Genomic DNA, 142,953 nt, shown 5'->3' on the forward strand with positions numbered 1-142,953 from the left:
CATCTGTAGAAGGGAAACTAAAAGAAGGAGAGGTGAAGTCCAGAGAAGGTTGGCAGAGGAACCAGAAAAGCAGTCCAGCTCTCCTAAAACTATTGCAGATCAAGCTCAAAACTTCCTTCCATTACTTCAGATTTAATACAACAGGAAATAAGCATGTGTCTAATATCTAGCATTCAGCAAGTAGTTCAGCTAGGTTTTAAGGTAACAAAAATGTCTAAAAGCCCCTCTAATTTCCTACCTTTATCAACAGCAATTAAGGCTAATCAGTACACTCATCTGATTTAATCTGAGCTTTGAAAATGCTTTTTTTCTCCAATTACTTTGCAGGTGTTAAAAGTCAAAGTTGTAGGTTTTTTCTCCTGCTTTGTTGAGTGGTTTTCCACCAATGTAATAAAAAGAGAGCGATGTCAGATATTTACTGAGATCTATTTCTTTTCCTTCCTGTGCTACTCAGTCCATGTATCTATCAAGTCTAAAGACCTGTATTTTACTAAAATAGCTGTATTGACTGATTTTTTTCCCCAATATCTTCTGTTCTATCTACCTTATCCGTGTGCTTTTCTAGTTTCCTTATGTGAAAGTAAAAAAAAAATTAGTGTCTGTAGACAAATTTCACAGTGGTGCAAGTCATGAATATAAACCTAGAGGAAAAGAACCAGGAACTCGCTCTGGTGTTGTTCTGCAAGGCATTCATTCCTCCCTTGAGGTCTCTTACTCCCTTAGGATTGCTTTGTTCATTGATAATTTCTCAAAACAGCTCATTATTTTAGCCAGCTGATTGTATTGTTGCTTCATAAAAAGCATTTATTCTTCATCATCTGAAGAATTATTTCTACAGCCTCAGTGTAGAGACAAGATGTTTTGTTCTTAGTCTTTCTGAAAGGCTTGTATTTTATTCGTCACAACATAATTAGAGTGTTTTACGTAAATATCAAGATAAAATCTGGGTCTTAACTACAACATTCTCTATTTAGCCATTTAAATACTTCAGTGTTCCCCATTACTTTGGTGTTTCACCATCTCACATTGCTTAATATATTTTCATAGGCAGAGCTATTTGCCTCGGTAGAGAACTGAAGCAAGGATGGAGAGTTTGTGAGTATGGCTTCATCAACAGAATAGACGGGCGCAGATTTGCACGATCACTGGAGAGGCCGAGCTTATCTCCCCACATGCCCAGCTGTCCATGCTCCCAGGTTCCCTTGTGCAGGCATCAGCTTCAACACAGCAGAGCAATCAGCCAGGCTCACCAGCCACAGAATTACACAGTTGCGTTGTCTCTGGGCATCAGAACCATGTACTTCTGCCCGATATAGCCTTCTGTTGCATAAAACAGCTTCTAAAATACTCTCTTATAGAGTGGTTGAATTTCATAAGGAGTCATTTTTTCCATGGAATTTAATTCAACCTGCAGGATGTAACACGCAGTAATATTCCTCCTCTAGAAGCATGCAGGGTGCTCCTGAGGAAGCCTGCCAATTCTTCTAGGATGTTGGCAACAAGCTGCACCTTTCTCACAAAGCCAGGACACGGATCAAACAGGAGCAGCAAGCAGCAACAGACTTTGTCCTCTTTGTCATGAACATGTACTGTAAATCCTGAATCAAGCTACTAAATCTTTTTGCACTATTTGACATAACCTATTGTGGACTTCACTATTTCTTCTTCTTTTGCCAAAAGTGGGAAAGAAGAGCAAGATTACGCAGCAGTGGTTTCATGGACTTCTCTCAGGATAGCCCAGGACAGCAGTTTTGCCTGTATAGCTGCATGTCAGTCCTCTGCAAGCTCAACATTACAGGAATTGGGTTGGAAGAATTTATGTAGCAGCATGGACTTAAATACCAGTAATAGTTCAACTACATGTACTACCAAAGGCTTTTCTTAGACCACTATAAAATGGCATAGATTGGAAGAATATGGAAGTGATAAAGAAGTAATTTAGGGGGAAAGGAAGTTCTTCTAAAAAGCTCCATGCTATCAAACAGTGAGGGAGAAAAGATACTTAAATCCTTAAGATGGTCTGCAGCCTGACATTCTTTACTGCTCTTGGATTTCTAAATGGCTGTGATTATGGAAAGAATACCTTGGCTATCAGTATCTGGTTGCTCTTCTGGGATTCTGTCCTGGCTAGAAGTGAGTCAAGTATCCAAGACATGTTGTCACTCCACAAATACAACTAATTTTTGTTAGAACGCTAACATAATCCCCATTTCATCCCTGTTTCAGGATGAAACTGCCCACTTGTGAGCATTGGTTCAGATCCCAGAAAGCCATCTGTTGAGGAGACATGGGCTTCCCAAAGTACATCAACATGGCGTTTAGCTCCTTGCCACCATGCCCTGAAGGCTGATGCCTGGAGAGGAAGAAGACCTGGAGGAGTGTGTTACCTCAGCTTCAAGGCCCTGGAGATCACTGAACCAAACAACTCCTCCCTAAGTTAACAGTGACTGCCTGACTAAATGGTCTAATGTCAGGTTAGGAGGAGGCAGACTTCTCTGGACAGTAAACTTCCCAACAAACTCAAAAAATCGCTACCAACAGAAATCTGGGTAGTCGTGAACCTCATACCTTCAGAGGCAGCCAAACTCTCTCCCCAGACATCCTCTTTGGAAAAACCAGACTCATAGACAAGTCAACAACAGACAATCAATTCCAGCTGGTGACTTGAGAGGAGAGCTAAGCACACCTTTGAGTACTCCGTGATTTTGAGAAGTATTAACTTCACAATGGCATGAGGGGTCATATAAGAGCTATATTAAAAATATAGGGTAAGTAAAAGAGTTATTAAATTGTGTTGGTTTAGAGTATTCCTGCGATTTCAGCTTTACCACTATTAAATTAATTCCTTTTTTTCATACTAGCATGTTTTCATTTACTTGGCTTAACTCATGACAACAACAAAACTTCTATCAAAATGTCACTGGATCCCATGAGAAAGTAAGTACTTACAATAATGGTTCGGTTAAATTATCTTCTCTGGCCTCCTTGGATGTAAATCTGGATTACTGGGCTCTAATGTTGTCAAAGAAGGCTTTGTAGAATACCATAGGGCTGAAAACATAATGAGCTTTACTAACGGGGAGCATAATTCTAAAGTTCAGCAGAAGGTGTGTGTTTGTAAGCAGTGACTAAGCATATGCAAGTAGGAGGCAATTGCAGATGGCTGGAAATATGCTACTACTGCAAAACACATATGATGTTTTGTATCCCAGAGCAGAAAGCAGAAATGCTCTAAAGTACACAAGCTCAGCTACTAGCTGATACAGCGATGCAGAATTTGTGTTACTTAGGACCACAGCATCATACTCAGCAGCTGCAGATCAGCAGCAAAACATTGCTCACTTCTTTTATTTAAATTCCAAAAAGTTAATACGATCACGGAGAATAAGAGGAATGTGCCAAGGAGAAAACAGTTCAGCACGTTACATCCAGTAGCACTAAAAACAAAGATATGAGTTAACTATGACACAGCACGCTTGGGGCATATAGGAAATGAAATCTCTTAACTACGTTTGCCAGAGTGACTAGTCTGCTCTCCCCGCTCCAGCTGGGGTTGCCTTCTCTGTTTTTGCTATGCTACAGTTCTGAGACTGGTTTGGGCCTAAGAAGTATGCTGCTGACTGCAAAATATTCATCTGAGGTGTATTAATTCTCTTAGATACACTTTACATATGTATTTTTCACTTTTACTTAAGCATTTGCCTGTGCCTTGAGAGATCAGCCCTCACAGCACTTATCAGTTTGCACCGTAACTGGGCAGGTGTCCTGGGGGAGGCTTACCAAGGGATGGGTTTGGAGGTGTGGAGTGGGACCCGTCATCAACATGAGGGCTGTTGGAGAGGACAGGGAAACAAACAGGTCCCAGGCCCTCCCCGCCTATGGGCAGGAACAGAGATGCACTGGGTGACAGGTTTGTATTTGGAAAAGAGGCTTTTACAAAAAAAACCCCAACTTCAAAACCAAAGCACTCTCCACTCCCTGTTCCACCCATTCAGGTTTCAGACCAAAGAACAATCCTGCTGATGTCTACAAACTGATCAGAGGCGAGCTGAGCGGAAAGAGCCACCCTGATTTTAAGAGAGAAAACAAGTCTATAAAGGATAGAATGCACGACTAGGGCCCATGCTACTGATCCCACCACCTCTGCATTGGGCGAGAGAAAAGGCAGGTAAACAAACCTTTCATACAGATATTAAAAAAAATTATATTATATATAATAAGTATAATATATATTAGGCAATATATTACATTGTAAAATACTATATAGTATATTATATATAATTATTTTTATATAATTGATATAATTTTTAATAGATAATTTATATAAATTGGAGCTACTCCTTACTTCACACACCCCCCCCCCACTAAGGTCTGTTCAGCAGCGTTATTGTAGGGTCAGCAGGGCACAGAATTCTGCCTTTAAGCCTGGAAATTGCATTACTGAGTGCAATTGCATCTTGAAAGATTGGAAAAATGAAAAGAAACAAGTATTTCCTGCAGGAATACAGGAGGTAATATATATCAGCATACTCTGGCCAGAACTTACATGTGCAGTGAAGCTCAAGAAATAAGTCAAACTGAGGCCTCTTTTGGAAAAGTTACTCCAAGAGCATTTGCACTCCCTCTGTTAGGACATTAAGACCCATATACAATGATGCAAAATCGGCTCATCCAGAGGACAAATGTGAGAATTCATTTTTTTTACTCTGAATTGCTCGTTAGAAGAATCTGGTAAGTTGTCAGAAAGCCTGGACTGACTGTCCTCCTAATCTGGGCAGTATGAACAGCCTTAAGAACGTGCCAGAGATGTTTAGTCTGTTTTGGTAGAACTGGTCATTGAAAACACCGCAACTTGATCTTCAACTAGCTAGTGGAGACATAATTTGAACAAAGTCTGCTCTCCCCCTCAAGGGTCTTCCATCTGCATTGCCTCTTCCTTCTCAGTGAGCCTCTTGTATTTGCTCACTCAAGGCCTCCAACTTCTGACTGTCCATCAGTAAGTGGTTGTTGTTAGGCTGACAGTGTATCTTTTAACACCCTTTCAAGGGACAAAGGGACCAAGAGAGAAAGTCCTCACCAGGATGGGCACCCAGCAATTCTAATTCCCTATCCCATGCTTCAGAAAACAGAGTGCTTTCTGAAGCGCTGCTTCCAAACTTTCTGGATTTTGCAGTGCTGTCAATCTTTAAGACTTTGTACACTCCACTAGACACACTCACCAACTAATGCGTAACTGGAAGTGTAGCAAAGGCACTGTACATTTGCAGATCAGCTCCAAGCTACTTAATTATAACCATGGGGCTCTAGACCTTATGTCGGGAACCACCGCTATAGAGCATCTTCTCACCCCCAGGTAAGTATGGGGACATGGATCTGTTCACCCCTCCTCCAGGACAGCTGGATGCCTATTCACCCTCCCTCTCTCATGCTCCACCATGGAGAAACATGTGGTGGCTTGACATGGACAGCCTCTGCCAGCCTCTTGGAGAATGAAGGTGGGTGGATGTGGCCTGGACCTCAGCCAGCCCAGTGGGTGGGATGAACTGGAGAGCAGAGCTGCTCCAGGGGGGGCCAGAACAGCTCTTGCACTAGGCTCCAGCACCCAAACTGGGCACTTTTACTGTTGGTAAAACTAGCACTAGAGCAAGAGTCAAGAAGATGGAAGTGTATTTTATACAGTAAGGAGCTGATGTTGCTTTTTTCTTTTTTTCATATGCACAGCGACTAACCTATCGACTCCTGGAAGAACAAATCTTGCCGCGAAAAGTCAGTGGTGCTAATTAGCAATAAAGTAGTTTAACTGAATAAAAATACTAAGAGAATCTCTGCATATGCTGATCCTGGAGGGCAGAGTTACGGCCTTTAAATTCTAAGCCAATAAATGTTTTAACTAAGAAAGAACCCTCACAGAAATTGTGATAAAATTGATGAATTCATGGAATTTTTTGCCACAAAATGCAACTGAGATTACAATGTTAGAAAGATTTAAGAAACAGAAATTAGGCTACAGAAAACTTCCAATGGGGTTAAAAAGTTACCTGCCAAGAGGTTGTTTTGTATCAACTACCAACAAAAAAAATTCCTTCTTGTTCTACTGAATCAGCAGAGATATTTTTAGACTAGACAAATTAGTGTTTTCATAAGCTCTGATACTATTCTGGTAAATAATATATCAATATCTGTGTTCCTAACTGTAGTCCAAGAATGAAAACCATGTTGTTTTGCCGTCTTGTTAAACACACTCATTTTATGTTTTTATGAGATAAAACCTGTTTATACGCCTGATAGCAATCTTGACAGTAGAACTAAGTTTATGAGTGCACTCTGAATCACCATCAAATTTCTGTTTACTGCTTTGCAAAATGATCTGGATTAATCCTCTTTTTACTCCACTTAAAATGTGAAGTAAGACAGCATTATAAATGGATTAAGATGCTGTCTGATTTTTGCTGTGATTTCTGTTTGCCTGTATTTCCACTCAGGAATAATGTTCTGTGAGTTGTTGCAAAGATACTTTTCAGGAACAAAAATGCATCTGTTCACGTCACAGCAACAAAACACAGGGAAAATGAAATTCCTCATTCAACTGCAGGACGCTATTCTCCCAACACATGGAAAGAATGAGGAACTACTCCATACTTCTGATCTGGCTTTTTGAACTGAATGCATAGACTAAAAATACATAATAATTTAAATATTGTGTATAAATACATAATAAACCCCAACAGTTCCAAAATACCGCTTTTCTGACTCGCGTGACTTATGATCTTGATGCACATGCAAAATAAGTTTAAATCAATATGCAAGGCCTGATCCAAAACCTCTTTTAAGAAAACTGAAGTTGTTTAAACAGCCCAGTGCTTGGGGCTTTACTGAGAACAGGGATACACACTGAATGTGATCCACTACTCTGCTTCAGCCAGACACCTTTAATAATATGGCTTGGGATAAAAGGGAATATACCACAACAGTATATATATTCTTGATGTCCTACACGCTGCATACCAAATTTATTTAGAATGCTGTTACTAGACAAAGAAAATAACGCAAAAGGGCTTTAAAGATTTGGACAGCAAGATAAGTACTCTTGGGAGCTTTACTATTCTCAGACTTTTTCTGATGGAGCACAGTATAGGAATTCTATCATGCTGGCAACAGATTAACAGGAAAGAAAAAGATCAGAAGTTACTGCTCCCTGCTCTGTTTACTTGAAATTTGCTACCAGAAATAGCTTATAGAAATGCTTCTTGATGCAAAAGTATTTATTTTACAAGCTCAGCAAACTATCTGGATGGTTATGTAATAATCACCCACATAACTGAAAATGTTTCACCAGTGCAGCACCCTGCCCGACAGGTGAAGTGCCATCACAGCAACCGTCGGGGTGTGTTCCCGTCCTGCTCAAATGAACGGAACACGGCGAGGGAAAAACTGAACACAGCAGAACATCGCGTATCTATTTTTTCATAACAAAATACTGTATTTTAATAGTTGAAGGAAAAGAGGTTTGCTTTGTTTAGATTTCAGAGGACAGTTGTGGTTGGAAGGCACATCTGGAGGTCATCTGGTCCAAGCACCCTGCTCAAGCAGGGCCACCTGGAGCCGGTTGCCCAGGACCACATCCAGATGGCTTTTGAGTATCTCCAAGGATGGAAACTCCACAACCCCCTTGGGCAACCTGTGCCAGTGTTCAGCAACCCTCGCAGGAAAAAAGTGTTTCCTGATGTTCAGAGGGAACCTGCTGTGTTTCAGTTTGTGCCCATTGCCTCTGGTCCTGGCCCTGGGCACTGCTGAGAAGAGCCTGGCTTGGTTGTCTCTTTCTTCCCCTTCGAGTGTTTATAGACACCGATGAGACCCCCCAGAGCCTTCTCTTCTCCAGGCTGAACAGTCCCAGCTTTCTCACTCTTTCCTCACATGTGAGGTGCTCCAGTCCCTTCATCATCCTTGCAGCCATCCGCTGGAGTCTCTCTGGTACGTCCACGTCTCTCTCGCACGGAGGACCTGACCACTCTGCAGTTGCTTGGGTCCTCTTCCTTAAGCTTGTTCACAGAACATATAAATACAATACACAAAATGGCTATAGAGTGTATGAATGAAAACACTTTTCCCCTCTACTACGGTTACATCTTTGTGAGTCCAAGACTTGTTAAAAACAACATGATATGTTAAATGGTGATGAGAAATCTCTTTTACTAGAAAGTCACAAGATTTCAAATACATCTAACAGAATCAGACTGGGAAAAATCGGTATCAGAAGTGGATCAGACTCAAAGAAAGAGGTAAACAGTGAGTCTTAGACCTTATTGTTCCATGTCAGAAGTATGTTCTTCTCACCTTTGTGTTGCTATCCATGCCATGAATAAATCAGCTACATTTAATAATGGTTTCTAAGGTTCAGCTGCTAAGTCAGCTAACTAATGCTACAGTTTTATTGCACATCTGTGTGACTAAACAAGACTTTAAGTTATCCACAGCAGGTCCTTCAAAGGGAAAAGATACTCAGTCTCCACATTACATGGGGAGTCCTGGAGTCTATTTTTAGTTCTAACAATGCCTTTTGTGTGACGGTAGTCAAGCTGCATTAGTCCATGGATCAGCCTTCTGACCTATAAAATTTTTCTCTCTTGAGGTAAAGCAATGAGAGAAAACACAATGACGTTCCAAATATTTTTTTTAATATTTAAATATATTAAACATGCTTGATATAACTATGCTTCATTTTCCAAAATACATTTCAAATTTTCTAAACTACATTCCAAAGTACAACTACTGCAGTACTTAGGATATTCTCATTATAGCATCAGTGTTGTATCTGAACAGGAACAGCTACCCACTGCGGATGCTGGACGGTGCGCAGAAAGCAGAACCGTAGACTTCTGAGAAAGTGTGTGGTTTAAGCAGCATCTAGTGGCTAAACTTATGTGGGCAGCCATTTCTACTGAGCTCTATTTTCTCTTCCTAAATGTAGCATTTAGGAAGTAAAGGAAGAGGTTAATTCCATCAACTTTTGGTAAACAAGATCCAAAGGTGCGTTTGCTTAAAAAAAAATTGTTACGTATAATCACCTTTAATGCAAAACAAGAGGAAAAAGCACTATGGGCTACTAATCACACACTGAAAACCAGAGCAGATTTATTACAGAAGACTGAAATATCTTTGATCAATGAATGCAAGAATTAAGTTTCAACTGCATCTTGCAAGGCAATTTGGGTTTTTTTTTACACAAGAAAATCTGATGTCTTTCCAGTAATAGGAAGAAACGAGTGCTCATGCGCAAGCTTTTGTGGATGTTGTAAGATATAAAGGTATCATGCACAAAGATAACGTCAATGAATGCTGCTCCCGGGTCAGGTCAGCGAGCAGCAAGCAAATCCTTGTAGATCCTGAAGGAAGGACTGGAGTTACTGTTCACAGCTGCACTTGGCAACACGCTGTGCAACTACAGCACTGTAACAGGTTGCACGAGTGCTACTAGACTGCCTCAGTCAAGTCAGTGAGACTGATGTATGAGCTCTTCAGCAGTGGTTTAAGTTATTCCAGCAAATACAGCCTTACAACCCCATCCTTTGTAGGAAGGTTTTCTATGTTCTCATGCATCATACCTGTCAACACAGTAATTTAAGTGGTAGAGTTCTCCTCCTTAAATGAAGGAAAATGCCTCACTTTACATTCATATCTATCAAGAGGAATAAACTCTTCCTGAAAAAGACACTTTTCTGTTAGTAAATTGGCTCAATATTTTTTTATTAGTCAATAATAAATTTTTATAAGTTGAATTCTAACCAGTATAGTCACAGAATATTTTCAAGAGTAGACCATAGCTGGACAAAAACATTCCTGGAAATAATTCTATCATTTATGCTGCAGTGGAATTTTGAGCATATAAATGTAAGGGGAAATTAACGCACGTGATTCTGCAAAAAGCAAACCACTATGCAAAGAGTTGTCTAAGATAGTATAAAGTTTCCAAAAGTACACCTATAAATAAAAGTTACCTTCAAGATTTCCATAAAATGAGAAGACATGAGTTGACGTACCTGATGAAGGATAAATTGAGAAAGCACTACATCTTCTACTGAAATAAAGCAAAACACATTTAACTGTCGATTCAAATAAGGGAAAACATCTTCAGGTTTTCAGCATTCAGTTCAAAATGAATTGCTATAAGTTACTAAAACAGAAGGAGGTGTAGGGGGTGTGGGGTTACAACTGGAGGCTGAAATTCTAACACCTGCAGAAGCCACAGCAGAAATACATCAAATTCCTGTGACCGAATCTGTAATACGATCACCATAATCCAAAGCAACTCTGACCTATTTGTTGGTCCAATTTATTTTTGTTTGTCCACAAGCTTTCTGCAATCAAAAGGAGTCACCACAAAAGCAGGCTTCTGCCTACGCCTCTAAGCCTGATCTTTTGTACGCAATGACGGTGCAGGTTTATCTTCAGCCTTTAGTATTCTTCAGGATCTGGGCGGCTTCTATTCAAATTGTAATTGAAAATAAATTAACTTCTCCAAGTACGCCAGGAGTCAGGAAGCCTCAGCAGAAGGAAAACCTTGTACTATACAAAGATATCTCTACTTTCACCTGGCTTGTTTAATACATCAGCATTCGTAGTACCTAACCCCCACTCAGTCAATGTGCCTTCATCCGCCAGAAGGAAAGACGCTGAAGTGAAATTCCCAGGAGCAAGAAGGTCAGCTAGAACAGTCCCAGCATACTATAATGAACATTTTTAAAGGTAAATGGGCAAATCCAGACTTATTTTGTGTTTGGGTTAAAGCAAGGGAAAACGCCAATGATTCAGGTGCTAATGAGTGCCATGCTTTCAAGGACGATTTCTCTCTAACCTGTAAGGGCACAGACAAAATGAGTTCAGGTCGTATGTTGAAACTTACACCTTTACCCAGCCATGACACTGGCATACTGTACTGTTAAACTATTTTTTCTAGGCCTAAACAGCATGATTGACTGCTTAGAAGATGGATTTTACATTGTACATCTTTGTATTTCTATTTAATTAAGCTGTTTCTTCTGTTCTTTTCTCAGATTTGCACTCCAGTATCTTTAAAAGAAAACAAAGAAAAAACTCCCTTAAGCAACGCTGCATTTTACCCGAGTTGCCACTTTGGAAAATACCTGCATGTCTTGGAAAAAGACCCAACCGTGTGATTCAGTACAGGGCTTAAACGAGCAATATGTACCTATCTCTTTTTTATTTATAAGGTTTCTCTTCCCCATCCGCCCTTACCCCTGCATTACCCTGCTTCATTCCCCAGGAGCACCTCAAACCTCTGCTCCTTCCACCGCAACGATCCCCTCGCCTGGTTCCCCCTGCTACCTCTGTGGGATTCAACAGAGGTAATTTTACATGTTAATTAATACCTTTTCCATGAGGAAAGCTAAAGGAAAACTAATTAATAGCTTTTCCATGAGAAAATGTATCTTCTGTTGCCATATTTTCAGCTGCTGTTTTATTAACTCCGTTGAGGGAACAAAAATGACACAAACAGCTTTTACTCCATGTTTATAAGTTAGTTAAGACCATAGTTTGCAATCAGAAACTTCAGTGTTTTCAAACAAATCAGTGTGGATTCAGCGCTTCCGAAGCTCCTGCAGACCACTAAGAACAACCTAAGTGCCGATGTAACAGGTTGCATCGACTTCAGTCTGCTTTGAGGAAATTGGCTTCAAATGATGCAAATCTCTTTCAGGGAGTCACTCTGCTACACAGCCAGTTACACGAGTTTTGCATGCGTCACGTGGAAGCCACCTCTAACACCTCTAAACCAGGTACCACACATCGTTTTGACCTGCTCTCGGCTTTAAAAGCAAATGGCTTCAACAAAGCCATTGCAAATCTGCATTAAAATGAGGCTAAGAACAATTCAATATAAGAATAGCATATTATTCATTACTGTACCTAATATAAAACACTCAGTTTGAAGGGCAGGGCTCTGAATCTCCAAGATGCCCCCGTTCTAGATAACTGCCTTGACCAGAACACTACAGAATCTCCTCTCGTTTGCTTGAGGTTTTTTTGGTTTGTTTGGTTTTTTTTCCATTCTGAACTGTAATGAAAGGGAACGGCCATAGAAACTGCCAATGTCACTTCACACCTCAGAATCACCTCGCTGTACACAACGTATGTAAAGCAAGAACAAGCTTATGGTTAACAGACCAAGCCCGACACTCAGGTAGTTTTAAATGCGAGTGCTGATGTTAATCCGGACATAAAAAGCCTGTTGAAGGCGTTATTAAATGTCACGAGATCTCAGTTAAATGTTGAGGCTTTTTTCCTCTCTACAAGAAAATATTTCTATGTATTATAATCAAGTTGCAGAAAACCAAAACATTTTCTTAAGAGAAATGAATCTGAAGCTCTAGATTGCTACAATTTGTAGACAGTCCAAGGTGTCTAATCTTCCCAGAAAACTACACACCAAATGCAAACACGAAATTCCGCCTTCTTTTGGCCACAGACTTGTATCGAGTGACACAGCGTGAAGGATTAACATGAAACATGTATTTCTGAATAATTTTAAAAGGACAGGTTAGTGTTTTGACAAGATTTTATTGTGAAACATTGGATTTAGAAAAGGTACAAAATGTCAACGGCCAGGTGTGTGCCAGTACAGTATTTCAACAGTCTGTACATGTGGACAGCTGAATAGCTTCACTGCAGAACACAGATCCAGACATACTATCTACCGGGGGCTGCGATATTCACAGGCTTAAAATACATAAATAACTTGAGCCAAAGTGGCCATTATTGGTCAATGCTAATCAACATCTGGAAACAGGCTAAAAAGCACAATACAGTACAACAATCTCCTCGCAGATCCACGTTTAAAGAACATCAGTTTATCATGTCAATAATCTACAGCTCCAGGACACTATTCTCAGGACTGGGATTCAGTTGGCTAGTTTACAACTTCAGAAAAATTCATGTTATAAACGAGATTATGGAAGAAAACCCGCAGGTATTTAATTAGCACTAAACACTGTGAAGCCCCTACAAATTTTTCAGACTGGGATTTATAAAGTTGATTACTTCTAATACAGAACTTCAGTTTGCTCCTTTAAAATGCCCTTACTGCAGCTTCAACAGATATCATTAAGTGATTTTATTTCAAACATTTTGCTATGCATTTCTGTGTTTTAAAATCAATTTCACCAAACATGGGTTGCCATTCAACTGGAAAAAAACCCAGTACCGAAATACTACTCTGAATTAATGAAAGTCATAAATTTGTGTATTAATAATAACATCCCCGAAGGATAGCAGCATTCTTTACCCTAATTTAGCAAGTTTAAAGAGGAGCATTTATAAACATACAAAGTTGATTTTAGAGTATAAAAATACACGTATGCCATATGAAACAAGCTAGTTTAATTTTTTCAAATTTTTCAGTAGTCTGTCATTGCTGGAACTTGTTTGAACTGCTGAAAAGGTGTTCATAGCTCAGTACATGGGTGGACAGACAAGGAACTTCAGATTTTAGTTCTTTAATTAAAAGGTGTGTAGCTTATTCTACACAGTTAAGCTTACTGAAATATAAGCAGTTACCTTGTGACCAATCAGTACCCAGAGCTGAACTAAACCTTCACTTAGACAGGTCTACTTCACTTTATGCTGATTTGTAACTCACTTTCCTGAATGGAGACCTTGGGGTATTCTAAATTTTGTTTAACAGAGCTTTCTGAATACGACTGATGTCCATTAGGAGCAGAGCTAAACTTAAAGTGATGTAATTTAGAATCAAAATCTACCCAAAACATTAAAACAACTCACCCTTTGACACCACATCCACTCCCTTAATTAATTTCAAGACCATTATTAGTTTTGGCTACCCTTGCCTCATTGCGTATTTACTGGGGGATGAGAATGATGGTTAGACTTGATGATTTTAGAGGTCTTTTTCAACCTATGACTCTATGAATCTTGTAATTCATTAAGAAGAATCACCATAAGTTACAACTAAGTACATTAAATCAAACAATGGGGAATAATTTTTTCAAAAAAATGTCAGCGGATATCCCTAGCTAAGCAGGTAACGTTGGGAGCACAATGCCTGCTATGGAATTAAAATTAGTGCTGTGCCAAATGGGAAAAATATATAAACAAAACAAACCACTAAACTCCAGTGTGGCAAAAAACATTTTGTTTTTGTTCAGGAAGCATTTGGCATGAGCAGCACTAACAAAGTCCTATACCACACAGACACAAGCTACAAAGGTTATCTAAAGCCAATACTCACTGTCCATCAATTAGCTAGCTCTTAATGCTGCTTCAAGCACTGCACTAGCCACTTTGATCTTTGTTTCAGATTCCTCTGTACAAACATTTATATTTACAGAAAACATTTATTAAACATGATTTTAAAACATAAAAACCTTATGTACAAAATACCAACATTCCTATAAATAAACAGTTGGAGAAAGGCACTTGCAAGAAAAATCTACAGTAAATCTTACAAAAACCACACTGCCTCTGTTACTGTACAATAGATAATCTTTCGGTAAATCCCTATCACAAGAATGTAAAACACTAATTACTTGTTAGAACTAAATATAACCGTTGCAGTTGTATTTACACATACATATATATGCCTTTTTTCAGTTTCACTTGAGAGCACCATGATTTTCATTCTAAAGTTGTATTTTGATACGAAGTAAAAGAGCAGTTGCCAGAAACCAGTGTTCAGTGTCACTGCAGGTTCATAAACGCTTGGCTGACATCAGGGTACTTTAAAAGACTCGGTTGCTGCTGTGTAAAAAGTACACCTAGTTTGTTATTGCATGTTGTCCTTTTAGAGAGAGCACTGCTATGTTCTCTATGCCATCGTTTAATACTATTGCTGGCAAAAAGTTTCCAATATCAAAAAAATAAAAACATTCTTCAAGCCAGTTGAAGTATTTCATCTGAACAGTAACTAAAAAAAAGCTGCGTATTAATTATAAAAACGTGTAGGAAACATGCCAACTAATCTGGTGTGCAAAAATATTTTTTCCACTACGCAGGATTTTAAGGGCTTCACAAAATTACTCAAATCTACATTGAGTAGCAAACCCCACAAATGACCAGTTCCTCAAGGTGATGTCAGTATACTCCCGCTTTTATCAAACTTTTTACCCTTTGACAACGCTGCAACCTGTTTGAGTAGTTCTCTGTTTTTGGCCTGCAATACAGATAAAAAAGGTTTCATGAATTACTGAAACGTCTCAGATAGCAGTGTCATGCACTAATTTCCCACTGCATTTATGAAACAAATTCTGGAAATGCGCATGCCAACAACATTCAAAGAAGATAACGATCACTTTTCAAAGATTTGTGTATGCTTTTTGATATACCTATTCCATCTTTAACAGAAAAGACAACCACATTTCCTGTATTGCAAAATTTAGTATCTGAGGTGTTGCCCTGAGTATCCGTTCTGTCTGTGATTTATAAGGCAACTAATTTAGGCTTTCTTCCTGATAAAGCATGCTTTAACAAGGGACATTTAACTGTCAGTTGTGTTACCCTGAGCTGTTCAATCAGATCAACAGCATGCTAACAATTGATTAAATATCAGAGAACAGACCTAAAAAATTAACATAACCTTTGAGAAAGGTAAGCCTATATCTTTGTGAGGTAAGCCTATATCTTTTAAAGTTAGAAAGCAATTAATACAGTGAGTTTATTTAATTCATATGGAGATTGTCTGTTGACTGCAGAACTGCTGTACAATGCATCTGAAGTTCAACATGGTAATGACCATTCAAGAACTTGGTACTACAGAATCACAGAATGATCACGGAATGGTTTGGGTTGGAAGGGACCTTATAGACCATCTAGTCCCAACCCCCCTGCCACGGGCAGGGACACCTTCCACTAGACCAGGTGGTTCAAAGCCCCGTCCAACCTGGCCTTGAACACTTCCAGGGAGGGGGCATTTCATTGCTGTGAGTGAACAGCCTGAATACGTAATTCCATAGGATGTATTTCTCAAGTGTTGATACCAATTACTCACCTGCAACTGTTCCACAGTTTCCTTGTGAGCTTTCTCCATACTGTTCATCTTTGTCCTCAAGTTAGACTCCTGGTACTGGAAGTCTGCCTTCAGTTCTGTCAACTGAAAACACAAACTCTATGAAGCTTCCATGGACTGCTACAGTATACATCATCTAATCAATCTGTGCAGTCTTTATGGAAGCCTCAGGAATCTCAGGAGACACTGTATTTCTTCACTGTTGTAGCATGCACAGTTCAGCACTTGAGAAGTAGCTTGAAAAGTAAGTACGTCTATTTTATATGAAGAAAACAACTGTATTTATATAACCATAACATTTGCTCAGGATTTGGTATAAAGAAGGTTAACCTTCAACAAAAAAAAATTAAAAAACAAGACTAATGATTTATAATCTTAGCTGTTCTTTCAGCTGTGAGACGCTTATCACAATCTTCAGTTATATGGTATGGTAACACATGAAAAATCTTTCATACAAAGACAACAGAAAGGACTCCGCTGTGTCCTTCTGTGCTACAATTATCCTAAACAGACGTATACGTTCCAGAGTTTCACTGCTTCTCAACCCAGAACAATAATGAATTAAACTGTGTTATTAGCAATGTGTAATTAAAATGACTTAATTTATGGTTTAATTCTGTGTGTATGGTGTAGTAATGCTGCCAACTGGGTCTCTCCTAAGATCCAGATGACATTGACTAAGGCAGGTGTTTCTCAACTGTCATATATCCTTCTCTCCAAGAAGCTGAACTCTTCTTCTGGAGGCATGTGCAGCTGGGTGAACTACTAACAGTTTGTTGTGTATGGACCCAGAAGTCTTAGGAACCACTTATTTAAAAAGTTTAGTTCCTCAAAGCATCCCAGATTCACCTGGTTACTTTGAACCTCTCTGGACAATTTGAATTTATCAGGAAATGAAGCCTCCTTGCTAGCAAACCAGCCCGCTACAACGAACCAGAGCACACATTCCTAAAATGACTACCAAGGCTGCTATCACCAACCTCAAGCACGTGTCAAATCACAGGTAGAGAAACAAGGTATTCAAAAGAACTGTCGATCAAACGGTCCTAAACAAAGTGCAGGTATCTCGGCACAAGGATACATACCTCACTGCACACAGACCGCTGCTCAAGGTTTGTACTTGCGGCTGCTGTAAATTCCAGGGGATCCGGTACAAAACCACATACCACAAACTAAATACAAAACAACCCTCGTGGTGGTATTGCACCATGGTAAAGTATGCAACTACATGAGCACACACGCTACCTGTGAACACTCAGCGTACCGTGGTCACTTCCTAACGATCAAGTCTCAAGGCCCCATGGTAATGCCTTGCTTGGCGTCTCACTAACATTTTGTCCAGAAAGCCAAACCCGGCTGGCACTGCAAACAACAAGCACTGGTAACGACACGGCTGAGATCTTGACTTGTAACAAAAATGATGAACGAGGCTTGTCTGTAAAGCTGGTGTACTGGGTTGGTTTTGTTGCCACACGTTATACATTTCAGAGATTTTTCTTTTGGAGCGCTCCAAACTGTTCAAATGCTGTCCCTGCACAAATCCTGGGACAAGATCTCAGCAGGAATCTCCCACAGGTCTGGCTCAGGCTTTTATCCCAGTATGCACCTTTATATTTACTGTCTCACAGTCAAAAAAAACATCTGCAGTGCATTCATTTATTGTGAAATTTTCAGCTATGCAAACACTGTACGATGTGTTCAGCTTTTCTCCCCCCCGCAGCAGCTGAAGAAAGTGACTTTCTGAAAGTGAGTAATGCTTGCCTCAAGGAGTCTTTAAGTTCAAAGAACTCTGAGCTCAAATAAATAGTTCTTAGCAGTGGGGATACTAAAATCATTAGATGCCCTCCCTACGGAAACAGCACAGAACAAGTTACTGCGGTGGTAATGCAGAAGTAGGTGACATTTCCTTACCTAACCCTTTTGTTAGCTTTGCCCAGTAGATCAAATATAAAAAGAGGTAAGTGAATTTCCTACTGACTCAGGATATTCTACTGGCTTTATCAGAGAGAGATCAAGGCCTTAACGTCTGTCCTTTGAAGAAAATACCTAAAGAGAATCCATGACAGACTGCTCAGCTCGTTCACATTAACTGCTTAAAGGCTTGAAACAGCAAGTACTTCCAACACCAGGTATAACAGCGGCATAAAGGAAGAAACGTTCAATATCCTTTACACAACACATTTAAGTGGAGAAATGAAGATACTGAACTACAGTTTAAAAGTGAAAGCATTTTCCTTTCAGGATCAACAAGCCTTTCTTAACCATCAATGTTCTGATAGGCCACCATGAATCTTTAATGAAAATTTTACTTGAAAACATAGCAAATTTGTTTTTTCTATAATTCCACAACCTACTTAATCCTGAACAGACACTCCAGAGCCACTGTTACAGACAGTGTCTGAAAAGCATCTAGTCAACCAGATTGCAGAGAAATAAGCTCTAACAAAGGCAAAGTACGTATTTGCAGTTATTTCCATTTTCTTGTTAGCCATTAGGTTATTTGAAGGGTGAATCCTTTGAGGGATGACCTTCACAGGTCCTTCCAACCCAAACTGTTCCATGATTCTATGAATCTCTCGTATGAGTTTCACTGCAGCCACTCAGGCCTGACTATTTCACTTAACTTTCGTTGACTGCCAAGCATCTAATCCAAGCTTTTCTTCTAGTCTCTGGTCATCCACAAAGATGTGACAACCTACACTAGACACACGCCACCAATCTTCTAAAATCAAAACACTTCATTTTCATACACTGTACATGTAAATTTAGACACCACCTCATTAACTATAGCTACAGCTGCTTTAGTTTAAAACTAAACAAAAACCACGCTAAACTCAGAATGGTTACTACTCTTAACCCTACTCTTTTCTTGTGTGCCCATCAGCCTATGGAGGTACCTGGGATCTTTGTCGTGGCTCAGTTTAGGATATGTAAAACATACAAACCACTGTCTGGCATTTCATGCTCTCCTGTGGCACGCAGCCTGCGTTAACAGTGAACCAGATGGCTAGCTTCTCGATGGCTCAAGTGAGACAAGATGAATTCCTCTGACTTGGGGCCAAAATATATTTGTGATACCAAAGTCCCAAACTTGTCCTTTGAAAGGTAAGACCTGATTAGTTGCTATATAAAAAATGGTATCTGATTTTTGTTTTATCTCACCATTTTGACATTGTTAGGAGTCTACAAAATACAAAACAAAATTATAAAGTTCTTATTAAGGAGGTGCAACTTTTACCTTTTTATCTTTTTCTAAAATAGTCTGATCTCTTTGCTGCAGAAGACGTTTAAGTGACATTACTTCTTCTTTCAGCTGACTTATGAGGACAAAGTTGTCAGTTCCTCCACTGTCTGCTGACTGATTTATAGAGCTACTAAAATCAAAAAACAATAGTCACTTACAACATCAATAGAACAAAAAAGTACTTTTTTTTAAATTTCAAACTGGGTAATTAATAATTCCACAAACATCCTTAAGGACTAATGCAAAAAAAATATGTACCTGACAGAAATGGATGCAACTGGCAAATTACCTTACTAATGGCACACATTACATACACCTGCAGAAATATAATTAAGTATTAGCTTTGAGGGGGACAAATACCTTTCGACTGAAGCAGCCATGTTTACTTTTATTCCAACCGTTTAGCCAGAGACAGAATAAAGATTCAGTCTCACATATTAAGGTCCAAAAGACTTCTCTAGATACTAGGTCAGCTTAGAGCAACAGGTTCAACCCTGCATCTAATTGACAAAACACTGATGTCAGGGAATACTGTTTCATTGATAACTCTTGCCTCGTACACAAGCTTTATTTAATTTTTCCCCAAACAGCTTAAAAGCAGAAAACAGTGCCAGTTTTCTGCTAATAAAGTCATTTAGTTGACTGACAGCACTCAGATGCCACCCAAAAACCTGTCTGGCTGGACAATAGTTTCACCTCCCTCGTTCTTCAGACCAAGAAAACAAAGAAAAAAAGCAACTGGCCACAAACCAGTGTTCTATTTGGTTGAAATGGCTCAGCTTTACAAAAATACAACTTTACCTATCTCCATTTGATGGCTTGGATTCCAGTTTGGGTTTTTTCTTTGGAGTTTCATTCTGAATAGCTGCAGAGGATTTATGGCTGAAATCAAACAAAATGTAAACCTAAAGCCTCATACTATATCACTCTCTAATATCACCATTTGGTACATGTTAAATAACTAACTCATGCTCCTAGCTGGAATGCTAGAGACTAGCCAGAAATGCAAGAGAGAGAGTCCTTTAAATGAAACTGCAAGATAAATTAAAAGGAAATTAATAAATAATATCATATTTACCTCTGTTTCCATAGTCCCTGATCTTGTTCTGGACTCAGGCTGCTGATTCTGAAATATGCAAAATGTATTTGGTAACTGACCGAACACGGCATTATTTCTAAGTTGATGTGAATGGTATCTGTACTTGAGAAAAATCCATACACCCCCCGCTTTTTAAAAAATTATAAAAATGACCAATTATGAATTTGCAGTTGGACGGTCATATTATCTGTCCTATTCATGATCACTCCTCACTACATCAGGATGCTATACAAATAATTCTTAGCTAAATGTTTATGCTATTGTAAAACATAAGGGGTAGACTTCCAGACTGATGGCTAAAACTGTTTTCTGGCATCTCCCAATTTTTGTGAACTTCACACTGCTAATCTTGTACTCAGCAAGCTGGTCTAAAAGAGCATTCCTGGGATTCCCATGCTGCAATATGAACATTGCCTAAAGTGGTGCTTATGGGATGGCATAACAGCAAAGCTGTTTTGGATTTGATTGCAATAATCTCAAAAGTCATTTTAATAAACACCATCAATATAGGAATAGTAAAGCGTAGAAGACTGCACTAAATGCAGTAGTTCAATAAGTGTGTATTTCTACCTCACTGTCTCTATTGTGTCACCTTAACAATAAATGAAATACTGGAGAGGGAAGAAGAGTCCTGTATTTATTGGACCAGAAGCAATGGACCCATGGCAGCCTACAGAAAAAAGGTGCTAAACTGGGAACATTGTGATCTGTAAGGAGATAGGCTTACTTTTATAATTCTTGAGTGTATTAGAAGCTCTATTCTGTAGTAGAGAGCTAACTATTCTTAATTTAATCCTTAATATAGCTCTGCCACATGCATTAAATTAGATTTAGCCTCTAGTAACTTGATTTTCAGAACAGATTTGAGAAAACACGAACAGTACAATGACTGTCTGCACAACAAGAATAATTTTCTTCTTCAAATCGCTAAAGAAAATCCAATTTTTTTTTTTTAAGTGAAAGTATGTATGGAATATTCTCCTCACTCACAATATAATTCCATCTTATTTTGCTTTTAAGTCACACTTAGTTAGGCAAGTTTCAGTAAAACCGGAAAGCTGTAAGCACCAGGAAAGTGAAGCTTCGACTGAGAGTGTTTGTGTAGGTCTGGGGCAGGGTCATTACCATTGTAGCACTATCCAATGCAAAAATAAATATAATGTTATGCTGCCATAAGCCTAATGATGAAAATAAGAGTTATGGCTACTATTATACTAGCATAAAAACCAAATCAGTCCTGGGATTTATAATTAAACTAGTATGTCCATTAAAGTTGGCATGCTGCTCGTCCCACGGGCAGAGACGGCATACTGAGAAAAGCTGCAAAGGTGGGACAAAACTGTGTGAAATGTTATCAGACTGCCAGTAACTGAACTGACGGTGTTATTTTCCTATGTCTGTTTGAAAGCCACTCATAAACTGCTTATTCCAGCAGGATTTGAGAATGAAAATTAGCAAAGAGATACAAACTGGTCCTAGACCGAGAGTTATCCCACACAGTTGCTTCTGCTTCTCCATTTAACTGCAACTATGTGCACGCACACACGTCAGGATGAAGTAAGTTAGGCTGAGGATTCTGAGCTGTTCTGTGCTCACTGCTAATACACACCTTTTAACCCATGGTAACTGCACACAAAGTAGCAGTTATCGCATGGCAGTTACTGCTTAGCAAGCCAAATTCAAGCTTGTCCCCAAGTAACTTGGTCTGTAGCCATTCTGTGGGTTTCTTTTCTAGACTTGCTACCAGTTTTAACATCAACTAGTCTGACAATCACCCCAGAATTTCTGCTTTTTGCTGACCTCCCCTCATCCAAACTGTAAAAATACAAGGATTGTGTCCGAGCATGGAAGAACAACACTCTGCTACTGCTTTTGATGCCGTACTTCAAACGGCATTTCTTCTTTCCTTTGATATGATCTCAGCACTAACAGAACACAGGAGAGGAAGAGGCACCAACAGCTACTGTAATTTTTGACATACTTACTTATGATGACTGCTGCTGTGACGATGATGATGATGGTGATGGTGGTGGTGTTTTGAATGATGCTGGTCTTTCTCAGTAAGAGATGAGGATGAGGAGTTAGAATGCGAAGATCCTAGGCTCTTCCTCTGTTCTTTTGTCTTCTGTAGCACTCTCTTGTAGGACAGCGTGCAGAGCCAACACAGTAACTTTCCATCAACCTTTTGGAAAATAATTCACAGCAGAGTTTTTTTTCCAAGTATACTTGCACTAGAAAGATGTACTTCAATATTTGTACGAAAAACTTGTTTCACTTCATCTGTTATCTTTGGGAAAAATCTCTTTGGTACGAAACAGCACTACTGTATCTCCAGCATATGCATGTTATCTTTTAGTAAAGTGAATCTTTTTCCATTTCTTTTTGTCATTTAAAGTTATGCTAGAAAGTTGTCTTCGCAAGTGTTGGACTCGCTCTGTATCACAGAAGTGACAAGAACTTTTGAAAGGGACAAATCGTTTTTAGTTTAGACACCATGTACCCTCTCAACCCATCGTATTCCAGGCAGAATCAAGATGTCCAGCCCATGTGTTGCTTGTACCAACTAAATTCTGCTATAAAACAGCACTATTCTTTGGTTCAGGCAAGAGGCTTTTGAGGTCATTTCCTCAGCACCTTCTGGAATGAGAAAGTGGCACTCGCCAAAGCTATTTCAGCAAGCAGAACACAAAGGGCTGCTCAGAGCAGTCCCCCTCTCTGGTGCTGTACTTTCAGGCAAGGCAGGCGAATCGAAGAGGTAAAGTGACAGACCTCTGTTACGGACATACATAAGAGCCAACAGATGGCAAAATAAAAATGAAAAAAAAAAAAAAAAAGTCAAAGCACCAGGAACTATTCAGCTGCTTAACCTCTGCCCCCCAGCTATGACTGTCAGCTTACACTCCAGCTTACTTTTAACGATAGTGATTTAACGTAAATCAGCTCCATAGCTAACGTAACAATTGCAACTTGCAAAATCTAACTCAAATATTGTAAAGCGCAGCAACTTTAACTTAGTATTAGTGAACTTCAGATACGTTCCTGTTAACCTTTCTCTTGTGAAGGCGGAACATTGTCTGTTGTCAGCCTAAGCTGTTGCAGCTGCGGAGCAAAGCCTACCTTCCTTCTTCCCTCCTCTTTTCGATCAAAAGCACACTGCTGTTTGCACTGTTCGCATGTCTGAGGTGGGCCGTACTTCTTCTCCGAGTTGGTGCAGCGCTGACATTTTGTGCCAATAAACGCTGCAATAATGTTACAATACTGACAAGGCTTGGGCTGAAAAACAGAGAAGTTGAACTTAAGTTAGTACATTTACAGTTTCTGTAATGATCACAGGTAGATCAAACCACACGATGACGCTTCTAAACTACCAGCGCTTCACATAGTAATGGTAGGAAAAAGGTTCTTTGAGATAGACTATCTGGAGCACTAAACTTTTCCTCTAAAATGATGCTCCTTCATCGGTCAAACTGTCTGGACTTTCCATGAAAACCCAGGTACATACTCCACGGAAGAAACATGTACAATGTGATTGCTTACCTCTACCCTGCCTCTTTTTAGTTTTTTTTTTTTGGTTTTTTTTAATATGATGACATTTTCTCTCTGTTTCACAACATTTCTAAAGAAATTACCTAAAAAAAGTTAAAAAGAGTAATCAAGTCATTTTCTTAGGCTGGAAATTCCTGAAAACATCCCTCTACCTTGCACTACTCAGGGATGGACAACCCTACAGCTTCCAGACCAGTTTCCTGATCCCTGCAATTCTGCAAGAAACTTGAAAACAAACAAACAAAAAAACACAAACCACAAGAACAAAACCCCCAAACCACCAACAACTTCAGATACCACCAGCTCAGGTTATCAACTTTTATTCCATACACTCAACTAGAATAATACACCGCTGGAAAATAAAATTGCTGTCAGTTTTCATAGGTTAGAAGTGGCTGATTATCTTCAATGCAGTTCTGTTTTTTTTTTTTATGAACTACTGACAAAAGACACTGTTGGATCTGTCTTGCCCATCATTTTACTACATCTTAAGCTTTTGAAGAATGTTCTTATTTCAGTTTACAATCACAAAATGCCTGCCTAGATACCAACAGCCTTTATGTTTCTCAAGTAAGCTGAGTTTCATCTAATATGATTGGTCAAGTACACAGAAGTTATGCACTTTTGTTTTATAACAAGATTATCTTGACATCGTCTATAAACCAGTATCTGCGGTGCGCTCAGACACAACCTGTGTATTTGTATATTAAAAAATCAAATTTTCTAACAGAACTGAAGCTGAAAGTCAAGATGAGAAAATGTAAAGTAACACGCATACAGCTAACACTGGTAACATCTTTCCTACTTAGTAGCTTGCCGTCATTCACACGCATTTAAACATTTTAAGACTTCTGTAATACGAAGTACACGGCATTGTTCGATTTTCACATTCACCCTTCCTCACAGAGACAGCCAACGGTCTGTCTGCCGTCAGGCGTGCGTTTAGGAGAACATGCAAAGAACCGCTTTACATCCATAAACCGCGCACGCAACGCTCTGAACAGCCCCGCTGCAGCTGTCAGTGCCTGCTCGGCTACGCACAGCCCCGAGGGCTCTCCACGCGGGGGACACCGCGACCCGCCAGTGACCCCCGTCCCCCTTCCGCAAGGTGAGGCTCCCCCCGCGCCCCGACAGAAAACGCTCGGCCGAGGCGCGGGAGAACTTTTCGGAACGCAGAAGGGGACCGGGCGCGGCCGGGCACCGCGCGCCGCCGCCCACTCACCGTTCCGAACTGCCGCACGTTCTGGGCGCACTTCTTGCATATCGTGTTAGTCTTGCTGAGGACAAAAACGCACAACGGTGAGCTCAGCGACCGACCCGCACCCCGAGACTCCCTCCCGCGCAACGGCCGCAAAACACACGCGCGGGCACGGGCTGCGGCCGAGCCGCCAGCGGCGGGCGGGCCGACCTAACGGGCCTGCGCGACACGCTCTGTCGCGACAGCCCGCCCGACAGCGGCCCCCTGCCCGCCCCCGCCGTACCTCTCCTGCTGGAACTCGGAGCGGCAGTAGGTGCACTTCACGATGGGGTGGGCGATCCGGCACTCCTGAGGGGAGCAGAGCAGAGCAGAGCGCCGTTACCTCCCCTCCCGCCGCGCCGCCCGCTGCCTCCCCGCGCCGCCACCCGCCTCCTCCTCCCCGGGGGGCCGGGCCGCGCCGCACCTTGCACAGCTGCTGGCCCTGGGAGAGCTCCTCGAAGGGGTAGCGCTGGTTGCACTTGGTGCAGGCATAAAGGGCCGGGGCGGCCGCCGCCGCCATCCGCGGCCGGCGGGGCGGACACGGGCGGAGGGAGGGGGGAGAGGGAGGCGCCGGGGCGAGGGCCGGAGCGCGGCCGGCCCGGGCCGCCGCCGAGGAGCCGCCGCCGCCGCCGGGCACGGGGAGCGCGCCCGCGCCCCCGCCGCCGCCCTAGGCCCCGCGTCGAGCCCGCGCCGCCCAGCCGCGTCCCCCTTGTGTCGGTGTCGGCATCGGCGTCACCCCCCTCCCCTCACCCTCCGCCCCGGGCTCGGGCTCCGGCGGCAGCCAATCACCGCCTCGCGCCAAACCTGCCTTCAAAACTCGCCGCCCAATCGCCGCCCCCGCCGGTCCCGCCGCCGCCAATCCCGCCGCGGGAGCCCCGCCCTGGAGCTGGGCGCTCATTGGGCGGCCTGGCGACCGCGCCGCTCATTGGGCCGCCGCGCGGGACTTCTGCTTTGCGGTTGGTCGAAAAGCGGGGGGCTCACTTTGACAAAGACCGTCCTCTTCCGCCGTCGGCTCTCCACGCGTGCGCGGCAGGCGCCGTGCGCCGCACACGGCTCCGGCGGCCTCTCGCTCCTCCCCGCTCAAGCGATTGGCCGCAGGAGGCAGCACCGCCTCATTCGACTCGTCCCCTTCGATTGGCTGAGGGATGCTCTTCGTTTATTTTTACCGGGTAGCTCACATGTCAATCAACTCTGAGTGTACGACTAGCGCTCGCACACCTTCGGGGCGGGGCGCACCGCCCCGCTCCTCCCTTTCCATTGGCGAGCTGTGGTGCCAGTCAAGCGGGACTTGCTGGGCGCGAAAGGCGCCGCCGCCGCCTCAGGGGTGTTGCGCCTTAAAGGGACACGCACCGGCGCGGGGCCACCCCACCGACATGGCGGCGGCGCGCGGCCGTCAGCGCACGGTGAGGTCCGGCGGCCGCCGCCTCTGAGGGGACGGCGGCTCGGGGGGCTGGGGCCACACCGGCGGAGAGGGGGGGCGGCGGCGGGGCCTCCTCAGGGCCGCGGCCGGGGCCTTGCCCGCGCCGCACCGGACCGGAGCCGCGGCGGGGGACAGGGCGGGCGAGCCGGGGCCCGGGCGGGGTGCGGGGCAGCGGCCTGGCTGGCCCCGGCGTGCCGGGAGCAGCGCGGGCGGTGACAGCCACCGCCGTGTTCGTGCCCGTCGCGGGCGGGACAGCGAGGGAGGAGGCCGCTCCGCTGCCGCAGCCAGCCCTCTGCCTGCCGCCGTGCCCCTGCCTGGGCAGCGTGTCTGTAAGCGAACGGGGTAAAATGCCGCAGTTCTGTTTATTTTCAGAAATAATCCGGGGTCGCGGCTTTGAAGACGCTTCTTGCGAAGGCAGAAGAGGCCCCGCTAAGCGCTTGGCCGTGCGGTGGCGGTCCCTGAGGCTGGCGCAGAGCTGCCGCCCCCTGCTCATGGCAGGGGGGTGGAACCAGATGAGCTGTAAGGTCCCTGCCAACCCAAACCATTCTGCGATTCTGTGGGTGATGGGTTTAGCGCCTGCTCCCTCCCTCCTGCGGGAGGGAAGCATTGCCTTGAACCTCAGAGTAACCGTGGCGTGCGCAGGCGGCTGAGCGCAGGGGACTGGGGTTTCCTCGTCCGCCTTCCTCTCGGGGTGCTGAGCGTGGGAAGGAGCGGGACCGCGGCTCTGCCAGTGACGGATGAAGAAACGGGGGCTTGGCTGGAGCCAGCGCAGCTGGGTGGATGGAGGCTGCCTGCCCCCACCAGAGCGTCACCTGAAGCAGAAGCTCCCAGTTGGGTTTCTTCTTCAACGTTTTGGCTTGACGCCTGTAGCTCTCTGAAGACAAGTGGGTTTTTTTGGTTGCCTTTTTTTTTCCTTTGTAAGTGCCCATGTCTGGCGTAATGCTTCGGAGGAGTAGAGAGAGCGAAAAGGATGCAGCGTGGCAGTGCACAAGATTTGTCTTGTGAGGGTTTGTGGTTCAGGGTCTCACTGGCTGCCCGGCGAGCGCCCAGCTCTGTGTTCTCTATTGCGTGTCTCCTCCTCTGCTGCCGTGTGGTCCTCTATTGGCACTTGCAGCAGCAAGAGTGGTGGCAGAGGGATTTGAGGACTGCTGTACCCTTCCTCTGGCCGGTGTTTTTCTAGCGTGCATGGAGAGCGATGTCAGAAAACTAGTTTTAAGTACATGAATGTAGGTGGCTTAATGAATTTAGTTATTAAAACAAAACTTTTGGGGAAAAAGTTGCCCACCGAAGACTTTTTATATGTGTTGAATAAAAGGAGAAAAGCAAACTTTACACTTTGAAAATAGTTGCTTTTAATACTTCTGGCACTCTCCAGCAGAAACTTAACTAAATAATACTATTTTGTGCCAACTTGCCCCCCACCCCCCCATTTGATGTAATAGCTTGACTAAGTTAACGTTTTAATGTCTGCTTTTAGCTAGAGATGTTACTTAAATTTAGAGCGCTCCTGACTTGGCCTGTATCGGGGAGGCCCAGGTGGCACTTAGGTTGGCCTCTAGGTGGTTGGGGCTATTCCACATTCCCCACCCTCCCAGTAATGCCTTTACTGAGGGGTGAGGGCAGGCAACTAACTGAGATTGCCCCTCCAAAATGGCCATTTTGAAAGCTTTGGTGATAGAGTACTTGGATATTTTATGCTCTGTGAACTCAATACCTGGTTCTTCTGTTCTTTCCCAGTCCCTACATAATTTTCCCCTGTTTCTGCCTTTGTTCTATCTTGACTGAGTATGAGGGCTACTGTGTGTCACTTAGAGCATTACCAAGCATCAGGGTTTTTTTTCTGTTATTTTTTTTTCTGTTCTGAGCACCCACATAAGAACTTGCAATAGCACCCCCTCGAATTTAGTCCCTTTTCCCAATGCCGAAGTCGTAGTACCAAAGGCGCTGTCTTGGTGCCCTCATGCCTTCTTGCTGCAGTTATTGCCCAAGAGACTTTCTGCGTTTTTCTGCCTCTTTGGTTCTACAGTTAATTTGTAAATCGTTGTTATTTTTGTTATCTGTGGATCTAGTCAAATTGTGTATGGTAATGAGAAAAGCGTAGAGAATTTTTTCCTTTGTCTTACTGAAACATTTGGTCTACCACTGCGATTAGTTGTCTTCTGGATAGTTTTTCATGGTGTGCTGTATCTCTTCACTGCATCAGAGAAGTAACAATGTTATGGTGAGTCATTTTTAGCATCTACACAAGTTGGTTGGTGTGAAAAGTGTCCCTCTGCACCAAGCTGCTGATTCTTATTTTAAAATTCTAGACATGAGGTTGTGTCTTCCCTCCCCCCCTCCCCATGCTTAGCCTTTGGGAGCTTCAGGAGGTCACTGTAAGCTACTGGTGTGTTAAGCGATCGCTGCTCTGTGTTTTTAATATTCCTTTTTGCATGCTTGAGTAGGCAGGTGTTACACAGTGGTAGCAGCAGTAGATTTTGGAAGGTGGTGTTCTCAGACCTGTGAAGGTTAAATGTGCTTAGCTTGCTAAGCTGCTTTGTTTACTATTATGAGGCTTTAGTGTGACTTAAGGAAGGAAAGACTACAGGGAATACCCAGAAAGAGAGGAGATGTAGTTAGCAAATGCGGCCTAGCTGAGATTCGGAACGAATGTATAGAGTTCCCTGGTTTTCATATGTATTTTTTTATTTTTCAGGATTTTCCTGAGGATCACAGTGTGATGCTTCCCGTTAGAATTTCCAAGAGCAGAAACAGACTGAAATGATTTTTAATGACTTGAGAGAAAGCGAAGAGAGGAGCAAAGAATTGGTGTCAGATTTGGGTCTAAGATTTGTGATGGGAAATTCCTTGATGCTTTTTTGTAAGCTTTCTCAGTTTCTCACTCGGATGTATTTAGAAGTCACGGTTTGAGAAACAGAGTATAAAACAGATTTTATTTTTTCTTAAACGTATAAGGAGAATATATCTGTTAGAAAGTGATTATTTAGACTTGCTTATACAATAGGCCATATTTCAGCACAATTTTTTCAGTATTTATTTCAAACAGGTGTCTGTACTGGCCGTTATACTGTTCAAATCAGTGGCTGGACCCTGCATCCGGGTGAAATTTAGAAGTAGTGCAACTAGTTGAAAGTCTGTATTTGTTTTGCTTTGTGTAACTTGATGTTCAAGTGTTTGAGTACACTAGCTTTTTTGTTTGCTTAGTCTGTGGTTGGCTAGATTAGTGTTACTTATGCCAGTAAAAACAAACAAAAAAACTCCTGTAGTTTGTTTTTTTTAATGTAATTCTTTGTAATTCATGAACAAGATTTTACAGGTGGAAAATAAAGACACCTAGAGAAATTGTGATGCTGGTAGCCCTACTTTGATTTCAGAGTTACTCCCTTTTTCTTTTGACTGGCTTGTGGGGTGCCTTTGGTTTGAATCAGTATCAGATAAAAACAGCAGATTGATATTTGAGTCATTTCTGCTGTTTGGGCTGCTGAGATTTGTGTTGCTCCTGTTGCTCTTTTGCCTGCTGCATAAAGTACCGTGTTTCACTTGGTGTGTTTTTACTTTGTTATTTGCTCTTGCTTGTTAGTCTGCGTTCAGCAATTCAGCATCCTGTAATGCTGATGGTGTTTTTGCAGGAGTGAGGTTTAGGTCTTAATGTTGGCACCCACCAGGCTTTCACTAGGTTTTAACATTACACGTTCTGCAAAGTTAGACCAGTATGGGTGCTGAGCATAAAATGGTGTGTATATGCACTCATACAAATATCTGTTCAATATAGTTTTGTTCATATGTTCTTAGTTAGGGATTAGTGTTCTAATTGGCCTTCTGTGGTAGAAAAAGTTCTTATGCAAATACAGTTATTCCAAGAAAAGCACTTATGTTGTGTAGGCAAATGTAATAAACACAAAGTGCAAAGCATTCATGTAACAGTGCTTAGAAACACTGATTGATACATCCGGAGTACTTAGGGTCCAAATTTTCTTGTCTACAATGATTCGATTTGTTTATAAGAGAAAATTTGCTGTGTATAGGCTTTCAATAACTTTAGGCATTTTCTTATTTTTTTTCCCTGCATTATTTTTCTTACTCGTAATGCATTTTGAGCTGTTATCTAATTTGCTATGAGAAACTTGCACAAATGATTTCTGTATTTTAATTTATGTCACAATATGCTCTCAATAATTGGTATTTGCAAAAGCTTAAACCTCTGCCAAGTTCAGTAATTGCTCAGTTGTCAAATTAGTGAAGTAAATGCTCTGTGGAAAGCTGTAGGAACATTGCATCTGCCTGCAGCCCGCTTATCTCTGAAATTACCTTCAGATTCTGTTACTGAACTGTTTAATGGTGGGTGCAGTTGACAGAAATGACTCTCACGTGTTAAAAATAAGCATTCATGTTTTATTTAATTCATATACTCAAATCGGAAGGCTTAGGCCAGCTAGCCAGTTTGAGTCAAAACTGTAAACACTGTATGGAAGTGCTCTGGCCCTTTTGCTTAGTAGAATCTTGTTAGAAAGCATGTGGTTTAAGGGTATCTTGACTGCACAGCGTGTTCACAGGGAGGTGTTCTCATCTGGTCACTGCAACATCCAAAACAGCAAACGTTTGGAAAGCTGATGTAGACTGTTGGGAATTCATGGTCTCCGTGGCTATGTTTTTGAGAACAGTCTCAAGCTGGTCTAACAGCACGTTGCTGCTCAGAGGCAGAGGTACCTTCCTGGCTGTGATCTGCTGCTGCTTTCCTTGTGCTGATACCACTAATCAGATGTAGCATGAAGTCATCTGGATATGTCTGCTGGTGAGGTTCAGTCTGTCTGTGGAAGGATAGGAAAGATGAATTGAAGCCAGTGGGAAAGAGGGGTCAGGACTATGCAGCTGGGAGGGTGAGGTGAGAAGAGAGCATGTCCTCTGCCCCATCCACAGTCAGTGAGCTGTTAACGTGAGATGAGTGGATGTAGAATTGTGGCCCTGGGTGCTTTATCGGGTTTGGCCACCTTTGTACCGTATCTCGTGTGCAGAAAGTATAATCAGTAGTTAAGGAGGCAGCTGTTTTCCAACTGACTGGTGTGTTACCATCCCACAATAAGTAAGAGACAGTATAAGTAAGTAGAAAACAAAAGTGGAAATTGGAAACTAGTATGGAAAATACATTTTCTTTCTGATACTATTTTTAGTGGGGAGGAGCTGGATGTAAAAATGACACAGCCTAAGGCTGTAGGGAAGGAAATACAGCTTTTGAGGTATTACCATCTCTGCAGCAGTACTTCTACACGTCGTCTAATTGGATTTTACTTTTTTCTTCTTGTGACAGAGAAACAAATGTGCTGAATAACGGCTTTGTTTTGTTTTCAGGATGATCTACATGAAACTCAGAACTCTGCATCAGCCACAGATGAACTTTCTGCAACTTCATTTATAGAATATCCAAAGAACAAGCCATTTATTAATTCAGATTTGCTGCGTTCCCCACGGAAACCAGTAATTCCATATCCTGAAAGCAACAGCAGAGGTAATAGTTCAGCAAAGTTGTATTCTTACCTATTTCCAAATCATGTGGTGAAGCACTGTATGTCGACATCTACAAAAGTTGCAGTCTTTTTATCCTTTTGTTACTTCCCAGTGATGTGCAGGTCGCCAGCTTTGTAGGTCCTTTGCACTTCTCTTTCTGAAGAATACATAACGGAAAAGGTAAATCTTACAGCTGTAGAAAGATGCTTCTCTTGAGTAGTAGAGAGCTGTAAAATTGGATGAGTACTCTGTGAAATTGTCCTGATGTTTTTATTTGCCCCTTCTCCAGTCCTCCTCTCCTTCAGTCTTTCCTTTCCTGAGTTCACAGCTGAAGTTGAAATAAGGACACTTTAGTCCCATAAATGGTTTGGTGCAAAGGAAGAGGATTGGTGCTGTTGAAATGGGAAGTCTTGTCATGGACAAAGGGTGTGGTGAGAATATTTGTCATATCAGTGAAGACAGAACATAGAGAAAAGAGTGTTCTGCAGTACAGTGCTGAACCGACATCACAATGCCAAAAAAGGAGATGTTATTTCCATTTATTCTTCCTTGTTTCTGGGCTATTCTTTCTCCCTTCTTTCCCACTCTAGTCCTGGTGTCCATCTCCAGATAAACAGATCTGTCTTGCTTGACTTGGCATGAACAAAACCATTCTTGGTTAGTTTTCTGTTGTGTTGGTGAGCTGGCTTGTCATGCAGGGAGGTGTGCTCAAGAGCTGCTGTGGGGTAAGTGCAGGAGGTGGCACGGGGGCTGGGAGGCGAGAGCAGGACTGATCCTTTAATTGGATGTGTTTGGCTCAGGGTCCTTGCAAAAATACTACCTTCAAGACTGGAGTTGCTTGGAGACTTAAGGGTACAAAAAACTTGATATTTTGGTCCTTATAGGAGAGAAAAGTGAGAAAGATTTAGGATGAATCCTAATATTACTCAAACTAAGTTAAAAATAGGCATGGTAGCCTCAGGTTCCTGTTCCAATAACATAATTCATGTCTGAAGTCCTAGAGACTGCTGTGTTAATGACCTAGTAGATGAAATCTCAATTCTTGAAATGCTGTTTGAAATGCAGTGTGTGCTCCCATATGCTCAATGCCATCAGTTTTGAGTGCTGTTGACACAAATCTAAGGGAACCTTGCAATGGATAAAAAAATGGGATGTGCAGGAAAGAGCTTCCTTATGAATTACTCATGCAGGCATATTTTTGTAGGTTATGCTGCATTAGTGACAAACTTTTGACTTGGAAGTTTTCACTTGGTGACTTTTTTCAAGCTGGGAATTTGCCAGCTCTGAAATAAATACGGGTGGAGGGAGGCAATCTGATAAGATTATATCCCTTTTTAAAAATTATGAAATGTCTTCATTTTCAAAAAGTGTAGAATATGAATATGTACTGAAAATTAAATCCAACAGGCAAATGGTCCAATATCTTACTCTTTTTGCATAGCTTTTCAAAATGCAGAAATGTTCTGGAGTATGTATTTCAGTAAGTTTAAGGATAAGCTAATTAACTTCAGATGGGAAAATAGATTTGATTGTTCTTGGAGGTCCTTACTGCTCCTCCCACCCTCCAATTTAAAAAAAATCATATAGAAAAATCCTGAAATTGAGTGTAGTAAATTCTGCTTGTTTTGTTTTGAATTTCTTTGGGGGGGTGGGATGGGATGTGTGTGTCTCAGCATACCCACTTGGTTTTAATACTCTCACAAGGATGACTGAATGGTACGTGGCACCCTGTTGGGTTTCACCTTTATCTGTTCATTGCTTGAAATGCTTCATTGCTGTATTTTGTTAGTCGTTATTGTAAATATACAGAGATTTCAATTAGCTCTAGGGGTAATAGTAACAAAGCTGTTCATAGTTTCAGCTATGCACATTTCAGCTGGATCGTGATAACAGGAACATAAATAGAGGGTACAGTTGGTGACTCTGATCTTGCACACAGGGCCAAGTTATCTATGGCTTTCTTCTTAACTGTGACTGCCGTCGCCCACTTCCTGTTTACTGAACGGGTACTTTAAAGCAGATAGCTTTTAGTGATGTGATGAGTTTTTCCTCTGGAAAACTCATCCTGATAATTATTTTCTCTTTCTTTTTTGTAATGTGATGCTCAAACAAATACACAGTCCCAACTTCTCTGTGTGTGTGCATTCAGTAATAGAGATGGTGCTTTCTTTCTCTAGAGTGGGTTTAAGCACAAAGGAGTGGGTTAATGTGACCTCGCGGATTAGTCTGCTATACGAGCTGTCTGTACAGATGTTCCTGTGTTTTACTTGAGTGGGACTGTATGGGGGAGAGGGCTTATCATTATGGTTCCCTTTGCAGAATTAAACAATACAGCTAAAGGACGTAATACATCAGATTACCAGCAGATGGTCTAATTGAAGGTGATGTGAGTTCTGTTACAACTGCTTTTCTTTTTGTGGTGATGAATATATAAAGGTTTTGTTGAATGATTGTCAAACAGAACAGAATTGGAACAGAAAGAGAGAAAGTTGTTCAGCACAAAGGAGATGCATGTCTTGAGGAGGAGGGGAACACAAGTGCGAAAGCAGAAGAATCAAAGAAGAGCTGCTGCTTGGAGAAATAAACATCTTTATAGCTCATCTAATTATTCTGCTTTGTGATCATTAATAGGAGTGTTGTGTTTGTGTATCTGTTGTGCTAGCAGTCGTGGAGCAATAATAGCATAGGGAACTGCCTCTTTCATTATCTTTTGATAAAGAGTCAGAAGATGCACTGTTTGCACTTAACCTACAGAATATTTATGTGGCTTGTTCTGGAAGATGGGTGCATCTTTTCCAGATGTTTCAGATGAAGGCATGTGGCAAGGGCATCTATTTGAGATTGGTTTTAAAATCAGTTAATGTCTAAAGGGAAGCAGGTCTAAATTCCTGTAAGGAGTCATGGTTGCTGGTAAGGAACACTCTGACTTTCTTACATAATGTGCTTCAATAAAAACTTTTCCAGTTCAATGTTACCTTGAGGTGGTGATTTAATGGTGTCTAACAAAAGGTACGTGTTCCGTTGCAGCAATATTTTCTGCTCTGAAGAATCTCCAGGAAAAAATTAGTCGGCTGGAGTTGGAACGGCTTCAGGCAGAGGAGAATGTAAAACACCTCAGCAGGGAAACAGCAGACTATAAAAACGTCCTGAGTGAACAAATGCAACACAAAGAGCGTGACAAGACTGAAGTGTCAAAGAAAAATCAAGGTTGTTTGCAAACTTTATGTAGATACTACGGAACACTAATGTGGATGAAACTTGATTTTTATCAATGCATAAAACTGTTTCAGTGTATTTTGTTCAGTATCTGTTCCTTTGCAGTGACACATGGAGTTATGAAGAAATATTTTTAAAAGCATACTTTGTTTTAGGGATTTGCATACATACAAAAGTTCATTAGGCTTAATCTGTGAGTTTTAGATGGTCCTTTTCTTGTTTGTTTTGGAACTGTCCAGAGCACAGAAAAAAATCCCAGGAACAAGCAGAGCATGATTTCACTTTTCTGCCTTCTATTATCTTCAGAACTGGCTTCTCAGCTGGCAGCTGCTGAGTCGCGGTGCAGCCTTTTAGAGAAACAGCTGGACTACATGAGAAAAATGATCCAGCATGCAGAAAATGAGAAGTCGCATCTCTTGGAGAAACAGGTGTGTTCTCAAGATGATCTCGGGGTGAAATTATAAAAGTCATGAGCTATGTCATGATTTTTTGTAGCTAGTGTAATTTTAATATCTTTAAATGTGGAGGTCTATTTCAGCTGCCCTTTATATACTTAGGTATGGATAATTTCTCTACTTAAACTTCCTAGTCTTATCAGGACCCTGGTATTTTCTGTCTGTGCACCTGCCTCTAAGGCAATATTAGGCTCTGATATCAATAAGAATTGTTTGCTTCTGCGTGATTGGCTTGCTACAGTAGCTCATCCTTATCCCTCAGTGTTACATCCATGTGCCACTGGAAAAAAAAAACCCTCCCTTTTACACTCTTCAGATGTTTGGGAATTTTCTTTGAGTACTACTTTTGCTAAACTGGGGCTGAAATACCGATTCTCTAGAAATGATAGTAAAATTTCTATTTCCCATTATCAGGGATTGTGAGATTTGGCCTATATCTGAAACGAGTTTGAATTTTATTGTATAGGAGTTTGGATCACCTGGGGCTCTCTGTTCATTGGTCACTGTGTCTGTCCTGTTTCAGTTGATTAAGTATTTACTGAAGAACAAAAATTAAGCAAGCTATCTCTAATAGCTGAGTAATGAGGGTTTTTTACCGCATTGGGTTCGGAGGGAGGAGAGACTTTGCAGAATTCTCTCTCATCTGAGTCTGGCTGAGTGTGAGGTTCCCAACACTGGTGGATCAGTGGTGCACTTTGTGCTCTGGCCGTAGCACCATCTAAAATTGCACAAAGTCGTAGTTTCTTTGGACTGTTTATGGGGCCTCCTTTGTGCTGTAGACACAAGACTTGCTACAGATGGTCTTGTTTCATTGTGTTTGTAATTGTTTTGCTTTTCACTTCTTGCTTCAAGGGTTCATTGGAGAGGGATCGGCTTCTTGATCATTCACATGTTCAGTCTAAATTGGAAAAGCTGGATATGCTGGAAAAAGAGTACAGCAGACTTACTACGATGCAATCCATAGCAGAGGTGTGTCATTTGTACTCGATACTCTATCCAGTTTCTCTTATTTATTGTTATCAGCACTTATAGCTGTATATCAGTAATATAGCTGAGCAAAACTTTGTGCTGTAGAGAAAAAGAGCAACTAAACATCTTTTTAAAGCCGAAGTGTTGTAAAAAGTTGCAGGTGTTTCTGGAAGTCTGCATGGCCAGGTAGGCTTTAGGTCACTACGCTTGGCTTAGCCTTGATGGCATCTGTTGGTATTCCTTTTTTGTGCCTCATTGGTGCATAGGCGTGCAGGACTGGGCATTGCTAAACTCCCAGCTTCTGAGTTGCCTTGCGTGCTGCTGAATGCTAGCAGTTATATTCTGTTATGACCCAGATTTGACTTGTGTGGGTTTGTGTTTTGTTTTCAATTTTAGGCACTTGCCATCCTCCTTAGGAAACTAAATTGTTACTAGTTATTTTGCCTGTGGAATTCTGGACCATAGCATTGTTAGGTCTGTAGCGCTGGCTGTCAGTGGGTTTGAACCAGCCTGCCTCTTCAGGATTCCTTTTGATTCAGGAGCTTTTAAAAGTAGAGCATGACTGTGTTTGATCATATTCTTCCTGTGTACCATCTGTGGTGTTGGCTTCTGAAGTCCGGTCCGCATACTGCTTTCTGTGCTGTGGAGAGACCACAAGACTGCAAAGCCTGGGAACTGCAGAGGGCTTAACCAGGCAGAGGCTTCCACCTGCAAATTTCTTCCCTGCTCCCCCAAAAGGAGCAGACAGCACGTGATTAGATTGCAGCATTGAGGACAGCTCTGGACTCTATCGGAATTGTCAGCTTGCCACTCTGCACACCAGCCCTTACCAGGTGCAGAAGTAGGTGGTGTTTTTCAGGGAGTACATAAGGAGGTGTTTGACAGTAAATCTTTAGCTCAGTGGTTTGCTGCAAGACCTTTAGATGCTACAACTATTCTTGGAAGTCCCTGGCCGAAGGCAGCTGTAACAAGCGGTTCTCAGATCTTGACACCCCACTGTGGTGAGCTGCGGTTGTGGAGAACAAGTGCCTGCGTTGTTCACCTGGGCCAAACTCTTGCAAAGAGAGGTGAGTGTCTCCTGGGCCTCATTGGCTAAAAGTAGCAGTAGGTTCCTCCAGGATCAGAGTTGAAATAACTGGTTTAGCAACCAGAATACCTCTCTGAAGGGCTTTTACCAAGTTTTTGACCGGTAGCAGCTGGAGTTTGGTGGGGTTGTGTTGTTTGTCTTTTTGTGCCTGGCTAGTGAAAATAATTTCAGCCTAACAGCTCTTTTACCAAGGTGTGTTTTTTGTGGTTTGTTTTCTTTTTTTCCCTGGATCAAACTAGATGCCTTTGATAACTTGATATCTTTAGGAATTAGTGGCTGTCAGAGTTATATCTGTTTTAGTGAAGTTGGGTGTTAAATTCGCACAACTTTGAATCAAGTTTGGGAACTGAGAGAGATCTGGATTTAGGTGTGACCAAAGGTCATTTTCCTTGTGATCATTATGCTGTTGTGAGCCACTTTCCAATTGACAGCTCTGTCTGCCTCTGTACTTGCAGGCCTTGTTCCTATGTGAGGATCCACGTGCTAAGTGTTACCTTACAGTCCTGGAAGAGTGACTGCACTCTCTGCTCACAAGAGTTGAGTCTGCTGCCTCTTTGATCTCTGCTGTAGTTGTGGCAAGACCATGGGAACGTTTCCGAGTTGAATTTGAAACAAGAAATAGATAAGAAAGACTATTTCTATACATGGTGTGCTGAAATGTATGGAAAGTGAATCATAGAGTCATTAAGGTTGGAAAAGACCCCTAAGGTTACCAAGTCCAACCATCAACCCAACACCACAGTGCCTACTAAACCATGTACCAAAGTGCCACATCTACACGTTTTTGGAACACCTCCAGGGATGGGGACTCCACCACCTCCCTGGGCAGCCTGTTCCAATGCCTGACCACTCTTTCAGTAAATAAATTTTTCCTAATATGTAATCTAAACCTCCCCTGATGCAACCTGAGGCCGTTTCCTCTCATCTTATTGCTAGTGACTTGGGAGAAGAGAGCAACACCCACCTCACTACAAGCTCCTTTCAGGTAGCTCTAGAGAGCGTTAAGGTCTCCCCTCAGCCTCCTCTTCTCCAGACTAAACAGCCCCACTTCCCTCAGTGAGCAGTGGTTTAACTGCCTCTGATTTCAGACTCTGTTGGAGCACAAGTTGTGTGTGTGGGTCTTGCTGAGAGCTTTTAGTCTCTTCAGAGCCACTACGTGGCCCTGTGAGTATTACCTTCAAGCAATTTGCCAATGTTAATGCTGGTTGTAAAAAGGATATGCTGAGACTTTCATGTGCAGTACTCGTAATTGGAGTACTTGCCTCAGAAGCCTTTTCTGATGTATGTTTATCGCAACTGTAGTCCTGCAGTGCAGCCTCTGCATAGCTGACGGAGAGGGTCTGAGCATGCCTATGTCCGAGGACGGAGTTAGGGGATGGGGGTTGTACCCTAGAAGTGCAGTTTGGGCTCTGGTCTTGTGTGTGGCCAGAATTTGAATGTGTGTGTAGATGACACATTTTGAAGAACTGTAGTTGGTAGTAATCAATCTTAATGCTAACAATGAGACTTAATAAAACCCCACCATTCTGTGGACAACAGAAGTAATGAACCCTCACATCCTGTGATGGCTGTACACTCCCCACCCCTCTCATTTGTCCTCTACCCTCTAATTGCCGGGTGGTGAGAAGCACCACCTGCCCCCTTCCAGCTGGGCGTCCCCTGACTGCTCAGCTGTCAAGCAGGTGCTAATTTGCAAGGCAGGGAAGCACAGAGGTTAAGACCCAGCTTCACACTGGAGACAATTCCTCTCTGGTGGAACTAATTTGAATGTTAGTCCCAGCAGCCAGTTTTTGAAGATTTAGGTGTTCTGTATCTTTGAGGTCTCGTAGTTTTGTGTCACCTTTGGTTAAAGTTGTTTGAAATTTATTTCAGTGACAACTGGAAGGGTGAGTGAAGTGGTTGCGTGAAACTTAATTTCCCTTAGAAAATGAGCGAAAACAGGTACTGAAATATTTAATTTCTATTTTTTCATTGACATTTTTTGCGGCAGTGGCTACTGGTGACTGAGCAGAGTGTTTTAGGCAGCCCAGGGCTGACCTGCAGTGCCCTTTTGTGCGGTGCTACCTTATGAGATGGGCAGCGTGGCCTGGGAGCATCTGCGTTTGCTCTTAGCCAGCCCTTTGGATGTGCACCCTCTCGCTGACGGACCAGTAATCTGTGTCTGCCTGAGGGAGAGCTGAGTCTGGAAGATGGATTGCATGATACTTCTTTCTATAAGCAAGAAATAAAAAAGAGGGGGAAGTTAACTTGGCTAGATAACTTCCGACAGGGTCTGAAGACCCAGTAAGATACACCCTTGCCCTCTGGCTGTGCAGTTTGAGCTGCACGCTGCAGCTAAACAGCTGGCTGAATGAATACTCAGTTCATTTCAGTACAAAAGCATTGGCCCAGCTTCATGTCAATGTTCAGTTCAAGCAGCCTTGCTTTAGTTTTTCCGTATTAAAAATTCTGTCATACCTAACAGGTCAAACAAAGATCTTTGTGCAACTGACCACTGAAATCAAGAATTGTGCAGTATGCTGTAAAGGGCTGAAGATAATTTTAAGTTGCCTGGAATGTATCTGATTTGAATGAAGAAGATAAAATTGGTGAAAAGGGTTCTGTCATTCAACAGAAAAAGTTGGTTCTTTTATATAGTGCCTTTGTCCTCAAGGTTTATTCAGGGTTTTGCCTTTTAGCACCTTTGTATAACAGCTGGTTACAAGAATTTTGCAGTTAATGCTTAATTAAAGCAGAACTGAAATATTTACTATCTTAATATAGTGGATTTACAAACAAACAGAAGTGTACAAATATAGCCGTTCCATTGAATTGCATGCTTTTCTGACTGAAGTTTGATCAGTGGCGCTGTGAATAATCAGTCTTTGGCGACAGAGAAGGAAAGTTGTTTTGTGCCATGGAGCTCTAGATCGTTTTTTCTCTCTCCGGTATAAAATCAGGAACTTAGTTGATAACTTCCACATTGGGAGTTTAAGTAAGTGTATCCTGCTTAAACAAGGTTTTCATCTTGTTGGACGGTTTAGAAAGTAATGTGTGCCTTTCCCCTTACCCTATTCTTTGAAAAGGTCTTTCAAAAGAGTTCTTAGATGTTTTTAACCATAAAAAGACTAAATCACTTTTTGCTTAAAGCTATCTCAGAGGCATCATATAAGCTTTCCTCCCTCTTCTTTATGAAGAAGGTGGCTAGATGTTCAAAAGTTCTGGTCTTTAAGTTACAGATATTAGCAAAAATACATTTAATGATCTAAATAAAGCAAGTCTTCTCTTAGCTTGTAACGATACATGGTACACCTTTGTTAGCCCTTTTATAGTACAACATCTTTCAGGTAATGTACACAGAACAACTTATTGTCGAGGTATTTTTTACAACTGAAGAGGACAGCCTTGTGTATTGCTCTCCCTGTAGGCTGCGACTTAAATTCAGATACCAGTTGTGGAAGTAAAAATAGAAAAATGAATTAAGTTTGAAGCATAGGCACTTGACTGCGGTATTTATGCCTCTACAGGCGAAATGTCAGCAGTCATGCTAATGCTGAAGTCTTCACTTAGCTTCAAGTTGAACTGATACACTTTTGCTCAAGCTCTTAGTATTGTAGGCTTCGGGGGGAAAAAAGAGTTGTTTCGTTAGTAATGCTATTATTTTTATTCAACCTTGACTAGAAAAAAATGAAAGAGCTGGAACAGAAGCTTCAGGAGGAAGAACACGCGAGGAAGCTTGTTCAGGAAAAAGCAGCTGAGGTAACCAACAGGAAGTTTCTTTTGTACTGGTACGCACTGTAATTAGCTCTTCCTTTCCGTCAACTTTTCACCTAAACTTGGTGAAAGTGCCCCCCATATACAGAATAATGAAAACCTTGTTTTAGGGTTGTTCAGTGTTGTGTTTGGGGTTTTTTTTTTTCCCTTTTCCTCTCCTGTCTGAGGTGCCAAATGCTCTGAAGTTCTCTGAGCTTTGTGGAAACCTTTTTCTAACAGCACCTGTGCACTGAAGCTTGATGTCTTCAATAAAAGAGGAATAGAAATTCAGACTCATTCATAGTTGAGGTTGTATGAGGATCTCGGCTTTAAATGGATCAAGGTCAACAAGTGTGCTCCCTTGTTCGTAGTTGTGACTAGAAATACTGTAGAAGGAGGCAAAAAAGCGGCAACACACTATCAGTTACGAGCCCATAAGGGCACTGGTCTTCTCCTAACCTTGAAGTGTTCATAGTGTGCTAATGAAGTGCGTAGTTAACATGTTAGGCTCTGGCATTAACCTTTGCCATGAGTTTGTGGGGGGGAAAGTGTGTCTCAAATTCGTCATGAATAACTGTTCTGTGAATGCTTCTAGCTGAGATTAGTTAGGAGATGGTATCTAAAGCCATGGCATAGCTTCCTCTTGGAAGGAACAGCGAAGCATGTAGAGCTCACTTTTGACAGGGAGAATCCTAACCTTAACTCTTCCAATAGATGATTTAGGTTTTGTTTTTTTTTACTATCGAATTTAATAGGACAGAAGGAATAGTTGACTCATGCCACAGCATCAGTTGAGCAGGGTTGGGTGGCTTAACTTCCCTAATATTTTGTGTAGTGTAAAGCACAGCTGATGTTTGGGCGCTTGCCTGTATGGGAGTAACGCAGTGAGACTAATTCTCTAACTTACTAAGATTAGTGATGAGTAGTGCTGCCAGAGGAGGTATTTTTACTTAATGTTTAAAATTGACCTTGGGCTGCAAAAGCATCCTAAAAACTTGTAGCCCTTGCTTTCAGAGAGCCTGTATTTTAAAAATTCTTGCTTTGCAATTCTCAGCTTACTCTGTCTCTGATTATCTATTAATATAATTCCAGTAACTCCCCTTATTCCCTCAATTAAAGCTGCAGACAGGCCTGGAAACCAACAGACTGCTGATTCAAGCAGCATCACCGTTGCTCTCTCCAAAACCAAGAAAACCCAGGAAAACTAAGCAGCCAGAGAAGGTAACGTGGGGGGAAGAGAAGGGCGGTTACTGAGGAGTTAAATAAGGGGGTGTGCATGCAGTCGGGAAGTAGGTTGCCTCTTCTATTACAAAGCAACAGGAAAATGGGTTTGCTGTAAGTGTCATCTTTGATAAACATTTCTCTCTCCTTTCTTTCCAGAAATGCTCTCTTACAAGCCGCCTCGCTGCGCAACCCCATTACAGACTGTGTCTGGGTGATGTGCCCTTCGTGGCTGGGAAGGTGAGCTCCTTACTGCCAAAGCTGAGTGCTCAGCAGCTGCTGCCCTCCAAGGGGCTTTGGCGTGGTGCACTCCTGACACCCAGCGGTCAGATCATTTAATTTTCTTTGACTTTTTTCTTCCAGTTTGTCTTCAGAAGGTTTGTTGGGTGTCGATAACTTGCTGAACTGGCATTTCCAAAAATGGGTCATCTCTGGGCTGCTTGTCAAGCTGTTCTTGTTAGTGCATATTCCTTCGAACAAAAAATACATTCTTGGCAGCAAATCAAAAATGTTATTGCTTTTAAATGCTCTCCATTATTATCAAGTAGATTGATGATGCCATTTAGAAGAAGTCTCTTTCACTTTTCCTGACAGTCTACCAGTCCCAGTCATTCAGTTGGTGCCAACGTGCAACATGTCCTACACCTGATGAAACAACACACGAAAGCTTTGTGTAACAGTCGGGTGGTGAATGATACTCCGCTAGCAAAACCCATCAGTGCCAGTCACCCTGCCAGCAAAAGCAGAAAGTCATCTCTGCCAAAGGACTCCTCTTCATCCCAGGAAGAGCTCTCAGAAGTGTTGCTGACTTTACAAGATGAATTTGGACAGATGAGTTTGTGAGTTTGGTGTAGTCTCCACTGCAGATTATGAATGTGAATGCTTTATATTTTTACCTGTTGCTTTAAAGTTAGAAGGTTTTGCCTGAGGAAGGAGAGAGTTTTAGGAAGTCTTTAGCATAGGAAGTCTTTTTTCTACTGGCTGTGGAGGCTGTCGTTTCTCCTTGCCGTTGAAGAGAGTGTCTCAGAAACAGTCTGGACTCCATACCTGTGTTTATATGCAGTAGCACTGAATCTGTAAGGGGGAAGGGAAGAAGTGTGGTAACAGCCCCTGATGGAATGGACAAATAGTCCATTAAAGGACAGCTTTACTGGTCAATTTGCTTGTGCTCGTTAGCAGGACATGAATTGTTCTCCTACTGCACAACTGCAGTCGATACAGATAAGCAAAGGAGTAACTGAAGGAGTGCTGATGTCATGCCCTCGGGAGTTACTTGGTCGTTTTGAATATGTGATTTAAAGTTTGAAGCTACTTTTGTTATTGAGACTTAATGTTACAGCAGCCTGCCACCAGGATGTGCTACTGTAATAAGGCTGCTAACCAGCAAAACTGTTCTGCCTGGTTCATTACGGCATGTGAAACATGTCTGGCGGCTGATGCTACGGTTTCCCAGAAGTGTTATTTCTGGACTGGGTGTACAAGCACTAGAAGCCAAGGGAGTCTGATGCAAGCTTTGTTCTGTCTGAATTCTGTGCTAGTGATCACCAGCAGCTGTCAAAGCTTGTCCAGGAAGCTCCAACCGTTGCAGTGAGGGAAGATCTGGAGAGGGAACTTGAGGCGCTGGTGGAAAAGATGGAAGCGAAGGCAGACCAGATCAGCAAAGTCCGGAGGCATCGGTTGCAGGTGAGGTGCTTTTGACTGTGTTCATGGTTCTGTAGAGTTGCTGTCTGAAGGTGTGGGTTTTTTATGTTACATCCTAAGCTAGCAGCAACTGGAAAAAGCAGGAATAACTACTGCAGAGCAGTAGTGCCTAGCTGTAGCTTTGATGTTCCAAAGTTAGTCTGCACACCTCCATCTTTCTATCCCAGTATTTCTGCAGAAGCATCCTTTCAGTCTTACCATGTCACCCTTGTACCTGCTTGTCATCCTGTCCTGGGCAGAGCTTTCACATCTGTTCTTGCATTGCATTTACACTCCTCTCATCCCCTGAATATTTTAACAGTTCTCCTTTGCTTGGAGTAAATGGCCTATTCAAGTTTTGATCTGCATTTTATAGAACCTGAAATAGCTGTTTCTGTTTAAAACAACTTTCAAAATGTTTTGAGTAGTGTAGTCTGTTCATTCAGAGCTGTAAAACCTATTGATTCCCTCTTTTCTCTAATCTTCATTCCTTTTAGTGAATTTCTTCCAAAGAGCTTAACCCCAGTTGTTTAATCTGGTTCAGTTCACGTGAACCAAGAGTCGCTCTCCCCTGACATAACTTATACACAGCATACTCACTGATAGCACTGTTGCTGACATCCAAAATGGACATGTGAATGTTTTCAGTTAGAAGCACTGCTCACCTTTGATCTCTTACGATCTTCAGAGGAACTGTTGCAGAGAAACAGATGTGTAGTAGTTCCCGGTCGTAACGATTCTGCGTATACTGAGGCTTCTGGCTAGCTGTTGACAAAAGCTTTTAGGAGTCAAGATTGAGGAAAATTGCTGCATGCTGTGAACTAGGAGGGGGGAGCAGCACCATGACCCAAAGAGAGGGGAGCTATAGAAGCCCCCCGTTTTGCAGTTAGAGAGTGTGAAACTGCCTGCATCCCAGACCACCTACTCCCCTGTTCAGGCTGATGCCGGCGCAGTCCGTGTCGCTGAGCACCGAGTTGTGTGAGCCATGGTTTGGAGTGCTCTGTGTGGGTGCCAGCTCCTCACCTCAGCAGAGTTTTGGTATTCTCTTTAAAGCTACATCTCTGACAATGGTTAGCTATTAAAGTCACTAGTGTGTATGTAGAAAAAAAAATTGTTTTCTGTTTGTGTTTTTTAATCACTGGATGGGAACAGTATCAAAGCAACTTTGTGTCATGTATAACTTTTTCTGTTACATTCATAATGGGGATGTTCCCCCATAATGAACTTGTCAGTTTTTAAAGAGATAACCTAGTAGTTCAGACTATAAGTTAAACACAGTTCTAGAGATGCAAATATAGCAATGCTGTGTAAGGAAAATAAAATATTTATTATTCAGGGTGACTTGGCAGCATCCATGTGCTTCGTTTGAGGTGAGAGGTAGGATACTTCAGCTGTTTCAGCTGTCTGGAAGAGCTGCCCAACATAAACTGAAACAAGGTGACCACTGAATGTTTGTCTTTGGGCTTCTCTTTCAGCTAGAGAGACTTAAGAGAGAATCCAAGTCCAAAAAGACTTCTGCTAAACAAATAAAAGACGGCAGGTTCCCTGTCAGTGAGGTTAAAGTAACAACTACAGTAACCACGAAAGGAAAGAATGCCGGTCCCATCAAAGTGAAGCCTGGAGAGAAGAGTCGGAAGAATCTTCAGTTGTTGAGAGACATGCAGACCATACAGACATCGCTACAGAAAGATGATATCAGCTGGGACTACTGACGGTGCTGCAGGAGATGTTCATGAACCATCCCGGTCAAACATGCTCACATTCTGGATATAAAGCAGCTGCCTTTCACACCGCAAGAAAGAGGCTACTCTATGCTAGGTGCACTTTCAAAATATGGGCCCTTCATTCTCCATCCCTGGGTTTGATTGTATGCATTGTGGTCTAGCTTAAAACACATTCCATTCCTAAGGTACCAAGCCACCGAACCTAACTGTCGGTCTCTGCCAGCTCTGCGTTGCGGTTCCAGCAGTCCCTCTGTTTTCTTTCAGCACACCAAGCACCGCACGCTCCTGAGGCTTGGGGCGTGTGAAATGCCAGTGCTGTTTCACGCTGCCGTTGAGCTGTGCGTTGGAGGCCGCTCGAGGTGCGTCTTGTTAGAGAACGGCACTGTGGCCCGAAGCCCTAAGGGCTGTCGTCAGTTCTGCTCTCTGCGCAGCTGCGGGGACTCGGGGTGTCTCAGGGAGAACAGGTAAACCCTTGAAAGGTGTTCTGTGTAGCTCTACTCAGAAAGCTTTCCCTGTTCCTGTTCTGCTGCGTTGCATTAGTCAGCACTGATGGCAGCAGATGTTTGAGTACTCAAAAAAGGAGCAAAATAACTTTTACAAATTATTTTGCATAATGATTCATTTAATTCTTTTTAAGTCTGAAGAGTGAATTTTTTTCTACGGAAATCCTACTTTATGAAAAAGCTGTAGGATAGGGGATAATATCCTGTGTCCTAGTTTACAGCTTTGGGTGGTAAAGGAGTGAGATAACCCACGAGTGTTTTATACCGCAAGTGCCACAATAATTCCCTTCAGTCCTGGCATCTTGCTTTTAACTTGAAATACGTGCTTTGAGCTATCTACTTGGGTAGTGGTGCAATTCATTTTGCACTGACTTGCACAGCTGAGTAAATGTTATTTATTATGTTAATAATGTACAGAATTTCCTATTAATGGAATGTATAGAAGACCCATATTACCCATTCATACAGTTGAAAAACAATAAAGCTGGCTTGCCTGTTGACTGCTGTGTGGGAGGGCTGCACTTCCCTGTAGATGGACTCGGTGTTGCAGCACTGTGTGTTCCCCCCCCCCCCCCCCCCCGTGTGCTTTCTGTGGTGACGTTCTGTCTCCCTGCTCGGGCCAGTGCGTGTGAGCTGCCAGCAAGCTGCCTGTGTGGCGAGGCTCGGAGGTGTCCGCCCTTCCCTGCAGCTGAACAGGCAGGGACTGCTGTGGGGTCAGTGCAGGCAGATGAGATCTGAGTATTAATGACCTGTAAGTGATCCACCGTGCTTGCATCGGAGGCACAGAAGGGTTTAGCTGTGAGGGGAGAATCACGGGTCATCTGGTCCAATCCCCCTGCCAAAGCAGGGTCACCTACAGGAGGTTGCACAGGACCTCGTCCAGGCGGGTCTTGAATATCTCCAGAGAAGGAGACTCCACAACCTCCCTGGGCAGCCTGTTCCAGGGCTCTGCCACCCTCAGAGTGAAGAAGTTCTTCCCTCATGTTCAGATGGAACTTCCTATGCTTCAGTCAGAAGAGAAGTCAGAAGCTGCTAACCAGGCCTGGAGCCATCCCCCTTAGCTTCATTGATGTTAGAGACACAGGCTCCAGGTAGCTGGAATAACCACTTGGAGAGCAGCTCCTCCTGGAGCTTCTGCAAAATCGGGAGCTGAAACTCCACTGAGTAATTCTGCTTTGGAAGGAGCTCTGGGGCTTGGCTTGCTCCAAGACGGGTGAACTTTGGTGTTTCCTTGGCTGTGCCCATGCAGCTCCTTACTGGTGGAGGCCTCAGGAGTTCTTCAGGCTCCATAGGCACTGTGTGTGGTGAATGGGGTGCCCAAGTTGGAATTAGGCGTACTAGGGGTGGGAGCATCAAGGAGCAGGTGTTGAGTTGATCCCAAATCATCCCTGTGAATTTGGGCTTAACATGAGTCACACAGAATAATGGAATGCTTTTATACGGAAGTTACTGTACTAATGCACCCTAAAGTGCAGAAATTGTTTGATTTTTTTTTTATTGTGAAAGTATTTTTGTAATATTGAGCAGCTAAGCACTGTAGCTGTATTAATACTGGTCTGTATAGGATAAGAGAAACTTGTCCACAGATGAATTTTGTTTTCCTGTCATTCTAAACTTTAGAGTTTGAACATCAGCATCTTGCAAGACCACCTGCAGAAGAATGAGAGATTTGGATTTAACATACTAAATTTTCAGTGCTGTTTTATTAATGTTTGCATGTCCTCCAAGTCCTTTGGAGACCCACGTAGCTGACAATAAGAACACAGGAACTTTTCCCATTTATCAATTTTTTTATTAGTGTTAAGGAAACCAAACAGCCTTCCAGAAACAATATATACACACATAGTCAATTTGCTAACACAGAATAACGCTATGAACCATCTCACATGGTGATTGTACGGCGGAGCAGGTCTGCCCTTTAACCTTAAAGCCCATCCAACTCCTTTGGCAGGTATTTCGTGTGGATTGTCCGCACTGCTGAGCCACGAGAAATGCAGTGGTGCCGTAGGGCCTGTTCCTCGTCCTGGTGGAAGGTGGCTGGGGATGTCTCTGCAAGCACCGAGACGCTGCTGGCAGTGGAGCAGGTGGAAAGGGAGGCTACCGGGAAAATGGCTGGTACTGCCTCGGGAGTAAATTGCTTGTGGAAGGCGGTGTGTTCTGTGTGAACTGGTCCCCTCTCGCACCTGCTCAGAAAATGCTGCTCTGGTGGAAGAGGTGGTGAGCGAAGAAGCACGCAGATGGCTCTGAGACGGGTGACCGCAGGATGGGATCCTGTCGTCAAGGGCAGTGCAGGAGCCCAGACCAAGCAGTGCCCTGTCCCTGGGCGCAGAGATGAGAAGCAGCCTGCAGGGAAGGGCCTCGCATGCATGTAACTTCCTTTGCCGTAAAACCTATTGGCTGCAGCCCTGCACTCATCCCCTTGTAAGGGCAACGGGGCAGTTGTGGTTCCACCAAGTGTGTTTTTTCATCCCTGCTTCTACAAAACTGAATTGTCAGGTGATGCTAATTCTTGAAATAGGCTATGAGGAAAAAGACATCAACATCGGGCTCAGAAACTGGCTAAGCTGCTTAGTCTGGCAGAATACCCTTAAGTGGCAGTTGCAATGCAGGCAGAAGGGCTTCTTTGGTTGATACACAGTTGCTTCCATTAGTTAACAGAAAACCAAAATACTTTAAGTACACCACTATGATCCTGCACAGAAGCATTAAAATCACTGACTACGCTTACCCAAGTGAAACGAAACGAGGGATGCCAGCAGTTCACAGGTGCCCCTTGCTGTTCCCTCCCCTTCCCTGTGGAGCTGGAGGCGCTGGAGGACAGAGGGGCTGCAGAAAGCCCCGGTGAGCCACGGTCTGCTTCCCCCTCAGAAACAGGCGCTCGAGTTGCGTCCTGGCACGCCCAATGTAAACCGTAAGCGAGACTCCAAAGCTGCAGAGATGGACGTAAACTTTGTCCTACAAAGTCATGTAGGTTGCTCCTCTACCACCCTGCTTTGTCGGTAGAAGCTGCCCTTTCTTTAAATAAGGCATTGTTTACATGGCTTCCTGTGATCTAGATCAAAGGGACGGGAAAAGCCAGAAGGGTGCTGTGTTTCAGAGACTGTCGCCGCTTGCCTCTAACACTGCTGTGCAGACACCCGCAGCGGAGGGTTTCGTGGCTTTCCAGCGGCAGTCTAGGCTCCGGGTGCAAAGTCAAGATTCCTTTTCGAAAGAGATTTTTCAGACTTCTGAATAGATGTTTCTCCTCCACAGTACTTCATTCCAGTGCACAGTCTCCCTTTAAAGCCAAGTGACTTCCAGCACGTGAGTGAACAAAGAGCGAGCGCTAGGTTTCTTTTAGGTGGCAAGTGCAATTAGCTTGTGTTATGATCTAGCCACTGAGAAGGTTAATTGCATAGGGGGCCTTGTTTGTTTGTTTTTGCGTAAGCTTCCTCTAGTGCTACAGTACTAATAAATTACCCTGGAGAGAAATAAATAAATAGGTTGGCATCTCCCAGACACCGCGCTGGAAATCCAGAGGGTTTCGGAACAGCTGCCTCTGCGGTCCTGGGAAGGTACTTGGCAAAAAAAGTCCGTGTTACACAACTGTCTGTACAGGAGCGACGCACTGCGCGGGAGAGCCGGCTCTTTCTGAGGACGAGGTGGAACGGCTGGTGATTTCTCTCTGCAGCTCCTCCACTTTCTTCTGCAGCTCAGCCCGCTTGGCAAGAAGCTCCTTGTAGCGATTGTGGACAGGTTCCTGCAAGAAAACGCGTAGCTGAGTGCTAGGAGGCAAGCGTGGAAGCCTGAACCACAGAACGCTGCAGCTGCCCCGCGGCTCTGAGAGAAGGTGGGGGGGTACATGGCTGTGTACCCCTGCTGCCAGCCCAGGGGCAAGCCAGTAGCTGCTCGGGCTTTGGGACGTGCGTTTTTATCCAACGCATGTAGTGTAATGGCGGGTAAACAAAACTGTGTGCATTTGGAAAGGTGACAACTACAGAACGGTAATCTCTGCTGTTTCTGGGGGCACTGGCCTTGACACCTCAGCCTGGATGTAATTTCAGGGCTTGGGGGGGAACCCAATACATATTTATCTAACTATTTTCACATAGTGCTGACTGTTAAACAGATCATACTGGAAAGCCTTTGCTGGGTTCCTGTAGCTAACGCCCCAGATGTGCAGACCCTGCTCGCTGCAGCTGGACACTGAGGCTGTCCCCAGGGATTCTGTCCCTCCGCAGTAGGAAGTGGTTTCAGCACCCAGCCGTCCCGGGCACCGGCCCTGCGCACGCCGGCTTCCCGCTGTCGGCGGCCTCGGGCAGCCAAAGCATGCAGCAGGCTGCTGGTGCCTCGAACTGCTCAGATCTAGAATCCCACATCCAAAGAAGCCTTAGGCTTTTAGGCTCTCTTGTAAAGAAGAGACAATTCAGATGATTTTCCCCATAGTCTAAGTGAGAAATTTTGCAGACTGACGAGCATCTTCAGCTCCTGCAGATCTCTCGCTCCAGCTAAGCACCCACACCAGCCACCTGTAGGTGCTGCTCCTCCGTTCAAATTCAGGATTTTGTTTTCAGATTTAAGCAGTGGCAGCGTAAGTTTGTACATTACTACTTGCGCTTCCAAGGACCTGCGCTCCAAAACACCAGAACTAGCAGCAGCAGGGAGGGAAATGAAGGCAGGACGCTCGGAGGAGCCATACCTGAGGTTTCATCCTGGGGTTCCAGCGGATGTAGTAGCCGACCCACAGCTCGAGGTGCCGCATGCTGGCCACGGGGTACAGCACGTGGTGGGAGTAGCTCACGTACAAGGGGTTAGTGAAGTCTTCCAGCTGGCTGTTGATGTAAGACCAAAGCGACACGGTCTTTTTTGGAAGGCTCTGCAAGGGAAGGGGGTGGAGGAGGCTTTATTTCCCATACGAATCCCAGCATTTATCTACAAAGTCTATATAACAGCACATACGTATGCCTGTCATTAATACAGAGCTGGCTGCTGTCTTGTAGCTTAAAAAAAACCCCAAACTCCGTTCTTTTGATGTGGTTATTGCAATCCAAGCACATGGATGCAGGCAGGCACACACGCACCCTGGGATGGAAACGTCCTCTCTTACCCACCCAGCTGCCACCACAGACCAGAAATCCCCACCGGCAGCAAGGGGACAACTGACCTGTCAACTCTCAATGCTTTAGTTAAACTTCACCTCCTCAGAGTGCTCCTGGAGGACTTGCTGGAATGTTTAATTGGGGGGAGGAAGGAAAGAAAACATTTGACTTAGCCCTGATCTAGTGGAATAATTAGGCCCGTGAATAGTCCCAGTGAGACCAGCGTTGAAGTGCTTTCTAGATTAAGTACTTCACTAGGCTGAGGCCTTAAAAAAACCCCCCAAAATCCCACAAAGAGCACACAGGTTGCCCCTGTACTTGGCACTGGTGAGGCCGCACCTGGAGCACTGTGTTCAGTTTTGGGCCCCTCACTACAAGAAGGACATTGAGGTGCAGGAGCGTGCCCAGAGAAGAGCAGTGAGGCTGGTGAGGGGTCTGGAGAACAAGTCTTATGAGGAGCATCTGAGGGAGCTGGGTCTGTTTAGTCTGGAGAAGAGGAGGCTGAGGGGAGACCTTATTGCTCTCTACAGCTACCTGAAAGGAGGTTATAGTGAGGCAGGTGTTGGTCTCTTCTCCCAGGTAACTAGCGATAGGACGAGAGGCAATGGCCTCAAGTGGCATCAGGGGAGGTTTAGATTGGCTATTAGGAAAAATTTCTTTACTGAGAGAGTGGTCAGGCATTGGAACAGGCTGCCCAGGGAGGTGGTGGAGTCACCATCCCTGGAGGTGTTTGAAAAATGTGTAGATCTGGCACTTCAGGACATGGTTTAGCAGGCATGGTGGTGTTGGGCGGATGGTTGGACTTGATGATCTTAGAGGTCTCTTCCAACCTATGATTCTATGGTTCTCTTCTCTGGAAATTACCATTCTGCAATCACTGTGGAGTCTAGAGAAACAGGGTCGCTGACTTCACTACAGCACAATGCTATCACTTATGTATCACAGGAATTTATTTTTTAACTGATGTGCTGTCAAATATAATCACATCAGGTCCCCGCAGCACTGTCCTCAATGTATGTCTGTGACATTTGGCTGCAACCTTTCGGTGACAAAATGCTTCATCTGTAGGTGGGTGAGACAGAACGACTGTCGCTGCTTTTCCTGCCGACTCCAGACGGGGTCTGAGTAGGGCAGTCTTTGAATGGTCTGAATGCACGCGGCTCTACGCTCCTCCCCGGCAGAAACCTCGGCCAGACTGCACGGCAGAGCTGGCTGGTGGCAGGACCGTGCCACTTCTCTGTCCCTGTGCCAGCAGCTCTGGCCTCACCCGGAAAAACACAAGCATGCATGTTGCAACCAGTTACTTGCTGTACGCTGCGTGTGCAGAATGACAATACACACTTGGTAGTTAAAATCAACCTAACTGCAAGGAAAAAGGAGGGCAAAAAGGTACCAGTTTCCAAAGAGGAGGTTACATAAAACTGGAGTTCAAAGAAAAACTGCATTTCCAACTACTGGTGAGACACCAGGAGCTACTCAGCCCCCGGTGAGCCGCTGAAAGCCGTGCTGACAGCAGTGGGACTGTGGGAAACGGTGTTGCTCTGACACGTAAGGTCTCCGACAGGCAGCACTCTGCAGAAAGAGGAAAATACCCCATGTCCCAGCTCCTAGGAAGAGGGCTTGGTGTCACCCAGACCTGCATCCACCACTATCTTTGAGCGCAGAAACAACTTCTCCTGCATTGCCTGGCCAGCTGAAGCAACCACAGCACCATGCCTGCCCCTTGGACGGCGGCTGCCTTACCTCCTTCACTCTCTGCTGCTCGCTGCTGCACAGGAAGGTCCCAAACAAACAGCTGTAGAGGTGATCCAGGATGGTTATCAGGAAGTACTCGTTGAACTCAAATGCTGTAGGAAACTTCAGACAGAACCAGAAAATTAGGCTGGGATTTCAGAACGGGAATCGCAAATAAACTTTCTCCCGCTCTGTGGTCTGGGTAAGGAGTTGGCCTCTCTTCTCGATTTCTAAAACAGGGTCTGTCCCTGTTCCCTGCCTGGCTGGATATTCAGGATCATATTTGTTCTGTCCAGGAGCAAGAGTTTCTCTCTTGGAACGCTGCTTTACGTGTGCAAAGAGGAATTCTGAGCAAAAGCCAGAGGTCTGAAAGGTTTGACTGCTCTGTTTACAGATGCTCGATGCTGCTTCAAGTTGAAGCTTACTCTGTTACGCCCGCCCCTCACGACAGACCACGCAACAGGACTGTGAACAAAAGGCTCAAGCACATGTGAAACAATGCACAAAAAGAAACGGAATTTTCCTGGGGCCAAACAGAAATCAGGTGTGTGTGCGACACAGCGCTTCCCGGGGGCACGGCAGGGAGGCCTCACGCAGCCCGGGTCGGCGGCAGGAGCAGGGGCTGTGCTTGCTGCTGACGTGCCACGCAGAACCGGTCAGACCCCCGATGGGGAGAGCGGAAGCTCCACACAGGGTCAGTAAGCATGCATAGAGTGAACTGCAACAGACGTGCTGGAGCGATGGAGAGGGAGGAGGCCTTCCTCCCTCACAAACCACCCTTCTCTTCCCAGGCTGACCTGGCTGGAATGCCGTGACCTCACCAGCGGGTCTGGATGCCTGCTTCTAGGAGCAATCCGAGGATGGCGTGATGAAAGGGACTTCTGATGATGGTAAAAGCCTCCCTCCCTCTCTGCGTGGATACGGTACAGCTTCACACACAGTGGCATCCTTCTTTTCCATTTCAGCTGTTTTAATCCACGATGAGTCTAGTTTTTGCAGTGAACTGCCTGACCATGGCTGACATTTGCCAAGTGATGCAGGTTTTGTCACAGCAGACACAAAAAAACCTTCCAGGTGCCACAAACCTGGGGAAGAACCTCGCAACCACAGGGGATCTCTCCTGACCTGTGCCTCTGCCGTGCCTGGTCTGAAGCGAGGAACTCAGCCCTGTACACCGCGTATGAATCAGCAGCAGTGAGCCTGCCTTCAGAAGAAGTTAAAACGGAGCAAACGCACGTCTTGCTGCAGGTTTGGTGACGGGATCAGCTCGAGCAGAGGCAACAGCGGTCTCTCAGAACCCACCGCGCTAGAGTCTTCTGTTAGCGGCTCAATCACTCACACTTCCGAAGGGACAGCGGGGTACTGAGGATGGCTGGGGTGTCTGCTCCTGCCCATGGGAAGTGCGAGGCAGCTGTCCCCTCTTTCGGGGTGAGGCAAACTTCTTCTCACAAGCTCGCGTTTATTACAGCAGCGTGTAGGTAAGCAGCACCCACTAACTAGCTAATCTGATGCAAGCCGACATCGTGGCCTTCCTGTGCACTTGTGCATGCAGGCTCTTTGCTAAACAGACTCCCCGGAAACTTGCTGCCAGAGTCAAGGCAAGAGCAGAAGCCCAGGAAGGGAAGCCTGTGAAGGTCGGCTTGGAAATTACTTCCATGGCCAGACACTGCCACATTGTGGTACAGTGGCTGTGTGGACACGTGTGACCCCCAGCAATTTACCTGTCTTGTCATTTGCCAGACGCAGTCGATGAACTGGAGGAAGACAGGAGAGCGATCTGCATCTGCATGATTCTTATCTCCATGGCCAACCCTCTGAAAAAGAGCAAAGAACATAAGTCACACGGGGGCTTCACGGGGAAACCACTGGGGTTTCCTCTCGGTCACCCAAGCCATTGCCAACAGCTTTCAGTAGGTTCAAATGAGTCCTGATTGTGCTTTGTCCATAACAGTGGGCAAAGGAGTAAAGGACAGCTACTCCCTTTGTCTTTGAAGTGAAATTTCTTTATGGGGATATTTTCATGCTAAATTAGAACAAGAGTTGTTTGAGTAGAGGCTCCAGATGCTATGCTGGCACTGATTTCAGTTAACAGCTAAAGTTCAGAAGGAGAAAAATGAGAATGCTTTTTGCTTCAGTTGCAGCTGTCGTCCTGGCTACTGCAGTAGTACAGCGCGCTGGATCTAAACACTACCTACAGGCACGGCGCGCGGCGATAACCGTCACACAACACCTCGCCGCTTCCAAGCGCTGTACAAACACTAACCCAGCCCATCTCCGGCCACCTCAAGAGGCAGTGAGGAAAGGAGCCCCAGAAGGAGGCCTCCAGCCCCAACCACGCTGTGCAGCCTCGGGTAAGACATGTGAGGTCTGATTCCTGGTAACTAGTATAGTACAGTGCTGCTTATATATTACCCAGGAGCCCTAAGTACCATGCAAAGACAGAACAAGAATATAGAAGTAACAGAGATCTCTACCTCTTCTCTAATTCTGTCCTCCCCTCACCAAAGGAAATCAGAATCATTATCTTCTCTTTATAGACAGGGAAGCTAAAATACTTGTCGTTCAAACACCAGGTAACAGTTTTGCTGCAGCAGAACCACAGTTGCTTAGCGCCTCAGTTTCCTCACCTTCCTCAGAGCATTTAACCAGGCAACCCACAGTCACACGTGCTGTAAACCGACCTTGTTCTAGCCCTTGGCAAAATTAAACGGCCACGAGCAAAACACAACAGGAACAAAGACTGAAAGGCTCTCTCCATTCCCATCAGTGCAAACCGTAACAAAGTGCTGTGCCACAGGCCCACAAGCTGCCTCTCTGCCGACTCCAGGGACACAACCACCCGCTACCCTTGGTCCAGACTCAAACTGCTCATCTTTAACCTGAACAATTAAAAGCCTCCCCAAAAAGAAAATGTGCCTGAAGAAAATGTGAGGTCAAGGCCATAACCAAATTCCCCACCCTCTTCAATACCAAGGCATTTGTTAGATGATGGTGTCCAAGCAGTTTCAGAAAGGCCTGAAGTGGAAAGAAAAAAAATAAAAATGGAAAGACAAAAAGTACCCCAGTGGTCTCTGCCAACTCCCAGCAGAAATGCCCATCCTGAACCCAAAGCACAGCGTTAGTTTACGCCTAAGCATGGGAACACGACATATCAGTCAGGCACCTGAGAGACTTCATACCACCTGTTCCGTGTACCTAAGCAAGACTGTCTCCATGGAGGTTAAGAGATGACGGGAATTACAGGCAGAAAAAAATAGCAGCAGCATTCACCTTTCTTCTACAAGCTCAGCTGGGAGACTTCTCACAGGAAAGGCTAAACTGCTTTGAAATCCTTCTGGGTGGACAATAACTTTCTGCTCAGTGCCTGCCAAGGGCGACTCACCAGCTGAAATCTGTGGCCAAAGCTCAGCCACTCCTTCTCCACTAGCACTTCAAAGCCCCTGATAGTGCGGTAGTAGCCATCTAACATGAGCAGGGAGAGAGAGGTGAGCTGGGCTGTCCGGTCCCAGCCATCACTGCAGTGTACAACCACAGACGTCTTCCCCGACTCCACTTTGTCAGCAATCCGAAGGGCTCCAGCGAGAATGAGCTAGGACAAGGAAAAAAAAAAAAAGTTACAAAATCTCTTTGGAACAGAAACTATAAATGAAAAATGGCTAGTGACAACACAGGACAAACCAAGGGCTCCATCTGCCTCAAGGAGAATGGTAAATCAGTTCCCACTACTTTACAGCTAGGACAGCAAACTGGTGAACGCATCTTTTGTTCCAGCAAGATGACAACACATCTGAACTGCAGCACAGGCACAGCTCTGCAAGAGCCCTGCATTAAGCTCAGTCCTTGGACAGACCGGGATTTAAACGCAGGAGCATTCTGTGTCTGAACACAAACACAAAATGGCCATCACCTTGCAACTGCTCCTTTCTGCATTAGCAGGTAGACAATGCAAGCTGAACATTTTTAGGTAAGAAAGAGCTTCATTTGAAAACCAACATTTGTAGAAGCTGAAGCATTTTGCCCCACTCATTCCAGTTCTGCTTGGATTCCTGAAAGGCTGATGGGGCACGAACTCCCAGCATCTGCTGGTCTGGACCAGGCAGTAACGCCAGGATGCCAAAGCTGCCCAAGTCAAGAGCGTGGAAGCTCTGGGGCTTCTACGCTGGAACCAGGGCTTTCACAGTCACTCATTACCCAGGAACACCACTTCCAAAACACCATCCCCCAGTATTTCAGACCCCTCTCCTGCCCCTCTTCCCATCTCCTCAAAATTCCCCATTCCAAGAAACTGGTTTTAGTTGGTTTTGAACTGAAAACAAATCATTAAGTCTTTAAATTTCCCATGAATTGAAAATCCAGCACTGGAGTTACTTCTGGATGCACTTCCCAGTGAACAGACTGGTATGGGCTTGTGGTTACCCAGCCACATCCAGTGGGTACAGCCATGCATACCTTGATATGCTCTAGCCAGTGAGTTGACTCTAAATTCGACAGCCAGTGAGTCTCCTCGATATTGGGATACACAATTTCTTTCAGTTTTCGCAGTGATTCTCTCATAACATGAATATTGTGAATGTCCAGGAACACTAATTCTGCATTCTGATAGGCATCCTCACTCTCATAGCCCCCTCCTTTAGCCTGAAGAACAAAACCCACATAAAAATTGTTAAGCAACAACATGTTTTATATTTTATCCCAATCGTTAGTCCTGAGCAAATATCAGCTGACAAAATACGACAGCGACTGTGCTATCTAAAGCAGGCAGAAAACACTGGATTTGTCTTACAATTGGGAACAAACATCTACACACACACGCACTTTGCATCTCTTTCCTGCAATACTAATGAATGCTATAATTTTTGCCAAAGAATAACACATTACAAGCCGCCTTTTTCTCTATAATTATCATTTATCCCCATTCAAGCTGCAAGCTCATTAGAGTCACTGTTCAGTCATTTACAAATTTACCGTACTATTATAGAGGAGTAAACCCCACACATTAACTGCCTTTCCTAAGTAGCGGGAAAGACAGATTACAAAAACAAACAAAAAAAGAGATAAAAAACCTCAGCTTTAGTGCATCACAGCAGTTCTACCATTAAAACAGGACTTAGAGTGATGCAATGAGACATAACAGCAGGACGAACACAGAAACTTTCCCAGACATTAAAGATCCCCATCTTATAAGTTGAAATTAAGAGATCATAACGCCTGATTTAAAGAAATGCCGCATAAGCCCTGCTCCCGTCAGGGTTAACAGCGACAGAGTTCTGGCGCTGTCAGAGGATGCAGTCTTTCAGCCACGTGAAGTGGAAAATGGTGATACACAAGATGCAGGGTGCTAGAGTCTGACCTCAGTACTACTTTGATTTCTCCCTTTCCAATCTGATTTCAAGTTGTGGATTAATCCAAACAGACCTTTCATAGTCACACTGATACCTGCTGACACCAGTGCAGGTGTAAAAGTCTGTCTAGAGAATCAGATCATTGCATATGAATCTCTTCACAGTAGAAAAGGAATAATTTGAAACGGTGATGGGAAATGTGCTCTGAATGGTTACGTTCCCAGCTCCTAACAGAGGAAAAACCACCTGACCTTATTGGCTACAGCATTCACACTAGGCCTTGCATCAAATATGAAGATTTTATGGGACTGAGCATTAGAATCCATGATGGCTTGAAGGTACTTCTCATCTTCCTTGCTTCGTTTGCCACTGACTCCCACCATTGGCTGACTACAGCGAGTAATCGTTGCTTGACTTTCCGGGTGAATCCATGACAATACCTTCAGAAACAAACGAGAAAGAAATGACGGAAAAATGGGATTCATTAAACCAGTGAAGTGTTTTACCTGTCATCGCGTGTGCTGGGACCTGCTGGTTCCAGAAGGCTGGGTTCTGTTAAATCATGATTGAATGGAAGACAGAACTCTGCCGTCCTTACTCACTCATTCCGATGGCATTCCCAAAGTTTGAACAAACAAGAGGTGACTGAATAGGTTTAAGTCTGACTTCTAAATATGATGCAGACTGTTTTCTCACTGTTGTGTGAGTCATAAACACACTTTCTCACCCTGCAGTCATTGGGCTGTGTCTTACTCTATGTTACACCGCGTAAAAGTTAAGCACTTCAGGAACAGATCTGATTTTCTATAGGCTTGAGAAGTAAACCAGTACATTTTCAGTTAGCGCTCACATAATTGTAACAATGTGTTTTGTCTTAATTTCATTTAATAAGCACGTTCATCAAGGATATCACTAAGTATTCCTCTATCCTGAATGTCGGAGTAGGCCAGATAATTGTAAACAACCAATTAGGGCTGCTTTGCATTTCCCAGGAACTGAACTGAGATCCGGTTTGGATTGTGCCAGTTTATCGTATCTTCCCATTTTGGTTTAGTCTACATCTCTTTCACAACAGTAGTTCCAGCAGATAATGTTGCTTTCTAACTCCTCAAACATGTTGCTGTCACTTTTACTGTCCACTGACCATTTTTTTTGCTCTCTGGAATCCACTCAGCCTGATCTTGCTATTATTTATGGCCCGAAGGTATGCGACACCACCACATCAGAGCGGCTTCTTTTGTCACACTCACTGGTATGCGTCCTCTTGATCTGAAAGATGCTACTCTCTTTAATTCTTCATCAGGAATGCTTACGGGCACAGCTAGAATAGCAGGGTATGTATCACACAGCTCGTAGCGCTCATTAATCTTGGTCAACCTCCAGCTTTCATTGGGAATTCCCTAAAGAGGAAACAACAGCAGGTTAGCAAGTGAGTTGCTCTGAGACCTCAGCACAGCCAAATCCCCAGACCTGAAATTCAAGGCAACTTTTGTTAATGAAGGACATTCATAGTTGGAGCCTGGAACTTCATTATCTTGGTAACCTGCATTTCGCGCCTCTTCCCGAAGAGGTAGATGTTTTGCTCTGGTCAATGAAGAACAGGAAAACTAGATCACTGCGGGCAGGCTCACCTACGCCAAAGGAATTGCGGAGGCTACAGATGTGGCAACAGAGGTGATCCCCCCGAGAGCACCTTTAACATAGCTCCTGGTCTCGTCATGGAGCTTACAGGAGAGCCAGGAGCAGGACAGAAAGGGTGACCGACTCCTCACTCCTCTCTTGGCACTGAGCTCAAACGTGGCGTGTGGAAACTGGGGATGGAAAGTGGAGTTACCAGACAGGATGGATGGGAAGGCAGAAGGGAGAACAGACAGTAAAACAGCCCCCCAAAAATCAATCTGTTTCAGTCCTTGTTCAGTGTTTGTGGCACAGCTGTGCAATCCCCTAAAACCACCAGAAACCTAATAATTGTCTGTGTCTGGCTGCGAGACTGTAAGTGGTCTGGACAGCGATGTGCAACTCCCATGGACCTCTCAGACCAAGCTCTCTGGTTGTCCTGCTCTGACTTGGGCTGGGAGAGCAGGGGATCTACACAGGCACATCACCGAACTCGGCGTGCCCTGAGGGGGAAGCAACAGAACAGCTTCCCAGATGACAACCTCCAGGGAACACCCCAAGCACAACGGGGATGGTCCTGACAACCTGCAGACTTCGTCTGGCTGATGCTGGGAGTTTACAGACCAAACGGTGCGGTCGCTACCAGCAGAGCTTGAAACAGACACATGCTGCAGTAGGGGTGAGCACGGACACAAAGCATCTCTGTGGGCAAGACAGATCCCTACAGTTCCTATACGCAGCAAACACGGCCAGACCGCTAAGCACAGAGTCTGATTTAGAGGAACATCAGCTCTTCAAACAATACAGGCTTCTGTTCCAATAACAGAACTTCATTTTACAGAGGGTGGTGGGACACCGATTACTACACTGCCGTCGCAGCTCCCACAGGAAATAAATGACAAATCTAACACAAGTCAGACAAGCTGTGGTAATTATGGCTGACCCACACAGACTGCAGCCGGTTCCTGGTCAGAGCACTGAGTCACGCTGTCAGAACAGGCCATGCTTAGAAGTCTGAGGAGAGGACAGACCTTCTGCCTAATACCGGTCACACCCTGCTTGTGAACCACCCTGGTCCTGGGGTGCTCACCGAGAAGGACATGTTACTACAAGGAATCAGCAGAGCTGCCAGGATCATAAGTACCCCACAAGCCTAAAGCAAAGCTATTTTTGGCACTGCCTGAAGCCCAAAATGTGGCAGAAACAGGCATCAAACAGCGTGTATACAGTCCAAGCTTACTGATGGGTAAAACACGCTCAGAGGTCTACAGACTGCATGCAGCAAGGAGGGAATCTCCTGGGTCTGCCAGCTCTGCTGTCAAACGGGAATCGGAGGGCTCTTGCTCTTAGCTGACCATCAGCTGTGATCAAACTGGTTACTATCCAGAAGTGAACTAAAGGAAAATGACTAAACTGTTCTCAGTCCTGTCCTAGTAAGTACATGACTGGGCTGCAATGGATCCATCCGCAATGCTTGGGAATTTCATCTCCCCCAGATCCGAATTAGAGCTACGCTGTCAGCACACTCTTGGCAAGTAAAATGGGAGCTGACAAGCAGCTACATCGAATAAACACTCCTTTTCATTCTACCCTTCAACTCTAGGGAGTTTCTAGTTCCTTCATCCTGGAGAAACTAGCTGCCCATGGTTGGGATGGGTGTACTCTCTGCTGGATAAAGAACTGGCTGAATGGCCAAGCCCAGAGAGTGGTGGTGAATGGAGGTAAATCCAGCTGGCGGCCGGTCACGAGTGGTGTCCCCAAGGGCTCAATTTTGGGTCCGATCTTGTTTAACACCTTTATCAATGATCTGGATGAGGGGATTGAGTGCTCCCTCAGTAAGTTTGCAGATGACACCAAGCTGGGTGGCAGTGTTGATTTGCTTGAGGGTAGGAAGGCTCTGCAGAGGGATCTGGACAGACTGGATTGATGGGCCAAGGCCAACTGTATGAGTTTCAACAAGGCCAAATGCTGGGTCCTGCCCTTCGGTCACAACAACCCTATGCAACGCTACAGGCTTGGGGAGGAGTGGCTGGAGAGCTGCCTGGTGGAAATAGACCTTGGGGTGTTGGTCGACAGCCGGCTGAACATGAGCCAGCAGTGTGCCCAGGTGGCCAAGAAGGCCAAGGGCATCCTGGCTTGGATCAGGAATCGTGTGGCCAGCAGGAGTAGGGAGGTGATCGTGTGCCTGTACTCGGCACTGGTGAGGCCGCTCCTGGAGTACCGTGTGTCAGTTTTGGGCCCCTCACTACAAGAAGGACATTGAGGTGCAGGAGCGTGTCCAGAGAAGGGCAACGAGGCTGGTGAGGGGTCTGGAGAACAAGTCTTATGACGAGTGGCTGAGGGAGCTGGGGCTGTTTAGTCTGGAGAAGAGGAGGCTGAGGGGAGACCTTATTGTTCTCTCCAACTACCTGAAAGGAGGTTATAGTGAGGCAGGTGTTGGTCTCTGCTCCCAGGTAACTAGTGATAGGACGAGAGGCAATGGCCTCAAGTGGCATCAGGGGAGGTTTAGATTGGCTATTAGGAAAAATTTCTTTACTGAGAGAGCGGTCAGGCATTGGAACAGACTGCCCAGGGAGGTGGTGGAGTCACCATCTCTGGAGGTGTTTAAAAAGCGTGTAGATGTGGCACTTCAGGACATGGTTTAGTAGGCATGGTGGTGTTGGGTGGATGGTTGGACTTGATGATCTTAGAGGTCTTCTCCAACCTATGATTCTACCAGTGCTCACTGAGAAGGATCAAGCAGTCACTGGTACTGTAAAGAATCATCATAGAATCACAGAATGATTTGGGTTGGAAGGGACCTTTAAAGGCCATCTAGCCCAACCCCCCTGCAATGAGCAGGGACATCTCCAACTAGACCAGGTTGCTCAGAGCCCCGTCCAACCTGGCCTTGAATGTTTCCAGGGAAGGGGCATCTACCACCTCTCTGGGCAGCCTGTGCCAGTGCCTCACCACCCTCATGGTAAAAAAATTCTGCCTTATATCCAGTTTAAATCTACCCTCCCCTAGTTTCAAATCATTACTCCTTGTCCTGTTCATCAGGCCTTGCTAAAAAAAAACAGCTTCAGCACACTCGGCTCAGTCCAGAACCAACACCTCCAAAGCTCTTTCAGCTGCCACCCTGACAAGTTTGAATGAAATCTGTCCTCTGTCATAGCCCAGACCAGGCAAATCCATGACAATCCCTCAAAGAAAGAAAAGACGCTGCATGTCAGAGTTCAAGTTTCCTTTGAATCACAAGGAATGTCTGCGTTCCCCTGGCACAGGAGCCTTGCATCCCAGCACCACCCAAAGAGGGCTTTGCATTCGCACTGTGACTTTCTCTAAGGACTCAAAGCAAGTAGACACAAGCAAAGTAGGCTAGAAGAGGAGATGAATTTTCATCTTCCCAGGACACTTGCCATGATGTGGTGTAGCTTGTGCATTTATTCATGCCCCTTCAGATTTGTGCTTTCTCCAGCTGGAATCAATAGAAAAAGCTAAACATGATATAAAGCACATCGGTATTTCCTCATATAAGATGCATTTCACTACTTTCTGGAAAGCTGTAAGCACCCAAAAGCCTGCTATCAAACCAACCCAAACTGCTGCAGATGTAACCCAGGAAGCCTCTGCCGGCTCCGGACTGGGTCAGGAGCCGCCTGCCCAGGCAGCTGCCGGAGGAACCCAGGCGTGCCTTGCTAACTGCAGGGTGGTCCAGAAGCTGCTAGGGAGCATGGCTGCTGGGCATCCACTTTAGGGACCAGCGCACACTGCCCTGACTGAAGCACAAGGTCTGCCTTCTCCAGGTGAACTAATGCTGCTAGCAGATCCTGATTTCAGCAGGATTTGTGTTCAGTTGCTGCCAGAGGACAAAGTCAGGAAGGCAACATGGCCATATGTATCGTCATAAATTAAATGTGCCCATGACCACTCTCACTGAGACCAGCCGGCACGGTGCACCTCACCTTTGTACTATTAAACTCTTTTATCCTCAACATGCGGCAGTTTGTCCAAACCGCCTACTGGTGATCCTCGGCCTGCGCCAGCCTCCGAGCTGTGCCCAGGTCTGGGCGCAGGCGAGCTGGCCTTGCAGCCCTCTCTCCCCTCTGCTCCACGAGGAACCAACCGCCTCTTCAGGCCCCAGCTCTGATGTGGCCCAGCTGCACAACCGTGGCTCAGACCACCAAGGACACTGCCAAGTCATGCGGAAGAGCTGTGTGAAAATCTATAGAAAGACAAAAAATGTAAAACTACAGAGAGAGGAAGAGGATCGTTGAGATGGGGATTGCTGGTAGCTCAGGGTTTCAAGGGAAAACAACATCGTGAAATGGTATAAAATCCAAAAGGAGAAACTGCGAGTCTAGTAGGCAGGGTGAGGGCCAACAGCTGGCTCATCTGCGTAGCAGTGCTGACATCATTGGTGGAAGACAGCAGCAACAACCCAACCGAGGGAGGTGCAGAGGCTGATCCTTCTCCTCTCACTAGTGCCCGCCCGGCCAGGAAAGTCTCTTCAGATGCCTCCTCTGAGGTGGTGAGTACTAATGCTCAGCCTAGTAGCTAGCTAAGTCCCTGCTATCTTTCCTGTGTGTTAGCGAGTAAATAACTGCTTTATACTTTCAATATATTATACATCCTGTTGGCAGAGTGTCTTTGTGCACGGCTAAAAATGCTCAACCACACTCACTCCTATGAGGGACATAACAGCCTGGGCTGAAGCTATGCCTGGAACTTGCCATGAAGGTGCCCCAGTGCTTGGGGACACTCCTTGCAACTGTATCACCCAACCATAAAGACACAGCCTTTGTGTCATCTCAACACACAAAGCAGACTTGGTTTCCCTCTGGACAGTCATTCACGCCTTACGTTAATGACCTGTGCTCAGCTATTACTTGACCTACACACATTGTAGCAGATGGAGTTTCTTCATTCACAGGGAAAAACTGCTGAAGACACACCAGCATGTCACTGAAACCACCACCTTGCAGCACATGTTTAAGCTTAAGCACACGAGGATCTTTCAATGACAGGAAAAAAAATAATATCCTTGCTGGAATTACGCAGAGTCACATCTCTCTACGGGATCCAGTAGACCAATTCTGAGCTTAGCCCCACAGGTACACCCGGAGCTGCAGCCAGCAAGGCAGGGAGGGTCCCAGTTTACACAGCAGCCATGCCCACCTCGCACTGGGTTTGAGCTGTGACATACTGAGAGGCTGAGCACACAGCTCAGCTGCACCCCTACACTGGCTCAGGGTACAGCTGCCGGAGCCAAGCTGGGCCCTCTGCCACACACTCAGCCCAGGTCATGCCCACTTCGCACGAGAGCTCTGATCTGTTTTGCAGTCGAGACATACCTAGCGTAAGCAGGACCTCAGTTAAACCATGGGACATTTAACAGTCCAGTTCTCATTTTACTCCCCTGAGTTACTCCCAGCAACCCTCTGCAGGATGCTGTTCTCGCGCTCTACCGTTCCCACTCTGCTTGTATACTAATACTGTGCACTTCTTTTATCCTCAAAACAGGTCAGCTCCTCTTCTGCAGTATTAATTTCTATATGTTTTCTCTGAAAGCAGCAACCACAGCCCTGTACTGCAGCTCCCTGATATATATGACCAGAGCATAGGATTAGACGAGCACGACTTCTGTAAGGAAACATCACACATTTCCAGCTTCACAACCCCTGTAATACTTTCCAAACGCTCCCCACCTTGTTAAGGAAAATGAAAGCTTTAAGTTACTGCAAAGGCATCTCAAGGCCTTTTGCTTTCAAATGAGTCTTAGTCACTTTGCAATTCTGTTTTATACTCTGCCAGCCCGCGTGTAATAAAAATCAGGGAGCAATTTCAGTTTCAAGTTTCATTTGCCACATGTGATTCCATTTACTGACTAAATCCCAAACCTCTCTGAGTTCCTTTTGTTCTCTACAGGTTGTTTATTACTCCCCATAGTTTTACACAATCATGGATTTTTAATAAGTTACGTATTTCCATCTTTCCCAAGAATGCTAACAGAGAAGTCAGGGGTTTACTGAATATCTTTCCTAATTGCTACAATCTCTATCATATCAACACACTTATATTAATCTGAAAAAAATTAAATAAATCATACCACATGCAAACTTGCCACGTCTACCAGAGTAAACATAGATCCTACCATGGATCCTACTCTACAAGTCTTTTCTGGATGCCTGGTAGCTGACTTCTACTTTCGCTCTGCTCCTCTCTGTGTCCCTCCTCCCACTAACGCCTGGCCGTACTGCTGGGCTGCTTACGCCCTAGGTCAACTCTTTCCCAAGAGTTTTAAAACGAATTCTAAAAGGTCCTGCAGACAGCACATATGCCCTGCTTTTCTATTTCTGATCACAATTCATACAGTCAGAGACAGGTAATCCCGTTATCTGATCTGGTGATGCCAGTTTTGCTTCACTGTTAATGAATCCCTGCTGCCATTTCACGACATAATCCTGATTTACTGTAGTATTTGTTATTGCTTTGACAGAACCTGCCTGGATTAAGAAAAAAGGCTAAGACATTCACACAGATAAACTGAACATCCATAGTTATAAACACCAAAATTAAATAAACAGAGTGAAATACCTAAGAGTTTTGGAGGGGACGTAAAGCTTCACGCTGCAGGGCCTAAATCAACTCTAACGAAAGGGATGAAATTCTCCTCCTGGCCAGACCACAACATAAATGTCTACGGCAGCACTGTTTGCCCCTTCTTCAGCAGCTGGTGCTGGTCACTTCTGGAGATAAACTACTGCAACAGATGGATTGCGTGATCTCGAAAGGGAATGACTGTGGCCCATCATGGATAAAATTCAGATGGGTCGTGGCTGCAAAAAATCCTGGTTGGGATTCATTTTTGCAGTTAGAAATGTAAGCAAATGACTGGGGGCTTTGGCACACAGACATCAGTACGGTTTCTTGATACAAAAGAAGTCAGGATAAGTTCTTCCTGTCCACTCAGAAACGATACAAAAGCCGGTCACAACACAAGAAGTATGTGCCGCAGCAATGTCGCAATCCTGACATGCTTTACACACTGCCTCATGTGATGTGACCAGAAACAAAGCCACCACCGCCCACGGTCCCATTTTCTTTACAGAAAGGCCAGGAAGAGCTGCAAATCACATGCATGTAAATATACGTATCCTTTCACTGTGTAACTAAGCCCCAGCCAAATTTAAGGTACAGCCAATCACAATATAAAAACTAATATAGACAGAAAAGCTCGTACTCTAAAAACAGACATGCCAGGATTAAGAAATTGAAGTAATTCACCTTGACATTCTCAAGGGTCACCCTTCCTTCTTTCCAGGTATTGTAAGAATGTCTTTTGTACTTCATCTGCTTTAACCGAAGCTTGGCTAAGTGAACGCTGTGCTTTTCAACGGAGATTATTTTGATAGCACAGGTATTCTTTGGTCTTTACTCCAAAGTTGTCAGTCCTGTTACGAAGCCTCTTTCCCATACAGCTTGGGCTGCAGATCCTTCTTTATAAACAGAACTTTCCTTAAAATAACTACCAAGAAAGAGGTAACTTCCAAACAAAGCAATAATCGCTGCATTATCTGGTCTTACTAGTCAAAGCGGACCTCAGATACAGTGTGTATCATCGATTGCAAACGACTGGAGATTGTCTCTCCCAGGATTTCAGATTATGGTATCTCCTTGCAAAACATACACTTTTTTGCAATGCAGACAGTGGAGGTAAGATATATCTCACTTTCAATTAGCAGCCTAGAAACCAGCCATCTATCATAGGCAGCTATTTTAGGAGGGAACAAATCACCCCCAACAGTGAAGCTCGCTCTCCCCATCTGTTAATGACAGGCCTAGATAACCAATTTACAAGACATGCCCAGCTTTCAGAAGATTAAGCTAGGAAAATTAATCCCTTCCTTAGGTTTTGGATGTGAGGAATCAGATGAACAACTAGGTTAGGACAGACGTCTTGTTTTGGTTTGCTTTATGGGAACGACTCAAATAATTAAATTACATGGCTGTAAACTTCTTAATTTTACAAAGGAAAATTGATTTTATCGTGGCAGATCTGATGAGACAAGAGTTTACTGCGTCCAGGTCAAAACTGTCATCGAGTTGTGCTGTTTCCTCAACTTGAAAATTTTATGATAAGAGTGATTTCATTATAAAACCCCAAATTCTCCCATCTTTTCCCCCAGAGTGCACCACTCAACGTTTTATTGCAGTATTCACCATCATGAACACCTTTGACCAGTCTACTCTGGACACACTACAGCTGTCTGTTCCAAGCTATGGTTAACCACAACACTCTCTAGGTTGATCCCTACACTGATTCCCCAAGAAAATGAAGGCTTTCTACACTTAATTTTTTTTGTCCTTCCACGTTCCTCTTTGAGATACCTTACAGAAAACCGGAAAGAATTAAAACTGGATACAAGCAAGAGCTGAGGTGTGAAACTCAACGATGGGATGTCTGTACCTGCAAAACACATCCTCCGTTCCTCACTGCCAGCAGTGGCTGATGACTAAGCCAGAGAAATAGTTTTTTCTTCCAAAGCCTAAAGTCAGCTCTCTGCAGCCTGAGTAATCGCCCTCCGTGGATGCTACTATATCTAAAGCTGTACTGCTGTCATCAGTCGCTGCAGTGTGGAGAACAATGTCCTAACCCGGCCTGCACGACACCCGTCAGCAGGATCATTCTCCATTCCATGCGACCTGTAATTACATTGCTGCACGGAGCCTCGCTTCTGACGAGTAAAGAGGAACAGCACATGGCACAACACCCACCTGTCTTCTGTACTCCCAAGTGGGGTCATACACCTTCCATCCATTTTCTGGGAAAATCTCTTTGTACTCAAATGCAAAAAGTGGCTGAAAGAAAGAAAATTTACTGTTAAGAGCCTAGTCAGAGCCTATTTCCAGGATGTTTGATATCTCAAATAATAACTCATGACTCGTCTTTCTTTTTTTCCCACTGCACTACTTTTCTTTTAGGGCCTTGTGAAAAATATTAGCATGCTCGCTGTAGCAGGTAATTAGTAAAACAATGTACTTTCTTCTATACCCCAATCTTGCTTGTCTGTCACCTAGTACTGCACAGCAAGAGAGAGTTGATAATTAAAGACAGAAACAGAAGATTTCTTGGGCAAGCATGCTCTGACATACTCAGAACTAGATCCTTTCAGCCAGTATTTGAGGCAGCAACTGCAGTGTCGCAACACGACAGAGCAGATGAACTGCGTTCCAGCTCTGAGGCAGTGCAGCCACCATTAGCTGTAAACCTCTGATGGATGTCACTGTGCTGTGAATGTTTTCCCTCTGTTGCGAGGATGTATCAGTAAGTCATTCTCCATGCCTGAAGGAATCCAGCCCTATGGTAGCAGACTTTTCTTGTTTTCTATACAATCTAAACTCCTACAGAATTAATTCTAAAACAGATTTAAAACCCAGCACTTCTCCTCCTTCAACAAAACGCACATCACGTGAACATTGTACCAAGCAGATGGGACTGAACAGAACAGCTTACTGCTGCTCTATGCCTCTTGGTACAAACCAAAAAGAAAATACCTACCAGATTATTTGAAACTGGGAAAGCATATTTCATTAGGTTCTCAAATATGGATCGTCTAGTTCTCCCTTCAGGCTTATGAGCAAATCGCAAGTTTCGAATATCCTAGGAAAAAAAAGAGGGAAATCAAATTGTAGATTTGTGAACCACTTCCAAATGCAAAGAAAATCCAAAAGCCAGCATTCAAAATAGGGTCACATCACGACGCTCTTTCTACTACTGATATAATATCGTACTGTGAACACTGTTGTACTGCAACTCTGGGCTTGGTTCAGTGGTCTTCTGCAGCCTCCAGCAACGCCTGCTACAACTGCAGAGGAGCAGATGGAGCACACAGATGCATCTGGTCGCAGCGTCTTGCCTTCAGGTGAAGCTCTCTACCTGCTCAAAGTCTAGGGGAGAGCCTCGCTCAAGGACAAGCTATTGCTGATCGGCAGGACTTTGTGAGACAGACCTCCTAGCTCTTACCGGGCTCTCCGGCTGAGCTGTGCCAGAAGACAGCTGGAAGGGACTGCCTCACAAGGTACCTCACAGTGCTACTGCACATAGGGGGCCCAAAGCCAGTTTGGTGCAAAGCAACCAATGCCATCTCCCTTTAAAGCTTGCATGTCTCAGAGCACTAGACAGGATGGCAGAAACTAACAACTCCTCCACTTTGCACAGCAGCATAGCTTCCACTAAGAGTGGTAACCCAAGACCTCCTTTCCACATTCATCTACAAAATCAAATTCAGAAACTAAATAAAGCATCTCTAAGATGCCAAGATTATCCAGCCAAGCCTATAACTCAAACACTTGTAGTAAACAGTTTAAAAGCCACCAGCAGGAAATGAGCTATCAAGTTCAAGCATATCGCAGAATCACAGAACCATAGGGGTTGGAAGGGACCTCTGTGGATCATCTATTCCAACCACTCTGCCAAAGCAGGGTCACCTAGAGCAGGCTGCACAGGACCTCGTCCAGGTGTGACTTGAATATCTCCAGAGAAGGAGACTCCACAACCTCCCTGGGCAGCCTGTTCCAGGGCTCCGTCACCCTCAGAGGGAGGAAGTTCTTCCTCGTGTTCAGATGGAACTTCCTGTGCTTCAGTTTGTGCCCATTGCCCCTTGTCCTGTCGCTGGGCACCACTGAAAAGAGTCTGGCCCCATCCTCCTGACACCCACCCTTCAGATATTTATAGGCATTTATAAGAATACTTATAAAGCATTGAAGACAGTACAGCATGTCAGAGAATGAGATAAACAGCTGAAGACTTATATGTCTCACAAGACTGAGATTAGGTAACTGGTCTCAGACGGAGAACATTTCAGGATGCATATCCTGAATATCCTGGGCCAGGCAGGATGGCACAGACGTATGTGCTGTCTGGGGCCAAGATACCTATCGCACAGTTTGTGCCTGGGTTTCCCACCCAGGGAAACAACGTGGTTCGCTCCAAACCTGACCATGTGTGCAAATTTGCATATAGGCAAAATGGCTGAGAACCAGGAATCCAGATCAAAACAGGGAACAAATTCTCTTGCCAGAGCAAGCAACCCTACGTTAGCGATGGAGGACCATACCGCAACAGGGTGAGGAAGCAGCTGGGTGATTTGGTGTGGATTATATTAACTGCTCCTGACTCAGCACACCCACAGCTTGAGGCTGCTTAGCTTACCGGTGCCTCAGAACCACAGCAGTGACCGGAGCAGTTCGGGACTCACTTTCATTTCTCCATCTGCCCTTATCCAGCCAGTGGCATCCTTTCGGCCCGGAGCAGGCTCTGACAGAGCTCTAAGCAGCCCGAGACCTGTGAGGTTCAGACCCAGCTCTCCCCACACGGCCACCCAGGGAAGCAGAGGGGCCGTGCCCTGCTGAACACCAGAGGTACGGATTTAGGACGGGAGCTGGTGGCTTTATCTACTTTGTGGGTCTATAGTAAGTAGACACAAGGAGGTGAATTCTTAATTTTTATTGAAGTCTGTATTTCCAGTGATTCCAAGGGCTCTTGAGAGGCACACGTAAAATATCTACTGCCTTGAAAGAAATGAAAAAACAGCCCTGAGGAGGACTGAAGGGTACTCGCCAGTCCCGCACCACAGAGCACAGCAGCAACTGGATGCAAGCTCATGATACAGGGGGAAATGTGCCCCTTTCTTGCTCTTGAAATGCAAGTGAGTGAAAGGCATTCTCTACTCCACAACGACTGGAGTCTTCCTGGGACAGCCTGGTGGGCAAGCCTGCCAACTGCATTAGTGGGATGCAGGCCTAGGTTTCCACTGTGAATAAAAGACATTACCTAGCACAAAGCCTGAATAAAGGTTTGGATTTTGTCTCGAATGACTTGAGTTCGAGAATCCTGAAAATTACTTTTAAAATCAGACGTTTTTTGAGGTGTGTGAAATCATGCTGACTGAAATGTTTCACAGAACTTCCTACAGTACTACAGAGAAAAACTTCTAAAATATATGTTCCCCTTCCCCTATTGTAAAACAACAGATTGAAGTTTACCTTGCATACAATCTCCAGCCCATACGAATTCTCACCGCGACTGGAAGCGCCTCCAATTTTCTCCACTCTGTTGATTACACCTAAAGATGCATCTAGGACAAAAGGAGGGTCCTGTAGACAGTTGAAATTTGTGAGTTTAAAAAGGGGAGGGGGAAAAATCCCCAGCTCCTGCTCCCTTATGCCCATATTGCCAAACATATAGCTGTGATTCAAACAAAATTACTCTCAAAGAACACCTAGGTCTAACAAATTGAATAGCAAACAAAAGCAGACGGTTTCAGAAGCTTACCCGTTCCATGCTTTTAAAATACAGTCTATAATTGGTAACAGTAAGGGTTCCTCTGATTGCTCCAGTGAAAGGGCAGATGTAAGTAACATCCTTAGCTTAAAAAAAGTAAAAAAAAAAAAAGTTGTTAAATTCATGGTTAATTTATGGGAGTAAAATTATGACAGCAACAATATTTGGGGGCTCTACTTTTCAGGTGATGGAATGAAAACCAGCTTTATCTAGGGTTCTAGTCTAGCGCTAACGTGCAAGTTTCAGTTCTGTGGAGAAGCTAAGAGTCTGCGTATAAACTGAACTCCAGACAAGCACCATCACCTAGAATCCCATGTTTGCACAGAACTGCTACCCCTGTAAAAAGCCAGTACTCGGCTGCAAACTGTTTACTCTTACTGAGCAACGCATTGCCAGTAGCTGAGAACACCATGCACGAAAAGAGGAGACGATTCCTGCCTGGATGCATACTTCTGAAGCTGATAACAATCTGCATAAAAGCTAAGGATCGTCCACAAGCTGGTTGGTGCCACCAAGGACAGGAGAAGGCAGTTCTCCTACACGTGGCTTTGAGGATGCTTGGGTCCTTCCGCACAGCCTTGCACGCAGACTCAGAGGGATGACGGCCCTCGTGCCAAAAGCCAGCGGAGCTACAGCAGTTTCCAGCAGCCAGGAATCTGCATAGCACCCAACTGCTGGTGATTTTAAGTCTGAAGTCAGCAATCAAGTTACTCTGCAACAATTCAATTATTTTTGAGCCTGAGTGACGGTGACTCAAAACAGTCCCCTTCTTAAACGGCCTCATACTTTTCTCACTTTTTCCAGCAAAAGTCAAGAGGTGCTGCTGGTTTTCCACAGCAAACACCTCCCCTAACAGCCCTTCTGTTTTACATCAATTAAAAATACCAACATTTAAGTTGTTCCCTCCCCTCTGCTGCCCAGCAATGATCCATCACGTCTTCTGCCACTGAAGCAGTTGGCTGGCTGTGCCGTAGCAATGGTTTACGCTGTCACCAACAAGCAATGACAACCCTCAAATGTTCAGAGATCCTGTCAGAAGGAGACCCACTGACTAGAGCTGCCAGATCCATGCAAGAACCCCCTGGACCATCTTAATAACCACAAGCTTCCAAACCCTATGGGATCCATTTTGCAAGGGCTGTGGGAAGTGAGGAGGACAGGTCGCCTCCCAGCCAGGTGACAGCCACCACGCACAAGAAGCATGAGGCTGCTGGGGTGTCAGGATGGGGAACCTGAATTTCTTCTACCTTTATCCCATCAGATGTAGCCTGGAGGGAGCGAGGAAGAGAGACTGCCTTACTCCAAGGCACTGGCAAGTCATCTAACTAAATCATCCTCACGTCAACTCTGCTTCTGCATAGTCTTCACTGACTCTCGAGATGTGGATATGGAGAAGGATCCTTAAAAAATCAGGGGTGACTAATTCAGAGCAAAATACGTAGGCACAGAATTTTTGCTTAAAAGTAAATAACATTTAAAAATATATATATATACACACTAGCAATTTCCTAATTTATTTATTTTAATGTACACGCATTTGCTGGAAGGACAATTAAACACAAAATGCTTCTAGCCAGCTCTAACTAAGCCAAGTGTTTCATTATTGGGTGATTATTAATCACTTCTTTTCAAAGACTAGTTCGACAGAAGTTTGAAAGCATACTCATGAAGCATAACAAGGGTGAGGGCAGCCTGTCTGGTTTTTCCACTAGAGTTCCCATTATTCAAAATATAATTTCAAAATTGTTTGGGGGAAAAAACCCCAAACTACTAATAAGAGAAGTACATCCGAATTTACATCCAAAAAGGAACAGGGTTTCAGAGTAAAGAGGAAAGGTGCTAGAAAAATGTTTTCCAGGTAAGGAATCCCAGGCATGAGCTCAAACACTGGCCTTGCCAGCTTGCAAGCCACATCACCTTTCACATTTGCATTTAATTAGCTTGGTTTCCTAAGGAAACAATTTTACTTAATTACACGGCACATGTACACATGAACCTACACACATGGCTTGTGTGACCTTCACCCTGCCAAGGCTGCAAGATTTCAGCAGTGTCTACCTGATAAATAGGGATCTCCAAGGCATTAAGATCCTTCCCTGTTTGTGAGAACGAATGCCAGGTATGAGAGAGGTTGTACCAGTGCTACTACCACGGGAAAGTCTAATAGGCTTCAGCTTTGGTAGATATACAAGAAGACACAGGCGACAAAGATACCAGAAATCAGGATTTATTAATTTCCCTGCTTACGGAATTCTTGTCTTTTATAGGGCAAATCCTACCCCAGATTATTGGGTTGGCTGAAATAATTTTTTTTCCCCTCCCTGTAAAATACAAAGAGAATTACATTTGCCGTTCTTGATGCTTTTAACAGGAAATAATTATTGCTTATGAATAACAAGGATTTCCTTTTTGCTACCTTTAACTTCTTGCTGGACCAGGCAGCTGCTGTCTGGCCTACTCCGAAAGCCACCCAGTCTTACAGACTGATGGGGCTCATCACATCATCTGCCAACAGACAAAACACCAATAACTCTGATCTCCTACACCATTCCCCAGGAACGCTTCAAAACACAGTCTTGCTGCCAGAGCTAACTGTGCCCGTGGAGTGAGTTAGACGTCAGTCTGCAGCGCGTGGCTGGAGTACGAGTTCAGAGTCCTTAGGAAAGGAGCAAAGAAAAGGACTGAGCATTGAGGTGGGATTTTTTGTTTATGTTCTTTGGGGTTTTGGGTTTTTTGTTGGGTGGGGTTTTTTGGTAGGGTGTTCAGATTTTTTTAGGACTGAAGTTGCTTTCTTTCATTTCATTTTAAGAGGAAAGCAACATGTTAAACTAGTGGAAGTAAAATCTTTCACAGAAAATTAATCAAGAGACTTACTCAAAATTTCAGACTAGAGTGCATCAGCAAACCTGATGCATGTCAGAAAGTCTGGATTAAAAAAAAAAAAGAAAAAAGACCCAATCCCATATGACAGCAAGGTCTCTGCAGCAGCACTGTATTCTCTCCTGCAAAAATCGACACACAGTCATGCTGTGTCAACATGCAAAGTCACTCTGTGGCAAGCAGAACTTGAAACAGTTGATCCACGTCCTCTCAGGAGGCAGCAAAAGCAAAGCTGTACCACCTATCTCAACACTCGTGCTAAGATATGTTGAACTGCCTTGCATTTGCTACATGCTGAGAGGAGACGCATAGTTACCTTGGCTCACGTGATATGCAACAACTTGATTAATGAAACAACCCGATCATGGTTCTCAAACCACCAGCAATTTTCTGTCGGTCAATGACTGCCCGGATGTTTTGCTCTGTGGATATTCTACTTGGTCAGCAAACAACGAGGAATTTCCTCCTCACATACCCATGTCTTTAATGGTTTCTCCTGGTAGCAAAGGTGGCTCTTCCATTTCAGCCAATTTATTTGTCTCCCTCAGGACCTAGGCAAATGATAGAGGTAGAAAAAGAAATTCAGTATGTTTTCATAAACCAAGAAGTGTACGTTTACCTGCAACGGGACAACAATATCAAGGACAACAAATATTCAAAGATCTTTAGGTACCGCCTAGTGTCTCAGCCTCTGAATGGTCAACACAAAGCATGTGAGAGACCTCGGTGCAGTCCTCGAGCATACCACTGGGCCATGCCGAAGTGTCCACAGCAAGGATGTCTGCGACGGAGAGGGGCTGCAAAGCAGGCGGCGTGCTCCGGCAGCAAACGTCCCAGGTGGCTGCCTTTCACGCTCCAGCCTTCTCCTCCCCAGCCCACCATCACAAGGCAAAATCTCTCGCAGTTACACACAGGACCAAAGGAGTCAACTCTTACCAAAGGTTGAAGTGATCAGCTATCACCATGACGCTATCAACGATTAAGTAGAGCAATTTCTAGTTTACACTGAGGAAAGTTAAAAAGGACACCTTGTCACACCCCTGTCTTCAGTGAGGGTCCGACAACTTCAACGATCCTGATTTGGCTCAGTTAGTAGTGACTTGTTACATAGGTTATATTTTGATAGGCATGTAGAGGAGACACAGTTTCGATTTTTTTTGGCTGCCAGATGCCCCCTCCTCCCCTTTCCCTTGGGTTAAAGTCACACCACAGGGCACTGCCTTCCACAGGTGTGACTGCATTTGCACAAGGGTTTTCACAAGAACAGCTGCTATCATGAGCAGATGGACATTTTAGGAAAGCATGGCTGTACCTATGGAAAGCATGACCTGAGGTGTAAACCTACGGCAAGAACTAGGGGAGAAGAGCGTATGTAAGTGACCAAGATGAAGGCTACGCAGCCAAACACGGATGGATTCAATCACATTGCCCGTGCCTCGAACTGGCCAAATGACCACAACCACCACAGCACACCAGCTGCTCAACTTAGTAACACAGACAGGGAGCAGGTAAGTTAGTCCAGACTCTGCCTCACGCTGTAGCAACCACAAGACTTTGGGTTTAAAGTCGGCGTGCATCCCACCTGGTGGAGACAGGCAGAGAGAGCTCATGTCTGCTCACAACTGAATGTGCAGACTCACCCAAAATGCTTTCTCTATCTTCATGCGAGGGAAGAGAAAGAATTGTTCTAATTTGACATCAGGAAATCCCTGCAAAGGAAAATCAAAGACACGGTCTAAAGTGGCACTCCAAAACCTGACACATCTGTAGTCACCTTTCATGTAGGATCAAGCTGGAGGGAGAGCCTCAGGGAAGAGAAATTCTCTAAGCTATGCAAAAAAAAAATGAAAACACAAACCAAAGAAATGTCATGCCACAACAAAAGCATGTTCCAGCATTTTCATGCAACAGATTGATGTATAGATGAAAAGATTAATAAGATCAAAGCCTTCTTGAGAACAAGATGTAAATTTTTAAAAATGCATTCAAAAGACTCTTAAAAAAAAATAAATAAAGGTAAGCATAGTCCTGACTTCCTAACAGGAACCTCACAACCGCGCCCACTAAGGCCAGCTCTTACCACGGAGGCTGCCAGAGCAGCTGGACCGGGCTCTACGGGATGGCTAAAGCGAGGTCACCATTGCCAGAGCTCACAGTGGCACCACCCAACTTGCAGGAAAGCTTCTCCTCCCCCATGCCAGCAATAGCCGTGAAAACAAGGTTTTGCCGGTGTAACTAGCAGAAGTCTGTGCTGAGGACTTCTTGTCAGCACAGCTGCACTGGCCGAAGATCACACATGCCATCAAAGCCCTGACCGACGGCCTCCCCGACAAGAGCCTGTGATGTAGACCCACTCTCAACTCCTGTGTGTCAGTTTTTGCGCTTGAGTCATAGCCTTGAAATTAGCAGAATCACATCTGGGTTATGACAATTGAGACGGAGGCTTCTGGCTAATTAGTCCGTAAGTGGTGGTTGTCTTCGCAGCCTTTTATCTTGGAAGGACGTTAGTAAAAATACACTCTGTGTTCAGGACACGACCACAACTTCTTTGAGAAGGTCCATGCCCCAGAAGGGCAGCAGCTGCTGCTAGGATCCCTTCGGCCAGCAGCTGGACTCGCTGCTCTCCTGCAGATGTCAGAGGGAGCACGTCCAGCAGTAAACATGTGGAGGACTGGGCTGTATCTTAAGCCAAAGCAAACATGAGGTAAGACACATAGGAAGCTTTTGGTACAACAAACAGCTGCTGCGATCGCTAGGTGGTACTGCAGGTGGGGGAGAGGAGGAGGAAAGGGGCAAGCAGTATGAAAGACAAAGACCTCCATGTCAACACCGTTCTGCTAAAGACAAGGTTGAAAGCTTTTTTGGTTTAAAACCAGGCTCTTCTAACTCTAATATAATTCATCTGCTCACTCACACTCTCTGAAATGTGGAGTCCTCAGGGTCAGAGGAAAGGATTAGCGTTCCAAACCTGCGCTCACTTCAACACAGGGCAGCGGATGGATGGCCTCCTGGAAGCACGGCCCTCCAAGGTCAACAGCTTCTGGCCCCTTGCCTCCACTCCTCCTTTCCTTTTTTTTTCCTCTTTCCTCTGTTTTTTTTTTTTTTCTTTTGGTACAGAGTTGAGGACTAAACTGTCATTCTCCCCATCCCCCAGCTGACCTCAGCCACACAACCTACCTCCGGTAACACAGCCCCAACCTCCTTGATGATGACTTCAAAGCTGGCACAAGCACATCACCCCTGGATAACAGTCATCCTTCACAAGAGGCCGAGACAGACACGACCAGAAAGCCCAGGGCAAACACTTCTCTGGTGTGCTGGCCTTTGCAGCATCTGCTCAGCTCCTAGTTGGAGTGAACACTTGAAACCCATCCTGGCAGGAACCTAGAAATGAATGGTAGGCATTTTCCTGAAATCCAACTCCATCAATGGCTCCTTAAAATTGATTCAGGGAAATGCAATCTGTGTGCAGCTGACAATGCAGGCAGCAGGCGCAGGAGAAGACATCTGGGGCAGTGCTAAAGGACAGGGCACGGCAGGAGGGAGGAAAAGTGGGTGGATATGGAAAGAGGAGTTTTGGAAACAGATCAAGGGGGAAGAATTGGATGGGACAATGGACATGGAGCTCTGGGAGGATGCTAACACCATAGATGGACCCTCTGGCCCTTCTATGACTAAAGATATGACATGAAAAGCCCCTCCATCTTACTGCCATCCTCCCCTCCCAAAACCAAAAATGGTTCATTAAACTGTCAGAAAAATCTTATTTTTGTACATTAGCCTATTTTAAAGTCTCTAAAAGTAACAGTCTCGGGCCCAAATATAGCCCTCTGCAAATCTTGCAAAATGAAATCAAGAGCTCCAGCGAGGCAAGGAAGCAGTACGGGAGCCAGGGACCCGACTGTGGCAGCCCAGCTGCAGGAGACGACGGCTGGCTGCTGGTGCATTAACGCTGCCGTGTCTCTGAAATGTTCCTCCGCTGTGTGCCTCAGGTCTTTAACTGTTCAGTGGGAACAAAAACGAAGAGCGCTTCGAGATCTGCAATGAAGGTCACAGCCAGAGCTGGGCAGAATCAGCGTTCCTTGGGAACAGGACCATGTCGGCGCAGAGCCACACACTGGCCGTGTCCGTCACAGCCAGCACTCGGATGGTGTCTGTACGAAACAAATACAGCCACCAAAATTCAGTAGACTACTTTGCCTTGCCTCTACGCCAAACAAGGTCTTTGTTATCTTTTCCCCACAAAAATGTTATGCTTGGTAACTGAAATCTCCGGGGGAATGAAGAGTTTAGTTACACATCAGAATAACTTTTATTTCTGTCGTCTTTTACCGAGTAACGTAAGATACCCATTCCACCCATCAGCAGCTCTCCCTCTAGCTAGCACTGCTCTCCACAACACTGAGCACAGGAGTACCTTCGCACCAAAACCAAGTCCTGCCTCAGCTCAGAGAGGGTGTGAGGACTTCATGCCACCACCTACCTTTGTTCTCTGCTCAAGCAGCGACTTGGCAGAGCAAACCCACACTTGCTACATTTAACAACTGCTTCTCTTACTCCGGGATCGCACCTCGTGTTAGCTCCAGCCCACTTACCCATGGCTGCAGGTGCAGAGCCCTCTCATGCCCTCCCACCTACAGCACCCAAGGCAGGGAAATCCTGACACTGTACTGTTGACACAACCTCCAGATCTCAGCAACAAAACGATCACCTCCTTTGCTTGCATGCACGGGGTCAGGGAAAGAGGTTTAGAACCTGCTAAAAAGGGAAGACTGCGCCCTGCCTCACCCCTTACCCCTTCGGGCTGCGATCCAGGGTACTGCAGTTCTGCCAAGCCTCTCCAACCACGTGTCCCCACTGCCTCCTAACACAGCAGCCAGCGTGCCGCTCCAAAACTCTCTCTCCTGAGCGATCTCCCTGCACAACTCACGCACGTAGCTCATCCCCAGCAGCTACGGCCAGCTCAGGGTGGTACAATTACAGTGCATGCTAACTCTTAAGTACAGGGTCTCAGAGGCCTGTGCATCGCCAAACGCTGCTCCAGAAGGACGTGACAACGTGCACAAAACACATATTCTATATTCATATTCTATATTCAGGGTTTGCTTTTGCCTGTGAACAAAACAACCGACACGCTTCCCTCTTGTCTTGCCTGTGAGGCATTTGCCCACCAGTGGAGCTGCACGGCCGGGACGACAACACACGCCCTGCGCTGGCTGAGGCCGACCCAGCATGGCCTCCTCGGACCCAGCCTGCCCGCGTCGCCACTGCTCCCGTGTCTGGCTCAGTCAAGACGCCTGGGTTCGCTTAATGGCTTTTTTAACGGACGTTTTTCCATAACCTGGATCATTTTGCCAGGACTGGCTCAGGGTGCGACAAGACAAGTGGGGGCACGCAAACCCTGGGTGAAGGAGGGAGAGCAGCCGGACTGACCAGGGACAGCAACCTTGTCACGAGCCTCCAGAAATCAAAGCTGCATGAAGAGAGCACCTGAGGTCCCTCCTAGATATTTTCCAGTTATTCTCTTCTACTTTCTCCTGAATATCTGAGTCCTGAAACTCGCATGCAAAGGTCAGTTTTTTTGGCTTCATGCAGCTTCAGGGGAGAGACTGTAAGTTCATGTTACCAAATTGCTGTTTAACAGTTTGCCCAAGTCTGCACAGGTTCTTCTATCCTGAATCACAATCAAAATGTACAAAAATAATCTTTTTTGGTTTAGACAAAATTAAAGTGTACCCTTTTCGTGATTTTCTTCCCCTCTGAGTTACTCTCTCCTTGGTAACCTCCTATACGCTCCAAATCATTTTGCACATGTTGAATAGATTTGTTACGCACAAAGCCCCAGTGCTGGTGCAGGATGCCTGACCCGACACCGTGACCACCTTGCTCCTGCATTATTCCTTTCCCCAAAACCATTTCTGCCCTATCCATTCAAAAGACAAGGTGCTTTTGTTCCAGCTACACACAGTGCTGTTCTGTGTCTCCTACAGAAGGAAGATGGTCACTTAACTGGTCCCTTGACATAAACATAGATAACCTGTCTGTACAAACACACACACAGAAAATTCCTTCGCATCTGCGGGCCCTGAACTCTCAGGTTTGGCATGTCTGCCTTGTGAGCATGCACTGGTCAGCAGCCACAGGCAGCATCTATGCTGCGGGGACAAGCACGTGCATGTTGCACACATGTGTGTGCAAGAATATGCACACAGACTTAGCAGATTTTAAAAATATGTAGCTTTTCAAATGCTGTGTGAAATATGAATTTGAAACAGCCAAGTGAAAGGCTTTATCTCCTACAGTAAAACATTTGTCTGATAATTTAATGGATTCCCTGGGAATACTCTGTTTGTAGTTAACACACCTAACCTTTCCTCCCCCCCCCCCCCCCCTTTCTTTTTTTAAACGTCTTTCTCTCAAGGACTGGCACACGATTAAATGCCCTCCTGAATCAGCACTCCTGGCACTCTGCAGGCAGGGTAGCCAGTAAATGCAGTGCAGGAGTATCCTTTTCATCCAAAGCTGGAGATCTACACCTGAGCTCGTCAGCCTCGGCGTTCTGCACAGCCAGTGGCAAGCAGCAAGCCTTGGAGATTCACCTCCAGGACGAGGGCCTTTCTTCCCACCGAAGGCTGAGCACGAGGGTAAGCAACGCCAGTGCAGAGCTGGTAGAGCGAGTCCCATCCCTGTTGCTTCACTGTGGCCGATCTCCCGCACATCCCGACACAGCTGAGTAGTCACAACCTGTACCTTATAGCAATGTCCAGCCCCAGTCTGTGCAGAGAGGCAGCAGGCGGTGAGCCAGGCCAAACCCAAAAATTGCATCAATTTCATTACAACAGGCATGGCTCCAAAGCTTGTAGGATAGGTCTTATCAGCTGAGTTACCAGAGACAGTTTTTGGGTCAGAGCTGGCTGCTTTCTGCTGTCTCAGAGAACAACCTGAGGGAAGTCAGCCTTTCTGTAAAGGCTTAGCCATAGGATTATTTTTACGTACTTGATATTTTTAGTTGATTCTTTTTGTAAATCAAGAGCAAATCATATACACCTCTGTAACCAATGTTCTTCTCCTTTCAAATCTCTTTTGGTGGTCTCAGACCACGTTCACCCTTTCATCTTTCATGGCTGTTGCCATAAAAGCCAGCCACCAAAGGACAGTGCCACTATGGCAGGTATATCAAGATTTATCATTACCCCAGCAATGGTGTAAAAACCTCTGAAACAAAACAGATACCAAAGCTCTTTCCATTCACCTCTGAAAAAAACCCAGAAAACATGGAGGTCTAATTCTGTCTGGCTGATGCTGACAGAAGCTGCAGAACTGACACAAGTTTAATTCAGAGTTGCCTAATGAAGACCCATACGCTTATTTACTATAACTTTTCACAGGTGCATTGGTTTCTTCTCTAAAGGAAGCATTTCTTACAACAGGAAAAAGGGCATATTTTTTCTAGCATTTTGCTGCTAAGATGCTTCTGTCTTCTCAATGCTCCATTAGAAGGATCGCAAAACGGCAGCCATGCTTATGTGACAAATCCTCCTGTAGACTGCAAACACTGTACTACTTCGGAGAGATTTTTCAGCTGCCATTTGTGGCTATTTCAAGCGTACTTTGAGAAGATTTATGCAATATGTATCCTACTGGAAATGTAATAAAGCATAAATCGAGTAAGTAAACAGCCTTTGTTTATTATTTTTGAATCATCAAGAATACGACAGCAGAATGACTATGGGAAGGAACAGCAGCATTTCTGCACGACTGAGGCACAGGGACTTTTCTAAGGATTATGACCAGATGAGCTGAAAAACCGTGTTGGAGACATTCAGACCAGCACGATACTGATTGTACTGACTGAAATGCTTTGTGTCTTATTCTTTTGGGATATTAGAATTTGAAAGGGGAAAAGACAAAACGCCATGGACAGATGGATCATTTCAGAATTGTACACAGAGAATCAAATATACCGTCCAAAGACCACATCAAGCCCATTCAGCTCCTCAGAGAGCACTCAGCCAAAGGCAGCTTCCTAGCGCAGTTAAAAAACAACACAAGAGGCATTTAAGTTATCAATAAAATGTTCTGACAACAGACCATTGATTACACTACTCTAAAGACAACAATCACATACAATGTACACTGCAACTGCCTTTTAGCTATGCTTTCCTGGTCTCAGAAAGACCCAGATACAACTGAAAAAAACCAAATCACAAACTGTGATCACTACCTACTGTGTATATTTTGAGGAAAGTATCAAAAGGCTTGAGAAATCACTTGCTTACTTACCACTGTCTTGAAAATCTTTACAAAGCTGGAGATTGATGTATTTTAAATGAAACTAACACGGTCACTGGGTAATATAAAGGGACTCCTCTAGAGGAGGAAGTAGCCACCAGGCACTGTTTCCCCAGGGTTTTCTGCTCTGTTTTTCCCACGATGTACCTCTGCACTCCGACCCGAGTGTCCAGTGATGAACAGCAGCCTCTCTGGGCTGGTGAATCTCCTGTGCCCTCGCTGTAGAAGTACAAGGCAAGGCTTAGAAGCTCAGAGAAATACATTGAGGGCCACTCATTCAACCATGGCTGGCTTGTCTCTTCAAGTCGGTATGGCTTGGTGCCTCAGGACAATTCTCTCATTAGCCTCCAACAGAAAGTTGTCACTGACTCAACACAGCAACGCTCCCTGGCACAGAAGGTTGCAGATATTATCTATTCAGACAAGTCCAACATTTTTTAATACAGAACCTTCTTCAGTGCCAAGGGTTCCAAACGACAACGGCTCTGTTCTCCACCAGCTGCTCAAAACCTTTGGACAGCACATTAGCCAGACTCTATCCTTTCTTCACTTTTACTGTATTTTGTTTAGCAAACAACTTATATCAGAAAATAGACTAAAACTGTCAAGAAAAGCATTAACCTAGTTCAGTGAAATTCATATCATCAGTCTTAAGTAACAGAAAAACACTCTGACCAAAGAGAGAGTTATGAATTCCACCAACTAAAATTAAGTCACAGAAAACTGTCTCTGTTACCAAGAATTTCACTTTGGAGTTTACTGATATATAAGATAAGGATTCAAGACACAAGTAATTATATATTTACAATGAGTAAACAATCATACAGAGGGGAACAAAGATGTTTCATTTAGTGCAAAAACATCCACAGAAAATCAACACTTGGCAGGTACTGCATGCAGTCACAAATCCATGTGCTCCTTTTAAATACCATGCTTGTTCATTCCTGCCTGATTTGTGCTTCATTCTACAAAACTGTAACTACATGGGGAGTAAAAAAAGGGGGGGAAAAAGCCAACTCTTACCCAGTTTTTCTCAGCAAAAGGAGAATTCTTGCACTTTGTAGCTAGGAGAAATATTGCAGTCGATGTTGATTAGGAAGAGCTGAAAATATTTTTAAGGAACATACGAAGGCCATTTGCTTATTCTCCTTAGTTTTCCATTCCTAATAGATGGCAATCGTAAATGCTTCCAGAGATTTCTTTCACTGTGCATTACTTCATATTCAAACATTCAGGTACCTCTATATAAGGAAAATTAGCAACGCTTTCTGTCTTTGCTCTCTTCTAACTAGATGACCACTTAGGGAGTACTATTTCCATGTAAAGGAGACAGAAAACTGACTGCATCTGGCTTTTCCCCCCATCTAATTTGCATGAAATCAATATTTTGCAACCCAGAGGTTGGCTGCCCTTTGGTTTTGTTTCCTTGAAAGGGGGAGGTGCACAAAAGGACTTACTGGGGAGAGGTGCAGGGAGGGGACCAAGATTCTCCATCTCTTACGACAGTTTAAATGAAAAAGATTGTAATTCTCATGAAATACATAGCATTTACAGTCATGGAAACTGGAGTCCCAGAAACACATGGCAACGGCAGGGGCTAAATTCCAGTCACTCAGAGCGCTGTCCTGGAACGACCACGCTTTCGGACAAGAGCATCATTCATTCTCCAGAACCAGCCCTTTGTGCCTTTGGTCATCGACAGCTTAACGCTCCACAGATGAAAGGGAGCCTGTTTCCCACAGACACACACACACACGCAGCTCGTGCGACCAAACCCAGAATTTCGAGGTAGTTAAAATACTTTTCCCCATAAGATTTTCCTCCTTCTCCTCTTGCCGCTCTTTAAGTCCCTCTACTCGATGACACGTTTGATAATGTAAAGCATAGCCTGTTCTTGCATTTGGCCCCGATTTCATCCCTGAGTGCAAAGGGACCTGTGGAAATGCTACATGCGGATCCAGGAAGGACGACTTCTGCCTGCACAGCTTCTACTCCTGTACACCCACAGAAACGTGAGGTGCACCTCTGTGTGAGCATATGACTGAGCCCAAAGCGATGACGCAAAGAAACACATACGATCAAGTCTTCACACGCTGGCAGGAGAAAGATGAACTCCTTATTTAATATCACTGCTGTATCACCAGCTCACATCTAGCCAAGTCTTTTGTGACCACAGGTCAATTATCTTCACCATCTGGTGGCTTGTGCAATATGGCGTGTAATTCAATAGCAGCCACAGTCCAGTGCGCTGGGAAGGAAAGCTCACACCACAGAAAACATCTTTGCATTTGCCATGAACTAGACCCCTAACAGGCAGCCCCATGTGAAGAGTCAAGGGCTAGTCCAAAACAGGAATACTTATCCCCATGTATCATTAAGTGAGGGATGGAGCCGACTGGCAGGGCAGAGCGCCTTCAACTACCCTGGAGGTGCTTAGGCAGAGGGTATTTTCACAATTTAGTGCTTCCAAGCTAGCATCACTCACTAACTGAAAAGCCTCTAAAAAGCAAAATTAAAAAACATTGCTTCAATGAGTGCTTAAAGTTTAAAAAGTTACGCCGCTCTCTAAACCCAGCTCTCGTTGAACATGTGTTACACATAACCGGAGCCTGACACGCTTCCTGCGCTGGCAGGGAGATAGCAATGGAAAAGCTCTCTGAGGCTAGTTTTAGTGATTTACAGCTAAAGATGGAGAAGGGGGGTGGAAATCACATCTTTCTTCAATATGTTTTTCTACTAACAATATACATGTTCTACATAAAACTAGTCTAAGCCACTTTGCACTAAAGCTCGAATAAAGTAACACAAAGGTGGCAAAGTCAGTGACTGGCATTTCGGTTAATCCTGCCCAACATCACCTGAAGGACAAGATTGACCTCCATTTTAGAGGTCGACATCTGGAGAAATTACCCTGAACTCTCTTCATAGTCAGAGGAGAAATCCAGTAGGTTTTCAAATGAGACAAAAGTGCACACTTACTAGAGCACAGCTAAAGCTGTGATCCACTCTGAAATATCATTTGCTGCCCCTCAAAGAATGTTCACAACATCCTGCAGCAAGGACCTCTCTAGCTCAGCTACACAGTGTTCTCACCTAGCGTGGGCATTTCCTTAAGCTGAGACAAATCAGATCATAAATGACCCATTTCTTTCCATTGACTACAAAGGAATTGTGGTTGGCTAGCATGAACGCAGACTTGCTCAAACACATTTCATCCAGGAAACCTAAGGAGACAGCAATGGCATCCATTTACTGTCTTGGAAGGAGAAGACTACTTCACATACCTTTTGTCACGCATCAGTTATGTATTTTACAAAATAAACCACATGGGCTTGTCTACAGTCTCCAACCACACACACAATGGATAACAAATTAAGGTTACACAAGCAACTCTGCTTCTTCCCTTTTCTAACCTTAGAGTCCTAGGCATGCTACAGTAATGTTTGTGCATGTCATATATAAACCCATTGCAAATCCACTCATTCCTTGTATATTAAGGAAGAAAATTATTATGGAGGGAGCAAACAATCACGGAGGATGGGACACATGCTTGTACAGTATTTTGCTGGACTATCAGGAATCGCGGATCTTACTGTGTCCCTCAAAGGGGAGAATGGTTTAGTGGTCACAAACAGCAACATGGAGAACAAAAATTCAAACCACTTTTTCTGAAGGCTGCACAACTAAGCAGGTGACATATGGGTCTGCTGTACTGGTTTCCTCTGTCCACAGAACGAACTAGAAACAAGAAGCAACACAAGAAAGCCAACGCATGAGTTTCCATCCTCCAGTCCAGGCTTTCGCTACATACAATCCAAATCCAAACACAATGGACTTTGGTGGACAGTGGATGTTGTCTACCTTGACTTCAGCAAGGCTTTCGACACAGTCTCCCATGATATCCTCCTAGGGAAGCTGAGGAAGTGTGGGCTGGATGAGTGGTCGGTGAAGTGGATTGAGAACTGGCTGAACGGCAGAACTCAGAGGGTTGTCATCAGCGGCGCTGAGTCTAGTTGGAGGCTGGTAACAAGTGGTGTCCCCCAGGGGTCAGTACTGGGCCCAGTCTTGTTTAACTTCTTCATCAACGACCTGGATGAAGAGTTAGAATGTACCCTCAGCAAGTTTGCTGATGACACCAAACTGGGAGGTGTGGTTGATACACCAGAAGGCTGTGCTGCCATTCAGCGTGACCTGGATAGGCTGGAAATTTGGGCAGAGAGGAACCTGATGAGGTTCAACAAAGCCAAATGCAGGGTCCTGCACCTGGGGAGGAACAACCCCATGCACCAGTACAGGCTTGGGGCGGACCTGCTGGAGAGCAGCTCTGCAGAGAGGGACCTGGGCGTCCTGGTGGACGACAGGTTAACCATGAGCCAGCAGTGTGCCCTGGCTGCCAAGAAAGCCAATGGGATCCTGGGGTGCATCAAGAAGAGTGTGGCCAGCAGGTCGAGGGAGGTTCTCCTTCCCCTCTACACTGCCACAGTGAGGCCTCATCTGGAGTACTGTGTCCAGTTCTGGGCTCCCCAGTTCAAGAAAGATGAAGAGCTACTGGAGAGAGTCCAGCGGAGGGCTACGAGGATGATGAGGGGACTGGAACATCTCCCCTACGAGGAGAGGCTGAGGGAACTGGGCTTGTTCAGCCTGAAGAAGAGAAGGCTGCGAGGGGACCTTATAAATGCTTACAAATATCTGAAGGGTGGGTGTCAGGAGGATGGGGCCAGACTCTTTTCAGTGGTGCCCAGTGACAGGACAAGGGGCAATGGGCACAAACTGAAACACAGGAAGTTCCGTCTGAACATGAGGAAGAACTTCTTCCCTCTGAGGGTGACGGAGCCCTGGAACAGGCTGCCCAGGGAGGTTGTGGAGTCTCCTTCTCTGGAGATATTCAAGACCCGCCTGGACAAGGTCCTGTGCAGCCTGCTGTAGGTGACCCTGCTTCGGCAGGAGGGTTGGACTAGATGACCCACAGAGGTCCCTTCCAACCCCTACTATTCTCTGATTCTGTGATGCTGTGACTTCAACAAAATTTCAGGCGAAGGTACGGCTCTCGAGGGACGTGGCAGCAGGCTCCGCTGGTCGTATCCACTGCTTCCCAGCTGCAGACGGAAGGGATCCAACCCTTCCATGACAGTTACTCCAAAGCTTTGAACACAGTAAACTTCAGGCATTATCCTATAAACCAACAGCTAACTCAGAATGAAAGTCCCCACTGATGCAGGCTGGAGCATTAGCAAGAAGACTTAAAAGAAGTACTATAAACAGCACAGACATTCTGCTCGTAGGCACAGGAGAAAATACCACCTATAGGACTTAAGAGCAAGAATTTCGCTGTACTTTAATAACCACAAAGTTCCCAGATCTGTAAGAGATATTTATACACCTCAATCCTTTTGGCAATGCTGGCTCTAAGGTGTTTTTAAAATCTCATCCCAAATTATAAAGTATCTATGAACTTCCAGCTCATTTTCACTTCCAACTACTTCAATTCAATTCTGTTCTTGCCTGATCTATAACTTATGTTAAAACATATGGCAATGTATTTGCTAAAAATTCCCTCAAAAAGTGCATTCCCTACATCAATTCTAAACAGCTTCAGATTTAAGATCAGGAGGGGGGTGGAGAACAGAACCTAATAGTGCTTTGTTGTTTTTCTGTTGGGTTTTGTTTTTTTTTCCCCTGTGAAGCTAACTGAAGCAGCCAAAAATTATTCAGAGTTAGTTTATGAAGTGAAAATTCTATAAATTGTAGTAGAAAGGCAATTTAATCTTAGTTCCAGATATTGAAATGCTCAATATACATTTAAAAAAACCCTTCATAAAGGTTATTATTAAATACTTTGGAGAAAGATTTAGGAAAAATACTGCACATGCATTCAGCATGAATCCCCAGTTGTGTCTCATTTACCTCATTACACACACGCGTGCACGCACACAGAGTGTTAATTGCACTCCAAAAGAAAACTGCAGGCACAGACTGCAAGAAATGATGTGGGTCCTTCCCCTGGTTCCCTCCTCCCGATGGACGCCTACTATTCTTCTCAAAATTCCCTACAGAAAAAGAAAGCGCTAATTGTAGCTATCACAAAGTGTTTTTCCATCGTCACAGAAATTTAATTCCTAAATTTGAGTCGATGCACACCCAGAGGCAGAGACTGAGTAGAGGCAGGAGTGATGATGGATCCACGTAGTAATTCATTCTAGCAGGGAAAACTTCAATACACACCAAGAACATAATCCCATAATTGGCAGATCCACTTCAAAACCTTGAAAAGCTGATTTTCAGCCTCTTAAAGCTAACTGATGCAACACCTTCCTGTGAGAACACTATGTAGCCCAGGCACTCGTCTCCCATACCACATTGCTACCACAAAATGCATTAGTTCTCACTTCGGGGCTTATTCTCTTACATTTTTCCAGGAACAACATGGGACTTCTTTTTGTCCTGAGAAGTAATAAGGTGCTTAGCTCTAATCTCACTACCTGTTAAGACGTGGGAGTTCATGCCGTCTTGTGCCAATCAAAGCTGCACAAGATGCTTAGGCGTGTAAGGAAAGGGCTAGAACAGAGAACATGCTCATTCCACTGTATCAGTTCATGGTATGACCTCATCTGCAGTATCAAAGGCAATGCCACATCTCAGAAAGATCAAAGAAAATAGTGAGAACAATCAGGGCCTTGAAAAATCTCTCGCAGAACTGATGTTTAAAAAAAAACCCACAACTTGCAGAACTGTCACAGAACAGAGATGTTAATTTGGAGAAAATTGGACAAAAAATGGTAATAGGACGCTTGTTATTCTTGACTCAAGACCTGAAAGAAATCAGTGTTAGCTGATCAGTAGTTGTAATAAATCTTTGATTTAGGAGCTAGCACTATGCTCCAAGAGCAAGCCCGGGGAGCAAACAATTCACTGACACCGACAGCGGTTGATCTGAGGACAGCTTGTGGGGCTGCAGTTGCACTGGCAATACCAACACAAGAGGCTGTCCACAGGTAGAGGACAGATCTTCATCCACCTGCCAGGCTTGTTTTCCAACATGAAACACTCTCAGGAACAAAGACAGAAATGATTAATACATTAACTCCTCAAGGAGAAATAAAGTCAACCTCTACTAGTGGAACTGCCCCCTTCTCCCTGCACTCTAACACAAGTAGGACCACGAGAATACATTTTGTCTAGGTGTGCTTACCACTGACAAGCAGTAAGTCAGCTGTAAAGGCAAGAAACCAGCTTTATGCCTACACACCACGGCACTGCAGCCGCTCAAACCACCTCTGCAAGAGCAAGCTTTAGGTGAAGCATGGCAGGCTTGTGCTGAATTCAAGTCCCACAGAGCTGATGCAGGTTAAGAGCAAGAAGCATTTTGCCAGCAGAGGCACGTGCTCACACTTAGCCTGCAGTGCCTTTATTCTAAACAAGTAATTCTCTGCTTTACCATCTCTCCTTAAACGTTATTCTAAAATGAAAGCGGAGCAGCATTTGTTCCAACCATGGCAGAACTTAAGTTTGCCTAGAAATAAAAAAAAGAGAAGGAGGGGGGCAGGCTGTGCAGAAATCACCCTGCAAATCACAGGAACAGCGGCACAGCAAGGGAGTACGGGCTTCCAATGGCCTCTGGTAAACAACGCATCTTCTGCCTGAAAAATCTGTCCTGCAGCTAAGCGAACATTCCTCTGCAGACGTTGTCTTTGATTGCTAGGGGTACAGAGGCCCTGCTGGATGGGGAACCAGACCCAGGAGAGCCCAGGAGAGCTGGAATCCCTGCCCAGACAGCTTACAATTCACACAGATAAGGTGACAAAAGGGTGGGGGGAAAGGGTCACAAGACGCAATCAGGGTTATGAGGAAAACATGTTGAGCCAACTCAGCCACCAGGAAGGAAAGACAACCTTGATTCTATCGAAAAGAAATGCTGCTTCATTCTCTACTTAGAAAGGTAATCCCCAAGTGTCACAAAACCTGTGAAAAGGCAGCCGAGTTGTGCATCAAAACAGGAAAAAGAAACCCCCTTACACAAACTTCAGTTAAAAAAAAAAAAAGAAAATAAGTTTGTGTATTTTCTTTATACTATTACACAAACAGTTACAGCTGTAGCAGTATTTGCAATCTTATGTATATTCATATCAATGAATCACTTTGCCTCAGCCTAAAAGCTGTGTTTTCTGCATGTTGGTGTAACTGAACACCCCAACTTCCCCGGGGAAAAACTTCAGACCAATTACAAACTTCTTTACCCGGGCATGTTCTGAAGACTACTTTTTGTACCCATAGGTAAAAGGTACAAACTATCATTAGATTACACATAAACTACTGATTAATTTTCAAATCTCAGCTTAATATTGGCTAATAAGCTGCCTTTGCAAAGAAACATTCATGTTGTTGCCACTCATGAACAGGTAGACTTTCTGCTATTAACTATGGACTACTGAGGCCACACTCACGGGACAAAAAAACCATCATTTACATTTGGAGGTTTTTACGCAATTTTACTATGTTTCGATTTTACAAAGACGCTCGACCACAGCTGAGAAATCCTAAAAGTCATTACAAGAATGTACCAATACCAACAGTTACATACTCAGAAACTATTTTTTTAAAGCAAAGGTATATCAGCAAACCCCTTGGTTTCATAAGAGGAACGTACAGATAGCTTTCAAAACTCCTGTGACACTGAACTAGAACTTTGAATTTATAATTAACTTCTCTAATTACAGACTTAAAAGAGCCTTGTTTGGACCTTTTTATGTCAGAGCAATTTATTGTGAAAGAAGATTATTTTTATCAGCTTGGAGACAGCAATCTTTCTCAGAAAGAAGATACTTCCAAGGACTCCGTGTTTACAAACAAGCAGGAGTTCTCAAGCGGGAACGTCTCTCTTATGTATACACAACAGGAAAAAAAAGGATATACAAGTGGCAGGTTGAGGATCTCACTTATTTAAAGCACTTAAAAGAAAATGGAGTTCCTTTGAAAATTCATCTCCAAGCATGGGTTGCAGAGTCAGCTTTTTGAAGATTAAATAACTTTATAAAGCAGGATATAATACAGTAGAGATTAAACCAATTTCACCTGTTTGACTTTGGGTCCTTTCATGCTTTGGCTACATAAAATTTGACATTAACCTGAAAGCCAACATCATTTTACCATACCCAAACTCAAGGCAGCACGAAGTGTCCTCTGAAGGAGGCCAAACAGATATATTTTTTTCTTTTTTAAGACAAAACTTACATACCCTCAAATCTGGAGAGAAGTTGTCTGCCGAGGTGGAGACGGAGTCAGATGATACAGCGGAAGCAGATTTGGTGGGAGCAGAATGGTCCGAGTGAGAAGTGGAAGCGCTACAAAGAGAAACACCGCAGCATCAAAACCGTGCTCAAGAACGCTCAAAAGCCGACAAGCGCAGCCACTCGCTTACAGTCAGATCGGGCATTTTTCACTGTTCCCACCCTTTCCCTTCATTACTCAGCCCTCAGCAGCGGTTTAAGAAAACCTGTTTTACTCGCCGTTGCCACGGATTACCAAAGCGCACACAATTCATTACCAAAGCTCAGCTCAGACTGAGCCAGCGTTACCACCATCACACACTCGATCAAATCCTAAATCGCAGCAACCAAGGGCCTCCATCTCAGGCTTTCAGATGGGAGATATTAGTGCACTGCAAGGGGATGAAAGCAGACAGACTCCTGAATGCAGGCCAGCACAGCTCCAGCCGCAACTTTACAATGCTGGAAGAAACTCGGAATATAAAAACTCTTCCCATCACAGATAACTTTCCTCCTTCAGGTATAAGTAAAACCCTTAGGAGAATGAAAAAGGTTCTCTCAGCATACCTCTCTGGTGATACAAAGTGCGATGTGCTAAACAGCAAAGCAAAACAGTTGTTTTCTTTTTCTATACAGTTTTTCTAGTACAGCTGTAAGCAATTAAAATAGGCTTATTTTGTAGCATTTTTACGCTGCGACCTCATCTACAACCATAACTGCTTAAAATTAGCATTTGATAATAATGTTCTTAAACCCTCAGATGACTGTAAAGCAAGCTCCTCTGTGGTACAACGTTACTCCCTGAACCCACCGTGCAGCAGCGAACACTACCTGGGCCAGTTATTTCCCACACTCTTGCCAGCCCCGATAAGGTCTCACCTGGCTGTAAAGACACTCTAAGGATCAACTATCAGGCTTGTGAGCCCACCCTTGGCCAAAGCAGAATACCAGCAGGAGTATTACCGTTACTACTTGTATTAATTAGACCACCTAGAAACTGCACTATTTGAGCTGAGTCTAGTTGGAGGCCCGTAACTAGTGGGGTTCCCCAGGGGTCAGTACTCAGCCCAGTCTTGTTCAACTTACTCATCAATGACCTGGATGAAGGGACAGAGTGTACCCTCAGCAAGTTTGCTGATGACACAAAACTGGGAGGAGTGGCTGATACACCGGAAGGCTGTGCTGCCATTCAGAGAGACCTGGATAGGCTGGAGAGTTGGGCAGAGAGGAACCTGATGAGGTTCAACAAAGCCAAATGCAGGGTCCTGCAGCTGGGGAGGAACAACCCCATGCACCAGTACAGGCTTGGGGTGGACCTGCTGGAGAGGGACCTGGGTGTGCTGGTGGACAACAAAATGATCATGAGCCAGCAGTGTGCCCTGGCTGCCAAGCAGGCCAATGGGATCCTGGAGTGCATTAAGAGGAGTGTGGCCAGCAGGTCAAGGGAGGTTCTCCTTCCCCTCTACTCTGCACTAGTGAGGCCCCATCTGGAGTACTGCGTCCAGTTCTGGGCTCCCCACTTCAAGAAAGATGAGGAGCTACTGCAGAGAGTCCAGCGGAGGGCTACGAGGACGGTGAGGGGACTGGAGCATCTCTCCTACGAGGAAAGGCTGAGGGAGCTGGGCTTGTTTAGCCTGAAGAAGAGAAGGCTGAGAGAGGACCTTATAAATGCCTATAAATATCTCAAGGGTGGGTGTCAAGAGGACAGGGCCAGACTCTTTTCAGTGGTGCCCAGCGACAGGACAAGGGGCAATGGGCACAAACTGAGGCACAGGAAGTTCCGTCTGAACATGAGGAAGAACTTCTTCCCTCTGAGGGTGACGGAGCACTGGAACAGGCTGCCCAGGGAGGTTGTGCAGTCTCCTTCTCTGGAGATATTCAAGACCCCCCCTGGACGAGGCCCTGTGCAGCCTGCTGTAGGTGACCCTGCTTCGGCAGGGGGGTTTGACTAAAAGATCCACAGAGGTCCCTTCCAAACCATTCTGTGATTCTGTGAGCTTCCAGAGGCCCTGCAGATCTGTTAATTGCCTGAAAATTGTTTTGCTGCTGGTAAACCGTCACCGAAAGGCCAAAACGTTCCATTGTTATTTCTGTTCTTCAGAGTTTGGCAAAGTATTGCACAGGCAGTGTTAAAAACATGAAGGACTACAGCAAAATTGAGCTCTTGCTGGGTGTTACTCCTTTGTCTCCAAGAATTAGAGTACTGGCAACTCTTTCATCCTAAGAAGTAGAAACTTAGAAATGGAACCTTTGGGAATAGTAAAAGTTATTTAAAATAAATTACAGTGGTGTGCCAACCGAACAGCACAATTCCACTGAATGCATTTGTTGTACACAGTTCAACAGCTAATCACTCAGCTTTCCAACCTGCTCAGCTCTTGCGGTGTTGCTGGGTAAATTCACGTCATTTTGGACGGACAGGGGCACTTGTGCACGCAAAGCTGCTCACACTGCAGCAGCCCCAGAGTCTCCGTCCCAGGCAGAAAATAACCATATGCTCGTACACTAAAATAACAAGAACTGAATTAGCAAAGCCTCCTGTTCTTATGGATCAAAGGGCCTCACACATACACTGAATTTGCGTACAGCTTCACATTACAACAAAATTGATACAAAGTGCATGCTGCCGCTGAGCAGGCTGCTCACGCTTCCCCTTTCTTCCTCCTCCTCTCAGCCCAGGCTGCACATCTTCACTGCGTTGGACAAGCATCACGGAATGCACGGTTCAATTTGCTGATCTGCCGGGGCAGTACACTATTCATAAACATGAAGAAAGTCTTCTGTTGGGTAACAGGGCTGACTGGGTTCATTACATGGCTGAATAAATCATCATATGCAGCACACAGAGAGGGAGGGAATCTGTATCTGGAGATGACGAGGAAGGCTGAGAGCACTTCTGCACACAGCAGCCTGCAGGCATGCCAAATTAGGCTTAGCACTAAACCGCATTTTTACGTTACTTAAACGAGCTCAGACATTCAAGGGATGCGTTCCCTTGAAACTCCATGCAGCCTGATTTCTGCATGGTCAGCCTTCATCTTTCAAGTGTTCACCTGCATGTTTGCAACTGTTTCATTAATATGATTTTTAAAAGCTTGTAAAAAAAGAACAAAAATCGCAATTTCACAAAGCAGCACCAGTTTACTGTACAGCAACCCATAAGAAGATGGTACTTCAAAGTTATCAGCAAAGAGTAAGTAGATACTGTAGATGCCTTCATCACTGGGTGACAACTTGACTCCTGTCCCTGGGTCCCCACCATGCCTTCTCCTGCGCTGGCTCCAGCCCGGGGAGCCAGAGGCTGGGAGTCAGCCTTCAGGAGCCATGCCTCCTAGCTCCATCCCTTTCAGGGCCCAGAATTGTTTGTATTTAAACCCATTTTACAGGTCAGTTAACTCTGCTGAGTTTACTAGCCACTTAGTACAGGTGTAAATAAACAAGCAAGAGGCACACCAGCAGCTAACCTGGCCCATGTGCACCACGCAGGACAGCTTACTCACCGAGCACAGTAACCTATTAACAGAAGCATTTCCATGGAGAATTTCACATCATTTAGTCACAGAGCAGGCAGCTGAAAAGGTTTACTAGAGTGTGCCAGTCTTTCTGTCCCCAAGCTAGGACAAGCTGCCCCCAAGCAAATCCCAAGACCTATCTGTCTAACCTGCTCTTAACAGCTCCCAGGGAGAGAGAGCACTAACAAAAGGATCAACATTTCACCAGTTTTTCCGCTTACACAACTTGTCTGCCCTCGTACATTCTCAGTATCTACTTACTACACAAGCAGTGATTATCTAATCATTGTTGACCAAGAATTTTTATGCAATTGTTAATTAATCTCACTTCGGCAGGCTGCGAGGCAAACTGCTTTATGTGGGGAGGAGTGAGCGGAAGAAGAGGAGAACCATAGTCCACAGCACGTCTGAGCTGTGAAAGTGTTCTGTGTTTGTTGAGCACGCTTGGGTTCAAGTCGGTTTTAATGAAGGAAAGCATTTGCATTTTAGAAGTGGATTTTCAAAAGCTCCCTGCACCAGCGTCCGCCGGCTCCCGCAGAAAGCTCCGGCGAAGCCTCCCTCCAGCAACAGCAGCGCGCGCTTTTGGGAACGGCCGCCTGCACGCAGAGCAAACAATACCGCCTGGATTCTGTGGCTCTGCGCAGTATGCTCAGGTTGCACATGTTTGGCTCGCTGCCTCTGTTCTCCCCATCCATCATTTATAGGGAGCTGAGACGGAACAGAAGAGCAGACAACTGAAACGTGGCTGGCTTGCGGCTCCCTCCTCTCATCGCCAGGCAGTTGCGTGGCTCCAGCTCCGCTGCTTCGCAAACTGATTAACCTGACATCCCTGCGTGCACATGAGTTTATTAGCTTCAGTGGTTTAGTCAGTCTCGAGCTCTCCTCTGCTGCCAAAGCAAAGGAAAGATCCTCAGACCATGCAGTTTCATATGGCTTTGGGTGGGGGAGAGGGGGAGAGCGTCCTGTGGCCAACACACAAACTCAGAGTGAGGAGACCAGAGCTCCCTCCACGCTTTGCCACCAGCCCCTCGGCGTCATCTTGGGCATTTACTCCTGCTTCTGTCACGGCTTCTGCACATTATCCCAGCTTTTGCCTAGACAAAGCTGTCTCATACAATACTACTACTGGCAGCGTGACGGGCTACTTCTGATGTCAGTCTAAAATGCTGAGGACCCCACCGAGGATGCTATGTTCTCACAGGGACGTACTCCCAACACCCGCGTTCCACCAGTAAGACAACACAGAGCAAACCTAAGTCATGGCAAGGCCACAACGGTCAGACCTAACTGCTGGTTTTGGGGGCACGTCACAAACACCTGCGAACACTTGTAGGTTTGGTCAGATTTCAGCAAGGGTTAAAAATCACTGGAGCTGTGCCAATCACAGCTAGCTGAAGGTCTGGCTCAATACAACTTCATAAACATGCAAAATAACAGTATTATCTCTGAATCTCATTAAGGTTCTAGGAAACAACATACACTTTGGTTCACAAAATAATCTGAGCTCTTCCTACAGGAAAGAAAGCAAGTGCAGATGTTCCTGTGAGGAACCTGTGAAGACCAAGGACCTCCCGGAGCATTTCTCTTCTCATGCTTCAGGCCCAGGCAGTTCCACACCGTCCTTGCTGATGGATGTCTAAGTGCCAGAAGAGACCCCTACAATAGTTCCAAAGCACCTGCAGGGAAAGCACCTCTCCTCTCCTGCCTCCCTCCCCAAGCAGAAGTGGGAAACAGGTTTAGGACGCAATTACCACTGATCTATGTCTTTCATCTCACCAATTAATTTTATTATTTAAATATGTTTCTTATGGCCAGATTTTGAATGATAAATAAGCCCAAATGAGAGCTGTTGGCACAATGGTTTGTACAGTATCTGCACGCAGTATTAACCCTTTGGCTATACGGAATACGTATATGCAACTAATAAGAGAATTTCAATGGAAATCAAGCACAGTGACTCAGCTCCTGATAAGGTGTTCATTGTTATTATTAGGACTATCCCACAACATGCCAGATGGTTTTCAAGCATAATTCAGACTCAGACAGATGCCCTCCGGTGATTCGTGTTCAGGCAATTGAAAGGTATTACTGCATCCGTAGCAGAACTGACGGTCTGCCAGCCCACTTAGCTTCAGCTGTCAACAAAGATGTAAAGAAGCTGCAAGCAGAAGTGTCCGAGACACACAAACTTTTCCTGTTAAACTGTGAAGGTGCAGGGGAAATATCTGGGGGGAAAGCAGTGACAAAGATTTAAGCCACTTCAAAAAGTGCCATTAAATCACACCTGCCAAAGCCACCTGAGGCAAGCTCTACCCTCAGACTCCTGCAATCTAAAAACCACAGTACAGAAGAAAGCCAAGGAAAGGAAATAAAAACTTGTAGTTGCCACTTGTTTTGCCAACTGTTACAGAAAGAGAGTTTGAATATGAAGTTCTTGCTTTCCTGGAGCAGACAAGCAACAGTTTTCCCTGGAAGGGGAAAGCACAAGTACAGCTTCTGAAGATGGCAATCTGACAGCGTGAGGGTCCAGGCATGACACAGTGACCTCAGGCCAGGCAGAAGACAAGCAAGACAAGCAAGCAGAAGACAAAGCACCCAAACCAAACTGTGAAACCCCGCAGCTTTAAGCTTACGCAGACAAATGCACAAATGATGCAGGACTGAGTTCTCCTCCCCGTACCCTTACCCCTGTTGCAGGAAATTTAATACAACTTGCTTTGTACTCCAAAGAGAGGATATTCTCCTTCCCTGTCCCCACTCTCCACAGGAAGGAAAACACCTAGGAGATGTCTACAAAGAGCTTTCTGTGAACGTCAGCCTAAGGACAACCACACCATACAACCTCTTCTCTTAGGCCATGTGACCCAAGAAGAAAATCACAACAACCAATTTAATGTATCACATAAAACTTCACAACAACTTCTGGCAAAACTTGAGACAAAGGTCATGACATTACCTTAAGGGATGGTCCGGCTAAACCATCCCAGCTTGTAATTGCTGAGACCAGTCACTTACAAGCAAGCATCTTAAAGATGTGCCTCTTTCTTTTCAGCAAGACCATAAAAAGGATACAGATATACGCCTTCCTAAAAATAAGAAACAAACCTATGCCGAAAGGGACTGGCTATGAAGAGGGTGGTGAGGCACTGGCCCAGGTTGCCCAGAGAAGCTGTGGCTTCCTCCTCCCTGGCAGTGTTCAAGGCCAGGTTGGACGGGGCTTTGAGCAACCTGGTCTGGTGGAAGGTGTCCCTGCTCATGGCAGGGGGGTTGTAACGAGATGGCCTGTAACGTCCCTCCCAACGCAAACCATTCTGTGATTCTCTGGGTAGCAACTCCGTGAGAAACTACAGTTAATTTCTGAAGACACTTGCTCAGACTTTGAAAACTGAGGAAGAGACCTTTGTCTTGCTCAGAAAGACAACCAAGGGGAAAAAAAATCATTAAAAAAAAAAAAAAATCCATGACTGGGAACCTGTGTCTAACAACCAGAACTCTCGTGAAAAACTGATGGGACAGGAGGAAAACATGCCATTTTTACTTACAGCATATACATAGGGACCAAGGACACCTATTTTTTTGTACCAATGTCTTAAAATACTGACCTGGCTCACTCCTACAAATAACACAACCAAAATACAGTCAGTGATGATAAAATCAGCTCTCCAGCACCTTCTTTACGAGTACTCCTTCCCTGCCAGTACAAGTAGCTGCTTCATTGCTTGCAGAGGTGTACCAATTACTCAGCCACTAATCGGCATGAGCTGCTTACACCATTTCTTCCGTATCAAACTGAACATTTTGTTTCAATAGTCACTGAACTGACATGGAAAACAGGTGATAAAATGCACCACTGGGTGATACGGTTTCAGCCGCAGAGGTCATAAATGAGAAAAACACTGCAGAGGGCAAATTTCCATTTCCTCCCTTCCTGTTTTTTTAAGTTTCTCATTATGTACATTCCTAAAATGAATCAAGGTGAAAACTGCAAATTAATGCTGACTAGTGCCAAATACAATTTAATTTGGAAGCTTCAGATGCCAAGAGAGCAGGATCCAGCTGGTTCAAACCTACAGCAGAGCCACAAAAGGGAGCACACGCAGCTCTCGGGCACTGCTCTCAAAAGTACAATGGCGCAGAGGTATGGAGCGCTCCCCGCTCACTGCCCAAAGTCAAGCACCAACCCTCCCTCCTCATTACTTTCAACATCCCTGTTTCTTTCGGGGAAGGAAAAAGAAATACTGTAAAACCTTGTGGGTCACATCAGAGCAGAGAGAGACAAACCGGTGCTTGTTGCCCAGGAGCATGACTTTGTCCTAGCTAGTACCGGCTGAACCGGCCTGCCAAATCCAGCTGCACCCTCATCGGGCTCTCCCGTTTACAGCAGCTCTCTGCGGCTCTGGGCTAAGCGGTCCCTGCAGTCCTCATCTGCATATGCATATATGTACACCTAACAAGGGTGCTTGGAAGTCCCTCGTATGCCCACCTTTGGGCGCGCACTCGCAGGCACGGCTGGCGTCTGAGCGAAGCAGGGCCTTGCAGCAGGAGCCGGGCACTCCGTGCTGGCGTCCACTCCGCCAAGGGCCGCACAGGCTCTGCTGCTGGAAGATTCAGCATCTTAACACCATCCCTCCCAGGAGAGGAATCCCACAGTGCTCAGCACTGCGCATGCCCATAATACCAGGCACCTCCTCTCCCGAAGAGCTCACACGGACGGACAAAGGAGCGCTATCTCCAGCGAGCAGTGACTCGATCTTAATTCTTCACTGCAAAACAGAAAGTCAAAACAGGCTTATTCTACTTGGACAGCAAGTACCAAAAGCAACTGCCTATAGCATACATGAGATGCTTCTTTACCCCTCCAAACACGCAGTACCCTCTTCCCAGGCACACACAGGACAGACCATTGCGATATTTCAGAAGTACACGGAACTCACAATGTCTCTAAACATTTCAAGATCTCACTTTAACCTCTGCTTGACCTGTAACAATCTCAGAGGGGAAAAAAAATGCCATAAACAAATATGCTTTTGAAGGAAAGAAAAGCACCGACTGCCAGGCTTCCTCTGGCATTCAGAGGAGGCAGACAGTTATAACATATAATAATGTACCCTCGCCATCCAAAAGCGCCAGCAATGTCAGAGCTTAACAACATCTTAAAAAGAAGCCATTTCAGCATACAAATCATTGTGCATGCATGTGACAGACCTCAAACAGCCCCCCCAGCCACTTGCCTCAATGAAACAGATTGACTTCTGTTGCCAGGCGAAGCCGGGGCTCAGTCCGACTTCAATGTTCCAAGGGAGGAAAATGTCATTTTTTAAAAGTTGATCCTTCTAAGCAGCATCCTGAGCTGAATATATAGTACGTATTTTCCCATGAGCCGTAAAGAGAATGTCCTATATTTCCACCGTGAACAAGCTTTTCTAGGAACGCAGATTTTGCTCTCAATAGCTACACAATGGACTACAGTGTCACAAGCACCGTTCGTGCTCCATTAGTCATTCTTTCATTATTTCTTTAAACAGAAATTCACAAAAGGCCTATAGTGTGCGTAGAGCACTTGCTAAACAATGGGCTGATTGTTTGAAATATCTGCAAGGCTCCGAGAATAGAAGGCCAACACCCAAAGACAAACCAATACGCAGCACGTCATTAATAACAGCGAGCAGCCCACAGGATCGTGCTTTCATGAGTCAAACAGTCCCGAAGGTAAAAAACAGGAAGAGCGACAGCCATCAGAGGCCTGAACCGATATCCTCTGATCAGCACATGGGAGATAACTGCTAACGGCCTGTGCTCACCACAGGAACAAAAGGGGAGTTTGGTTTCTAACAGGCTCCAGGCTGGTATGGGATGGTGCTCAGCTACAAGGAAGGAAACAGAAGGAGAAAAAACAATTTTTCAAGCAGTTGTTAGACTTCTGCAGGGAACTGGAATTTTACCTCCATTTTCACCAACTAAATTTCAGCCTCTATCTACAGAGTCCAAAATTAGTTACTGCCTCCTGAAAGCAGGGTGATAATCCAGTACTTTGGTCTGATCCCAGCTCCTAATGGAAATGTTTGGCTTGCAAAATCCAACACCAGCACCAGTGCCTTCGCTTGCAGCATCAGGAGTTCAGGCAGCGAGTGCTGGGCACGGCAAGCAACCCACCTCCTCCAGCTGCGACATGATGGAAAGGCAGCCCAGTCATTCTGGCTCTGCCCCAGCGCTTGGGAGAAAAGTTTGAAAGAATTCCTGGAGAGGCTGCGCAAGTCTAGGTCTGCACTCCAAAGCTTTGGGGTTTCTAATCACAAGGACAGACCCTTAGCATTGAAAATAAATTAAGACTACAAGGTGAAGAGGGGTTCAAAACACAACCCTGCTTACTGTCAACACAAACAAGGTTGCCTGCTAGAACAGTGCTCCCACCCGCTCATCTCTGCGCCTTCCCACACATTAGGTTATTGCCATGCTGTTTGGGATCATCTGGGGTTGGATGGAGCCTTTGTTTTCAAATATAAGATGCTGCGGAGGGCAGGACTGACCTAGAAGGGAAGAAGACATCCTTGTCTCTAAACTGGACAGACACAGATTTGATGGCTGAACCAGTCAGTGGATGAGAAATTGGCTGGATATTACACTCAGAGAGTTGTGGTCAACAGCTCGATGTCCAAGTAGAGACCAGTGACGAGTGGTGCTCCTCGGGGGTAGGTATTGTGACCAGTGCTGTTTAACATCTTTGTTGGTGACATGAACAGTGGGATTGAGCGCACCCTCAGCAAGTCTGCTGACGACTCCAAGCTGTGTGGTGCAGTCGACACGCTGGAGGGAAGGGATGCCATCCAGAGGGACCTTGACAGGCTTGAGAGGTGGACCCATGTGAACCTCATGAGGTTCAACCAGGCCAAGTGCAAGGTCCTGCACATGGGTTGGGACAATCCTCGCTATCAATACAGGCTGGGAGATGGAAAGCAGCCCTGCTGAGAAGGACTTGGGGATACTGGAAGATGAAATGCTGTACATAAGCCAACTGTATCCTGGACTGTATCAAAAGGAATGTGGCCAGCAGGGCGAGGGAGGGGATTCTGCCCCTCTACTCCGCTGTGGTCACACCCCATCTGGAATCCTACATCCAGCTCTGAAGCCCCCATCACAGGACAGACATTAAGCTGTTGGAGCAGGTCCAGAGGAGGCCACAAAAATGATCAGAGGGCTGGAACAGCTCTCCTGTGAGGAAAGGCTGAGAGAGTTGGGGCTGTTCAGCCTGGAGAAGAGAAGGCTCTGGGGAGACCTTACAGCAGCCTTCCAGTACCTGAAGGGGCATGCAAGAAAGCTGGAGAGGGACTCTCTACAAGGGCATGGAGTGACAGGACAAAGGGTAACGGCTTCAAGCTGAAAGAGGACAGATTTAGATTAGATGTAAGAAAGAAATTATTGCCTATGAGGGTGGTGAGGCCCTGGCACAGGTTGCCCAGAGAAGCCGGGGCCGCCCCCCCTTGGAAGTGTTCAAGGCCAGGTTGGACGGGGCTTTGAGCCACCTGGTCTAGTGGAGGTGTCCCCGCCCATGGCAGGGGGGTTGGAACGAGATGATCTATAAGGTCTCTTCCAACCCAAACCATCTCATGATTCTAGGGTAAGATCCCGCCTGCCCAAGAAAACAGTATTTCTAGGTCAAAAAAACATGGCTGAGTGAGAGAAGTTCCAGCACCTCAGGCTTCAGATAGTTGAGGAAGTGCAGTACAGTGACAGAGAGAAACCCATTAGGGAGACCACTGATTGACAGGACGTCTGGAAAGTGATCTTTCAGGCTGTGATGAATCAGCATGTCCCAACCTGCAGCTTTCTCCCCCAAACAGCGCAGGCAGCAGCCTGGGCAGACCACAACCAATGCAGCATCACCATAGGGCTCTCCATGCAGCATCACCACCTCTAGCAAAAAGGCAACTCCAGAATCCAAATCCAAGTGTTTCCTGGTGCTACAAGACCACCCACGTCTCTTAGCCCTGCCTGTGGAAGAAGCTGATTCCAGGGCTCCGGACATTTTGTGGCAGAGAAGTCAGAGACCTGGGTGGTGCTGCTATCTCCTGCATCAGTGCAACCTTGGATTTACCAGGCATCCCACAGGACAAAGATTGCTGGCAACATCTAACTGTCTCCACAGGTACTTTGAATGCAGATAAAAGTCATGATGCAAATCCTACACACAGTTCAAAACCACTCTTGCATTTTACCAATATTTATATTTACCATATAAACTTCCACCCCCTTCCTTTAAAATATATTAAGCCAGACAAAAACATACAAGTAAAAAAATTTCAGGATTTTGATGCAAATTCAGACAGTCCCATGATAAGTTGTAATATCAGCTCCAGAGTACGAGAGCCAGAAGAAGCAGAAAAAATAGAAACCACCACAGGATATCAAATATTTTGTTTGTTTTTAAATTTTATTTACGTTTTTTTTTAGAAAAGACCTATTAACTTGATCAAGGAAAGAAATAGAAAGAACACCTACATTAGTAAGTACTCCCCTGAGGACAGAAAGGAGAACTGGCTAAAAAGACAGATATAACTTCTCTTTTACTGCCTGTATTCTGTCAGTGCCTTAATTTCTAGTCACATACTAAGAACAAGTTATGTACAGTTTAACCATATATGTGTATACTTCCCACAGTTCCTGTGCTGTCTCAATTTTTCTTTAGATTCCTACCTATTTCACTATTTTAAAAACACCTTAGTTAGAACGTAACACATATTATTAAATGTTCTGATTTTCTTTCAAACACACACCACACAACACCCTCACCCCAATAAACCAAACACCCACAGGAATTAAATATATCAGCGATTTACTCAACAATGACATTACTTGTTCCATCCTAGGAAAAATCAGAAGAAGAAAGAAAGAATATATAAATACCGCCAATCTGGAGAGTCTTGTATCACCTAGCAAAACTGACACGGTGTCACACCTTGACAAGCTTTCACAGACACTACGCAACTGCATGCTCTGCCAGACCCAGCTAGAAAAAAGACTTGGAACAACTATATTCTGCTGGCAGCCCAGGCCCTGCATGAAACTGGTCCCTAGCAGAGTCTCAAGGTTGAAGTCAAGTGTTCAATAATTTGAAGGCTTTATTTCCAGAAATTCAAGGTAAGACAACACAGGATGTTTTCAGAAACATTGAGCACCCGTATCTTGTCACAACTTCCAGAGAGCCCAGCATCTTTGAAGACTGTGGTCCATCAGTCAAAGTCCCCAGATTCAACACCCATACCTGGGACCAGGTTTTCCCACAAACTCAGTCCCATTTATTGTCTAAACACAAAGCCCAGTTTCCAAAGTGCTCAGCGGCCATTGACTCCAGATTTACTAAATAGTTCGGCACACTCATTCACCCCACTGGCTAGTTGCAGGGTGCATGCTGAAAACACAGGTCTTTCAAATTACAACAAAATGAGGCACATAAAGTTCGCAAGCTCAGCTGAAGATTTTCTGTACATCAGTTTTCATGCACCCAGAGTGACGGCTAATCTTTTAAGACCACCCACAGCCACTGCCTCTTGCCACTTCTGCTTCCTCAAGCAGAAATCAGTGTATGTGAAAAACAAAGTAACTCAAAGAGTAGGATCAAGGAAGCCTGGATGGTTCAGCTCCTGATGGTAGATACCACAGGTGTCTATGCTCCCACTTGGCCAGTGGAAACCCAGGCAGTGGAGTCTAGACAACAATTTAGCTCTCCCAGAGTGGGCACTTATCTTTGTTCAGCTGAATTTCTTGTGAAGCATATTGATGCTGCTGAGGGTAGGGAAATTTTAGATAGATACTTCACATGAAGGTACGGCAATCTGAACTAGATCCTGCCCTGGTTTCCAGAAGATGAGTGTCTTGTGGCAGAGAAATTTGTATTTGCTTTTTGTTTTCGCTGAACGCAGCCAGTTGCATACACCAGAGAGAGCACAGGGAAAGAAGGAAACACGAAAATGAGAGAAGATAATGTATTTCTCCAACTTGAGAGAAGCCTTGTCCAAGAGAATCTGCACACATTCATGACATCCTTATCCGCTAGGTATTCCCTTGTGTTGAAAAAGGAACAAGCTTTTTCTGTAATGGAAAAACTGACATGGCCTCCCTTCCCATCTCCATCTTTGTTTAAATGCAGAACTTGTCAGAAGTTACTACGTTCACTCCTCTGTCAAACATGGTTAAAGTTGTCCAAATGTTGCAAAAACTACTAGTTGACAAACTAGACAGATACACACACATACACAAAGAAAGATGGCTTAGGAAATGAGATTACAAATCTCTGCTCTCTCCTTAGCTGCAACCAGATTTAGTTAGCGTAAAAAAGAGGAATGACGTGAGTTAAGAAATAGCTCCTTCCTTTTCTGGAGTGGAGACCAATCCAAACTCATTTGCACTTTTTGCCCCTACCACAACAATGGGGAGGGAGTTCTGTGTAGGTGGTCACATCTGAATTACTCACTGTGGGATGTCCTTACAGTCACCGAGGAGAAACTAAGATGACTCACTCTTCCCCATTGTCTACAAAAAAAACCCCAGAGACTAGCAGAGATCTGCATCAGTCCAGTGAGATGAGACAAATCTCATCCAGGGTGTATGTATTTTGCTTTATACAAGGTGGAAACAGAAAGTGGAATCTAGAATCAGAATATGTTTTAGCAAAAAAAGACGACAGACATCCCTCCGTGGTGCTGGAGGCAGCAGTGACCAGCAGAAGCTGCACCCCAGCAGATGGTAACAAGTGAAGGGCCGGAACTGCTCTGCTGGCGCAAGCCCTGAGCACACGCACGAACAGTGCCACCACGTTCTTCTTCTCACACCCCGGCGTTTAATGACCATTCTGGCAGCATGCTTCTTGAGGAAAAAGTCTTGGGAAGCACTCTCTCATGAGGTGTGGGGGCTCATTTTCAGTGTAGAAGTAGGATGTCCATTCTTGGACTGGAGTCCACCTGAATTTTTCAAGAACGGCCTACTCCAAATGTCAACATGGGTAAAATGCAAGCAGAAGATCCCACATTTTTCATTTCTTTATTAGAGGTGTTCTATTTACAAATGAGATGCTGGTCAATTTTGATTTGTTAAAGGTATTCCATCTACTGGTTAAACCAACCTCTGCTCTTGTGACTGATTTTGACAGTCAGCCTTCAGCACGTCATCTCTGGTACTACAGGCTTCAGTGACCTGCCCCTACCTGCCGTATCTGCTCTCCACAGCAGCCAGACGGCCTCTATAATCTCCCACACATAACGAACCTGTTCACAGGCTCCAGCTCTTTCGTGGGCAGATTTAGCTGAAACAGTTGCTGAGGCTGGGCAATCTTTCTCTTCGAGAAGACCACCGTCTTATAGCAGTGATACCAACTGAAATCAATAACAGGATTTATTAACACAGCAATAATAATAGCATGAATGCTTTATTTTTACTAAAAGCACAAGGTATGAGTGAGGCTGTGTGGTTCAGGAGCTCAGTAACTCCGATATTACTGATTTGGGGGAGGAATCAAACACTTTGCTCACAAAACAGTAAGCAATGATCAGATACATACCCACTGCACCAGTTAAATTTTGTTCAGAAAAAGATGGCTGGGTTAACCTTTAGCCTTATCATTCAGTACTGCCATTGCTCTTCACAGGCCGTAAGCTTTGTAGCGAACTTTCAAGGCCTCTGGACCAAGGTTTGTTACTCTTGCTTTGCCTGAACTTTGCTTGGCCTGCCTGGGGCTTTGTTTTACTTGGTTTAGTTGCAATGGTAATTTCTGTAATAGGCCAGATGTCTATATCTACTTTATTTTATTTTTGTTTGTGTGTGGCACAACCACAGTTTTGCACAGATAGCAGTAACAAGCAGTTATTCTACACAGAACGAGGTATTTACCCCTAATGCAATGACTTTGTATAGAGAAATACAACAGCCTGGTACGACAACAGAGGCCTGGAGGAGACACAGGATGCGGCATAGAGGAGTGCAGGCACAGGACGAGAAGACACAGACCACAGGCTTGGCACTGGAGACCACGGCTGTAAACAACTCACCAGTGGTCAGTTAAAGAAACACAGACCCGGAGCTAGGTAACACTGGTTTTAGGGGTAACAAAGAAAACAAAGAAATAGTATCTAATACCCATAAAAGCAACCATACACAGCAAAAATCAGATGTAATGTGGAATTGCAGACGAATGAAGAAAGAGATAGGTGTAAAGTCGTTTTACCAAACATACAAAAATGATCCCAGGTGGATCCTACAGTAAGGAAAGAAGAAACCATCAACATGAACCTCATACTTCTCCCAGCAAAGGGCTCCAGATGCTGACAACTCGCTGTAACACGCACCACCACCAGAATAAAACCAGCAACCCTGGGACCCAGAGGAGCAGGGGAGGAGTGAGTGTAACACCAGGAAGAGGGGTAGGAACCAACAGCTATAGGTATGACAGTTTTCGCTGCATTATTATTCTTTCTGTAATAATTGCATCTGGACTAACAATGATTAGACTTGCAAAACTTCAGTCACACTAACAATAAATTCTTTGCTGTTATGAAGATGTGCTGCCTTTTTGCCCGTGAGCAAGATTTTGAGTGTAACACTTTGCATGGGCATGTAGTCTCTTTAGATCACAGTAAATAAATCCAGATTAAAATATTGTTTTATACTAAACAGGTGCTGTCTGTCTTCCCATAACAAAGAAAGAAAACCTATAAAGTCATGTCTTTCTAACTAGTTCAGCAGAAATATGATCACATACCCACACCTGACCCATTAGGGTGACCTAATATTAATGATTCTGGAGCCACGGCCAGAAGACTACAGAAAAGGCCAGATCTGTAAAGTGGGACCATTTGTACAGAGCTAACAAAATTACTAGAACATCACCCTGAAGGGACTATGGACTAGAGAACTGCTAACACTTTCTCTTCATCAAATGTATTAGGGTTTAGAAAAGAATTCATGGAGCAGTGAGGCAAGAGAGAAGCAAGGAAAAGAGCTACCTTGAAATCACTGGAAAATTACTGAGTGAGAACATTGTCTGGCAAAAGAAACTACAGATGGCAGGAAAAGGAAAAACAAATACTTGAAAAGTTCCACTGATTTTTCGTTGTTGCCCTTCGCTGATTTTTTTTTTTCAATTAGCTTCTAGTTACCGGGGCTATAACAAGAGCCAGATGTTTTTTAGTTAAAAATGAAGATGGGGGTAATTACTGTGACAGTGTCTTTTCTGTATTGTCACTTCCCTGGGTTATCCCAAACACCTCTACAAACCAAGCACTTCACTACCTCCCTGTCACCCTTCTCTTCATGGTGGAATGGGCTTCCCATGGACAAATAACAAGACCACTTTTTTCATGTCCTGTTTTACTACACCTTGTGTATAACACCTTATCAGAGTGACCACTGGAAGGTTTCCGATGCATTTCTAACATGTGTTTGCTGTTTTTTTCCTCAACTAAGCTTTCAGGTAACGTAAACCCTTTGGTATACGGATCAGGTCTCTTTTTACACTACCTGATACCCTCAGCACTGAAAAACCAGTAACAGTATAGCAGGTAATCAGGAAAAGATTCATGAAAAAGAAGCTGTAGACTATTGATTCTGCTGAGACATTCAAGAGGTGTTATGACCTTTCCAAATGCAGTTCTTGCCTTTGTACATGAGCTATAAAAGAATTAGCAAAGGAAGGGAGACAATAAAACATCAGAAATAGGTAACAAATATGTTCAAGACAGGTGTTAACCTATAACTGAAGTCATAGCAGAAGTACAATCACGTAACAGATAGGAACTGTGTAATGTGACATCGTCAGGACACCCTCAAAATTCAGGTTCTGTAATTGCATCTCTGTTGTAAACAGCCCATAGTTAACGAACTATGTGCACAGCTCAAGACCATCTAGCAAACAGACTGTTAGTCAACATAACATTACCGTCTCTCTTCAGAAAAGGCAGTGCTTGATGGGACAGACCCAAGAGAGTCGTGTTCTGAGCCTAGCTTTACTCCTCACCAGCTGTCAGATCTTGCCTCATCTCTCAACAGCAGTTTTTCATCTCATCCTTAGACTTTGTCGCTCTTTGCCCAATCTCTCAGCTAGGAGTCTCAGCACTTAACTGCACTTCCAAGAGCTCAGTAAAATTATCCGCCAGGCATTAATAAAAGTAGAGTAGTCCTGCCTTAGGAACATCTAAATAGTTGGTCCCTGGATCTTCAACGTGGCAATCATCACCTTCTCTAGCTGTATAGCAGCTAGAACCATGGCACCCCAAATTCCTGTGAGGCTTTTAAACAGCAATATAACATTAATTACAATACAAGAAACAGGTGAGTGTCAATTGTATTTTATATTCTCAAATGGAAAATATACTTAAAAACCAAACACATACACTTTTATTGAATGGTCAGAGCCTGGACATGGGGGTGGGGGGTGGATGGGTGTGGGTGTGTCTGTGTGTGTGTGTGTGCAAGAGAAGTAGGAGCGGTTTCTGCTGAATGCAGGAGCAGAAACGTGCATGCCAAAGATTGCTACAAACAGTTCCTGAGTCCTTCAAAGGTAACGGTTACTCTTCACAAGTGCACTGCCTGAATGACAAGTTCTAAAGCCTTTTTGAATGAACGTTATTGTCATTATTTTCTGCCCTAAATCCTCGGACTCTAATGAAATTTTCTTCTCACTTTGCAAATGTATATGCAGGCAAACTGCTTTTTATCTTCACAATATACAGCAGACGAGAAAACTGTCTCAGAATGGACTTCAGTTGCAAATAAGTGTTATAAATTATCACTCACATATTAAAACTAATGATAATGAGCCCATCTGGAGTTGCTAATTGGTTCTAGGCATGGTGTTAAGTTTCTCAGATGCAAAACCCAGCTCATTATCAACACACAGCCAGCAATGTTCTTGTCTGTAATGGTAGCAACTCTTGAGCAATCCTTCTTCACACACAGAAATCAAATGCAAGAAGTGCTTTCAAAGCCTACAAGGAGAATGACAGCTACTCATATTTCACTAAACACCAAAACCGGTGAAAATGTTCCCCTTCAAACTCTAACTTCCATGACTCATCACAAAACAGCTCAATCAGCAAAGCTCATACATCTGGCAGCAATGTGGTGCTAGCGAGCCCTCCTCAGCCAACCGACTACAGACCAAACTCCCTTCAGCACCCCTCTTGCTCGTGGGGAAAGAATTCCTTCAACGTAGCCTTAAATCAGACCAGGTATTGACAGGGCCTTATTTGAGACAAAGGAGGGAGTTCATACCTCATGGAGCTATTGCTTCAGCAGACCTTGCTGCACTGATTTAGACAGAGTTTATGTTTTCAGAGTTATCCCTGCAAACATAAAGACAAGAAATATGATCATTCTCATATGCTTCAGTAAAAGTGCAACGCGTGGAATCCACTGCGTCTGCAGACCTCTGTGGAGGATAACCACCAGCAGAGAGGTGGTTACAAGCAACCAGAAAGTGGTAACATCAAACCTTGCTAGAGTCATGCTGGCAGGAAACATCTGCTCACTGCCTTCTCTCTTTCTCTCATTTTATACTGAGGTTGAAATACCACTGACATCTCCTACAGCAGTTTCTTTACAGTACAATCACCTCCACACTTTCGCACAGGCAATACAAATTTACTTTCAGCAGATCTAACAGTAAGCCTCTAGATATCTTTTTGGGCTGTTGTTCAGACTTGACTGTAATATGCTTTTGCAGATAACATTTCACAGGAATACAAAGACATACATGCTCATTCAGAAACTATGGCACATAATCACACAGACTGCATGAACAAAATGCCTAATCGCTGTTAATGAAAAGTAAATATCTGAAGTTCGACATCACCTTTTTCCTAAAGTCATGTGTTCTGCTAAAGTCATGCACGGCTCTATGCAGCTTTCCATTCACAAAAGGAAAGATTACGTTAGAACGTTGTTGGCTGTTACTTTGAATTCCAAAGGTCAGAAGGTCCGTATGCAATTTCAAATTTAAAACAAAACAAAAAAACCCACCACAACTCTACCTACAAATTCATTTCAAGAGTGATCTTTGAAGAAAACTCTCTAACTAGCACAGCTGAAACGTGTTTACTCACTCACCCAGGATCCCCAGGCCACTTTATAGATACAAAAGCAGTCCCTAACACTGAGTAAAGCTTGCTCTCCCTGACATAACCGTACTGTAGCTCATCAAACTTTACCATCAGTGTTTTACCTCACTGCTCCTTCTGTCTCATGGGTCGTTCCTGGCCTGACACTGCAGACGCACAAGCGCTCCTTACAAGCTGCCAGCTAAATGCCACCGCAGCTCTTTACAAGTCGTTGGCTCATGGTCATCCGTCTTCCACGGGAACAGGATGCGAGGGGAAAGTCCACCCTAGATACTGACCTTTGGAAACCACAGAGAGCTGCAGAACCCAGTGCTGTGCCACCCAAACCTAGCCCTGGGTGGGACGGCTTAGACTCAGAAAGCAGAACAGCTGTTTCAGCACCACTGTGGGGGCAGCTGAGTTAATTCGCTGTGACGTGTTCATTCGAAACTTACTCAGTCTTTCCACATAGAACTGGGGATTTTTTACCGTGTACAAACAGCTACACTGTCAGTCTCTTAGAGAGTTTTTCAAACATTTTTCTAGTTGGAACAGAAAAAAAAAATCAAAGCAACTTTCACTGTCAAATGCCATTATTGCCATATCTCATGTGCATTATTAAAAGACAAATAAACGTCTGCATGTTCTTTAAGGCGCTTATTCACGTGAGCAACCCTATCTATAAGTAAACTCTATTAAGCATGTCTTCTTGGGGAGTCAGATCTTAGGCATCTCTAGAAATACAACACTTAGTTAACGTCCGAGCTGGAGCTGAGAGAATCCAAATATCGCGTTGCTGTACATATATTAATACCAGCACCTTTCCAAGTCTTCTAAATCTTGCATAAAACAATTCAGTCAGCCACAACTCAGTAAGGCTTCACATTGCTAGGTAACTGAATCTGCGATGACTGACCTTCTACTCATTTTTTGTTGTTGCTCCTTTCAAATAAAATGGATTATAAAAACTGATGAGAGTACCCTTGTAATTCATTGTGCTCCTCACTCTATCCCCAAAGCTAACGTTTTTAGACAAAACCACTTAGCAAAAATGTGCCACACCTCTACAGTCATAGGTTAACTATTCAAAGGTGCTCTAGCTACTAGATCACAATCACAGAGATGAAAATAAGTATGTTTCAATGCATACAAATAGTCCCATTAGCTTCAGAAGGATTGTTATGATGCATAAAATCAGACTGCAGAGCAGCTTTAATAAAAAAAAAATCAAAAAAAAACCCGCTGAAAATGGATCTACAGTCCAAATCATAGGAAAGTTATTTATTTGTGCATATGTATCACTAGATTTGCAGGGGAAGCTGGTAATAAACATTCTGAAGGTCACCAGGTACCTCTCACTACAAGAACCTTATCTTGCTTTCTTACGATTTTGTCCTAATCCTATCCCTTTCAACCAAACAGTTTCACAGCATACACCAACTCAAGATGAAGGGGTTTTTATTAATAACTGCAGATGAAAAACATTTCTCTGTCCCCAACACCTGGCTAGAGAAAAATATATTTTGTTTGGAATACATTAAAAATAAAATGTCTTTTTCTACGAGTTCTAGATGTTGAAGTAGAGACTTGAAATTATGAAAGTGTTTTTATATCCCAGGAAATCTGTTCAAGCCCGGGCCTTTTCAGGGTTTGAGGGACACAGCCTTGTGCATGCTCAACAGAAACAGATTTATCATCTCGATTTCCCAGCAGTTCCATCTGCACAGGGCATGTTGCCGAGAGGCTGAACAGGAGTTTCCTTGTAGCCACTGGCTCTTCAGAGTTAAGCTCTCTTTTGTGTCCATAGGCCTGTGTCCCTTACAGTGACCGACCTCTGGAGGGGTGCAAGTTGCCCAGGGGGATGCAGAGGGAGAAAGAAGAGTATATTGGGTCAGTAAGGTAAGGGGGAAAGAGGCCTGTAGGCAGAGCACGGCTAAACTGCACAACGAAGCCGATACAAAGAGCAGAGAACAGAACAATTTGATGAAGGAGGGTGAAATGAGGACGAGGAGTCATGAAGGACTCAAAAATTAAGAAACCCGAGTGCAAACTGGGCAATGCCTGTCTGCAGAGCAGCTCTATGGGAAAGGCCTCAGGGTCCTCTGGGGAAAAATCAAGCATGGGAGTACAGAGATGCTGGCAGCAAAGAGGCCACCAGCACCCTGGGTTGTAAGAACAGAGGCAGAGCCAGGAGATCCAGGGAAGGATACCCCTCTACTCGGCACTCATTAGAGCACTTCTTGAACACTGCATCCAGGTTTTAGTCCTCCAGTGCAGGAAAGACACTGACGAGCTGGAGAGGGTTCAGGGAAGCACCACCGGGACGGCGGGGCTGGAGCGCCTGCCTGTGAGGAGCGGCCAGGGGAGCCTGGAGCAGACACTGCTTCAGGGGACCAGAAAGCAACCCCAGTGCCTGTGTGGAAAATATCCAGGAGATGGTGATGGGCTGCTCAGAGAGGTTTTGCAGTCTCCATCTTCGTAGGTTTTCAAGACCAGACCGGGTAAAAGCCGCAAGCAACCTGACCTGATCTGAGCTGTCCCTGCTGGACTGGAGGATGCTGAGATCCCTTCAGCCCAAGCTACACTGTGATCCTACGACCTAGCGACAAGACAAGGGGCAACGGGCACAAACTGAAGCACAGGAAGTTCCATCTGAACATGAGGAAGAACTTCTTCCCTCTGAGGGTGACAGAGCACTAGAACAGGCTGCCCAGGGAGATCGTGGAGTCTCCTTCTCAGGAGATATTCAAGACCCGCCTGGACAAGGTCGTGTGCAGCCTGCTCTAGGTGACCCTGCTTCAGCAGGGGGGTTGGACTAGGTGATCCCCAAAGGTCCCTTCCAACCCCTACCATTCTGTGATTCTGTGACCTCGGCATGGCAACGACAGTCAGAACGGGGCAGCACAACCTTCAGCCATCAGGTCATCCTGCTCCCAGGTCCCACCACGAAACCCACCAGCCACTGTTCTCCCTTGCTACCTGACCGCCCTCTCCCACCCTAAACGCAGGGCCCAAGCGAGACGCGCTTTCCAGTCACAAAATTCAACCTTCGCCGATGGCCTATGGCGGTGGGAGGAACGGGAAAGTCTCCTTTCAGCTTCGGTGGCTGAAACCCTTGGACAACACCCACACGGCATTAAAAGCCCTTCAGATCACAAAGCCAAGCCCTGGGAAACAGCCGTGAGGCCAAAGCCACAACGGCTGGAGGCACCCCAGGGAATCTGCCACCGAGGCAGCGCAGGGCACGGCGCAGCGGCGTGCGGGCAGGCAGCGAGCGGGCCCGGGGCTCTGCCCAGCGCAGCCCGGTTTTCCGCAGAGCTCTCACCGAAAGGCCGCTGCGGGGCTGGCACCTCCCGCTCCGGCCAAGCGCCCGCCACGGAAACCGGCTGGGCCGCAGCCGGGCGGTGCCCGCGCCTGCCAGCCGCCCCGCAGCCACCCCACGCCGGGGGCCGAATGGCACTGGCTCCGTCCCCTCGGGCTCCTCCTCCTCTCCCCCCCGCTCCGCCAGCGCCGCGCGGCCCCTCGGCCCGCCGAGCCCTGCGGCCGTGCGGCAGCGGCAGCCCGGCCCCCCGCCGCGGCCGGTACCTGGAGAGGGAGTCGCCGCTGGGCGGCCTCGCCGCCGCCGCCCGCCCGGCGCCGAGGCTCTCGCAGCTGGAGCTCTCCTCCATGCCGGGCGGCGGGGCGGCCCCGGGGCGGGCCGCTGTCCGTCAGCCCAGCGGCCGGCGCCCGGCGGGGCGGGAAGCGGCCATGTCGGCCCGGCGTGCCGCGCGGGGAGGGCGGGCTGAGGCGGGGCGGCGGGAGGGGAGGGGAGGGAGGCAGCGGGTCCCCGGGCCCGTTTTCCCTCAGCCCGCGGTGCCGGCAGGCAGCAGAGGGGCGGGGGGGCCGTGCGGGTCCTTCCCTCGCCGGGCCGAGGGACGCGGCGGAGGTGGCCGAGCCGCCGAGCCCGGGCGCCTGAGGAAGGGGCTGTGCCCGGCCTCCCCTCGGCACGTCCCCGCCTCCCTCCCCGCGGCGTGAGCCGGCCGGGGGCTCCTACAGCTCCGGCCTCGGGGCGAGAGAGGGTGCGGAGCGGGGGAGCCGCGCGTTCCTGCGGTGCAGCATCACAGAATCACAGCGTGGTGGGGGTCGGAAGGGACCTCTGCGGGTCATCTGGTCCAACCCTCCTGCCGAAGCAGGGTCACCTACAGCAGGCTGCACAAGACCTTGTCCAGGTGGGTCTTGAATATCTCCAGAGAAGGAGACTCCACAACCTCCCTGGGCAGCCTGTTCCAGAGCTCCGTCACCCTCAGAGGGAAGAAGTTCTTCCTCGTGTTCAGACGGAACTTCCTGTGCCTCAGTTTGTGCCTATTGCCCCTTGTCCTGTGGCTGGGCACCACTGAAAAGAGTCTGGCCCTGTCCTCTTGACACCCACTCTTAAGATATTTATAGGCATTTATGAGGTCCCCTCTCAGCCTTCTTCAGGCTAAACAAGCCCAGCTCTCTCAGCCTTTCCTCATAGGAGAGATGCTCCAGTCCCCTCATCATCATCCTCCGAACCGGCCAGGGTCTCCCTTTCGGGCCTCTCGAAATCAGCAGCTCCCAGCTTCGCCCCCCCCAGGCGCGGCCATCGTTCCTGAGAGCAAGGAAATGGTCGCCTTCAAGGATCTGCCGTGATTCATCTGCTGAATTGCGTTGGGCTGACCTGCTAGAGGCTCTGCTGAGCCCCCCGCTTGTGCTGGGTTGTGGCCCCGCAATGAAAACCAGTTGTGCTCCTGAAAATGTTCATTGCCCGTCTCTGCTGAAGGATCCCCTCTGAGTTTGTCCCTCAATGGGATGGGGCAGGAGCTGTGGGACGTGGCAGGCTGAAGCCCCACGAGTCCACAGCCTGTGGGCACAGACCTGCTGTGTGCTGGCGGGGAGAGAAGTCGCCGTCCGGCAGGCAGTTCGTCTGTGTCCGCCATGGTTTGTGCCCAGGAAGCTCTGCAGTTGGGGCTCGGTGCCAGATGTTCCGTGGGAAAAGCCGTGGTACCTTCAGTTCCCTGGAGCAGTTCAGTGAGCAAGAGGAAAGCTCTCAGCATTGCTTAGGAAACCAGGGAATTGCATCTTCAGCCTCCCATGGCCAGCACAAAGGTGTCTTCGAAACACACGGCTGTTTTGGCAAAAATGCCACAAGGCAAAGAAACCAAAACGCTGGGGACGTGTTAGCAGGTGGGTGGGATTCCAGTAAGGCCTACTTGTTGGTGAGGAGAGAGCCAATGTCAGGAGCATCAGTCCAAATGGACCTCCCCGTCTGAAACACTGCCTCAGAACAGCATAAACCACCAGTCTTCTGAACGCCTGAATTCTCTGTGGCTAGAAAATGGTTGCTGAAACTTCATCGCTCTTTGTGCTCCAAGGAGTAAATTAGTTCATGTATCTCCTTCTGCTGTTTCCCGGTTTGTTCCTGTCGTCAGAGTGTAACTCCAGAGCGGGTTAAATCAGGCGGAGGCTGGTGAAGACGAGCAGGATGCTGAAGCGGGGTTGCAGTAGCGCTGCCTGAGACTCCACGATGCGGCTGTGAAATTGCCTCCATCGCTCTTTAGTGTCTGTCGGCTGCCGTTGAGCAACCTTCACGTGGGATGGTTATGAAGCTGGTTTAAACTTGGAAATGCAGCTTTGTTGAAGAAGGTGATTTTTTCTGCATTTTTTGCTTCTGAACAGAAAGTTTGTATGTTGGCAAATGAGTTTGTCTAGCAGTGGTGTGTTTTTTCAGCCTAGAAAACTGAGTTTCTGGAGGTTTTTCTAAAATGAAAACTATTTGCTGGTGAGATTTTTGTTTTAAAAAATAAGCTAATTGCTAGTGTTTTATTGCAGTGTTAAAATCCAAACAAAATGCTTCGACATTATTACAATGAAAAGATCGATAGACCTGTGCTCATTTTCTTCCAGCTATAATTTTTTTTTAAATGTTGAGGGTTTTTCTCTCTAGTTAGGGGCAATAAACCTTTCCAAAGTACCATTTATTAATGGAAAATGATCTGCCCCCATCTTCTCTTTCGCTTTCCATGTCTGGGTGAGCAGATGGTGTCCTTTTTGGAAACAAGTGGACGGGGGATGCTGTAGCAGCAGCAGAATCACAGAATCGTGGAATGGTTTGGGTTGGAAGGGACCTTAAAGATCATCCCGATCCAACCCCCCTGCCATAGGCAGAGACACCTTCCCCCAGAGCAGGTTGCTGAAAGCCCCATCCAACCTGGCCTTGGTTTTGCACCTTTGGTAAGCAGTCACACAGCTCCTGGTAGCCTTTGTTGGTGAGGAGAGCGCCCAATGTCAGGAGCATCAGTCCAAATGGACCTAGAAAATGGACCAGGTACCACTGGTACCCTGTTTTCCCAGCCTTTCCAAGGATGAAGTTCCTGATGGTCGTAACCCTTGGGAGAGGTCAGCGCTGCAGAGCTGGCGCAGAGCAGTGCATATCTTCCTTTCCAATCTTATCAAATAGCCTCCTGGCGAGTTGGTATTACCTGTGTTCCCTCTGCTAAGCTTAGTCTGATACAGGTGCAGTTGTTTAAAAAAGTCAAGTAGGAATAAAAACAATATATAAACCTCCTTTGCTGTGTGAAAGTATTAGAGTGCCTTCCTTTCTTCCTAATTTGCTGTTGATGTGGCATCTCTAAGTAGTTTATTGATGAAGTGCTCTATTTGCCTTTCACTGCCCTGTTTTGTTCTTGCCCTTATCCCCAGGGCCTGTGAAACCCTTTGGAAATTCCCACTGGTGCTTTGTAAATGAGAACAAAGCTAATCACCTCCTGGATCTCTCCTGCTGCTGAAAGAAACTAGCGGCCTGCTCAGTGAGCCTTTCTGCTCAACAATCCCACATTCTCAAAGTCAGTCAGAATCCTCTCTGTGAAGTGAGTTGCCTCAGGGCTCTTACAAGTGAGGGAGAATTAAATAAAGGCCCTGACATAACCAAAACCAATTAAGGGCAATTCACAAGACTGTTTTATAACCGATGCAAAATAAGCATAGTTCAGTCTGTTAACCTACTTTTGCTTATCACGTCCCTGACCATTATCTTACAAGTATCTTCATTTGGGTTTTTTATGAGGGAATGTTCTGCGGTTTTGTGATTTGAACACAGGAAATAGTAAAAGAAAATCAACATCACGGATAACTAATAAAATTATCTGAGGTAGATGATATCCTGAAAGAAAGAGTGACAAGAAATTTTCTTGAATCAGAGGTGCAAAAGAATATTTCCAAGTAAAGGACAAGCAGACATCCTCCAGTACTTTCTGAAACTGTACGTGGTTGTAACTTTTCTTTATAGCACATAAGAAGTGTGAAATACATAGCCTGTCTCTCTTAGGTGTTTAGAGGCTGTCAAAGCTGTGGTGAATACAGCACAAAGAGGATAATTTTATGTACCGTGTAAAACATGATTAAGTGAGGGGAAGTAAAACTTTTGCCTCAGTCCTTCAGTGTGAAAGGGAGATAGTATTTGTGTCCACTGTATTTAAACTACATGTCCATTGAGCAAAGGGCTTTCTAGCTCTGTGTGTGTGTGTGTAGCCCATACATCTGGTATATGATAGATAAATGTGCCAGATGTTACAGATCCAGATGTCTTCATCCCTGGAACTCACTGGCTTTGCTGCTGCACAGCCACACACAGGCCTGTCGTGTCTCCCACTGTGGGCTCAGTGCTCCCCAAAGCTAGGGACAGTCCCACAGGCCTCCTGGCACAACCTGCTCATGGGGACTTGGGGGGATGTTTGGTCGTGGTCGGTGACTCCTTGACTAAATGCACCTGGAGCATCGGGTGCCAGAACAGAGGAGGAATTGTGATTCTACAGGGGTCAAAGAGTAGGACCATGTGCTCAAATGATTCTCTCTAAGAAAGCATGCTCCCCTTCCTGCAGTCTTTGTCATAACCTGCCGTTACATGGTACAGCTCACCAGACATTCCCCTTGCTTCCCCTCTTCCCAGTCACACAGCCCAACACGGTTATTTGAAAGGCCTATAAATAACAAGGGAGCAAGAGCCCTAATCCCTTCTGAAAATGGTCACCTTGACCCCTTCACTCCAGCCCCAACATTAAAATCATATCCATCCTAAAACTAGCTCTCCTTCCTGGAGCTCTATGGATCTCCCATTTTTCCCCCACTGTACTCATACATTCCTGTGCCCTGGTAGCCAGCGTATTAAATAATTCATGGCAACGGCAGCTTCACACACTGTGCCTTCCTCTCTAGTAGTCCACATCAGTGAGTCCAACAAATTTGCAGCATGACTCAGTCCCATAATTGTTCTGAAAACCACACAACCAGAGACACCCTCATCTCTCCCTTTGATTCACTAAAATGGTTCTCGGATTTATTACGTCTTCTTGTCTCCTTGATGTACAGCTTTAGGGCACTGGGCAGCCGATAAAAGATTCTCAGCGCCTTGGGAAGGGCGGATTGTCACTGGTGAGATCCCATTGTGGTGTGTGATCATCAAATCACACTGGAGGTGGCATGTGTTCCTTTTGTCAAGCTCCATCAGCTGATAAAGTATGAGGTCAGAAGCGGCGAGAGCTTTGGCACATGCAGAGAGGCTGATGAAGAACAACATGCTGTGGCTGCAACTTGGAGCTAGAGCTGCTTGTGGTTGCAAGAACATCTGTTACAAGATGGTCATGGGGCACATGCGTGGATTTGGTCCTACTGATGCATGATGCCTGTGCCGTTGAAGCTGGAAACTAGTCAAAACCAAAAGAGGCACTTACAGCTACACATAAATCATCACCATATCTCCAAAATTACTGTACTTGAGGTTAACCTGATCAGGGTGAGCTAAGGTGACCACTCTGATCAGGTTAACCTCAAGTACAGTAATTTGGTTCTTTACTGGCTGCGATGGCACCCTGACAGTGCTTTTGCAACCCCCACATGTTTGATAGAAGCAGAAGCTAATGATCTATAGGCCTCTGACACTTTGTCCCGTCGCTTGATTGCTTTTTTTTTTTTAATGCAGCCATGCACATATTGATGCGAGGTGTTACAGATGTGGAGCTCTGGACTCGACCTGGATGTAATCCTGCATGCTATACCTTGCTACTTGTTCACAGAGCACTTGTGATGGGCAGAATATTTATTCTGCTGACTGCTCTGCCTGCGTAGTGCTTTCTTGTCCTCACTCCCACCACCAGCTCGTGGCTGCTCACAGAGAAGTGAGGCGTTGAAGATTAGACAGGCTAATGAGTACAGCAGGATCCATCCCAATGCATGCTCAATGCGTACAGACCACTGCCTGGAGTCAGGCATTTCACCCGGCTTTTAATTGCCTTCTGCTTTTCATTTTTAATAGCCTCTGCAGACACTAATTTATTGCAATGTACTGTAGCATGCGTTTGCTGATAGCTAAGCAACGGTAGCCGTGCTGCCCAAGGCTGACCAGGCAAGTCCGTTGGTGCTGAAGCAGGCTGTGAAGTCTGAAGGTGCAGGCACCGTGTTCTGGAGAGCGCGGCCGCCTCACCTGCTCTGCGCTCCATTCCTCGGGCTCCGGGGCAGGACTTCCGTTATATGCCGCAAAGCATATTGTAGTTTTAGAGGATCAATTTTTAGTGTCACTCCAAATAAAGTAGTATAGTATCTTTCCTCCTAAAGGACTCAATACATCACAGCAGCTGTCTGGCTGTCTGCGGGTTTGGACTGCGACAGTTCAGCAGCTCCTTGCTGTCTGTGTAATGGTCTCCAGTCCGGCAAACATGATAAGAATTATTCACAGGTGTTAAATTTGAAAGTTCTGCTGTTTGTTAAACCACCACTGCTGGAAATAAATGTATTTCCAGAACTTGCAGAGTGACCGAGCAAGAAGGAAGGACACTGGGGCAAGAGCTGATTTTGATGCTGTCAGCCATTGGCAGCGGGATTTTCTGAGGTCTCAGCACTTGCACTGAGCAGTCTCATTAAGACGGGGATAGGTGCTCATACACAGGATAAGAGTGTCAGTACCTCTTGGATCTCAAACCTTTATTTTACAGTCCTGATTTATACACCAATTTTCCAGTGAACGGTCATTTTAAATACAGGTAACTTTATGTCTACGTTGTCTGAAATAGTACTGTGTTTATATTGTGTATGTGCACACAGACTTCTCAAAGTAAGATCTTAATCTACAGCTGCTGTATTTAATAGCTACAATTAGGGAAATGGTTAAGAATGTTAGATTTTATCTCATTTATGCTTCTTTTCCTATTAAAGAAGATGTGCATTTGTGGCAGTGTTGTAATTAAACACAGTGAAATGATGACGATTAGATCTGGAGATGATATTAAAAATGAGAAGGACACATCTAGAATATAAAGTACAACGGGAATTCATTCTCTTTGGTTTCCCTTTTATTTACACTAATGGCTCGAATTTCCACGTGGAAGGCTCGTGCAGTTGCCTGAGTTTCTTTTAGAAGCAGTAGGCGTTCAGCTCTAGTGATGGAAGGGCTGGGGAGTTGCAGGCTTAAAAGTGAGTGCAATAAAAATGAAATATTTGAGAGGTGTGTAATTATCTGTTCTGTGTATGTAACCTACCTGCAGCAGGTGAGCTGGGGAAAACAGGAAGCTACTGAAGACACTTTAAGCCCTTGGATACGATGAGGGAGGAAGCTTGCTGCCATTTCCAACGGTGCTCTAATTTGGAGATGGCAGATCACCGGGTGGTCAATAATGCCAAATAAGAGGCACAGGGAGCAAATTTAAGTGCTGAAGCCTTAATTAATCACATTACTTACTTTCTAGCTTACCATCTGAGGTGCTTCAGTCTGCTGCCCTCAAGACACCCACGTTGCCTTTTCCAATTTACCACTGGGTGAACTCTCTTCGCGATGGAGCTTGCCCCAACGATAGCTCTCACAAGGCTGTGTGGGATGGGACTGCTCCAGGGTGGGCTCCCCGCACACTCCGCAGCCCCTGGCACGGTGACAGCAAGCTGTGCCTTCTCAAACAGCTCGGTGCTCTCCGGCCGCACCTCTGGATGTGCAAAGCGTCCTCATCTTTTCCTGCCATGAAAATACCTGCCTGGTGGGTCTCCTTTTGTAGCAGATGTGCTGATTTGAAATAGCCTCCATGATAAAAATGACAGCTTAGTGCTGTATTGGGGCAAGAGGAGAACCAGGCTCAGTGGAGTGTGGATGTGGCCAGACTGCTCCAGAAGGAACTGGTCCTAGCGTGAGCAGAAGACGATCTCCAAGCAGCCTCACGGCCAGCATCTCTCCCTGACCGCTTTATATTTATCAATGCAGACCTACCCAGGGAGTCATTTCTCGTTGCCTCCAAGGCCATTACAAACCCAGTGTGGGGACACTGGTCAGTGTTTCTAGGAGCACCAGACAGCTGGGAAGGGGTGTGCAGGCTTCTCCCAAAATGGTGGTAGTGGATGACTGGTCAGGGAAGTGCAGGGGCATGCAGTGTCCTACACGCCACCTCAGACTCTAAAATTTCAGCATGAGCTGAAAGGAGCAGTTACCATTCTCGTAGACATGAACACCGCTTCGCTCCTCATGAAGCTAGTTTTAGACCATGAAAGAAGCAGCCAGCTTGTGCCTGTCATGCCACTTGTTCTGTAGTCAAATCTGTGTTGCATTCAACAAATGAATGCATGAAAGCAATATTTAGGCTGCAATGCCATGTGTATCAAAACTTAGGAAACGCCTGGTTTAAATTTCCTCATGTAACATGAACAGATCCTGTTCAGACATCCCATCTGTCTGCAGTGAAGGTTCAGGACAAAAAGCATGATGGGACTGTGTAATTAAAAATCAGTTTAGTGCGTGCACAGAAGCGTGGCTGAATTCAGGTTTCACGAGCAACTCCAAATATGCCATTTCTGGACATATTCCAGCATCTGGTTGTCAACTGCTTTTACCTCGCATTGCAAGACTCTGATGCAGTGCTGACATATAAACTCCTGCAATTTGTGTATGCCAGAAGTAAGCATTCATTATTTTTTGCCAGTGTAATAAGTCACCTTACTGTCATCTGCAATCAGTGACCTCTGAGCCTTCAGTACTGCAACTCAGAGACTGTGATGGTCCTGACACCCTCATTCCTCTGTGCACATCTGCATGTGCTGGGTCTGGGATGTTGGAAAAGGATCGCTGTCTGTCTCATGTGTTTGGCTCAACAGATAAGGAGGAGGAGTCCAGTCCAGTATCCTCTCTCCTGCCCTTCACAGGCAAGGGCCTTATGCCCCTCCAATTTGTCTGCGAGATCGAGAGGGACATACGCTACTGTTCAGGGTTTGTGAGGGAAGATGATAGCCCTCATTTCTCAGCTGGGGAATTCCTGCCCTTGACGAGGAAGAGGAAGGATGGGAAGTAAGTTTTAGTGCTGCATCTGCTAGCACTGCTGTGGAGGGAGAAGAAAGAAGCCTAAGGCAACCTTTCTGTTTTTTGTCCTGCCCGGGGATGGCACCCCACCACCCATTATGGGGGCCCCGCAGTGGTATTATGGGAAGGTGACGTGAAGCACAGTCCTCTCCCACCTCCCAGCTGCAGCTGCTCTGGCAGCTCAGCAGTGTCTCCAGGCAATATCTGCTGCTGCTCTGCCAACAGCTTCAGCCCATCCCCAGCATGCTGATAGATGAGCTCGGGTGGTTCATGAGTGGAGACAGGTTGGAGGCTGATGCTTTGGCTGGGACAGGTGTGCTTTGGCCAACTCTGCTAGAACAGCAACTGCAGAGAGCAGAGGTGCTTGTGGGGTTGGCAGTGCCTGAAGCCAGCAGGAATTTAGAATGAGCCCTGGCTTGAACCATCAGTGTGTGCCTCGCAGCTCCCTCGGATGCTTCAGTCGTGCTGGACCATTGCCAACATGCTTTCCAGACTAAGGAAAGTGAGAAAAGTGAAAGAGCAGAGGTTTAGCATTAAATGTCTCAACCAAAGCAGAGTGGAATTTCCCAGGGCAAAGATATTTTGTTACCCAGAGGACATTCCCTGTGCCCGGTACAAATACCTGCTTCCAAAAATGGAGGTGTGATTCCTTCCCTGAGAAGGGTCACAGGAATCCTTTGTAAAGGCAAGGGTTGAGTAACGTTAGTGTAGCATAGACAGGCATCCCTAGTAAGAGATGCCAATTCACTTTTAGAAAGAAAAAGAAGGAGAGAAATGTCCTTGCTCTGCTCAAACATTTCTTCACAGGCAAGATTTAAAGCCTTTGGCTGTATGAATATGTTGCTTAATAACCTGAATATCTGTTCGCTCAGTGCCCATTGTAAAAATGCTTGGATAATATTCTATAAAGTACATTCCCACTCTGATTAAACCTAACACAGAACTGAACACATTTTAAATTTATACTGTGGCAACAGTGAAGATGAACAAAGTTATTTTCTTCACTGTTGGGCCTATGAAGTTGCAAGTAATGCAGCTGTGTTAGGCGATGGGCAGCTTAGGAAATCAGGGCTGCGTTTGCTCAGAATGAGTATTTGCTGTTGCAAAGAACTTCCTTTTATTCTCTAAGGATGATATCAATTGCTACAAGTCCAAATTAACCATCTCAGTGATAATATCATTCAAAGAGATAGGCTGGAGCAGGAGAGGGGAAAGATATAATGAGCAAGGTTTTCACCGTTGCTCTGCTCCTTCTATAATGTATAAAAGAATACGGACAGTGAAGAAGAATCCGTAAAAGCCCCAAATGCAGCTGGAAGAGATGTTGCCTCATGCAGAAAACAGCCATCGGTCTGCTTTCTAAAGATGGTTTCGGAAGCGCTGGCCCTGGTGTTTTGAGAAGATGATGCTGGAGACAGAAAGGCCCAGAGCAAGCGTGCAGTCACAGCGCAGAGCAGAGTGGCTGCCCCAGGCAAAGCTCTGGTGTCCAGAGGGCAGCTGCTGTGGGGCGTGTGCCACAACTTAGCCAATGTCTCCAAAGTCATCTAAGCGATGCAGAACAGTTCAGGATCAGGAACGTGCCAAGGTATCTTAAGACCACTTTAGCCCTATTCCTGGAGCTGCAAGTTTCTCAGTTCAGTAAAAATCTGATTTACTGTCATAAACTCTCTGAGAAAGATGCCTCTCTTCCTTCAGAGACTCTCCATTCCTCCCCTTGCAAGATAAGGCACTGAATTTTCTTGAATCCTTAACTAAGCCTTCCTCCCAGAAAGCACCTGCTGACTTGAGTATCTCACAGAGAGTGTTTCTCTCTCAGATTTGCTTTTTTTCTAAAAGGTTATAGAGAAAGTTTCCTGTTTGGGAACTTCAGAGCTCTGATTCTAGGTACAAGGCAGATTCAACAGCAGCAGGTGAACTGGTGACCACCCCGTCCTCCCCAGGAGATCCGCTCCTGGCAGAGGCCATCGGAAGCATTGCTCTGCTGCTGCCCAGTTAACCCACAACCCAGTGTAGTGGGTTATGAAACCACCAGCCAGGATGCTTGCCTTCTGTTTCCCAGAGAGGAATTTTGAGCTGGCTTTTTTGTCCATGATACTTTAAATTGTGAACTTTATATCACTGTTTTATACCGCAGAATAGCCTGTTCTTCACCCATCTGATAAGAATCATCCAGCATCTTTGTGTATAAATCTGTTAGGTCATGCCTGCATTTTCCAGCTATTGTTTTAGGACTCCCCTTCCGGTACTTAAAAAGGGGAAATATCTTCTTTAATATTGTCTTCCAGCTTTGAAGCCATGTTGAACAACAAAGACAGACAAACATTTAATTCTCCCCTAATCCTTTAAATATCCTTACAAACACATGGCGTTCACACACGGTTAAGCCTGTCTCCTGTAGCAGCTGTGCGTCTTCTTTTAACTCTGCCTTTAAAGCCTGCAGCTTCAACTGGGGTGGAACAGGAGCCCGCGATACTTCACCCCGTGGTGGGTGCCTTTCTGGGTGGTATGGAGAGGGAAGTTTTTCCCTAATAAAGCAATCGTCTGGATTGAACTGCAGATATCTAATCCTCACACAAGCTACTCCTACTTCGTTTTGTGAGGCAAACAAAGACTTCAACTTAGACAAGCTCTGGGCTAGATATGGGTATCTCTGAGACCTTCTGATCATTCCAGCAATTAGCCAGCCCGCCTTGGTAACTTTAACACAAAAGGGCAAGCATAGAATCAAAACCTTTTTCTTCAGGAAAGGGGACTCAAATGGAAGATTTCCTTCACTTCACCCCCCAGGAAAAAGACTCAAGGGGCAGTCAAGACAGTCGGGACAAACCCAACTCTCTCAGGACTCCTGCCGTGTTTATGTGGAATAGGAGCAGAGAGGGATTCGAGTAGCTGCATTATGGGATGGGGGAAGGGAGGTGTTGATGTTCGTAGGAGTTGTGGAGTATTCATTGATTTAAGCCCTGCAAAACTCTTTACTGATTTTTTTCCTTTGCTTCCTCACCATGAAAACTTTCTGCTTGTTTTCCATAGTTTTTGTGTCTTTCTGTGAGGACCCGTGAAGACATAGTGGGATGAAGGGATTGAAAGTAGCCCTGCAGAGAAGCACTTGGAGTACTGGCAGATGAAACGCTGGATGCCTGCAGCCCAGAAGCCCAATTGTATCCTGGGCTGCATCCCCAGCAGCATGGCCAGCAGGTCGAGGGAGGGGATTACAGAATCACAGAATGGTAGGGGTTGGAAGGGACCTCTGTGGGTCATCTAGTCCAACCCTCCTGCCGAAGCAGGGTCACCCAGAGCAGGCTGCACAGGACCTTGTCCAGGCGGATCTTGAATATCTCCAGAGAAGGAGATTCCACAACCTCCCTGGGCAGCCTGTTCCAGTGCTCCGTCACCCTCAGAGGGAAGAAGTTCTTCCTCATGTTCAGACGGAACTTCCTGTGCTTCATTTTGTGCCCATTGCCCCTTGTCCTGTCGCTGGGCACCACTGAAAAGAGTTTGGCTCCATCCTCCTGACACCCACCCTTCAGATATTTATAAGCTTATATTAGGTCCCCTCTCAGCCTTCTCTTCTCCAGGCTGAACAAGTCCAGCTCCCTCAGCCTCTCCTTGTAGGAGAGATGCTCCAGTCCCCTCACCATCCTCGTAGCCCTCCGCTGGACTCTCTCCAGTAGCTCCTCATCTTTCTTGAAGTGGGGAGCCCAGAACTGGACACAGTACTCCAGATGAGGCCTCACTAGTGCAGAGTAGAGGGGAAGGAGAACCTCCCTTGACCTGCTGGCCACACTGCCCCTCTGCTCTGCTCTGGTCAGACCCCACCTGGAGTCCTGCATCCAGCTCTGAAGCCCTCAGCACAGGAAAGACATGGACCTATTGGAGCGGGTCCAGAGGAGGCCACAAGAATGATCCAAGGGCTGGAGCACCTCTCCTATGAGGAAAGGCTGAGAGAGTTGGGGCTGTTCAGCCTGGAGAAGAGAAGGTTGTAGGGAAACCTTGTAGCAGCCTTCCAGTACCTGCAGGGGCCTATTGGAAAGATGGGGAAAATCTTTTTAGCAAGGACTGTTGTGACAGGAAAAGAGGTAACAGTTTTAAACTAAGGGAGGGTAGATTTAGACTGGATATAACGAAGAAATTCCTTACCACAAGGGCAGTGAAACACTGGCACAGATTGCCCAGAGAAGCAGTGGAGGCCCTATCCCTGGAAACATTCAAGGCCAGGTTGGACGGGGCTCTGAGCAACATGATTTAGTTGAAGATGTCCCTGCTCACTGCAGGGGGGCTGGGCTAGATGAGCTCTAAAGGTCCCTATGGTTCTATGATTCTATGATGTTTAGTCCATTCCACTGGCTGAAGGCAGATGAACCGTACTGGTATCATTTCTGACAGGTGCCTAACCAGGTCCTGCAGACCTTCAGACCCCAAACCCTCCTCTGATGGTCCATCTTCATATTATTCCTCTTGTAAAAGCTTTCCACCTGGCATCTATCCTGAAGCCATTATTTCTTGGCCTGTATGAATCAATATGGAGATACATAATCTCTTCCATAGGCAGCAATGATTTATTCATTCAAAGACTCTTCATCCTGTCCCCACTCAAACCTCCTCTTCTTTAGGCTAGACAACCTCAGTTCATTACTACATATTATCTAGACTTCTGGTTATGTGCATTGCTTCTTTCTGCCCAGAGTATATTATGCTACCAAAGTGCCCCTATTCTGCAAGCAACTGTGGGGCTAAAATCTGAGTGCCGCACATCTCCATTTTGATCAGCATGTACATGGAAGCCAGGCTTTGGGCTCCTTTTCGAAAATCTTGTCTTTCGTCAAAGGCCATAAAAGCCTGGTGTAAGCATTCTCTGATGAAATCTTAGCTTGTTGAATACAAAGTAGTGTTTCTGGAGCTAATCTGCCATCCAAATGCACAGCTACACTGTGTCGCGGTGTTGGTGGCCATTGGGAGATTTTTCTTTATTGCATGCACTTGCTTAGTGAAAGCTAAACCCGGTCTAATAGCAGGGGGCTTTGGAGACACAGCAAAGTGTATAAAAAGGACAGTATTTCATTATTAAAAAAAAAAAGAAAAATGAAAAAGAAAACCAAAATAGGCCACTACTGTGGCTTAAAAAAGGAAGGTAACAAAAGGAAATTTCTGAGGTTTTGTGCTGTTTTGTGCATTTGAGTCTCTTGCAAAAAGACTGTATTCAGTGTTGAGAGAGTAATGAAATGTTCTCCAGGATGTTTTTTCCCTGTTTTTTAATGATTTTCTTCTTTAAAAGGCACTATCTTGTCAGCATTTGAAAACTTCTCTTTGTAACCCTCTAAAACACTCCAGTCATTTTCTTCAAGAAGATTTTAAACTGCCCAGTACAAACAGATGGTCTGTTGGTATTTGTATATAAGAAGCTAGCAGATTACGTTGTAAAACAGACTGGACTAAGTCTTTGGGGTTGGAGGGAAAGTTAATGAATAGGATTAACATGCAATGGCTTTACTACAGTGAGATCCACACATTAGTCAAGACTGTTGTGACACATTACAATATAAAGATGCAATGTAAATATGGGCAAACTCCTTTCATTAGTGGATTTGTTTCTTAAATGAAGGGAAAGGTTGGCTTCGAGGGAGCGTTATGCATGAAATCCTGATTTTAGCTGTACTAATGCAGTTAGCTTGCTGCTCACATGCGAATGGGGATACCACGCAGCCCTGCAGCTTTGATCAGCCTTTTGGGAATGCACAAGGAGTTCCTGCCTCAGCTGCAGACAGCCTGAGAGCCTGGTTTTCCAACAGAACAAGGCTAACATGTTCACACTACAGAAACCACAGGAGAGAGTACAATAGGCTTCTTTACACCCATTCTGATTTGCTGCAGAGTTCAGTTACTCAGAGAGTTACTATGAGGAGTGACATTATGCCAGCTAGAAGTCCTGCTTGAGGATGAGTAACATGGAAAAAAAGCACTATCCTTAAGAGAAAAAGGAACTCATAATAGGAATAAATCATCATTGGCACCGTTGACATGCAGATTGACCAAGGGGCATTTTGACCAATGCATATATGCTTAGACTTTCTTCAGTATTTACCTTAAAGACACTGGTAAGTTTAATGAATCAAATAATACGCCATGAGCATTCTGATACATTTATCTTTTTAAAAACTACACTTTCGGAAAATTTATCAAATTCCTTTTAAAATAAATTTGAAGAGATGCAGCCAACTTGCTGCTTCCCCAGGTATGGCTTTCCTAGAGAAAGTTAGATGTCTTTCATTGATGGAAATTACATTCATATATGAGTTACACTCGTATACTAATCTGATTGGCATGTATACCCAGGCGTTTGTCATGAGATCAGTTTATGGAACTAACCCTACAGGCTACTTCTAAAGGAAGGAGCTTTCCAAATCAGATCCTCAAATTATAATAATTTCTAATAAAGATTTCTCAGTCAGCTGGTACCTTGAATCTAGTGCTTTTCAGGCACTAATTTCATTTTAAAAATATTTGAGAGTTGAACTTCCCCGTGGTACTTAGAGACCAGGTCAGCACAAAAGGCAATCTGAATAGATTCCCTGGTTTTATTTTCACCATGTCACTCAAACATAACAGTGTCCAGTGCAAATTCTCCCTTTTGTGATGTTCATTGACCTTCACAACAACCAGGAACTTCTTCTTTCACTTCAAATCGGTATGAAGGATAGATTTTGCCATCAGATCTGTTAACTTGAACATGAACTGCATGGATACACCTACACTTGGCATTTCACCCAAATGCTTAGCAGTACCACAGGATTTTCCCAATGTTCCTGGACATGAAGGATAAAACAGAGCTCCTGTGTCCTGTAGAACAAGGCAGACCAGTCACCAGAGTGAAAACATCGCAGGCAGCCCTCCAAAAAACGTAGATAGTGCATCTTTGTTGTCTCAAGCTGTGCACAGGAATGCAGGACATGTCTGGGGAGAGAGGGCTGCACACCAGGCACATGCCAGTGCAGCCAGAGGGTCTTTAACCACACAGCTAAAGAAGATACCAACGGGCTCTGCTGTTTCAAGTCCTGAAGACAAGATACCACTCAGAGGGACCTGGACAGGCTTGAGAGGTGGACCCGTGTGAACCTCATTCATTTCAAGAAGGCCAAGTGCAGGGTCCTGCACCCAGGTCAGGGCAACCCCCTGTACCAACACAGGCTAGGGGATGAAGAGATTGAGAGCAGCCCTGCTGAGAGGGACTTGGGGGTGCTGGTGGATGAAAAGCTGGACGTGAGCCAACAATGCACACTTGCAGCCCAGAAGGCCAGTTGTGTCCTGGGCTGCATCAAAAGCAGGGTGGCCAGCAGGGCGAGGGAGGGGATTCTGCCCCTCTGCTCCGCTCTGGTGAGACCCCACCTGGAGTCCTGCGTCCAGCTCTGGAGCCCTCAGCACAAGAAGGACATGGAGCTGTTGGAGTGGGTCCAGAGGAGGCCACAAAAATGATCCGAGGGCTGGAACAGCTCTCCATTGAGGAAAGGCTGAGAGAGCTGGGGCTGTTCAGCCTGGAGAAGAGGAGGCTGCAGGGAGACCTTACAGCAGCCTTCCAGTACCTGAAGGGGCCTACAGGAAAGAGGGACTTTTTACAAGGGCATGGGGGGATAGAACAAGGGGTAATGGTTTCAAGCGATGGGGATGTGGTGGATAAGGTAATTCCTCACCTGGCTCCAGTCCAGCTCTCACTGTTCTGTGTTGGGCTGGGCAGGGAAAATGCTCACTGCCACCTGTGTCTCCCACCCCCTCCACATGGTCTCACTGGCTGCATCTCCCTGGGCACAGGAGACAGCCCTGGGGACAGCTTCTGGTGCTGAGGCCACATGGCGCAGGGTGACTCTCGTCCATATCATCATACCCTCTCATCCTGCATCCGAAGCGGGAATGGCTCTTCATCGTGAGACCTGTTTGGGTGGGTGGTCATTGCACCCAAGATCCGCCAGGGAGCCTCATAGCCTGGTGGCACAGACAACTCCACTGTGCTCCAAGACTACACCAACCCATCTACCAGGAGCTAAAATACCATTTGTTATTTGTTAACCTTTGCTGGTAATGAAACCGTGGCTTCAGTCAGTAGGGAAAAAAATCCCAGCTCTCTTGCTAAGAGGCAGACTGAGCTCCCAGAAGCTGCCAGATGCACATTTTTCTCACCCGCTCCTAAAATATGACTGTAATTTTAATTTACTCAGATGAATGAGCAGTTGACTACACAGACATTCATTATGAAATTCATATTAAGAAAAGAGACACTTGGGATAATTTTGATTGATTTACTTGGCAGAGTTTTGATAACTACTGAAAAACATACTATTCATGTTTAGGTGAAAAATAAATGGAGTCAAATAAGTGTCACTGCATAGTACTAGGAGGTATATACAGCCACATGTAAAAAAGCATAAACACAAACATTTCTGTACAGCAAGTTTTTCTTTCAGTCTGTATAGAGGAACACTGGTTTATAATATGGGGAAAATATAAAGCAGACATACATGCAACAAGGACATGACAGTTACATAGGTCCCGCTTGCCTCCCGAGTTACAATAATAATAACAATAATAATAATAAAAGCCTTTTTCAGGGAAAAAATCTGAAACCTGGAATGTTTTCATGTTGAGGTTTCCAGAGAGCCTCAGATGCCAAACATATCTGAAGGCGATTTAAGGGCTTGATTCAAAGCCCTGTGAAGGCAATGGAAAGACTCCATTGGTTTCGGTGAGCTCGGGGTCAGGCCCAGCTATTTAACCACGATCCTGTTCTTGCCCTCCCCCAAAATCCAAAGCTGAAGTCTGCAGATAAAAATAAACAATCATATCATACAAAACTTTGTATATAGAATACAAAAGGTAACCGCTGACATTTTGTATAAAATACAACTTTTTGATAGTATATTTATTTCACATATGTATAAATATAACCGAAATAATGATTTTTATTATTCCTACCAAAATATTATTACTTTTTGTTTGTTTTTTTACAAAAGTTTACAAAACAAATAATTCTTTATATTTACAACCCAATACTGCGAGGAGTGCCCGGTCAATGATGAAAAATAGACTATAAGGGTAGTGCACTTAGCCGTTGCAAAGAAAGAGAAAAAAGACACTAGCTCCATTCAGATAGAAGTGTTCTGAAGAAATGATATTGGATTCAAGTTTTGGTTTCAAGAGTCTTTCATAAGCTCACACTTCAAATTCATCAGGCATATCTTTACAGGACTGCAAATGGCCTCTGCCTTTGCTGAGTTTACTTAAGACAGGATGAGATTTTGATCCTGGGGATGGCACTCACAGCCCCAGGGTCTTCTCCACTCCAGGCTGAAGCCAACGGGACAAAGCTCAGCATTGAATGTGCCACCGGATGAGATCCTGAAGTCTTGGGACCAGCTCCTCAGCTGAATAATTTTTTTAATATAGTTTGAGGACCTGGAAAACAATCTGGTCTTTGTAAAGAAACTAGTGGTGGCTTTTTCAATGGCATGTGAGGGTAGTTGAAGTTACCAGGCTTCAGTTCCCTTTGTTTATGAAGAGACTAGCGCAACCTCGGCCTTCGTGGCATCGCAGTTGTCTGTTCCTACCAGAGCTTCGGCAGTCCCTGCTGACCTGCTCATGGACGGGGTGTATGCCTGTTTGTGAGACAGATGACCCGATCTTTCCTCCACTTTAAACTCACATAGATACTATTTCAGTTTAGTTTTGTGCCATTTATAGGGGATTCATTTGTTAGACTGTGTCTATATCTCTCCAGATTTAGGTGGGGCACCAGTGACCTGAGCTGAAAAGCTCTGTAAAGACTTGGAGAAATGTGTACTGGCATATCAAAAGGACCACATGCACCCCAGCCAAAACTGCGGCGAAGAGGGAGCTTTCTGGGCAGCTGAGCCACCACGTTTCACAGCGCAGGGGTGTGCAACCATCACTGGCTGGGGCAGCAGAAGGGACTCTTCAGCAGGCTTTCTCGTCCCTCTTATGAAAAGTGTGTTTGGGAACGAACAGCAGCATGAACCAGCCTGCCTCAACTGGCATATCTAGCTAAATGCCCACGACAGACCTTTCCTGGAGGTGCTGGTGCCTGTGTGTGTGACGATGCTTCCTGAAACATCACAAAAAATTGTGCCCATGTGAAATGACAGTGTGAAATGATTGGAAAACCCTTATTAGAACCTCTCTTGAGAAATAGGTCAGATAAGTGCAGAGGCTATTGTCAAGTAGTCTACTCATCCCACTGCCACTAACAAGGATGAATAAAGCACTTGCATGGGGTACAGCAATGCCTTTTGGCACTGAGGCACGTGAACGTAGGCATTGTATTCCTTTGCCACATCTAGTTTTAGCTAATTCAGAGGAGGCTGTGAAACACGTCTCACCACATCATTTTAAAGAAGAGCATTTTCATTTGAATTGCAAAGTCTGTTCCCATCTATGAATCCTCCTGTCTGACTCACTGCAGGGCTGCTTTGTAGTCACATAGCACCTCCTTCTGATGCCCTTACTGACCAAGTCTACAGAAGAAAATTTAACATGGTCGAGACTATTCCCTGGCACCCAGGTCAAGTGGTGTGGAACAATCTGAATCCTTACTGCTCTGCTCTGTTGGTCTCCCAGGCAAGGTGGCTGCAAATGGCCTATGGGAATGGTCCTTCCTCCAGGTTAACTCCCTAGTGACGCACAGCAGTTGCTCAGGACAGTGTTAGCTGGGCCATCCCCAAATCCGGGACAGATGATTGAGTCCGGTCCCCAGAAATATTCCCCAAACCTGTTTCGTTTAAAAGCACAGATGTGGCTGAGTGGAGCCTCCTACTGTGAGTAACCCAGGTGGTTACAACTGATCTACATGCTGGTTTCAGGGGCAGCACTCTTGTTCTCTGCCCAGTGGAGAGTGTGGGGACCTGGGCCATCGGACCTCTTTCAACTCCCCCCGTATGGCAAAGGGAAAGCAAGATGGAGCCAAAATGTTGTGCAATCAGAAAGGTAGCCTCTCCCCAGGCAGAGACGCTGGCATTTCTGCTGGGGTAAACCTGTTCAGTAGAAGAGGAGCGGGCTGAAATATCTGACACTCACTGTGAGTTAAGATGAGAATGGGGATAGTGGCTTAGCTGACCTGCTTCATGTGTTTGCCCTCCTGTAGGCTGGACTGGGAAAGCAGTTGGTGAGGGTCAAATGGTAAGCACCTTTCTCACTCAAGTTGTCCATTAAGTCACTGGAGTCACTGGAGTAGGGCAAGGTGGCAAAGTGAAGCTCTTGAGCTTTGGTGTAGTTCGTCTCATGTTTCCCTCAATGCCCAAAGTGATTGTGCTGCTGGCAGTACAGTAGCCTCGTCTGATACTCACTGCAAGCACGGATGAAAGGGAGAAGGTAAATGCTAGAGCACACCGAGTTATGCACTGGATGATCCGTTTCCTTTTTCCCTTGGATGGGACCATTTACCTTTCCGTGTGCTACAAAACACAGAGGATTTAAAACAAAATCATTGGGAAACCAAATGTGAGTTTGTTCTCTGTAGAAGTAAACAGTTTTTGTAACGCAATGAGTTTTACACAGGGCCTGATGCTGTCAGAGCTGAGTAGTCCCAAGGAAGTTAAGGGCTGCGAACACGATGACTGAAGAGCTCTGGACCGCTTGGGTTCCTACTTGCACTCAGAGAAATGATGTTCCACAACGCATACCACCGTCTGATGCTTGCGTGTGTGGGAAGCTAAACACGTTTTTCCATGCAGCCCCTGTGAGAAGAACTGATGGGTTTGCAATGCGCTGGGCACCAGTGTGGGGCACAGACCCTTCACACGTTCTCACTCCTTGGTGGCAGCCACGAATATCACTTATGTTATCGTTTCATCGTAAGAGACTTCAGTTTTGTTCCTAGAGCAACTCTTCAAACAGGACAGTTGCCCTACATGGTATTTTAAAGGACAGCCCAGTTACTGGAGTGTAAATTAATAAAGCAAGTTGTTGGCATCTAAAGAGAAAGTTAATGTCCTTACTGCCTCTTCATCTGGTTCACCCTCGGTACTGTCACTTACGAGTGGTTCCCCAAAATTTCATCGAGGTTGATGTCTTTCATCCAGTCATCATTACCAGGTTCCGTTTTCAGTAAAGAATCTATAAAGTCTGAGTCACTGTTGAGCGCAGGTCCTATACTGTCACCTTGCTGGTTCAGAAAGTCAAACGCTAGGTCATTAGCATGGTCACTTCCCTGGTAAGCCCGAGAGTTTTGGTTGGTAGACGTGAAACTGGTCGATGGCAGAGATGACGGAGGTGTCATACTCGTTCCTGGCTGGTTCAAGGTAGGCACAGTCTGTCCTCTCAGCTGGTTAGGTCTTATGCTGAGACCTCGTAGTGAGCCAGCAGATTGTCCATTTAGAGTCTGGTGCGTTTGGTTTGGAGGAGGCCTCATTTGGACTCCCGGTGTTAACTGATTAGGAGGTGCCAATGCACGCTGAGGAAAATGCTGGTTGCCTACGTTGCGTTGCAAAGACTGGTTAGGATATGGAGTCCCAGTGGGGAAACGGACCCCTGCGGGTTTCAGTGCGTCCTGCTGCTTCACTGTAGCTTCTTGCGGGGCCCAGTTCTGAGCAGTGGCAGTAGCCGTGATCATCACATTGGCTGGCCTTTGCGCAGGGATACCTGTGGCTCCATGGTTCAAGCTTGGCCTTACTTGCTGCGAGTTGACCACTGACCCTGTCCCAAAAGGCGCTACGTTGTTTCCCTGTGTCATGGTCTGCTGTCGAGACATCATGGAGTTATTCTGACCGGGCAGGACTTGATTTGGGTTTCTGTGTGGCTGCATTTGGTTCATTCCTGAAGTTACATTGTATGTGCTTGGTTGGTTGCAAGGAATGTTCGCATAGCAGCCCATACTCCGAGTGGCAGAACCAGAAGGCATTCGGGTCCCAGCAGGGGTGGACATGAGGCTGGAGCTCTGGGGCATGATGCTATGAGTTGAAATTGGGTTGGATAAGGACATGTTGTTGGAGCTTATACTCACAGCTGGTGAACCACCTGGAAAGGACAAAACAAATATTAAAACAAACATAAGTCCATCAATGAGAGTGTCATTCAAATACCAACTGGTTAAAAATCCAGTTTTCAAGCAGCAGAATTTCTTGAAGAAGATGCTTTGCTCTTAAGAGGACTTCCATGAACTGGCTCAAGTCCTAAAAGATGCCTGCCATCCAAGGGGTGGTTTTGTCCCTTTTGAAGACATCGGTGGTCTTTCCATCCCTTCAGAGGACATAGAATCATAGAATCATAGAATGGTTTGGGTTGGAAGGGACCTTATAGCTCATCTAGTTCCAACCCCAACATGAGATAAGCCAAAACTGGTGCTCACTGTAAGAGAAATCTTGAGGCAGGGAAGGACAGATAGAACCATTGGTCAGGAGAGAAGGCTCTTCTGTCATTTTTTGCAGAAGTGCTAGACACCTCAGACAGGACAAAGACTGTCTCAGTGACCAGATGCAGAGGAGATCCAGAAATTTTTTCTTCCTTACAGGGCATGGCTCATCCTGGCTCCCTTGAGAGACAATGGGGAGTGATAGGCACCATCATCAGGCCCATTTCCCACCTTTCTTAGACACCTACAGCAGAAAGGCCTGTCCCAGATGATAGCAGGTGCCAAGACTGCATCTCACACATCCACAGCGCTCAGAGCCCCCCTCCGGGCTGGGTGCTGGGAGAGCAGCTGAGCCTAATCTGTGACCTGTTTGTCCTCTGGTGTGGTGTCCGAGCAGGCATGAGGACATGACTCGGTGCTGTGTCTGGCTAGTGCCACCCACGTGCCCCCTCTAAGCTCTATTCCCAGCTGGGCTATGGCCATTTGCCCCTGCAGAAGCTGACTTGCCCGTGAGGGACCCACACATGATACCTGATGTGCAGGCATTGGCTGCACATGAACATCACCTTTTGTGCATCAGAAAACTAGAAGTTATGAGTTGGCACGAATCTACCATTCATGGCTAATTCTGCCCAGCGGAGGGTACCTGATGTCTGCCAATGAATCGAAAGAAGAGAGGTTTCTCTTCTTTTCAGACTCCAGACCTCTACACACGGTCACTTCCATGGCAGATTTGTGGCTACATAGTCTCTATTTTAAGGCCACAATAAGTCATTTATTCAATGTAGGCTGATTGCTTATGCAGTGCAAGGCTCTGAATTCATTCCTGAGTTTTCTAAACACAGCCAGTGTAGATGGCACTGTGGAGAACCCCCCTCTGCTGCTCCATAGCTTAATTCCGTTCACTACTGTTGCTTCCAGTACAAGCCCTACAAGAAGCGCAGCTAGGAGAAGTCAGGTTCAAGGCAAACAAAAGGAGATGTTTCTTCACACCATATGTGAGTCAGCTGAGGAAATCTTTGCTACGTGGCACAGTACAAGTTAAATTCTCATACCACTTTGAGTGGCTCCCAAAGTGTGAGAAAAGCTGTTGAATGGGCTTGCTGTCAAAGTACCATCAGATTTTTTGAATTCCCTGAGCCTCTCCCAGAGGAGGAATGGACGAACATACAGCCATGGAGCTTTGCTGTATCGTAGGTAGCAACTAGCAGCAATTGTTGGACGTGGGACACTGCTTTGCTGTGATCCTTTGTACATAAAACAAAACCAGACTGAATCTTGCTAACTTTGACTTTGTTATCAAATCTTATTATATATTAGTCTGTGTCATGCATTTTTTTAGTTGGCCCATCATCAATTCCTTCTTACTGCACAAGTGCTTCAAGACCGTGACCATGCCTGCAGCATTCTCCAAATACACCAGTAGCAGTGTGCGGCATGTTTTCCATTCCTCTGGTCCTTCTAAGCTTTTTTCAGAACTTGACAGTTTTCAACACTTGATTTCAAGGCTGTACATCACAACTGGTCAAAGTAATAGCTCTTGCACATCTCCAATGTGGACGTAAAGCAAGCTCTTTTTCATCCTCTCAGGCTGTGTTTGTCCTTTTGGTTGCAATCACACAGCCTGTTTACAGTGATACCTGGAGACCTGTCAGCCATTTCCTTATGTGCCATGTTAATTTTGTATCTGTCTGGTTTCTAAATCAAAATAGACAGTACGAAGTCAGATGCGTTAAAGGCCATTACCTGAACAACTATTACCTTTATCAACCAAAGTTGTGGTTTCATTGAAAAAAAAAACCATGCTAGTTTGAAAAGATGTCTTTTACATCAGCCCCTGGTGCCTGACATTAATTATATTCCCTTCCTAAATTCTTTATTATTCAGGCTGTATCAGCTGCCCAGTATTTTTGCTGAGCTCTACATTAGGTCATAAGGACTGCAATTACCTGCTTACTCTTTTAATTTTTGTCATGGCATTAGCAGTCTTCCTTGGAGTTTCAAGACTAAATAAAAAGTGACATTAAAAATTTGGAGAACCTCTCAGCCAACTCTTTAAAAATTCTTCAAGACAAATCATGCGCATACATATTTAAAAAGTCTATGTTTAGGAACAGCTGTTTAATATACTGTTCCTGTTGAAATTTGACCATAATGATGTTCAGTTCCCTCAGACTGGAACCAAAGAAAAAATTATCACATATTTCTGCCTTTTCTGGATTATTTTTATACATATGCTATTTCCATTTAGTAATGGATGCAAAGGATTCCTTTTTTCCTGAAGTACTTAAAAATAATGTCTTCCCAAATCATTGTTAACACTGAGCAGGACTCCACAACCAGAGTTGCTTGTTCCAAATCAATATAAACACAGATACCTAAATTAGGAAGCTGACCTTATCCTGGAAGGCAGGCTTTTCCACAAACTGGCTCTAAGCAGGAGACACTTGACTACAGAGAATTTAATTGTCCAAACCACTACCTTGTCCTAACTTCAGCACCTAATTTCTGCTCCTGAGCTGGGCAGTCCCTGGGACAGGAGATGCTGTGAGGAGTCCACCTGTTTTTTACCCCACAGGGACAACCAGGTTCTCCTCCATGTCCTCCTAGTGAGCCACCTAACCGAATTTAGCTCTAGAAATGAAGAGGAGAAAACCAGTGCTCAGCAGGCAACCTCACGATTAGCCCCGTCTTTGGCTCTGCTAGTGGGTTGTGCATTGCTCACTGCTTTCTGGAAATACTGGAACATTTCTTCACAGGGATGATAGAGATGGGGGCCCTGATTCTTTGCTCCCTTATGCCAGCACTAAAGAGGAGGAATGGCACAGAAATCGGTAGCATTTCAAAAGACCTGGATCAGCCATCTGGGGAGAGCTGGTTCTCTCCCTCCAGCTGAACTACGAGCTTGTGGAGTCCCCTCCCTTGCCGCGGGGATGAAGCCCCTTCCGGGGTGACCCTGCCAGCTGCTGAGCAGCCCCCAGGGCTACCAGCACACTGCTCCTGCAATAAAGACCACAAGTGGCCGGGACATGGCTTGTACTTGTTGTGCAAAAGACAAAGCTTACTCTTTCTTTGTATTGCTATTTTTATTCTTTTATTTTTAACGCAAATATTTTCCATTCTGATTTCTTCCAGATGGGAAGAAATGTCTTTGCCGGCAGCGCTGTGTACAGCAGCTGGGCACCCCAGGCTGTGGCGATTCGGAGAAACGCCTTCACTGCCCGATTCACCTGCTCTTGTCTTGGGGGTTTTGTGCCATGACACGGCACTGTGGGGAAAAGCATAGAGGATTACAATGCTTAACCAAGTGTCTCCAAGCCCCTATGTCATTTTATTTAACTTTTTGTCTCTTCTTCCCTGAGCTGAGCAAAACTATTCCCAGAAAAAGGGAACAGATTCCCTGCTGTTACTCTCTTATGCAAGAGTTTCCTAATGGCTCCATCTGGCAGCTTTGCTGCGAGCTCCCTGCACAGCCATTTCTCCCAGGCTCGCCTGAAAAGCTGCTCTCCTCCCTGGGCTCACTCAGCGGGGACGTGAGATTTGAACGGACAAGTGCTGCCAATCCCACATGTTTGAAACTGAGGAGACGGGACTCCAGTTACCACGAGACTGGCAAAAAGTCCATCAGTTTAAGAATAAGAAGAGCCACATGACAATGGTGATCTACTTATTTTGGAGCCTTTCACAGATGTGGCTGTAGTCATTTCCATTTTCTCTCTTGGGCTAGGAATGGACTGGTTTTAAGTAAAAGCCAAGAATCTCAGTTAATCATTTGATTCCAGGAATGAGCCTTTAAACAACACACCAAATTACAGGATTCCCCAGCAAACTGCTGGGGTTGCCAACGCATTTGTTTTATGAGTGCAGGAGGTACCAAGCCAGGAAGCAGGGCTCTCCCTGCCCTGCGGCATTGCCCTCTCCGTGGGTCAGTATGCTGGCATCAGTGATGCTTGTGCAAATTTACTGAAAATGATGAACACTCAGGCCCATTAGAAAGCAGCAGTTTCCAGACTGCAGCAAGCTTGTGATCAAATCAATTGTCATTGCTAGAACTTGCAAACAAAGCAAGGGCATGCATGAACATTGCCTGGGCAACCCAACCTGGCCCTTCCACCAGGCTTTGGTGCCATGGCCAGCAGGTTGGGCAGAGGGGTGGCATGTGAGCGAGCTGCACTTGGGAACTCATTAAAAACTTAATAGAGGCTGAAAAAGTTTTGCTACGAAGGACAGGCAGGAAGGAAAGACTCAGATCCCTGGGTGAATCTGCAGAGCCAGCAGTTATGGGAAAACAAGCTAACCAAAACATCTTTTTTTTGCTCAGAGTTGTATACAAAGATACACTAAAAGGCAAAGGATCCTTTTTATATTTAAATGCACAAACACTTTGCAGCATAAAGAACATCCTTCGATCTCATCTGCTGCATTTCTCCCCACCTCCTCTCCCCCCAGCATCTTTTCCTTACTCTTCCTTTGCTCTCAGAGCAGCC

General features: G+C 45.2%; 4 protein-coding genes across 10 annotated transcripts in view; 1 reads left to right on the forward strand and 3 right to left on the reverse strand.

The window, feature by feature from the left end:
• Positions 1-12,566: 12,566 nt before the first annotated feature.
• FAM76B (family with sequence similarity 76 member B) lies at positions 12,567-25,724 on the reverse strand. 3 transcript variants are annotated; one of them, XM_075417658.1, is made up of 10 exons: positions 25,587-25,724; positions 25,407-25,471; positions 25,148-25,202; positions 23,497-23,652; positions 22,365-22,561; positions 20,359-20,406; positions 20,082-20,162; positions 19,275-19,407; positions 16,019-16,120; positions 12,567-15,184 (listed from the first exon to the last, which is right to left on the reverse strand). In XM_075417658.1, the coding sequence occupies exons 1-10, from the start codon at positions 25,680-25,682 to the stop codon at positions 15,095-15,097; spliced, it is 1,023 nt and encodes a 340-aa protein (XP_075273773.1). In that variant the 5' UTR covers positions 25,683-25,724; the 3' UTR covers positions 12,567-15,094. The 3 variants fall into 3 exon arrangements, with proteins under 3 accessions (XP_075273773.1, XP_075273764.1, XP_075273783.1); XM_075417649.1 differs by having other exon boundaries at positions 19,275-19,410; XM_075417668.1 differs by lacking the exon at positions 20,082-20,162 and having other exon boundaries at positions 19,275-19,410.
• A 741-nt stretch (positions 25,725-26,465) lies between these two features.
• Positions 26,466-47,171, forward strand: CEP57 (centrosomal protein 57). 2 transcript variants are annotated; one of them, XM_075417708.1, is made up of 12 exons: positions 26,488-26,565; positions 26,955-27,106; positions 31,929-32,085; positions 35,112-35,291; positions 35,607-35,728; positions 36,608-36,724; positions 41,472-41,549; positions 42,663-42,764; positions 42,924-43,004; positions 43,359-43,603; positions 44,303-44,447; positions 45,920-47,171. In XM_075417708.1, the coding sequence occupies exons 2-12, from the start codon at positions 27,074-27,076 to the stop codon at positions 46,154-46,156; spliced, it is 1,497 nt and encodes a 498-aa protein (XP_075273823.1). In that variant the 5' UTR covers positions 26,488-26,565; positions 26,955-27,073; the 3' UTR covers positions 46,157-47,171. The 2 variants fall into 2 exon arrangements, with proteins under 2 accessions (XP_075273830.1, XP_075273823.1); XM_075417715.1 differs by lacking the exon at positions 26,955-27,106 and having other exon boundaries at positions 26,466-26,565.
• A 1,270-nt stretch (positions 47,172-48,441) lies between these two features.
• Positions 48,442-116,534, reverse strand: MTMR2 (myotubularin related protein 2). 3 transcript variants are annotated; one of them, XM_075417681.1, is made up of 15 exons: positions 116,385-116,534; positions 93,175-93,280; positions 76,126-76,201; positions 72,762-72,856; positions 72,473-72,583; positions 69,987-70,088; positions 69,203-69,286; positions 60,076-60,225; positions 59,077-59,265; positions 57,933-58,118; positions 56,866-57,072; positions 55,205-55,297; positions 53,493-53,606; positions 51,350-51,526; positions 48,442-50,410 (listed from the first exon to the last, which is right to left on the reverse strand). In XM_075417681.1, the coding sequence occupies exons 1-15, from the start codon at positions 116,465-116,467 to the stop codon at positions 50,249-50,251; spliced, it is 1,935 nt and encodes a 644-aa protein (XP_075273796.1). In that variant the 5' UTR covers positions 116,468-116,534; the 3' UTR covers positions 48,442-50,248. The 3 variants fall into 3 exon arrangements, with proteins under 3 accessions (XP_075273796.1, XP_075273805.1, XP_075273813.1); XM_075417690.1 differs by lacking the exon at positions 116,385-116,534 and adding an exon at positions 101,949-102,036; XM_075417698.1 differs by lacking the exons at positions 76,126-76,201; positions 93,175-93,280; positions 116,385-116,534 and adding an exon at positions 75,967-76,109.
• Positions 116,535-133,392: 16,858 nt separating this feature from the next.
• Positions 133,393-142,953, reverse strand: part of MAML2 (mastermind like transcriptional coactivator 2) — a 226,828-nt gene continuing 217,267 nt past the window's right edge. The window contains exons 5-6 of one of the 2 annotated variants that reach the window (XR_012763618.1): positions 136,235-138,132; positions 133,393-133,923 (exon numbers count right to left, since the gene is read on the reverse strand). Coding sequence is in view for 1 of the 2 variants with exons in the window: in XM_075417727.1 (XP_075273842.1) it covers positions 137,150-138,132 (983 nt within the window). In the remaining variant the exon portion in view is untranslated. Of the gene's footprint in view, positions 138,133-142,953 lie in introns of both variants that reach the window. The other variant, XM_075417727.1, reaches the window with a different exon arrangement.

The sequence above is a fragment of the Opisthocomus hoazin genome, chromosome 1 (genome assembly GCF_030867145.1).
Source record: "Opisthocomus hoazin isolate bOpiHoa1 chromosome 1, bOpiHoa1.hap1, whole genome shotgun sequence".
NCBI classification, from domain to species: domain Eukaryota; kingdom Metazoa; phylum Chordata; class Aves; order Opisthocomiformes; family Opisthocomidae; genus Opisthocomus; species Opisthocomus hoazin.

Coding starts and splice junctions, on each gene's coding strand:
- FAM76B (XM_075417649.1), bottom strand. CDS start 25,682: ATGGCGGCGGCGGCCGCCCCGGCCCTTTATGCCTGCACCAAGTGCAAC. Junction 25,472..25,586: donor AGGGCCAGCAGCTGTGCAAG/GTGCGGCGCGGC, acceptor TGCTCCCCTCAG/GAGTGCCGGATCGCCCACCC. Junction 16,121..19,274: donor TTTTAGAAAAAGATAAAAAG/GTAAAAGTTGCA, acceptor TTGTGTTTTCAG/TTGACAGAACTGAAGGCAGA.
- CEP57 (XM_075417708.1), top strand. CDS start 27,074: ATGGCAGGGGGGTGGAACCAGATGAGCTGTAAG. Junction 35,292..35,606: donor AGTGTCAAAGAAAAATCAAG/GTTGTTTGCAAA, acceptor TATTATCTTCAG/AACTGGCTTCTCAGCTGGCA. Junction 36,725..41,471: donor CGATGCAATCCATAGCAGAG/GTGTGTCATTTG, acceptor AACCTTGACTAG/AAAAAAATGAAAGAGCTGGA.
- MTMR2 (XM_075417681.1), bottom strand. CDS start 116,467: ATGGAGGAGAGCTCCAGCTGCGAGAGCCTCGGCGCCGGGCGGGCGGCG. Junction 70,089..72,472: donor GGCTGGAGATTGTATGCAAG/GTAAACTTCAAT, acceptor TTTTTTTCCTAG/GATATTCGAAACTTGCGATT. Junction 57,073..57,932: donor ACTGGCTAGAGCATATCAAG/GTATGCATGGCT, acceptor TCCTTGTCCTAG/CTCATTCTCGCTGGAGCCCT.